Source organism: Rana temporaria, chromosome 1, assembly GCF_905171775.1.
Source record: "Rana temporaria chromosome 1, aRanTem1.1, whole genome shotgun sequence".
NCBI classification, from domain to species: Eukaryota; Metazoa; Chordata; class Amphibia; order Anura; family Ranidae; genus Rana; species Rana temporaria.
This window is the reverse complement of record NC_053489.1, coordinates 403,504,776-403,648,954: the sequence shown is the minus strand read 5'-3', so window position 1 is coordinate 403,648,954 and position 144,179 is coordinate 403,504,776. Positions and strand designations below refer to the sequence as shown.

The 144,179-nt window shown below is 43.1% G+C and overlaps 1 protein-coding gene across 1 annotated transcript; it reads left to right on the top strand.

Moving 5' to 3' along the window:
* The first annotated feature begins 66,842 nt into the window (after positions 1 to 66,842).
* LOC120913605 (calcium/calmodulin-dependent protein kinase type IV-like) lies at positions 66,843 to 143,101 on the top strand. The gene is made up of 12 exons (XM_040323679.1): positions 66,843 to 67,083; positions 71,721 to 71,855; positions 85,311 to 85,389; positions 91,770 to 91,832; positions 102,636 to 102,718; positions 104,968 to 105,040; positions 119,599 to 119,689; positions 124,012 to 124,086; positions 129,958 to 130,033; positions 135,881 to 136,007; positions 140,359 to 140,511; positions 142,807 to 143,101. Exons 2-12 carry the CDS (start codon positions 71,758 to 71,760, stop codon positions 143,026 to 143,028), a joined length of 1,140 nt encoding a protein of 379 aa, XP_040179613.1. The 5' UTR covers positions 66,843 to 67,083; positions 71,721 to 71,757; the 3' UTR covers positions 143,029 to 143,101.
* Positions 143,102 to 144,179: the final 1,078 nt, after the last annotated feature.

The following is a 144,179-nucleotide window of genomic DNA, read 5'->3' as shown; positions in this document are numbered from 1 at the left end:
TTGCTAAAAAAGCATATATAATGTTTTGGGGTTCTATGTAATTTTCTAGCAAATAAATGATGATGTTTACATGTAGGAGAGAAATGTCAGAATTGGTCTGGGTGCTTTAGAACGCCTGATGGTGCTCCCTGCATGTCGGGCCTCTGTATGTGGCCACGCTGTGTAAAAGTTGCACACATGTGGTATCGCCATACTCGGGAGGAATAGCAGAATGTGTTTTGGGGTGTAATTTGTGGTATGCATATGCTGTGTGTGAGAAATAACCTGCTAATATGACAGAAACTAGTTTTTATTTTTACTTATTACAGAATTTTCAGTCGTTTTTCTTTTATAGCGCAAAAAATAAAAAACCCAGAGGTGATCAAATACCACCAAAAGAAAGCTCTATTTGTGTGAAAAAAAGGACAAAAATTTCAAATGGGTACAATGTTGTATGACTGAGTAATTGTCATTCAAATTGTGAGAGCACCGAAAGCTGAGAATTGGTCTGGTGAGGAAGGGGGTTTAAGTGCTCAGTGGTCAAGAGGTTAAAAAAGTGTTTTCCAGTGCTAAACATGTCATCCCATTTCTAAATTGCAGCATTTGTAAATTTTCAAAGCCAATATAAAGGACTAGTAGTGGTTAAAAAAAGCCCTTGTGGATTCAATTACCGGTAACTTTTTGGGGTTTATTCTCCTTTAAGGGGGTGTGACAGGGGGCGTGTCCTACCTACATACATTTGTTAGTAGGTGTCCCTTTTTCCCATCTCAAAATGTTGGGAGGTATGCATTGCTAATATAAAAAATAAACAAATAAAAATTCCAGTATATATACAATAGTTTGTAAATCCTATCATTTTCACACAAACCACTCAGTATACACTGATTAGTATTTTTGTTTATCAAAAACCTGCAGCAGAATAAAATTTGGCCCGAATTTATGAAGAAATTTAGTTTTTAAATTTTTTTATTGGATATGTTTTGTAGCAAAAAGAAAAAAAATTATGTTTTTTTTATTTTTTTTTAAATTGTCTTTTTCCATTTAGAAAAAAACAGTGGTGATCAAATACTGTTAAAAGAAAGCTCTAGATATACGGTACATTTAATTTGGGTACAGTTTTGCATGATCTCGCAATTACCAGTTCAATTAGCTCAGTGTTAAATAGCAAAAAATGGCCTGGTTGTGAAGTGGTTAAAAGCATTTATGGGCCTGCCCAAGGTATTTCTGTAGATCAATTATTTTGGATTTGACTAATATTATTTTAATAAGGGTGTAATACTGTATATGCAGAGGCCTAACACATTTATATATAAAAACAGCGTTTGTCTCTTACTGTTGAGCTAACTCAAGCAGTAAGTTTAGGGTTAATAGCAGAGGCAATCACTATAGTCTGTCCTTCATAGGCTGTACCCTGCATTCATCACAATTCAGTATCTAAACTTGAAGGCTTTTTCCTGCCTATAGCCATATAACTCATATATTCATTTGCACATGTGAGTGTATTTTATGCAGTATTACTGTGTTTGGATATAACTTTTATGTGCAAATCAATGTTCCCACATACTATCTAGAGTTGTGAAAGAAGGACTTCTCAGTGTTTCTGATTTGTATGCACCACTAGTAAATAATAAACAGACTCAGGGCAGCCATCAGGAATTATGGGGCCCCTTACACAGCTTCAGCTTCAGGCATGGGCCCCCTGGAGCAGAGAACCGGGGGGGGGTGCTGTCGCCTGAAATTGAGAAGCGGGGGGCTGCCGCGAATTGAGAAGCGGCATATATATACAAATTATTATTTTTTTTTATAAAAATAAATTACAAAAAAGGGGGGTTGCCATCCGGGACCTGTGAGCCCTTTAATAATAATTTTTTTAAAAAGAAACCTCTGGGCCCTTTAATAAAAATACATAAAAAAAAATATAAAAAAAATAAAATAAACATTTATAAAAAAAAAAGGGGGGGTTGCCATCCAGGGCCCTGGGGACCTCTGTGCCCTTTAATAAAAAAATAAAAAATGAATATATATATATATATAAACAAAAATAAAAAAATAAACATTTATAAAAAATAAAAAAAAGGGGGTTTGCCACATGGGGCCCTGGGGACCTCTGAGCCCTTTAATAAAAAAAAATATATATATAAAAAAAAAAGAAATAAAATAATATATAAAAATATATATAAAAAAGGGGGGTTGCCATCCGGGGCCCTCGGGACCTCTGGGCCCTTTAATAATATATATATATATATATATATATATATATATATATATAAAAATATATATATATATATATATATATAAAAATATTTTTTTTTATAAAAAAAAGGGGGGTTGGCATCCGGGGCCCTGGGGATCTCCGGGGCCCCCGTACCCCTAAAAAAAAATTGGCCCTTTAATAAAAAATAAAATCAAAATATATTAGAAATTTTTTATTTTTTTATAAAAAATAAATAAAAGGGGAGTTGCCATATTGGGCCTTGTGGGCCTCCGGTTCCCTGGGGACCTCCGGACCCCTAAAAAAAAAGAGGGTTGCCATCCGGGCCCCTGGGGACCCCTGGGCCCCTTATAGGTGTACTGCCTGTACCCCCCTGATGGCGGCCCTGAACAGACTAGCCAAATCTCTAGATACACTATATTGTCAAAAGTATTGGGACACCTACCCGTGAACTTTAATGGCATTCCAGTCTCATCCTTAGTATGTAGGGTTCAAGTTTGAGTAGACCCACCCTTTGTAGCTATAACAGCTTCAACTCTTTTGGGAAGGCTGTCCATAAGGTTTAGGAGTGTTTCTACAAAAAGTGATTGGTGCCCAATTTTTCCACCATGCACTACACCCACTATGCCTAGTGACCTGCAACCTGATGAGGAATTTCAGTTCTCTCTGGCTCTGGGGGTCACCATTAGGCCCTTGGAAGTTGGGGAGACCGCTACATTAAATGTTTACCATTAAATAACATGCTTAGAGGATGCCTTAAATCTGCATGCTAAGTGCCATTGCAAAAAAAAAGATATGGCAGATACAGTGGATATAACAAGTCTACACACCCCTGTTAAAATGTTAGGTTTCTGTGATGTAAAAAAATTTGAAAAAGATAAATAATTTCAGAACTTTTTGTGACCTATAAACTGTACAACTCAATTGAAAAACAAACTGAAATATTTTAGGGAGGGGAAGTAAAAATAAAAAAATAAAATAATGTGATTGCATAACTGGGGATGTAGCTGTGTTCAGAATTAAGCAATCACATTCAAACTAATGTTAAATAGGAGTTAGTACACACCTGCCATCATTTAGAGTGCCTCTGATCAACCCCAAATAAGGTTCAGCTGTTCTAGTAGGTCTTTCCTGACTTTTTCTTAGTCGCATCCTACAGCAAAAGCCATGGTCCACAGAGAGCTTCCAAAACATCAGGGGGATCTCATTGTTAAAATGTTATTAGTTATAAAATAATTTCCAAGGCAATAAGTTTACCATGGAACACAGTGAAGACAGTCATCATCAAGTGGAGAAAATATGGCACAACAGTGACATTACAAAGAACTAGACGTCCATCCAAAATGTATGAAAAGACGAGAAGAAAACTGGTCAGGGAGGCTGCCAAGAGGCCTACAGCAACATTAACCACTTCCCGCCCGGCCTATAGCCGATTTACGTCCGGGAAGTGGTTATGAAATCCTGACAGGACGTTCTAGAACGTCCTGCAGGATTTCATGCCGCGCGCGCCCGTGGGGGCGCGCATCGCGGCGATCGGTGATGCGGGGTGTCAGTCTGACACCCTGCATCTCCGATCTCGGTAAAGAGCCTCCGGCGGAGACTCTTTACCACGTGATCAGCCGTGTCCAACCACGGCTGATCACGATGTAAACAGGAAGAGCCGTCGATGGCTCTTCCTCACTCGCGTCTGACAGACGCGAGTAGAGGAGAGCCGATCGGCGGCTCTCCTGACAGGGGGGGTTCGCGCTGATTGTTTATCAGCGCAGCCCCCCCTCGGATCGCCACACTGGACCACCAGGGATGCCCACCCTGGAGCACCAGGGTGGGCAAAAAAAAAAATAAAAAGTCTAAAAAATATATAAAAAACAGCATTAAAAAAAAGAAAAAAGATGCCAGTCAGTGCCCACAAATGGGCACTGACTGGCAACCTGGCAAAAATCAGTGCTGCCACCCCAGTGTCCATCAGCGCCACCCCAGTGTCCATCAGTGCCACCCCAGTGTCCATCAGTGCCACCCCACAGTGCCCATCCATGCCCAGTGCCCACCTATCAGTGCCCATCTGTGCCACCCATAAGTATCCATCAGTGCCGCCCATGAGTGCCCATCTGTGCCGCCTATGAGTGCCCAGTGCCGCCCATGAGTGCCCATCAGTGCCGCCTATGTGTGCCCATCAGTGCCGCCTATGTGTGCCCATCAGTGCCGCCTATGTGTGCCCATCAGTGCCGCCTATGAGTGCCCATCAGTGTCGCATACCAGCGCCGCCAATCAGTGCCACCTCATCTGTGCCCGTCAGTACTACCTCATCGATGTCCATCAGTGCCATCTCATCGGTGCCCATTAGTGCCGCCATATCAGTGCCGTAATTGAAAGAGAAAACTTATTTACAAAAAAATTAACAGAAAAAAATAAAAATGTAATTTTTTTTCCAAATTTTCAGCCTTTTTTTAGTTGTTGCGCAAAAAAAAAAAATCGCAGAGGTGATCAAATACCACCAAAAGAAAGCTCTATTTGTGGGGAAAAAAGGACGCCAATTTTGTTTGGGTACAGTGTAGCATGACTGCGCAATTGCCATTCAAAGTGCGACAGTGCTGAAAGCTGAAAATTGGCTTGGGCGGGAAGCTGCGTAAGTACCTGGTATGGAAGTGGTTAAAGGAGCTACAGGAATATCTGGCAAGTACTGGCTCAGTGACAACAATCTTCCATATTCTTAAAATGTCTAGGGTTGAGTGGCAAGACGGAAGCCTTTTCTTGCAAAGAAAAACAACCAAGCTCAGCTAAATTATGCAAAAACACATCTAAGGTCTCCCAAATTCATGTGGTAAAATGTTATGGTCTGATGAATCCAAGGTTGAACTAATATTTCAAAAGATAGATTTGGAGCAAAAACAACACTGCACATCACCAAAAGAACACCATACCCACAGTGAAGAATGGTGGTGGCAGCTTCATGCTTTGGGGCTGTTTTCAGCAGGAACAGGGGCCTTAGTCAAGGTAGAGGGAAGTGGAGTACTAACTAGGGGGCGGGGGCGGTCCGCACCGGGTGACACACTTTGGGGGGATGTCAGGCAGCATCCCCGTCCTCTTCTGTATAAAACAATGACAGTGGGGTGGCCGGACTTGGTAGAGCAGCACATCGGCGATATTACATGCTGACAGCGCAGGGGGGAGTGTGGGGGTGCCCGAGCTGGGTGCAGACTGCACCGCTACTCAGGTGCTGCCAGAGCAGGAGAAAAAAAAACAGTCTCTCGCTCTCTTGTACATCAAGAGAGGGAGAGCGAGAGACACTGACAGTGAGGCATAGGAATTTCTGGAGTAGTAGGTGATTGGTTGCTAGGTGGTCCTAGCAACCAATCATGGGCTCCATTCAGAGCTGTGGGGGGGGGTTGATGTGCAGGTGGTCCAGAGTTGGGGGGTAAAGTGCAGGGAGTCCAGTCAGGGCCGTGGGGGGTTGATGTGCAGGGGGTCCAGTCAGAGCTGGGGGGTAATGTGCAGCGGGTCATGTCAGGGCTGTGGGGGAGGGTTGATGTGCAGGGGTTCCAGTCAGAGCTGTGGGGGGGTTGATTTGCAGGGGTTCCAGAGCTGGGGGTAATGCTTAGGGGGTCCAGTCAGAGCTGTGGGGGGGGTTGATGTGCAGGGGCTCCAGACAGAGCTGTGGGGGGGTAATGTGCAGGGGGTCCAGTCAGAGCTGTGGGGGTAATGTTCAGGGGGTCCAGTCAGAGCTGTGGTGGGGGGGGGTTATGTGCAGGGGGTCCAGTCTGGGCTGTGGGGGCGTTGATGTGCAAGGGGTCCAGTCAGAGATGTGGGTGGGTTGATGTGCAGGGGGTCCAGAGCTGGGGGTAATGTGCAGGGGGTCCAGTCAGAGCTGTGGGGGGGGTAATGTGCAGGGGGTCCCGTCAGGGCTGTGGGGGGTAATTGTAGAAATAGACCCAAATGCTTACTCAGTGTGAAGCTAGTGTTAGTTCTAATTAAAAATTACTAAGGAATTTCAGGAGCCTTGGTGGAGCATACCCAATAACACTTTTACTCACCCGCTATTGAGAACTCTTTCCATAATTTTTGTGTTTATTCAATTTGTATTAATATGTTTTTTGTTTGGTTTATATTGTTGTGGTAGAAGACAATTAAGAATAATTCAGAAAAGTAAGGAAAACCTAGAGATGGCTTCAATCTTAAAGGGGTTGTAAAGACAAAAATATTTTCCTCTTAAATTAAAGTCTGACAGTAGCTGATAAAGTAAAAAGTAATGTTTTGCATTATAACTAGTTTGATACCTGTTGAAATCGAGCTGTTTTATTCACCTCCGTCACTCCTGAATCGTTATTCTCACTGACTTCCTGGTTTCCGGTGCGCATTCATTCTTGCTACATCACGGCCTAATGGGAACTACAGTTCCCATTAGGCTTAGCCTCCATGCCTGTGAGGCAGGGGTCAAGTCCTGGGGAAAAAAGTGTGGGAACTCCCACCCAAGATCCACTCACCCACCAAAAAAAAATAAAAAATGATACGCTCATATGCATAATTACTAAACCGCATGTTTTTTTTTTCCGATCCACTGTACCTTTAGAAATCCTTTGTTACCGGCCGCAAGTTCTTTCTAAATCCTGCGATAACTCGCGACAGACCTCCGCAATGTCTCCTGGGAACAATGACAAAAGCTCCCAGGAGACATTGCGGCATCTAGGAAGTAACGGAATACCCGCACACTACCCGACGAATCCATATACAGGAAGCGGCCAGTAACATAAAGGATTACTAAGGTTCGCCTGCCCCTGACAGTGACTCGAGCTGGGCATCGCCGCTTAGTGAAGAATTGGCTCGGGCAGCTCGGCTGCTCTAGTCCTGCAAAGGGAACTGCGTTCCTGCTGTGAAAAAAGTGCAGGAACTCCGTTCCCATGCGTTCCCGCAGGACTTGAGCCCTGCTGTGAGGGATAAGAGAGCATCTTCATGCAGGGCTGTAGTCATAGGGAGGGGGTGAGCACATTCTGCTTTCCACCATGCAAAACAACTCAGATGCTGGTGGAAAGCAAGAAGAGGAGAGACAGGAAATTGCATTTTCAAACCTGGATTACTGTATTTTGGAGGTCAAAAGGAAAACGAGGCAAGTGATATTTAAATGCTCTAGCTTACAGCAATCAATTGGTCTAATAAAAAACGAACCTTTAGTGTTCCTTTAAGAGCCAGGGATGTCTGAGCAGTTTTGTTTGTGAATCGGTTCTGATTCAAAACCGATCCAAGTAGGGGAATATGTTGTAGTATATGTAGTAATATGTTGGGTGTTATATATATATATATTATATGAGTCCAAAATTTATCAGGCCAGATTTCAGTAACCTGTAATTACACATTACAAGGCAAAAAAATCTTGTCCATTGTCAATGGATGGGGAGACATGAAGGGTCTATTTCTGCACATCAAACCATTACTCAATCAGTTGAATTAAATTAAATGCAGAGAGATAGGATAAGTTTAATTTACACATCAAACCTGTAATTTCATGTTACAAGTCAAAAGACACTTGGAGTTGATTTTACACATCAAACCATTTATCAGGCCACATGTAATCTAATTACTTATGATTAGAGGGAGTTTATTGGTATGCGAGGATGTATACCAATTGGCTCCCTAATACTAATTAGTGACTCCGGCTACCTGGCACTCTGAAAGACAGGACGTAAGATCCTGTCTTTCAGATCAAAGACGGACAATCCAATTGCTCAGCTATTCAGTGAATTGGCAATATAATCTTGGGAGTTCTGGTTGTCACTCAGAGAATATCCCCCTATGTATTCTCTGCATGGACGTATGTTGGTCTGGATGTGATCAGAACACGTATTCTCTAAGATGAGACTTTGACACTACATTACTCTGTTGGACTTTTGTATCATCTGTGGAATTTGGACTTTGTTTGTTATTGGAAGTTAAATTAAAATTGCGTTCTCTGGAGAACCTGTGTTGCTGCGAAACAACGTAATTTATAAGTCATCATACTAAATATCTATGAGATCACTACAGTAATGTGCATGGGGTCCAGAGCTGGGGGGTAATGTGCAGGGGGTCCAGTCAGGGCTGTGGGGGGGTTGATGTGCAGGGGGTCCAAAGCTGGGGGGTAATATGCAGGGGTCCAGTCAGGGCTGTGGGGGGGGTAATGTGCAGGGGGTCCAGTCAGAGCTGTGGGGGGTAATGTGCAGGGGGTCCAGTCAGGGCTGTGGGGGTAATGTGCAGGGGGTCGAGTCAGAGCTGTGGGGGGGGTAATGTGCAGGGGGGTCCAGTCAGGGCTGTGGGGGGGGTTATGTACAGGGGGTCCAGTCAGGGCTGTGGGGGGTAATGTGCAGGGGGTCCAGTCAAAGCTGTGGGGGGGTAATGTGCAGGGGGTCCAGAGCTGGGGAGCTGTGCAATGTAAAGGGGTCCCGAGATGCAGGGTGCTGTGCAATGTAAAGGAGTCCAGATGTGCAGGGGGTTGTGTAATGTAAAGGGGTCCAGAGGTGCAGGGGGCTGTGTAATGTAAAGGGGTCCAGAGCTGCAGGGTGGGAGGCTGTGCAATGTAAGGGGGTCCATAGGTGCAGGGGGTTGTGTAATGTAAAGGGGCTTATAGGTGCAGTGTAATGTAAAGGGGTCCAGAGGTTCAGAGTGCGGTGTAAAAGGGTCCATAGGTGCAGGGTGCTGTGCAATGTAAAGGGTCAAGAAGTGCAGAGTGCTGTGCAAAGTAAAAGAGTCCAGAGGTGCATGGTGCTGTGTAATGTAAAGGGATCCAGAGGTGCAGGGTGGTGTGTAATGTAAAGGGGTCCAGAGGTGCAGAGTGCTGTGTAATGTAAAGGGGTGCAGGATGCTGTGCAATATAAAGGGTGCAGGGTGCTGTGCAATGTAAAGGGGTCCAGAGGTGCAGGGGGTTGTTTAATGTAAAGGGGTGCAGGGTGCTGTGTAATGTAAAGGTGTCCAGAGGTGCAGGGGGCTGTGTAATGTAAAGGGGTCCAGAGGTGCAGTGTGCTGTGTAATGTAAAGTGGTCCAGAGGGTTGTGTAATGTAAAGGGGTCCAGTGGTGTAGGGTGCTGTGTAATGTAAAGGAGTCTAGAGGTCCAGGGTGCATGTGTAATGTAAAGGGGTCCAGAGCTGAAGGAGGGCTGTGTAATGTGCAGGGATCCAGAGCTGCAGGGGGGCTGTGTAATATAAAGGGGTCCAGTTGTGGGGAGAAGGTACAAAGTATTGACAAAGAGATATTGTGGGATGCAGAGGTATGCAGGGGGCACAGTGGGGTGTTTTTACATTTTAAAAGTGGGGGGGGGGTGCCAGATATAGGATACCCCCCTGGTAGAGGGAATTTTGACCAGTTCCAAATACCAGTCAATATTGGCACAAAACCTTCAGGCTTCTGCTAGAAAGCTGAACATGAAGGGGAACTTTACCTTAGAATGACCCAAAACATACATCCAAATCAATAAAGGCATGGCTTCACCAGAATAAGATTCAAGTTTTGGAATGGCCCAGCCAGAGCCCAGGCCTGAATCCTATTGAAAATATGTGGGGTGATCTGAAGAGGGCTGTGCACAGAAGATGCCCTTGCAATCTGACAGATTTGGAATGTTTTTGCAAAGAAGAGTGGGCAAATAATGCCAAGTCCAGATGTGCCATGCTGATAGACTCATACCCAAAAAGACTGAGTGCTATATTAACCACTTCCATACAGGGCACGTATACACCTTCCCGCCCAGACCAATTTTTAGCTTTCAGCGCTGTTGCACTTTGAATGACAATTGCGCGGTCATGCTACACTGTATCCAACTAAATTTTTATCATTTTGTACCCACAAATAGAGCTTTCTTTTGGTGGTATTTGATCACCTCTGGGATATTTATTTTCTGCAAAAAATAAATAAAAAATGACCGAAAATTTTGAAAAAAAAAGTATTTTGTTGTTTCTGTTATAAAACATCCGGCACAGATGGGCACTGATAGGCGGCACGGATAGGTGGCATGGATGGGCTTGGATAGGCGTCACGGATTGGACACGGATTGGACACGGCTGATCACGTGGTAAAGAGTCTCCGTGAGAGACTCTTTACCTTGATCGGTGTTGCGGGGTGTCAGACTGACACCCTGCAACAACGATCGCCGCGATGCGCGCCCCCGGGGGCGCGCAGCGGCTCAGAATCCTGAGGACGTCATATGACGTCCAGTCAGGATTCTACAACCACTTTGCCATAACCCACTGGTTTGTTGGCGCTCAGAACAGGTCACCGTGGTGTCATTCATCATGAATGACGGTGGACCTACATTGCTGGACATTGTAAATGAATTAGAAATTACATTATGGGATTTAAAAAAAAAAAAAACTTTTCTTATATGGTTTGCAATTACTCTCTAAAAAAAATTGGAGCAACAAAGTGTGCTATGTACCCCATATTCATTCATGCAGGAGAAGCTGGGACTCTGGGTTCCACCTTTTTTCCAAAAAGTCCTCCCTACAGATCACCACATTCACTGGACTTAGGATGTAGGGATGAGGCCCTTGTTCCAGTCAATATGAGGACAAGTTGCCTTGCCAGAAGTGGGGGGCCCAGACAAGATACTCTCCCTATGTTAACAGCATGTAGTCTGATATTGCTCAGGAGCGAGGGGCAACATGCGCACTGCCCCTCCCTTTCCTGGCGAGGCCAGGATGTAGGGCCAGCTATTGGTCTGGTATGAATTTTGATTGAGAACCCAAGCCATTTTTATACATAGAGTTCCTTTTAGAAATCCAGATCCCTGTCTAGGACATTGATTTCAGGGGGGACCCCGTGAATTTTTTTGTTATATTTTGTATGGAGTCCCTATTAAAATCTATATCAGATCCCTATCTGGGATACATGTCTATATATAGATAGGTATCTTTTTATTTATACTGGAAACAAGTGGATTACTCAAGGGAGGGGGCGAGCACGACACTCCACACCAGGGAGAAAGCCTTGCATTACTGTGTGGAGTTACAGACAGAAGAACAGAAAGTGAGGATTTCTCAGAAGAAATAAGGACATTTAAAAGCAAAATCGAAGGATGAGGTAAGTGCAAGAGGACTACAACCCCTTTAATTACCAAATTACCCCTCAGACTACTCTTTAAAATGTTCTGTTGAGTTAGGGCTCTTTCACATGGGCAGACCGTATGTCCGCTTTTTCATCCATCCGTGTATGGATGAAAAAGGGACATACATTGGTCCCTATGAGATCACAGGTGTCAGCGGATGAACAGCCGATGACACCCGATCTCGCCCGGTGCCGCAATCCTCCGATTGGATGGAGGAAAACCCTATTTTTCCATTCGTCTGCGGATCGGATTGGGTGAACACGGACAGACGGTCCGTGTTCATTCGATCCCCCCATAGAGGCGAGTGGAGAAAAGACAGGGCAGTCCCTGCACAATGTGCGGGGACCGCCCTGTCATCCACCGGCTCAGCGGGGATCAACAGAGCGATCCCCGATGAGCAAGCGGAGGTTCACGGGGCGGATCAGTGTGAAAGAGCCCTTAAAAAAAAGTTTAAGCCCTCAGTACTGTTATGTGAAAAATATAATTTCTGCATCTGTACCTGCAAAGGAAAAAGCCGATACAATAAAAAAGCCAGTTGCTTTTGCTTGTTCTAAATAACCCTCTTTTGGAATTAGTAAAGAGACTAATTTATTACTACTATTACAATTTTAACATTAGCTTTTACCATATTTGTACAAATTTGTGAAGGCTTTTACACTTTTCAATAAAGTCATGTAGGCATTTTACGTAACATGTTTTTTCATTTCACAATCTGTTTTCCTTTGTATTACGTATGTTTATCAAATGTTCCTCTGTATATTTGTTTTTCTTCTCACTCAGTTGATCTTCTTGGCTATAATATGATTAGTTTATATAATCCCCCTTGCTTGCCTCGGAGTTGGCAATATTTGTAATCTTTAGTTCACAAATCTTCTTTTGTGGGAGATGTTAATGTCTTTTGAAAGGACTAAAAATGAAAAATAGTCTACATTTCGAACAGGGTTTCGACATGTTTTCATGAATATAAATTGCAAATGATATTTGTTCGTTCTTTAATGTCTTCCGTATATTTAACTTACAAATGAGTGCCTGAAATGCACTGTTAAAGCTGAACTCTGGGCTCAGTGAAAACATATTGCCTGAAACTAAACTTTCCCAGAATCCATGACATGGATAGTGTAATCTGCAAGGCAGCCTATGTACTCAGAAATCACAGCAACAAGAGTCTTTTTTCTGCTGATGCTTCAGCCGACTGACCCATTTTCCTATCCCTTACGTCTAGTCCTCGATGTCCCCCGTTTAGGTGCTTACATAAGAATCATACCCAGCCGCCAAGCTCTCTGTTTTCAACTATTTTCTTGTGTAGAAGACTCACTAGCTAGCTCAAAGGCCAATCGATCTAATTCTTAATATATGTATAAATGTATTGTATGTAATCTATCTATCTAATAAACACTCACTCAGGATGAGCCGAACAACCCCCGGTTTGGTTTGCACCAGAACATGCGAACAGGCCAAAAATTTGTGCGAACATGCAAACCTTATTAAAGTCTATGGGACACAAACATGACAAATCAAAAGTGTTCATTTTAAAAGCTTATATGCAAGTTATTGCCATAAAAAGTGTATTGAGACCCAGGCACTGCCCCAGGGAACATGTATGACTGCAAAAAAATGTTTTTAAAACTACTGTTTTTTTCAGGAGCCGTGATTTTAATAATGCTTAAAGTGAAACAATAAAAATGAAATATTCCTTTAAATATCGTGTCTGGGGGATCCCCTTAGTCTGCCTGTAAAGTGGCGCATCTGTGTGATGTGTTTTACTGTGCCCCAGCAAAATTACATTTCTAAAGGAAAAAATGTAATTTAAAATTGCTTGCGGCTACAATTTTGTTGTTGGATCCCGGCAATATAGATAACAATCAAGGGAAAAAACTGCCATGGGTTCCCCTCCTCCCAGTCCATACCAGGCCCTTCGGGTCTGGTATGGATTTTCAGCGGAACTCCATGCCAATTTTTTTTTTTTTAAGGTTAACCAAACAAGTGTCAAAAAAGTAAAAATCACAAAAGTTTTTGACAATTTCTTTATTAGGATATGTGGGGGAAAAAATGCGCTAACTAGAAAAATTAGTGATAAGAGGTATGACCCAAAAAGCAGCCAGCACACAAACAAACAAAGTCCAGGCAAATAAATACAAAAAAGTGCAGCGCTAAAAAACATTAATGTGAAAAAAATGTTATATAAACATAAACAATTGAAGAAACACTTGTGTAGTGAATGGTAAATGGGAAGTTAGCTCATGAGAGCCAAAGTATATGTGTCTAGCGATCAAGCTAGTGGAATAAATGCTCAAAGCCATCAACATGCCCCTGTTGATGGCTTTGAGCCGAAACGCGTCGGGTAACATGCTGAGTACCCCATACTGCTTTTTATGATCCCAATTTCACGTGATTTTACTGCTACATTTTTTAACAAAATAAAGCCTTCACGGTTTTTACTTGTTTGACCTGCACCACTGGAGCATTTTTTCATTTATTCCTCACATATGCTGTGTTCCACGAGTGTGGCCTTTTCCATCATTTGGCCTCACCCATTGGGGTTTCTGCCTTGGAGAGAGCGTCTGACCAGATCGGTTCCAATATCCTGAGTGGAGCGACCATCTGAACCATCCAACAGAGCCATCCATCTGCACAAAACCCAGGGTCCGCTGTGACCACCACGCTTTACCTGACTTGGCGCTAGTATTAGCACGCAAGTCCACCACAGCTGGTAAGAGTACCCTTTTTATTTCCTATACCAATGTGGAGATTGCTACAGACAAGCCATTACCACTGTTTGTTTGAATTTACATCATCTGTGAAGTGCATTCACCTTTCCAGCTGGAAGCAGTTTCATGAACTCTCCCCACAGATCATTGAACTTTGATTGCTTTTTTGCATTTATCCAGTGTTTTCCACTAGCTTGATCGTTAATCAATTTCTTTATTAGAAAAAAAGTGTCCACGATGTACATCCATCGTCAATCACGTCGACCAATGGACCCGAAAAATAGAAGAAAAAAACGAAAATACTCTGGGGCTGATTTACTATGCTCTGTGCGCTGCGCTGGTTCATGCGTTAATTAGTACTCCGGGTGAAGCCTTAATTAGGCGCATGAACCAGCGTAGCAGCCGGCGCATTGAAAGTAATATGTAAAGCCGCGCCGATCTCCCTATAGAAGTCTATGGGAGAAATCAAAAGTGTTATTATTAAAGGCTAATCTGCAAGTTTTGTCGTAAAAAGTGTTTGGGGACCTCAGTCCTGCCCCAGGGAACATGTATCAATGTTTTTTTGTTTTTTTTTTAACGGCCGTTTTTTCGGGAGCAGTGAAATGAATAATTGTTAAAGTGAAACAATAAAAGTGAAATATTCCTTTAAATTTCGTACCTAGGGGGGGTGTAATGTCAGCATGTGAAATAGCGCATTTTTCCCGCACTTAGAACTGCCCCTGCACAAAGTGACATTCAGAAGGAAAAAAAGCCATTTAAAATTCACACGCGGCTATAATGAATTGTCGGCTCTGACAATTCTGACAGGATTAATTCATAAAACAAAAAAAAAATGTGTAGGGGTTCCCCCAAATTAAATTACCAGGCCCTTCAGGTCTGATATGGATATTAAGGGGAACCCCGCCGTAAAAAAAAAAAAAAAGACGTGCGGTTCCCGGCAAATATCCATACCAGGCCCTTCAGGTCTGGTGTGGATTTTAAGGGGAACTCCACCCCAAATTTAAAAAAAAAATGGCGTGGAGTCCCCCTAAAAATCCACACCAGACCCTTATCCGAGCACGTTGACCTGGCCGGCCGCAGAAAAGAGGGGGGGACAGAGTGCGGCCCCCCCTCTCCTGAACCGCACCAGGCCACATGCCCTCAACATGGGGAGGATGTCCCCATGTTGATGGGGACAAGGGCCTCATCCCCACAACCCTTGCCCGGTGGTTGTGGGGGTCTGCGGGCGGGGGGCTTATCAGAATCTGGAAGACCCCTTTAACAAAGGGGACCCCCAGATCCTGGCCCCCCCCCTATGTGAAATGGTAATGGGGTACATTGTACCTCTACCATTTCACCCCAAAAAAAATTCAAAAGTGTTAAAAATGACAGTAGCCGGTTTTTGACAAATCTTTTATTAAAATCTTCTTTTCTTCTTCCATTCGGGTTTCTTCCGCTGCTTCTTTCTTGGGTCTTCTCGTCCACATCTTGCCCGACGTCTTCTTCTATCTTCTCCGTCCGTCCTTCAGCCTTGTCGTCTGCCTGGAGTCTTCTCCTATCTTCTTCTCCTTCCGTCGGCCTCCTCGTCCGCATCTTGTGTCTTCTCCTGTCTTCTTCTCGGTCCGCCAGCCTTCTCGTCCACATCTTTTTCTTCCCCGGACCCAGCGCTTGAATTTGAATTGGCCGCCGTGTTCCGCTCCTGGGACCCGCCCCCCTCTGACGCCACAAGTAAACTCCTTAGAAGGTCATGTGCGTCAGAGGGGGGCGGGGTCACAGAGCGTCACACGGCGGGGGAATTCGATTTCAAGCGCGCCGTCCAGAGAAGAAGCCGCCGCAGCTTCCAATTGAAGTTCCCGCCGTGTCACACTCACGTGACCCCGCCCCCCTCTGACGCACATATGCCACACGCGGACTTGCAGATGAGTTAACCTGTGGCATCAGAGGGGGGCGGGTCCCAGGAGCGGAACACGGCGGGATCTACAATTTCAAGCGCAGCGCCCAGAAGATGAAGAAGATGCGGGACGAGAAGGTCGACGGACAGAGAAGAAGATGGGAGAAGACGGCAAGACGGCAAGATGTGGACGAGAAGACCCAAGAAAGAAGCAGAGGAAGAAACCCGAATGAAAGAAGAAGAAGGAACCGCGGAAAGAAGATTTTATTAAAGGAATTGTCAAAAACCGGCTACTGTCATTTTTCACACTTTTGTCACTTTTTTTTGTAAAATGGTAGGGGTACAATGTACCCCATTACCATTTCACACAGGGGGGGCCAGGATCTGGGGGTCCCCTTTGTTAAAGGGGTCTTCCAGATTCTGATAAGCCCCCCGCCCGCAGACCCCCACAACCACCGGGCAAGGGTTGTGGGGATGAGGCCCTTGTCCCCATCAACATGGGGACATCCTCCCCATGTTGAGGGCATGTGGCCTGGTACGGTTCAGGAGAGGGGGGGCCGCACTCTGTCCCCCCCTCTTTTCTGCGGCCGGCCAGGTTAACGTGCTCGGATAAGGGTCTGGTGTGGATTTTTAGGGGGACTCCACGCCATTTTTTTTTTAAATTTGGGGTGGAGTTCCCCTTAAAATCCACACCAGACCTGAAGGGCCTGGTATGGATATTTTGGGGGACCCCACGCCATTTTTTTTTTTTTTTACGGCGGGGTTCCCCTTAATATACATTCCAGACCTGAAGGGCCTGGTAATTTAATTTGGGGGGACCCCCATACATTTTTTTTTTTTTTTTAGTTTTAATGAGCAATGACTGTATTCTTTATAGCCATGAGTACTTTAAACTTACTTTTTTTTCACTTCAGAAATGACATCTTGTACAGGGACAGTTCTAAGCACGGGAAACATGCGTGTAACCCCCCCCCCCCCCCCCCTGTATGAAATTTAAAGGAATATTTCACTTTTATTATTTCACTTTAACCACTTCCATACCGCGCCTATTCTGGCACTTCTCTCCTTCATGTAAAAATTATATTTTGCTCCTGGGAAATTACTCAGGACCCCCAAACATTATATATATTTTTTTAGCAGACACCCTAGGGAATAAAGTGGCGGACATTTTTTATTTGATTTCCAACGGCATTTGCGCAATAATTATTCTAATGCCATTTTTTTTTGCCCAAAAAAAAACCACGGTCCATGAATTTAAAAATAACCAAACAGTAAAGTTAGCCCAATTTTTATGGATAATGTGAAAGATGATGTTACACCGAGTAAATAGATACCGACTTGTCACACAATCATGGAATGGCGCCAAACTTCGGGACATAAAAATATCCATAGGCGATGCTTGTTTTTTTTTTTTTACAGGTGTCCAGTTCAGAGTTACAGAGGAGGTCTAAGGCTAGAATTATTGCTCTCGCTCTAACGCATGCGTCAATACCTCACATGTGTGGTTTGAATGGTGTTTACATATGTGGGGACTTACATGCATATTCGCTTCTGAGTGCGAGCTTCTAGGGACAGGGCCGTTTATTTTTTTGTGTTTTTTAGCTCATATTTTTCTTCTTTCACTTTTTTGTCAATTTTTTTGATTTCGGATCACTTTTCTTCCTATTACAAGGAATGTAAACATCCTTTGTAATAGGACTAGTGTGTGACAGGTCCTCTTTATGGAGAGAGGCGGGGTCAATAAGGCTGGAAAGCATGGTATTGGAAAAAAAAAAAGATCTCATGCTTTCAGCTGCAATCATGTTCGTTCAGCACAGTGGTGTAGTGTATAGCACTTTGACCTAGCAGCAAAAGGGTCGCTGGTTCGAATCCTGCCCGTGACACCATCTGCATGGAGTTTGCATGTTCTCCCTGTGCCTGCGTGGGTTTCCTCCCACACTATAAAAACATGCTGTAAATCGGATCCGGTCTAAATAAGCCCTAATATGCAGTAGTATATTTAGGTTTTGTGCTGCCCTAGGCCTGACTACATTTCTGCACCTCCTAATAGAAAAATGACCCACCCCTTCCTGTCAAAGCCACACCCTGTTTTTGTATCACCCGCCCAGGAATTTTCAGGGCACACACACACTAGTTCTGGGGGGGGGAGGGGGTTACTGGACTCCCTTAATTTGCATAGTTTTTCTCTCACTTCCTGTTTGGCTATGGGGCAGGAAGTGAAGGCAAATCTCCCCAATTGGACACAGATAATACAAAATAAACTGACAGGGCCTATAACCCTCCCTCACTCTATCCAAAATTAAAGAAAATAAAAAGTGTTGATTATAGTTCTAGTCAGGGGCGGACTGACCATTGAGTCACTCGGGCACTGCCCAAGGGCCACATGCCACTAGGGGGCCCCCATTAGGGTTGCCAGGCTCAGGAAAACCAGGGACAGTATGTAAAAATCTTTAATTTTTTTAGATCTGTCCCTGATATGTCCGAAACTGACATGCTTTTAATGTGAATATCCCAAGATTTTAGCTGCCCCGCCTCTGCACTGCCTCCTGGCGTGGTGGCCATCTGTAAGCCAGAGGGGCCCCATAATCTTCTTTTGCCCGGGGGCCCCACGAGTTGTCAGTCCGCCCCTGGTTCTAGTTTAAGCACAAATTTCATAGAGTTTTATTGAGAGGCCTAAGAAAATATAACCATGCCAATAGGCCAGGATACAGCGTGGCTAATATGTATGAATGTGTGTGTTAGAGCACCCCACCCAATGTTAACTAAAAAATTATTAATTTGCAAATAAGTATTATCTGCTCATTTTTTTGGGGATGTCTGCCCCCCTGATAGTGACAACATTTGTGAGGTGTCTTCACCCTTTCTAATTCATTCACTTCCTGTCACATAGCCAAACAGTAAGTGAGGGTAAAACCTTACTAATATCTTTTCTTGGGGACACAGAGATCAATCTAAATAGTTTCCCATTATGTAAATTGCACTCTAGCATTTTGCTGTGTACACCCCAAATTATTAGGGATCTTGGACTTTGGGGTCCATTTACTAAAGGCAAATCCACTTTGCACTACAAGTGCAAAGCAAGGAAGAAAACAAAACAACTTTGCTTCTACAGGATTGGATGTTAAAACCATCAGTGCTTCCTCTCTGATTTTCAGCAACTATGCTTGTACTGCAGAGTGGCTTTGCCTTTACTAAACCCCAAACTAAATAATCATTTGGGGCAGGGATCCTCAAACTACGGCCCTCCACCTGTTGTAGAACTACACATCCCATGAGGCCTTGTAATGCACTGACATTCACAGACATGACTAGGCATGATGGGAATTGTAGTTCCTGAACAACTGGAGGGCCATAGTTTGAAGACCCATGATTTGGGGTGTACACAGCAGTGCTGGAGTGCAATTTGCTTAATGGGGACACTAGTTAGATTGACCTGTGTCCCCAAGAAAAGACACTGGTAGGGTTTTAACCTCACTTCCTGTTCAGCTGTGTGACAGGAAGTAAAGCCAATTTTAAGAAAAGGGACACAAAGCTCAACCCAAAAAAAAACACAAAGCAGGGGTTCTAACACTCACTTGGCTTCCCTCAAACACCCACAATTAGAATAGGATTGCCTTGCGCTAGATTTAAGCACAGTGCTGTAAATCAGCACGTCAAGCCTGTCCACCAATAGCAACCCCCCCCACCCCCACGGGCCATGTTTGCAGGTTTTACTTCATCTTGCACATGTGCTTTAAAAGACAGTCTGGACAGCAATTCTTGATAAGAGAAATCCACAAAACATGTCCTGTCGGGGGTACTTGAGGGCTGAGGACCACTGCAGAAAAAAGAAAATACTTACCAGTTTGTCTTTAATTTCGAGATTAAACATGGCAAACATTTCATGCCTACACACCAGGAAAGAAGCTTAGACAAAAATCACACATAATTTGTTAGGCCCAAACCTATTTCAGCTGCAGCTGTCAAAATATAGTAACAAAAAACAAACTTCCAAATTTTTAAGTAATTTTTATTGGTCAACAAAACAAGGAAAGCAAAAAAAGACAAAGAAACACACAAACAAAAATACATTTCAATAATCAAAATAAACATAGTTTTAACCTCACAACATCTTGACACATTTTTCATAAAATAAGGCCGCATAGACAAATACATCAAAGTGAACATCATTTAAAAATAAACAAAAACCATTGGCAAAATAAAAAAAACATGAGGGCAGCTGAGGAATGATCGAATCCATGCTTTTTATAACAGTGCTAGTAATGAAGCAATTGAAATCACATGAACAAATTGCAGTCTCTAGTTTGGGTGAGCTTGTAATTGCGCACACCTGGTATTAACCCAAACCACGCTCTATGAGCATCCAAGTGTTTTTCACCTTTTAAAAAGAAAGGATAATATTTTTCTAAGTGTTTGAGCAGACTCAGTTCATCACACATGTAGGAACCAAGCTGCAATGGCATGAGAGCTTTTTTTTTTTTTTCCCCCTGATCTGATGCTTTCCAGCCTGAAGGGGAGGTGTTAAAGACAGAATTGAACACGCACATTTAATAATCTATTTGTGGGAAAAAAAAGGTTGCCAATTTTGTTTGGGAGCCACGTCGCACGACTGCGCAATTGTCAGTTAAAGCGACGCCGTGCCGAATCACAAAAACTGGCCCGATCATTGACCAGCAATATGGTCCGGGCTCAAGTGATTAAAAATTCACAAAACACTAAAGTTAGCCCAATTTTTGGTGATAATGTGAAAGATGATGTTACACCGAGTAAATAGATACCTTACATGTCACGCTTTACTATTGAAAACACTCCTGCAATGGGGCCAAAATTCAGTACTTGAAATTCCCCATAGGCGACCTTTTTTTTTTTTTCAGGTTACCAGTTTATAGTTACAAAGAAGGTCTAGTGCTAAAAGTATTGCTCTCGCTCTAACGCACGCGTCAATACTTCACATGTGTGGTTTGAATGATGTTTATATATGTGGGCGGGACTTGCGTAAGTCCCGCCCACATATGTAAACACCGTTCAAACCACACATGTGAGGTATTGTCTTCTGCCGGGGCCCCCCACCACCACCCCATTAGGCCCCGGGCTTCGCTGTCTTCTGCCGGAGCCCCCTTTACCATGAGGCTCCTGCCTATGGGGGAGGGCTCCGTCGCTTTCTGGGGGGGGTTCACCTACCTCCCGCCGTCTTCAGTGCCGTCTTTCACCGGGACCCCCTTCACCAGTGAGGCTCCTTGCCTTTGGGGTAGGGTCCCGGGCTTCGTCGGTTTCTGCGGGGGGGTGCCCCGTCTTTCACCGGGACCCCCTTCACCAGTGAGGCTCCTTGCCTTGGGGGGAGGGTCCCGGGCTTCGTCGGTTTCTGCGGGGGGGTGCAGCGCCGTCTTTCACCGGGACCCCCTTCACCAGTGAGGCTCCTCGATCGGAATTCAAAAAATAAAATAAAAAATTTGAATTCCAAATCGAAAACCCGCGGACGAAATTCGATCGGAATTCAAAAAAAAAAAAAAAAATTTTTTTTCGAATTCCAAATCGAAAACCCGCTGACGAAATTCGAAAAAATAAAAAAAAAATTCGAATTCCGATCCAATTTCGTCCGCGGGTTTTCGATTCGGAATCGAAAACGTTCGGATTCGGTAAATTCATTAATAATGCAATTCGGGAATTCGTATGCATCCGAATGTCCGAATAATGAAAAATTCGTCCGAATTTCGATTCGGAACGAAACGAAATGCACATGCCTAGCGGGGACTGCACTGGTATATATGTATATATATATATATATATATATATATATGTATCGCTACCCCCGCAGGAGCCGCTGGTTTGTTGTTGGGATCGGCAAATTAAGTTACCTTGATGTGGCCCAGGGGTGCAGTTGTAGAGCAGAGCAGTGAGCGAAGGTCCAGACAGTGAATAAAGGTTTTTCCAATGCTTTATTTCCAGGCCAACACAGCCAACATCAACATCAATTAGGAAAGAAAGGGCTGATGAAAGAAGGGAAACTTGCGGTATCAGGCCTGGACATAGGCATGCGCACAGGGTGTGCCGGGTGTGCCTGGGCACACCCTAATTACCCTGTACTGGGCAGATTCCCCCAGCTGCTTGGCTACAGAGAAAGGGACTGGGTAATCTCTGTCCCCAGTCCCTTTCTTTGACTCAAAAGTGAGACATCAGGGGCCCGTTTTTAAACCCCTAATATTTCACCAAAGCCCCCAATGGGAAACATAAACAAATTGTAAAAAAAAAACAATAATAAAAATGATTGTGTAAAAATATTATAAAAAATAACGCAATTGTAAAATTGTAATAATAAAAAATAAAAATAAACTACTGACACCAACCTCTGCCCTACTGACCTAGTCCACTGCTCTACCGATGCTGTACATTGGCCTACTGCCCTATATATTTATACACACACACGCATGTGTGTTTGAGCTTTGGGGTGCACACCCTAATGCAATAGGATGCACACGCCTATGGGCCTGGATATGAACAGAGCAATCTTGCTCTCAGTAGTACCAGATTGCGATTCGTCGCCACTCTAATTGGAGTGGGTGAAGTGCCCCCGGACAGACCCCTTTCACAAGCCTGGCAGCCGAGGTCTCACTTTTGGATTGCTGGGAGGAACAGGTCTCTCTCACAGACCTGGCTCTAAGGCCTCTGCCACAGGCCAATTACTTTAGGTGAGCTAGATAGATAAATGGAGCGAATCCTCCCAGTAGATTTCTGCATAACGTTCTTTCATAACTTCCAAACGGCTGTACATATTTCGATAACACTTGGTCACATGTTACTTATATGTCCACTTAAACTATAGGATAGTTAATTTATCCTTAACTACCCCCATTTGTGAGGGTCAGGGTTTTTGTTTAAAGTCCCATGCAAATCAATGGGAAATGTATGTTCCCACATAACTTCTGTACGCCTGGAGATATTTCAATAATACCTGGTACACATATTGTCCAAACGGCTAAAGACATTAACATGAAACTTGGCACACATGTTACTTATATGTCAGCAACAAACATAGGATAGGTGGTTTAACCCTTACCCACCCCCATTTGCCATGGTCGGGGTTTTTCTTTAAAGTCCCATTCAACTCTATGGGAAATACATGTTACTTCATAACTTCCAAATGGCTGTACATATTTCGATAACACTTGGTCACATGTTACTTATATGTCCACTTAAACTATAGGATAGTTAATTTATCCCTTAACTACCACCATTGGTGAGGGTGAGGGTTTTTGTTTAAAGTACCATGCAAATCAATGGGAAATGTATGTTCCCACATAACTTCTGTACGCCTGGAGATATTTCAATAATGCCTGGTACACATATTACTTATATGCCAAATAAAAATATATGACAGTTAAATTAACCCTTACCTACACCCTTATATAAAATATGGGTATATTTATATTACTATGATTTTCCTCCCCAAAAGGTTAAGATAGGAAGACCGGGCAACGCCGGGTATTCAGCTAGTATATATATATATATATATATATATATATATATATATATATACACATATATATATATATTAGATTGCTTGCGCTGTATATGTATATATACTAGACTGCCTGCACTGTATACACAGTCTACACTTATATGCAGAGTATATATATATATATATATTACACAAGACCCTGTGGCTGGGTCCTGGAAGGATGCTATATTTCCCCTCTATTTGGATTGTGGTCCCTTTAAGGGAACAAAAGGGCTAACTCCCCTGTCAGAGGAAGTGGGTTTAAAACAAGACAGGAAGTTGTAGGTGGGTGGGGAGGAGTATAGAGGAGCCTGTGGATGGTGAATAGCTGTGAAAGGGCACGGCAGTGTCCTGCCTGGAAACCTACTAGCAGGGAAAGTTACCTGCGAGACTGTTTAACTGCGACAGCAGTTCTGAGCTCTGCAAGTCGGTGAGAAATACATTTTCTTTCTGTTGTTTTTGCTGCTGTGAAGCTGTTTAAGTTTAATAAACCTCCTTTTGATTGAAAAGCTTGTGTCCTGCGATCTAGCTAGTTCCCCAAACTTTACAAGTGGTGCTCGAATGCAGACAGGACAGAATAACAGGCATAAAAAAAAATATATATATATATATATATATTGCATTTAAAGAGACAGTGCTGGGTTAAAGCTGTAAAAACCCTCAAAGCTGACCCAATGGAGGAGCTAAATAAACAGCTTTCCCGGGCTAATATACAAGTGCAGACGTGCCACAAGGAAGCTAATCAGCGCTTAGCAACCCAGCTGGAGCTACAACAAACTCACCACAAAGAGCAAGAAGCACACCACAGCAAGAAAATACTCGCCTGTTGGTTACCAAGCTGACAGCCCAGCAGGCGACCCAGCAAGGGGTTATGCAGGTTCAGGTGATTGCCTGAAAAGAAGCAGTGCAGCAGCTTTCTTAGGGCCAGGAGCAAGCGCCTGTTGCCCCTGGCAACCAGGTGACCGTGAGGGCAAGCCATTTTCTGCAGAAGATGTCCCCGAGTGATGATGTAGAGGCATTTCTTGCTACATTTGAGAGGACAGCAGAGTGAGAAGGGTGGCCCCAGGACCAGTGGACCTGCCTCATTGCTCCTTTTCACACCGGAGAGCCTCAAAAAGCCTACTTCGACCTGCCACCGGATGATGCTAAAGATTATCAAAAGCTAAAGGCAGAAATTCTGGCTCGTCTGGTGGTGACTACGGCTGTTCACAATGAGTGCACCAATGGAAGTATCGTCCAGATCACCCTGTTCTCAAATGCATGACCTGGTGCAACTGGTAAAAAAAATGGCTGCAGCCGGAGGTGTTGTCTGGCCTCCAAATCGTGGAATGGGTCTTGCTGGACCGATACCTGAGATCCCTGCCAGACGACCTTCAACATTGGGTCAGTCATGGATACCCCAAAACAATGAACCTCCTTGTCAAAATGGTGGAAAGATATACCGTGGTGGAGAATCTACTCGGCCCTAACAAGCGCCAAGGGCTCAGTCTGCCATGGACTATTCTATCAACTGCAGTCTTTCGGACGGATGTCCCAAGGAGCCCTGGAACAAACATCCCCAAAGGCCAAGAGTCGCTCCCCATACCTCCTCAGCAGCCTGTTCCTGTTAGGAAAAGGGGGAAGTACAATGTTGGCGGTGTCATTCCTGGGGCCATACCCAGACACGCTCCTGACTGCAAGAGGAGCCCATGGAATGCGGGGTTCTCCAGGGGGTCTTTTTATGTCCATAAAGCGTGCACAACGCATCTTGACCTTGGTGAGGGAAAATTTGAGTGTGAAGTTCGAGTGAATCACCTCCTTGCCAAAGCTTTGTTAGACTCTGGAAGCATGGTAACCCTGGTTCAACCTAGAGTAATTGGGAAGATCGGTCCGGTAAGCAAAACTTTACAGGTTGTGTGCATTCACGGGCACACTAGAGAGTACCCTCTCATCTCGGTGTCCATCTCCACAGCATATGGCACTGGTACTCAAGAGGTGGGGGTGGTAAAGAACTTGGTACATGATGTTATAATAGGACGAGATTGTCAATAATTTGCAAAATTGTGGGAACAAGGAGAACTACCTGAACAGTCCAGATACTGGGAAGAAACTAGTCCCTCTGTTCCTGCTGTTAAGGGGAATAACCCTGAAATGTCAAATGTTCTTAATATGGATCCAGATGATGAAAATGCTAATGATTTGGTTAATGGTGATAAAAGTAGTGCTGATACTGTTAAGGATGTCAAGATATGTGGTTCACAGACCTACTGTCAGAAACCATGAATCAGACTGAGACAGAAGTACAGTTAAATCACACTTGCTTAACCACTTCAATACAGGGCTTTTATACCCACCTCCATATCGGGCCTATTCTGGCACTTTTCTCCTACATGTACAAATCATCATTATTTTGCTAGAAAATTACTCAGAACCCCCAAACATTATATATGCTTTTTTAGCAGACACCCTAGGGAATAAAATGGCGGTCATTGCAACTTTTTATCTTGCACGGTATTTGCGCAATAATTTTTCAAACGCCTTTCTTTTTTAAATAAATGGTTTCATGAATTAAAAAATAACAAAACAGTAAAGTTAGCCCAATTTTTTTGTAAAATATGAAAGATAATGTTACGCCGAGTAAATAGATACCTAACATGTCATGCTTTAAAATTGCGCACACTCATGGAATGGCGCCAAACTTCGTTACTTAAAAATCTCCATAGGAGACACTTTGAATTTTTTTACAGGTTACCAGTTTAGAGTTACAGAGGAGGTCTACTGCTATAATTGTTTCTCTCGCTCTAACGCACGCGGCGATACCTCACATGTGTGGTTTGAAAGACGTTTACATACGTGGGTGGGATTTACGTGTGCGCTCGCTTCTGCACGCGAGCTACCGGGACAGGGGTGTTTACATTTTTTTTTATTATTATTATTTCTTTTTTATTTTACTTATTTATTTATTTTTTACACTTTTTTTACATTTCCTTTTTTTTATCGCTTTTATTCCTATTACAAGGAATGTAAACATCCCTTGTAATAGGAATAGTGTGTGACAGGTCCTCTTTAAGGAGAGATGTGCGGTCAATAAGAGCTCACATCTCTGCTGGAAAGCATAAGATCGTGAAAAAAAAATTCACAGATCTAACGCTTACTAGCCGCAATTGCGGCTTTGTTTACTTACGGGTACCCGGGCGTGACGTCATCACATCGCGCTCAGCTTTCAGATCTCCAGTGATTTTGGCTGCTATTTGTGCCAGTCCTTTATCTAAACGGTCAGGTAACATAAACAGTTTGGACTGCAAAATTGTGCCCTGATTCACATACATCGGTGCATATTTATGCCGCCGTAGCGTATCTTTTTTACACTACGCCGGCGCAGCGCGGAGAGGCATGCACTGTATTCAGAAAGCCATTACTCACCAAGATGCGCCAGCGTAACGTATTTTCAAAAGCGTAGGCCAGCGTAGGCCAGCGTAAGTGTAAGTGGGCGTGACCCCCATGCAAATGATGGTCCGAGCTTGTCGCAGTGGTTTACGTCGGGCGTATCTTAAAATGCTCACAACTATGCCCGGCGTAACCCCTAAGATACGCCGGCCCACCGCCTATGCCCTTTGAATAAATACGCCCAGACATGCGCCCGTCGATCGCAAAAGTACACCAGCAGCTTTTGGTGTAGGTACTTTTGTTTTCTGAGTCATGTCTGCTCCAGTGACTGGGAAGGAGAGGAGGAAAAATAATTTTACACCGGAGGAGAAGGCAATCGTGATCAATGCCATCTCCAGGTACGACATGTACCTCCATGGGGCACAGAGTGGCACGACCATCAAGGTCAGGAAGGAGGAGATCCTCCAGGAGATCACTATGCAGGTCAATGCCCTTGGCCATGAGCAGAGGACCTCAAGGGACATTGGCAAAAAGATCAACGACCTGCGTCGTCTGGTCCGAGACAAGCTGGCCACGATGAGGAGGCACGCCAGGGGCACGGGAGGTGGACAACAAAAAATGTAGGTTTTGTGCTATAAAAAGAATGCACAGAAAATCACAGGATGTGTTTTGTTTCACTGTTAATAGACGTATTATAATTATACACAGTCTGGTTTCAGTTTTCTGAGTCTAGCTACACAGACTAGGTTATCCCTGCTGCTGTAGTATAGTAACCCTATTATTGTTTCCCTCTTTATGGTGTTATTTATTGTGCTTAGTGTATGCCGTTTTGAAACTTAAAAAATGAATAACGTTTTTGTTAAACAAAATGGCTGGGATGTATTATGACACTTCCCCCTTATATAGACTTCAATGGGTGTATGGGATTTGGATTTTGGAGACATCATTCAGGCAAAATGCTCACTTTTACTAGCAACAGAATGGTAGGAATTTACAAAAACTGAAGCAGACAAAATCTGGAGCAGCAGTTTATAGTAACCGGTCAGCTTCTAATTTAGGCTTGTTCCATTAAGCTTTGCAAATGAAAGCTAGAAGATGGATTATTGCCATGCACAGCTTCTCCAGATTCTGGCTACTCCCGTCAGTAAATTTTCCTCAATGTGTTTTTGGCATCTAATGAACAGAACAGATTTATAATAGAACATCAGTATATTTTTGTATTGTATTCTAATTTGTAAGAAAAACTTGAAAAGCTGACATCATGCTTTGGCTTTCTTAAGACCTACTCTGTGAGGAAAACACGTGATTGTCTTCATTTGAATGGCTGTATCTAAACTAATATTTGTGATAAAGACAGACTCTTGTGGATTTGTGAATTGCTCTGAGCAGTTATTTCCCTCTTTGATTTTTGCACTGTCCTATGTCAAAGCATAAGATATTGACATATGATTGTCCCTGATATATACTCCATACAACTATTGCACATAGCAGATGGATCTTCCCTGCATGTTCTGCTCCAGTAATTCTGTAGACTTGTGAAAAAGATCTTGATTCAAATTCACTCACATGCTATATCTCAGCTTGTACTCCAACCTATGTTTTGTATATTCTGTAGACAGAGCTGCATTAAGAATAAGGTATGGACCTTTCCAGCAAGATAACTTTTAGAGCATGCACTACCTTTGGCCACCACTAGAGGGAGACTCCACTTCAATCCAGCTGGCTGACCAAATACAGGCAGATACAAATATTACATACAATCTCCTGACCTGAGCAGGTATAGGGATATGAAATTCTTACACTTTTCTAACATGTATAGGTGGGTCAATTCAAAGCAATACAAAATAGAATTTTCTAACACAAGGAATTTAAAGGGACACTAATGGTTAATTTTTCAATTCTTAAATAGCTTGCTGTAAGCTAGTGCATTGCCAGAGAGTTCCCTCAAACTTAATGGATCAAAAACAGAACTTCTCTTTCTCCATGCAAATCGAAAGAAGAACTCCAGGACAACAGGCACACCTCCCACCATCCTTGGACAAACCATTCCCCCGAGCACCAAAGTCAAAACCCTCTGAGTCATCTTTGATTCAGACATGACCATGGACGCACAAATAGGATCAGTAGTCAGCGGAGCCCACCATTTCCTACGTCTACTACGTAGACTCATCCCCTTCATCACAGGTAAGGAAAAAGCAGTAGTAATCAGAACAATCATCGATGCTCGACTGGATTACGTTAACTCCCTCTACCTAGGACTACCCAAATACCAGATCTTGCTTCTACAAGTCATCCAGAACACAGCCGCCAGACTGATAACGGGAAAAAAGCCTTGGGATTCCATCACCTCGTCCCTGAAGTCCCTTAATTGGCTAACAGTAAAGGATCGGGTGACATTCAAGACACTCTGCCCCACTCACAAATGCACACAAAGTAAAGCCACATAATACCTATGCAAGAAAATACGACACTACAACCCTGGGCGGGCCCTGCGGTCGACGAATCAAAACCTGATCTGCATCCCCAAGACCCACTGCAAATCTAAAGGAGAATGAAGATTTGCAGTCCAGGGGCCACGGCTGTGGAACGCGCTACCAACCAGCATCCGCATGGAAGAGAACCATCGCACCTTCAGGAAAAAACTGAACACCCACCTCTTCTGAAGGACAAGGACGATTCCGGATAAAAGCGCCTCGAGGCGATTTAGTTTGCATTTGTTAGCGCTATATAAGTTACTCACTCACTCACTCACTATAAATATATATATATACAATTTAACTTATTTCATTAAAACAGTGTGCTTGTATAGTTCAAAATTTGTTAATTTACCTTTGCTCCTGCTTCAGGTTTACGTCTGGCTAAGCTGTACAAAGTTCCAGTTCAAATTTCAATTCCATGCTTAGGTGGGTGCCCTATAGAAGCAACATAAAGGGTAGAATAGAGGCACTGAGAAAGGAATGTTAGGGAAAAATCAGAATAATTGCAATGGCATTGCCTGTGCAAAAGAAGAAAGGGTGCTTTATGGGTTTTTGCCAGCAGAAAGAATAACTCACAGCTTTTCTTTGTGTTTAGAGAAAAATGGATATAGACAGAGGAATTTCCCAGTGTTGTGTAGAAATGTTGTGTTTATCTGGGCCTACAGCCAAAGTGAGAGATATCTAAGAGCTATCTAGTACAAAGTACTGTCAGTTTACAGTTTTGGTGGTATTGGGAATGAAAAAAAAAACATAAAGCACACTGCAAATGCTGTTTATTCTTCTGTGACAGCTCATGGTGAGTCATGGTTAACAAACTCAGCAAGAGCCTGTTGTCAATCAAAATTCATAAAGGTAAGGTATAACCACTGAGTCCCATGTGCGATTTTAAAATGGTGCTGATTCTGGTTTTGCATTATGTTCAAACAAGAAGTACTGTGATGCATTATCAGCACTTCCTGGCATTACCAGTAACCATTCTTAACAAGGGTGGAGCTGATCCAGCAATATAACAGCAAGTAATAGATTACTATTAGGTCATCTGATTCCTTTAGATTACAGTTATTTAGCAGTGTCAATCACACTCGTCTGTAGCTCTGCACCTTGCTCCTTCATATCGATGTACTTTGCCCGATGTCCAAATTACAATGAGCTGGAAAAGAAATGAAGTCACAAGCAAGCAAACAAAATAAGTGTGTTTTAAACAGGGACTACTTCCTACATTTATTCAAAGTGGGTGGTAGTCAGTCCAAGCTAAATTTGTAGGTTATTTTATCACTTGGTTTTTATGGTATCTCAGCCAATGGGCAGGGATCTTCTTGGGTCCCTTGGCCTGCTGGGAGAGCCTATTTATTTGGGTGAGATCAGGTGATCGTGGTTCTGTGCCACCTAGATGGCTGTCTGGGTGGACGTATGTTGTGTTGCCCCAGGCTGCTAGGCCAGAGCTTGAGGTCTATCCCAGGGACATTTGAGGGCCTATCCAGAATCAAGAGAGCAGCGTAGAGTTGGGACTGCGGCTTGCAGTCCAACCATAAGTGATGGTTCTGCCGGCCGGAAAACCTGTCGTGGCCGGAGGTAGAAGGAAAGCTGTCACCACTAAGGGACCATCCACTTTATTACCCGGGACCACAGTGAGTAGCTGAAGTAAGTAACCGAGCAGTATTCTCACTTACTGGGGACAGTGAAGAACTGGGAAACTTCAGCAGGTGTCAAGCCAGGGACACAGCCAGCAGAGGTGACGCTTGCAGAGAAGGCCTGTGTGCCAAGCCAGGGATCAAGCAGGGCAGTGGGGTGAAACTTGAGGAGTATCTGTTAAGTCCAAGCTAGGGACCCAGCCAAAGAAGGTGATGCTTGCAGAGCAGCTTTGTGTGCCAAGCTAGGGCCCGAGCAGGCCAGTGGGTGTGACGCTTGAGGAAGATACTCAGTGAGAATGTTGGAAGAGCTCAGAAGATCCAGTGTAGTGGATCAGCAAGTCTAGAGTGAGAGATTGGGAGCTCAGTGGAGTGAAGATCTAAAAGGTGTGATTGTAGAGGTAATACAGAAGTTTGTTACAACTTGTGTTAGAAATTGTTATAAGACTGTGCCATAGGAGACAGCAATCCTACACATGATGTGGTGTCTTGGTGAATGCCTTTCCCTGCATGGCTGTCTACCTATAGAAGTCTTGGAGTCTGCTAATTCACATTGCAACTACTAAAGGGTGTCCTGGCCCTAAACCCTCTCCTCCCACAGTTCTGGTCAAGAGAAAATATATCTCTTTGCATTCAAGAAGTGTCTGGCACCCATGAATCTACCTTGCATTACACCCACTATGCCTTGTAACCCACTCTACACTCATACTAGAAGGATGTCAGCTGTCCCTAATTCTGGATGCTCTCATTAGACCAAAGGGGACCTGGGACCTTGCTACATAATAAAGGAAAAAAGACTGTGCACTTGGTTGCACTCTACAAGTGCAGTTGCTCCAGAGCTTAGTAAATGAGCAGAAGCTCTGCTGACTTCCACCCTCCAATCATGTGCAAGCAAAAATGCTGTTTTTTTTTTCCTTGCATGTGATTAGGTACTCTTTGCAAAGTGAAGCCTTACCTCATTTATTAAGCAACCGAGGGTACTTAGGGAACTCATTCAAGTAATTGCCAGACCATTGTTCCTAATTTTTACTGACAGTCTACTGACTGGAATGGTACCAGCTGATTGGAGAAAAGCCAATGTAGCACCAATATTTTAAAAAGGCCCAAAATACATCCCTGGGAATTACAGCCTAACATCAATAGAATGCAAGAAAATAGATGGAATACCCACACTTAGGATAAGATGTGGGAAATGATATAAGTTATAAATATAAATAATAAGACTGCAGCCCCCCCTCTATTGTATCCCCAAGAGGATACAAATAAGAATGGAATAAGTTGGGGTGTGGGGGTAGTGGCGCTGTCTGTGCTATAGCCGATGGCTAGAGGGAAATGGAGACACACGGCAATATATATGCAGAAATGCACACTAATACCACCAGAGGTGGCGTCTACCAGCCTGGAAATATAATATAATGCTAGGCACAGCTAAGCATAAATAAATATAAAATAAAAGGCAGCATCTAAACCAAAGTATGTGTGACTATGTGGTGAGTCACTGAAGTGCAAAACTATTGCTAGTTAGGACCAAACATGCTAAGTGAATAAAGTTAAATATGCGCATAAGGGTGAAATGGATGCAAATAGACCCAGCCTAGGACAAAAGCACAAAATAAATTGAACTAGAAATCCGCTAGCAACATACAAACATGAGATAAAGTGCTGTGATGCCCGTAGCTAATTATATAAATATATAAATATAAATAGGGATATGTACACAATTGTGCAAAAAACATCAACATATATCACCAAAAAAGTATAAAATCCTGTGGTAACCAGAGTTGGATAAATATGCCCAACTGTGTAATAAAAAGTGTATCAAAGAAACAGTGTATAAAAAAAAACAAAAAGTCATAAAGTCAATCCAAAAATATCCAAAAATATATATATAAAAAAAGTGTCACAAAAATCAGCAGTAAAGTGATGAATCCTCAAACAATTAATTGAAATTCAACTTGAGTGCAGTAGTCAATTTCAGACAGTGCTTCTTGCTGTGCTGGGTGATCACACTATGCAGTTTGTGTAAGCGCGGTGGTCCCGGTGCTCCCCCACTTGGGTCCCCACTCCCCAGAAGCCCTCACCCCTGCAGGGGTAGGGTGCAAAACACGCTGCGATGTCTCTCGGTCCCAATTCCTTCCCTGAGCTCTCTTAGAACGAATTCCACCAGGTGGCAACGATCCTCCTAATCGTCCAGGCTCCTCCAGGAAAAAAGACAGGCTCCCATAGCGTGATATGTAAAAACCAGGGTAAGCTTTATTTGCACTGCCACTAAAGAGCTTGGCGTGCTAAATACAAATATGAGCGTATACAAACAATGTAAAGTATTGCCCACAAACTAGTCAGGACAAGGGTAATAAAAATGAATAAAAATAAAAATAGAAAAAATAGAAAATTAAAAATGAGCTATCTGCGAGGATCGCAGGTGTGCAGACACGGCACTATCGGTCCGGTATGTAAGTGGTAGCAGCTGCCGGACGCTGTGCGTTCCACTGAATTGGTTAGCTGTTCCACCCGGAAGTGCGTGTAACCGCTTTACGCGCGTTTCGTACAGTAACTTCTTCTGAAGCGGGTACACGCATACCTATGCTCAGGAAATAAATAGAGGACGTCATATGAGTTAGCCCTCCCACATAAAGGCGACAACCAATCAGATTTTTAGAACCATTTTCCCACCGAATGCAGGCTAATTTAGCAGGCACCCTTGGAGATCCTAAATAAACATAATGACGTCCTAAACCGTCACACCTCAGGAGGGTTTAAAAAGCCTAATAGCACATTGTATCTAAAAGCAACCTTAATAATGGACATACATCAGTGCCAAAATTTACAGGGCTGTGTACATACAAAGCGCCTGTGTTAGGCTTTAAAGGTAAATATCATATAATGTTAGAAAGGATATTCCCACAACATTAAAGAGCCCTCTGTCATAAATGAAATAGTTCAATAAAGTATGAATAAATAAAAAGAGGTAGGATTTGTGAGACATTCGACTAAAACCCCGCTAAGTGATTACTATGATGTTTGCAGGCATACCTGCTTGCTTATATATGCCTTAGTATAAATATGACATCCATTAGGTATAGGTATGGAGACGGGTATAATTAAGTTTACAAAAGAGTAAAGTACAGTATTAATATATTATCAAGTGTATGATAGTTCTCATGGGTTTGTGTAAAGAACCATAACCTACCAAAGGTGAGTAGGAGATTCCGAGAGATAATAGAAGCCACAAATTAATGTAAGGCACATAATCTAGGTACAACTTCTAGATATAGTAATAAATTCAGCAAAGTGGTATAGAAATCTTAGCCACACACAGTGTGATATTAAGAGATGTCACACCATTGGTACAGTGTGGAGGACCGAAGATTATAACCACAATGCCATCCTATGTTAAACCTCCCGGGGAGGGATACATAAAGAAAGTGCCCAGTTAATAATCATACTCTGAGACTGCAAAGGTGCATAGCTCACTAGAAGTAGATTCAAAGAGAGGTAACATTTACTACCATATGGTGAGAGTGATACCTAGTATCCAATTAACAGAACCACCCCATTACCAATAAATATTGGTTAGTATTCCACAGAGTAGACTAGATGGATCTCTGTAGTATTAAGGGGGTTCTCCTATCCACAAGGGCAAACCACAATAGCCCCATAAGGCATGGATGGGAATATAGTACAATAACACACTATACCTTCCGGGAGTGGGTATCCCTATAGTTGATCCATTACAGGATAAATACCTCACTGAATGTCCCCAGGTGGGGGGATCGGGCTCTACTCAATTAGATAACCCTCTTCAGTATCCTGTCTGCGGTTTAAAGCAATAAGGGAAGTGGATTCCATAATAATCCATGATCGGAGTCAATGGAAGAAATTTTGATTAAATACATATCATGGACACTAGTATCCATGATCTGTGTGTTAGATTACATTGTTCCGTATGAGATACCTTTAGGGTAAATCATATATTCAAAACTACGCCCACCATTATTGGGGCCTAAGTAGTAGAAATTATGTTAATTCAGGGGTTTGCTAAAAAGCAGTTCAGGTCAATGTCAATGTTTAACCCATGAGGCGCCAGGAACCCCAAACGGTAGATCCAACTGGTCTCGTTCTGTGAGATGGCAGTGGTTTTGTTGTCTCCTCTCCAGTTGTCCTTCACTACATCAATACCGTAAAAGATTAGCCCCGTAGGGTCTTTATGATGGAATTTTTTGAAGTGTCGAGAAAGATTATGCTTGGGAAACCCCTTTCTAATTCTGTTGATGTGTTCTCGAATCCTCACTTTTAGTGGTCGAGTGGTTCTGCCCACGTATTGTAAATGGCACGGGCATTCGATGACGTAGGTCACGTGGGTGGTATTACAGGTGATGAGTTCTTTCATTTTATACTCCTTGAAGTCAGTTCTTGACTTGAAACTCGTCTTTCTTCTGGGTTGTTGTTTACTGACCCTGCAGGCTAGGCATCTCTGGCATTTATAAAAACCTTTCAGTTCAGGGCAAATGGTAACAGGTTTTGGTGGGTCTATCACATTATGCACAAGGTGATTCTGCAAATCTGGATAGGCAAACACTGCTGGTACACAACAACAAGCCCACCTCTGGTGGTATTAGTGTGCATTTCTGCATATATATTGCCGTGTGTCTCCATTTCCCTCTAGCCATCGGCTATAGCACAGACAGCGCCACTACCCCCACACCCCAACTTATTCCATTAACATCAATAGAATGCAAGCTCTTAGAGGGGATGATAAGGGACTATATACAAGATTTTAGTAATGAAAACATCATCATAAGCAGTAATCAGCATGGATTCATGAAGAATCATTCTTGCCAAACCAATCTATTACTTCTATGAAGAGGTGAGCTGCCATCTAGATAAAGGAAGGCCCATAAATGTGGTGTATTTGGATTTTGCAAAAGCATTTGACACAGTTACCCATAAACGTTTACTGTACAAAGTAATGGATTGAAAACTGCCTGCAAGGGAGAGTTCAGAGGATAGTGATAAATGGGGAATACTCAGGAAGTGGGGTCCCCCAAGTCTGTCCCTGATTTTGTCCCCAGATTGGATTTAATAGGGGGCCGGGGCAATTTCAAAGACAATCAGTGCAGAATTAAAATAAAAAAAATTGAATTACACCCCCGCTCCGCCGTGCCTACTAGCATAGGGGGGTTGTATTTTTCCCATTATCTGTGCCCCTTTCTGATAAACATGTGCTGGTCGGAGTGGAAGGAATATTCCACCCGTAAACTACTTTCTAGTATTACAATGTCCCGACACATTACAATACAATTATGCCCGGCTTCCGGGTTTGCGAATCCCACGGGAGTGGGCGTTCCTAACTTGCTGGTGATTGACGTGATGACCAAAAACGAGCTCCCCCTGTCGCATAAGCTGCGTCACGATTGCCAAAAGAAGCCGAACGGCAAATCGGCGCTATACTGCGCCTGTGCACCGCCGTTCGGCTCCTTCCGGCAATCGTGACGCAGCTTACGCGACGGGGGGAGCTCATTTTTGGTCATCACGTCAATCACCAGCAAGTTGGGAACGCCCACTCCCGCGGGATTCGAAACCCGGAAGCCGCGGGTGAACTAGCTGTACCGAGGTATGTACAGCATAAAAAAAAAAGGCATAATTGTATTGTAATGTGACATTGTAATACTAGAAAGTAGTTTTAGGGTGAACCCCCGCTTTAAGTAAATCAGTCCACATTTGTCTCCTGGAGATCATAGCTTTTGTCTTCCTAATTGTCTGATTCAACTTAGCCATCTCTATTTGAGTTGATCATATCTACAGCTCCAGCTTATAAGAAGTAACAAAGGCACATGTTCTACTTCTGCTTACAGGCTTTGGGTCTTTGTTCTTTGTTATGGCATCATGATCACGAGGGCTGCACACCGCTCATTCATATCTCCAGCTTTGTCTGCAGTGGTTTGAACACACTTCAAAGCCACAGCAGGCTTCATTTTGTGTGCCCTACTTTCTAAATCTCTTTCTTTGCTTGCAAACACTTGGTAGCCACTACAAGCTGCTCTTTCAAAAAATCTCTTTCTACCTCCAATTGTCTAAAGCCCTGTACACACGATCAGTCCATCCGATGAGAACGGTCCGAAGGCCCGTTGTCATCGGTTAACCGATGAAGCTGACTCATGGTCTGATGTGCCTACACACCATCAGTTAAAAAAAACGATCGAGTCCAACGCCGTGATGTAAAACACGACGTGCAGAGAAAAATGAAGTTCAATGCTTCCAAGCATGCGTCGACTTGATTCTGAGCATGCGCGGGTTTTTAACCGATGCTTTTGCGTACTAACCATTGGTTTTGACCTATCGGTTAGGCGTCCATCAGTTGAATTTTAAAGCAAGTTCTAAATTTTTGGACCGAAGGATAACTGACCGATGGGGCCCACACACGGTCAGTTTGGACTGATGAAAAGGTCCTTCAGTCCGTTTCCATCGGTTTTGACCGACTGTGTGTACGCGGCCTTAGACTCTGTATATTGGTTCTGCATGTAGAGCATGAAGAAACACAAACCAAACACAACAACTGCCCGCATCTGTCCCATACGATTATGAGAAAAGAGGAGAGTGGGGGCAAGGGAATAGTAGCTGGGGCTAAACCCTAAGCTACCCACTCAGTTGGTTTGAGGGACTATCTCGGTACTGATGAAAAACAATAAACATAATAGTATAAAAAGTTTATTTGTACAATATATAAAATTGCAAAACAAACAATTGTACAAATCAACGATTGGTCAAGGTCAACTAGTTTTGCGGGAAATACCGCTTCATCAGGAAAGACAATCTATAGAATAAATAATACAATAAAAACATGTAATATAATTTAGCAATAAAGTATAGAATTCATGAAAACAATAATAACTTACCCGATGAGTCAATTGATAAGGCACGGAGCCGGGCGGCACAGGAGGGATATTTTATCGTGGAAATCTGGGTATAGACAAAAAATATACAGTATATAACCCCATAGGACCCATAGCATGGCAGGATAAGGGAAGAGGGGACAGGGGACGGAGGGGAAGGTGAAAAAGAGGGAAGTGGGGAAGGAGAGAAAGAGGAGGGAAGGTAGGGGAGAGTGAGGGACATAGGAAGGGGGGTAGGAAAGAAGGGAGGGGAGGGGAACGGTAAAGGGAGGGGGAGGGAAAAGGGGGAGGGGAATTGGGGGGAGGAACAGGGAAGGGGGAAAAAAGGGGGGGAGGGGGAAAGGGGGGGGCAATTGTGTGGTGTCAAATTGGGGGTTGAGCTTACCACGGCAATAAATCCGTGGGAGATAAGGCCAGGCCATGATGAGAACGAGAATCCTGGTGGTATACAGACAGGTGGACAGGATAGAAAAAAGTGAGCTAGTGCAGTCATGTGGGGGGTCAAATAGGGTGTATTGATAAAATTGTCCGATAATGCTGGTAATAGCCAGTATTGTGTCATCAAAGGGAGGTATCTGTATTGGTGACAAATTGCATGGTAATGCATGGACTAGGGGGATAAGATAGGCTGCACCCATAGGGATCCCCAATGTGCTGCCGATCACGTCCTGAACTGTCACTGCTATGAATAAGCACTGAGACACAGTGCGAAACGCGTCAGATTTTTTGTTCTGTTTTTGGCCGTGGCATGTATTTTGTGATCCATTTTTATTAAAAGGAGACGTTTTTTGGAGTGCGGCTGTCCCAGCCCTTTCTTTCATTCAAAACCTGCATTCTGATTGCATTGCCTGCACCCTAGGTTCGGATCCTAGGAGTTTGATTCTCTGGTTCTCTTGAGCGGTTACCTCTTTTCTGAACTGTCACTGCCTTGCCACAGGACCGCCGATGGATAGATCCACGCTGCTGATCTAAGGGCCCAATGGCCATTAACTAAGCTATCCCAACCCGGAGACGCCGTAGTCGCTGACGGGCGGTGACGTCACCGGGTCAGTCTCCCCGCACAACGCAAGTGCGCGGACCACGCTACTACGCATGTGCGATCAGCCCGAGTCAGAGGGCGGAGAGCCCCGAGCCAGGGAGGAGCAAGAGGGTGCGAAGCGGAGCGACACCCCCTACCAGGGGAGACACAAGTCCGCCGCAGATGGGAGGTACAAGCAGCCAGGAACCGCACCAAAAAACTCAAGGGGTAGCTTAATACAAAGGAAAATAAACATCAATAACAACATGATAAGGTATAAAAGGTAATGATAATAAGTGGGAGTGTAGGTCCCACGGAGTTGAATGCTAATTAGTGGTGACCTAGAATATTGTCACCTCACTGACAGCTGCAAGACAAAAAGGTAACCTACGGAGCAAGGCAGAGTTGGAGAACAGGAACATATAGAAACACAAACCTTACGATTATGAATTATGAATCCAAAATCTTAGGACTAAAATCTGAGGAAGAATCAGAGACTTCATCACCCTAAGCTTTGTTTAAAAGAGAAGCATACCTGGCAAGCTCCCTTGCAACAGACATATACACTTAATGGGCCAGATCCACAAAGCGTTTACACTGGCGTATCTATTGATACGCCGCGTAACTTCTAGTTTGCTCCGGCGTATCTTTGTTTTGTATCCACAAAACATGATACGCCTGAAGCTGGGCTAGATCTGACTGGCGTACGTCTTAGGCCCCGTACACACGACCGAACATGTCTGCTGAAACTGGTCAGCAGACATGTTCGGTCGTGTGTAGGCCCGAGCGGACAGGATTCCAGCATACATTTGCCCGCCGGGCCTTTTTCCAGCGGGCAAATATTTCTGGACTTGTTTTAAAACAGCCCGCTAGAATCCTGCCCGCTCGGACATGTTCGGTCGTCTGTACAGACCTACCGTACATGTCCGAGCGCCCGCCATCCCACGCATGCGTGGAAGCATTGAACTGGCAGGGCCGCCCACGTCGCCGCGTCATCGTCGCGGCGACGGCGCGGACACGCCCCGCGTATTGTTTACGCGCGGATTTCTGTATGATGGTGAGTACAGCCACCATACAGAAATCCCCGGGCAGACATGTACGGTGAAAACGGTCCAGCGGACCGGTTTCATCGTACATGTTTGGTCGTCTGTACCCGGCCTTAGTACGCCGTCGGATCTAAGGTGCATATTTACGCTGGCCGCTAGGTGGCATTTCCGTAGATTTCTGCGTTGAGTATGCAAATTAGCTAGATACGGCGACTAACGAATGTACGTCCAGCTGGCGCATTTTTTTACGTTGTTTCCGTAAGGTTTTTTTCGGCGTATAGTTACCCCTGCTATATGAGGCGTAGCCAATGTTAAGTATGGATGTCGTTCCCGAGTCGAATTTTGAACATTTTACGTTGTTTGCGTAAGTCGTTTGCGAATAGAGCTTTGCGTAAATGACGTTCACGTCGTAAGCATTGGCTTGTTGCAGGTTAATTTCGAGCATGCGCACTGGGATACCCCCACGGACGGCGCATGCGCCGTTCAGAAAAAACATCATTTACGTCGGGTCAAGACGTATTACCATAAAACACGCCCCCATCTCATCCATTTGAATTGCGCGCCCTTACGCCGACACAGTTACACTACGCCGCCGTAACTTACGGCGCAAATTCTTTGAGAATACGGGAAATACGCTGTAAGTTACTGCGGCGTAGTGTATCTGAGATACACTACGCCGGCCGTAAAAAAGCGCCGCGCTTCGTGGATCTGGCCCACTGTCTCTGGCCCAGGTACATAGTTGCACATCTTCTCATGGACACCAGAAACCTCTGTAGCCTTGCTTTTGCTAAACAGTGTATGCAGCAATAAATGATCTCAAAAATGTATGCCATACAAATCGCAAAAATAGGCACAGCAACACAGGAATGCCCCCCGAAAAAAAAGAAAAGAAAAACAGAGTGGGGTCACCCCAAACTCTATACTAGACCCTTCAGGTCTAAACCTTACTATCCATAACAGCCAAAGAAGCTCTCATCTTAGCCTCTGTTTGATCTGCAGTTCCCATGGTGCTGCACATATAATCAGTTAGCAACCCAGCCATTTGATGGCTTGAAAGTTTGGTTGAGAGCATTAGCAACTGTTAAATTTTGCATTAATGGAATACCTTGAATGTAAATGTTTTGGGAAACAGTTAAATGAATGGGTTTAATATTAGGAAAAGTTTGGAGCTCACCCCCAAAAATCCATACCAGACCCTTATCCAAGCATGCAGCCTGGCAGACCAGGAAAGGGGGAAACAAGCATGCATCCCAACCCCTTCTGAATCATACTACACAACTAGATCACATGCCATCAACATGGAGGGGTACCTTGTCTCCATGTTGATGAGGACATGGGCCTCTTCCCTACAACCTTGGTCTGGTGGTTATGGGAGTCTGTGGGCAGGGGGGTAATCCATATCTGGAAGCCCCCCATTAACAATAAGTTGGCCCCAGATACAGCCCTCCTCCCTTTGTGAATAAATAAGGACACATAGTACACAAACTCATTCCCAAGAAAAAAATATAAACAGTAAATAAACACACACACTTTTTGAAAAGTTCTTTAACAAAGAATAAAAAAAAAAAAACAATGTCCCACAATGTAAATATTGTCATCCATTGATTCAAATTGCCCTCAATCCCAATACCCTCTGCCTATCAACCCACCAAGAAAAAAAAACCTGGCCACCATGATCCTCTTCCAAGCCGCAGAACACCCTGTTAAAGTCTATGGGAGAAATCTAAATTGCTAATTTTAAAGGCTAATATGCAAGTTATTGTCCTAAAAAGTGTTTGGGGACCTTGGTCCTGACCCAGGGGGCATGTATCAATGCAAATTTTTTTTTTTTAAAACTGACGTTTTTTCGGGAGCAGTGAATTTAATAATGCTTAAAGTGAAACAATAAAAGTGAAATATTCCTTTAAATTTCGTACCTAGGGGGGGGGGTGTCTAGTATGCCTGTGAAATAGCGCATGTTTCCCGTGCTTATAACTGTCTCTGCACAAAGTGTAATTTCCAAAGGAAAAAAAGTCATTTAAAAATCACTCCCAGCTATAATGAATTGTCGGCTCCTGGCAATTCAGAGAAAATTCATTCATAAAAAAAAAGAGTGGGGGTCCCCCCAAATTCAATTACCAGGCCCTTCAGGTCTGGTATGGATATTAAGGGGGAACCCCGCAGTCAATCTAAAAAAAAATGACGTGTGGGGTTCCCCCCAAATTACCATTCCCGACCCTTCAGGTGTGGTGTGGATTTTAGGAGGAACTCCACCCCAAATAAAAAAAAATGGCGCGGAGTTCCCCCAAAAATCCACACCAGACCCCTTATCCAAGCACGTAACCTGCCTGGCCACAGAAAAGAGGGGGGACGAGAGAGTGCCCCCCCTCCTGAACCGTACCAGGCCACATGCCCTCAACATGGGGAGGATGTCACCATGTCGACGGGGACAAGGGCCTCATCCCCACAACCCTGGCCGGTGGTTGTGGGGGTCTGCGGGCGGGGGGCTTATCAGAATCTGGAAGACCCCTTTAACAAAGGGCACCCCCAGATCCCGGTCCCCCCTATGTGAATTGGTAATGGGGTACATTGTACCTCTACCAATTCACTAAGGTAGTGTAAATAATAGTAAAAAAAACACACACACTGTGGAGAAAGTCCTTTATTAAAAAAGAAAAAAAAAATCCAGCGGTGGTAATCCACTCTCGGTCCCCGCTCCAACGTTGTCAGTATCCAGAGACAGGTGATCTCCTCTCCGCCAGGGTCCAGCGATGAGAAGATTCATCAAGGTCTGGGATCCAGAGCATACGCATCGCCGGCCGCCTGTCTCCGCCGGTGAATGTCGCGGCTTGAGCCAATGACAGCTCTTATATAGTTGAGGCGGGGCCACCCGTCACGTGACCCTCCCCCTCTGACGCACCCTCTGACTATGTCACTGGGGAAGCCCAGGCTTTCCCTTGCGTCAGAGGGGGACGGGGTCACGTGATGGGTGGCCCTGCCTCACCTATATATTAGCTGTCACTGGCTCAAGCCGCATCATTCGCCGGGCTGTCTCCGGAGACAGGCGGCCGTCGATACGTGCGCTCTGGACCTGGATGGATCTTCTCATCGCTGGACTTAGGGGGAGAGGAGATCACCCGTCGCTGGATACCGACAATGTTGGAGCAGGGATCGAGGGTGGATTACCACCGCTGGATTTTTTTTTTCTTTTTTAATAAAGGACTTTCTCCACGGTGTGCGTGTTTTTTTACTATTATTTACACTTCCTTAGTGAATTGGTAGAGGTACAATGTACCCCATTACCAATTCACATAGGGGGGCAGGATCTGGGGGTCCCCTTTGTTAAAGAAGACTTCTGATAAGCCCGCCGCCCACAGACCCCCACCGGCCAGGGTTGTGGGGATGAGGTTGAGGGCATGTGGCCTGGTACGGTTCAGGAGGGGGGGCGCTCTCTCGTCCCCCCTCTTTTCTGCGGCCGGCCAGGTTACGTGCTCGGATAATGGGTCTGGTGTGGATTTTTGGGGGAACTCCACGCCATTTATTTTTTTTAAATTCGGGGGGCGGCGTTCCCCTTAAAATCCACACCAGACCTGAAGGGTCTGGAATGGATATTTCGGGGGAACCCCACATAATTTTTTTTTAAATTGATCACGGGGGTTCCCCCTTAATATCTATACCAGAACTGAAGGGCCTGGTAATTGAATTTGGGGGGGCCCCCACGCTTTTTTTTTTATGAACGAATTTTCTCTGAATTGCCAGGAGCCGACAATTCATTATAGCCGCGAGTGATTTTAAAATTACTTTTTTTCCTTCAGAAATTACACTTTGTGCAGGGACAGTTCTAAACACGGGAAACATGCGCTATTTCACAGGCATACTAGACACCCCCCTAGGTACGAAATTTAAAGGAATATTTCACTTTTATTGTTTTACTTCAAGCATTATTAAAACGGCCGTTTTTAAAACTTTTTTTGCATTGATACATGTCCCCTGGGGCAGGACCCAGGTCCCCAAACACTTTTTAGGACAATAACTTGCATATTAGCCTTTAAAATTAGCACTTTCGATTTCAAACGTTCGAGTCCCATAGACTTTAACGGGGTTCTAAAGTTCACACAAAATTTTGGTCTGTTCGCAGGTTCTGTGTTTGACTCATCCCTACAGCTGAACTGTAGCCAAACAGTTATTTACAGAGGTAAAATAAATAAATAGGAGGGGTTTTAGCTACAGGGGGATCTATACTTCAATTCCTCATATCGTTGACAGCAAAAATGTGTAATTTTGTGGTGAAATCAGTTTGAGCCCTACTACAATACTACATTTCTACAAATACAATACCTAAAGGTTTCCAATAAAAAAAAAAAAAAATAAAGTTTTTGATTGTGTTCTGGAGGTTTTCAAGCTATTTTCAAAAGTAGTAGGATAGGAAAATATTTCTTCAATGAACCATTTTTTTTTAACAGTGAGTGTGTTTTTTGTTTAAGAAAGTGCATTGAATGATAAAAGAAAATGAAAATTTGAAAAACTTTCAAACGACATTTGAAAAGTCCTTGGGCTAGATTCAGATAGAATGGTCTATCTATGTGCCGACGTAACGTATCTCAGATACGTTACGCCGCCGAAAAATTTGGGTGCAAGTTCCGTATTCAGAAAGAACTTGCGCCCTTAGTTACGGCGGCGTAACGTATGTCGTCCGGCGTAAGCCCGCCAAATTCAAATGTGTTTGATGTGGCCGTGTTTTATTCAAATTCACTGTGACCCCACGTATTTGACGTATTTCACGAACGGCGCATGTGCCGTCTGTGGAATATCCCAGTGTGCATTGCTCCAAAGTACGCCGCAAGGACGTATTGGTTTCGACGTGAACGTAAACGACGTCCAGCCCTATTCGCGAACGACTTACGCAAACAACGTAAAATTTTCAAAACTCGGCGCGGGAACGAAGTCCATACTTAACATTAGCTACGCCTCATATAGCAGGGGTAAATTTACGCTGGAAAAAGACTAACGTAAACGACGTAAAAAAAATGCGTCGGCCGGAAGTACGTTTCAGAATACCTAATTAGTATATTCCTCGCGTAACTATACGGAAGCGCCACCTAGTGGCCAGCGTAAATATGCAGCCTAAGATACGACTGTGTAAGACACTTACGCCGGTCGGATCTTAGGGAAATCTATGCGTAACTGATTCTCTGAATCAGTCGCATAGATATGACGGCCCGCACTCAGAGATACAACGGCGTATCTGGAGATACGCCGTCGTATCTCCTATCTGAATCTAGCCCCTTGAATGTACTGAGAATATTCATATGAATGTTTGGAAATCTACCATTGTATGGCCAAATTATTGAACTATGCTTAAGATAGTAGGGACGATTTACAATAACTGAACCAAAGAATACGGGAGATACAAAGAAGGGCTATCTATAGCAACCAGAAAGTCTCCCCCTTTCAAAGGTAGCAAGGGAAATTATGGCTACAGGTAACTGCTCCTAATTTGCCCCAGTTATTTTGCTTCAGTTTATGTAAATGATATCCATTGCATTGAGAGATGTGGTTTGCTGCCTATCTAGGGCACAACTTCAAATAATAATATGCAGCTATGTATAGAGTAGCGAACATCAGATCTCTATGTATCTGCATTATTGTCATAGATCATTGCAGGCAGGCGGAATATTAAAACAATAACTTGTCTCAGAAATGGAGAACTGGAAACAGGACTCCGTGCTGTGTCCTATTTTATCAGGATATGCAAGGATACAGAAACACAGTGTAGATGCAGTTCTGTAGTGTAATCTCTCCCTGCAGGCTAAATGGGCCTATTTTCAGCTCACCAGTTATATCAATTCTCACAGCTGTAGTTGTCCTTCCCTACCCATTATTTTATCGGGTTGATTTCTCACTTATCCAGCAAATCTAAATCAGAGAGCAAATCTCAAACAAATACTTGTTTCAGGCTTATATCTCCCTCTAGGAAATTTTAAATAAGTATATTTGAAGCGTGAAGCAAACAGATGTGAGCTAAACTTATCAATTTGTTTTGCTAGATTCTTTCAGGTTTTTACATGAAAACTGATTTTTTTTTCAGGTGGCGGTATTCGTTAATAATCAATATTTACCGTTTCACCGCTGGAGCACACCGATAGGACTCACTGCATTTCTCAAGCACAAATGTACCATACAGATTTATAAATTGTTGATATATTTTATTTTTATTTTTATTTTTTTTTGCTAGAGAGCTGCGGCTGGAAGCAGAAAATTGAAGAAAAATACAACCAAGTGTGTCTGCTATAGCCACAGATAATATCAAAGGCCACCCACATCCTCGGTACAACAAATGCTGAAATTAAAGCACATGTCGTGTAATCACAGACTGTAGACTAGATTTACTTCAGGGGAAGGGAATCAATTTGAGAGCATTCCTAACCCTTCTGAAAATCATGCTGTGACCAAAGATACATCGTATGTGCTATAATACTGTGTAGGATGACACTTTCTATTGAAATCAATGGAAAAGGTCACCACATATCATTTAACAAAGCAAGACATGTATCATTATCTCTGCATGATTTAGACCAAGGTTCACATTTATCTGAGCGAAATATCAATCCGGTGAAATAATTGTTTCAATGATACAGCAGTTAATTATATTCTTTAGGTATTAAAAATTGCAATACCATGAGGGACACTGATAGTGGATGCCACAAGCAATAGGCAAGTGTACAAGTGGGGTTGCAGATATTGGGTACTCACTGCAATGTTAAAGGAGAACTATAGTCTATCTTTATCAGTGTGAGTGTGTGTTAATGTCTTAATAATCTTCTCTGTATTGTTTGCAACTACCTATGCACATGGGGCAGCCTTTTTTGTTCCTCTAGATGCACTGCTGATGGGAAAACTATAAGTGGTAATCATTGGTGGACAGGGTCCAGTGATCTAGACCAAAGATTTTCAAACAAAGGCAGGTCATTGGCAGGCTGGATCTATTAAGTAGGTTGATCAACCAACTTGGGTACAACCAGCATGCTGGGTTTTACCTGTGATTATCACTAGAAGCTGCTTTACCCCTTAGCAATAATCACTGGGGTAGATTCACAAACAATTTACGCCAGCGTATCCATAGATACGCCGCGTAAATTCAAAGCTAGATACGCCGACATTAGCCTAAGATACGACTGGCATAAGTCTCTTACGCCGTCGTATCTTAGGGTGCATTCTCACGCTGGCCGCTAGGTGGCGCTCCCCTAGTTGTCAGCGTAGAGTATGCAAATTACCTACTTACGCCGATTCACAAACGTAAGTGCGCCCGGCGTTCGTTTTTTACGTCGTTTGCGTTAAGGCTTGTTCGGCGTTACGTTGCTCCTGCTATTAGGTGTCGCAGCCAATGTTAAGTATGGACGTCGTTCCCGCTTCGAAATTTGAATTTTTTACGTTGTTTGCATTAGTCGTTCGCGAATAGGGCTGGACGTAATTTACGTTCACGTCGAAACCAATACGTCGTTACGCCGTACTTGAAAGCAATGCACACTGGGATATGTACACGGACGGCACATGCGTCAGGTCATCCTTAATTTAAATAAAACACGCCCCCCTTCCACATTTGAATTACGCGCGCTTACGCCTGCCCCTTTTACGCTACGCCGCCGCGACTTACGGAGCAAGTGCTTTGTGAATACAGCACTTGCTCCTGTAAGTTACAGCGGCGTAGCGTAAATACGATACGCTGCGACGCCGTAAAATTCGCGCCCGTACGTGAATCTACCCCACTGTCTTTTCCCAGTGGGAACTGCTCCCTCCACCCCCTGCCGGGAGAAAATAAAAATAGTCAGTAACTACTTAACAACCCCCCTCTATTGAGACAAGAAACACTTGTGCAGGGGTCAAGAGTGTGTAATACATGAGGACTGAGTGTAAGGGTCAGGGGAAAAGCATCGCTAGCACACAGAGTGCAGAAGTCAGGTGTAGGTAAAACACAGAGTGCAGGGGTCAGGAGCAGATAACGCATAGAGTAGGGGTCAGGAGTACATAAGTAATACAGTGTAGTAGTCTTATGTATGTGTTGCACAAAGTGCAGGGGTCAGGAGTTGGTGACACACTGAGTGCAGTAGTCAGGAGTACATAATGCAATGAGTTCAGGGATCATGTGTGTACCACAAAGAGTGTAGGGGTCAGGTGTATGTAACACACGGAGTGCATAGGTCAGGAGTGTGTATTGTACAGGGCACAGGGGTCACTAGTGCATACTGTACAGAGTGCAGGAGTCAGGATTATATACTAAACAGGGTGCAGGGGTCAGGAGTATATTACACAGAGAGTGTAGGTCTCCACCTTCCATCCCTCACCCAGTAATATGGATGAGCTTCGTATTTGAGTCAAACTCATGTTCGACTCGAACATAGTATGTTCGATCGTTCGTCGAAATATGAACAAAACGGGTCGTTCGCGCCAAATTCGAGTTACGTTTCACAGACCATAATTCACTGCGGCATCGCTGGCTGATGATTGGCCAAGCATGCACTATGACCCGCATGCTTGGCCAATCACAGCTTGCAAAAAATGGAGAGCCATAATTGGCCAAAGCCAGGATGGCTTTGGCCAATTATGGCTCAGGGGGTTTAGTACACGCCCCACACTATAAAAGGCCGCCTGCAGGTCGGCCTTGTGTAGTGTGTTGCGGTGGTTAAGAGAGGACAGAGAGAGTGTCATTTTTTGCAGGTAGATAGAGCAGGCAGGCAGGCTAGTCAGTTAATGTTACAGTGTGTAGAAGATATATATACATCCCAGGTGTTGTACATATATTTATACACTGTATAGTTTAGCTAGATCAGTTCTTCCTAATTTACTGGCAGGCAGGTGATTGTGCTAGCTGCAGTATTCTTACGTGGTTTATTACCTGTGTTCTCTGTAGTTTGCACCTAAAGCTACTTGGTGTGTACTGGCCGTGTGCTCTGTAGTTTGCACCTAAAGATTCAGGAGCAGTGATTTTAATGATGCTTAAATAAAAAAAATAAAAAATAAAAAATTCCTTTAACCACTTAAGGACCCCCTTCACGCCGATATACGTTGGCAGAATGGCACGGCTGGGCACATCAACGTACCTGTACATTGCCCTTTAATCCCAGCCATGGGGTCGCGCGTGCACGCGACCTGGTCCAAAGCTCCGTCACCGTGGCCGCGAGACTCGCGGACCCGATCGCCGCTGGAGTCCCGCGATCGGTCCCCAGAGCTGAAAAACGGGGAGAGCTGTGTGTAAACACACCTTCCCCGTTCTTCACTGTTGCGCCGTCATCGATCGTGTGTTCCCTTATATAGGGAATCACAATCGATGACGTCACACCTACAGCCACACCCCCTACAGTTAGAAACACAGATGAGGTCATACATAACCCCATCAGCACCCCCTTGTGGTTAACTCCCAAACTGCAATTGTCATTTTCACAGTAAACAATGCATTTTAAATGCATTTTTTGCTGTGAAAATGACAGTGGTCACAAAAATGTGTCAAAATTGTCCAAAGTGTCCGCCATAATGTCGCAGTCACGAAAAAAATCACTGATCGCCACCATTAGTTGCAAAATTTTTTTTTTTATAAAAATGCAATAAAACTATCCCCTATTTTGAAAACGCTATAATTTTTGCGCAAACCAACTGATAAATGCTTATTGCGATTTTTTGTACTAGAAATAGGTAGAAGAATACGTATCGGCCTAAACTGAGGAAAAAATATATTTTTTTATATATTTTTGGGGGATACTTATTATAGCAAAAAGTAAAATATTTTTAAAATTGTCGCTCTATTTTTGTTTATAGAGCAAAAAATTAAAACCGCGGAGGTGATCAAATACCACCAAAAGAAAGCTCTATTTGTGGGAAAAAAAGGACGCCAATTTTGTTTGGAAGCCACGTCGCACGACCGCGCAATTGTCAGTTAAAGCGACGCAGTGCCGAATCACAAAAACTGCCCAGGTCCTTTAGCTGCCTAAAGGTCCGGGTCTTAAGTGGTTAAATATTGTACCTGCTGGGTGTCTATAGTATGCCTGTGAAAACGTCTTTGAGAACCCGGGTCTTGCCCAAGGGAACATGTATCAATGGAAAAAAAGTTTTAAAAACGGTCATTTTTTCAGGAGTCCTGAAAAAAACGACCGTTTTTAAAACTTTTATTCCATTGATACATGTTCCCTGGGGCAAGACCCGGGTTCTCAAAGACGTTTTCACAGGCATACTATAGACACCCAGCAGGTAGAATATATATATTTTTTTATTTAAGCATCATTAAAATCACTGTGCTTGATTCAGGTACAATTGTGCTTTTTTTACGGAGGCGCAGGGCAACGTTTTTGCCCTGCGCCCCCGCAAATTTACTGCGCTGCCCTTGATTCACGGAGCAGTAGCTCCGTAAATTGCATGGGCGCGCCGGCAAAATGCTCCCGTAGGGGGCGGGAATCATTTAAATTAGGCGCGTTCCCGCACCGATCGTAGAGCGCATGCTTCGTCGGGAAACTTTCCTGACGTGCATTGCGGCAAATGACGTCGCATGGACGTCATTTGCTTCAAAGTGAACGTGAATGGCGTCCAGCGCCATTCACGAATCACTTACGCAAACTACGTAAATTTGAAATTTCGCGACGCGGGAACGACGGGTATATGTAACATTGGCTGCCCCTGCTAATAGCAGGGGCAGCCTTACGCGAAAAACGCCGTACGGAAACAACGTAAACTGCGTACGCAGGGCTAGCGTAACGTTGTGAATCGGCATTAGTATGCAATTTGCATACTATGCGCTGAGCACAACGGGAACGCCACCTAGCGGCCATCGCAAGAATGCAGCCTAAGATATGCGGGCATAAGAGCCTTATGCCGCGCATATTTTAGGCTGTAGTCGGCGTAACAAGGTTCCTGAATCAGGAGCATTCGTTACGCCGGGGCAAGTAAGCAATTGCGCTGTGTAACTATGGTTACACAGGCGCAATTGCTTCTTGAATCCAGGCCACTGCTCCTGAAAAAACGACCGTTTTTAAAACTTTTTTTCCATTGATACATGTTCCCTGGGGCAAGACCCAGGTTCTCAAAGACTTTTTACAACAATAACTTGCATATTAGGCTTTAAAATTAGCACTTTTGAATTAGAACGTTCGAGTCCCATAGACGTCAATGGGGTTCGAAATGTTCGCGCGAACATTCGGTCCATTCAAAGGTTCTGGTGCGAACCAAACGGGGGGGTGTTCGGCTCATCCCTACCCAGTAATCATCTCTGTACTAATCTCTGCCTCCTTCAACCCCCTCAGTACACATATCCGCCCCCTCTAACCCCCAGAATACATCTCTGCCACCTGCAGTACACATCTCTGGCATCTGCAACCCCCTAGTACATATCTCTGCCCTCCTCCACCCACCCCCCCCAGTACACATCTCTCCCAATATAAATCTCTCCCCCCTCCACCCCACCAGTGCACATCTCTCCTTCCTCCAATACACATCTCTCCCCACTTCAACCCCCCAATACACATCTCTCGCCCCCTCTAATACACATTTTTGTCTCCTCTAAACCCCCCCCATTACACATCTTTTCCCTCCAACCCCCAGTACACATCTCCCTCCCAGTACACATCTCTGCCCTCTCCAGTACACACTTCCTCTCTCAGAGGTGAGGCAGTGAGCTGAGGCATACTGCAGAGGCACTGTTCCAGCATGATCAGAAGCAGATCAGAGAGCATGAGGAAGTTGCTGGAATTCTTAAACTGACTAGAAGGGTGTAGGGGAATTTGCGGGGCTGCCAGGTTCAGGGGTGACAGGTATGTGGGTGAGGAAACCAAGGGCCATGTTAGCAGGAACTGGGCTGTCAGCAGAACCCAGTTTGGGCACTCCTGCATTTCATGCTTTTTAACTTTACATTAAAGTGAATTTTCGATTCTATCTATTCATGGGGCTTGTAGCTTTATTGACTTTCACAGGGCTGGGGAAACTTCTGTATTTCTTTTTTTTTTTGTCAGCAAGAACCAGACTGTCAGATTTAAAAGTATAGCCTCTAAAGTAGTTGCACATAAACATTGTAATAAAAGTACCATCATCCATGAATTTTAATATAGAAAAATTTGGGTCTAAGGTCCCCAAACCAAAGAACCAAACACGAGAAGGGGGGGGGCAATTGGACTATTGCGGTACTGGTAAAATTCGGTAGTCAAGATACAAAAACAAATATATAGAATATAATTTTATTTAATACAAAGACAAAAAATACAATATAAGAATTAAAATGGTGACGACCATACAATACACCAATATAAAGTTCCCATGGTAAGGAAAATTTATGGGTTGAGGGTCACGACATTGGGCTTAACTAGTTTCGCGGCGATGGCCGCTTCGTCAGAAGCATGTCTACAATAAAAAATGAGAGAGCAAACAATTATACACATGAAGGGTTACAGAATATACATTGGGGAACACGGGCTCAGCTGCTTACAGATTGCTGGGGTGGCAGGTGCCTGGGAGAGGATACTGAGGGCTACTGGAGTAGCTGTAGTTGTATGTAAGGTTTACTGTAATTACTTGGAGCAGTGTATGTACTGAGGAGGACAGAGGGGGCACTGGGGAGTACTGTGGAGTACAGTGTAAGTATGGAGGAATACTGTGAGCAGTGTGAGTACGAGGAGTACTGGGAGCAGGGTGAATACCGGGGAGTACTGAGAACAGAGTGAGTACTGAGGAGTACTGGGAGCAGTGTAAGTACTGAGGAGTACTATGAGCAGGGTGCATACTAAGGAGTACTGGGAGCAGTGTGAGTACTAAGGAGTACTGGGAACAGTTTAAGTACTGGGGAGTCCTCGAAACAGTGTGAGCACTGAGGAGTACTGGGAGAATTGTAAGTACCAAGGAGTACTGGGAACAGTGTGAGAACTGAGGAGTGCTGGGAACAGTGTGAATACTGGGAGTTCTGGGAGCAGTGTGAGAACCAAGGAGAACTGGGAGGAGTATGAGTACTAAGGAGTACTAAGAACAGTGTGATTACTGGGGAGTGCTCGAACCAGTGTGAGCACCGAGAAGTACTGGGAGCTGTGTGAGTACCGAGGAGTACTGGAAGCTGTGTGAGTACAGAGGAGTACTGGGAGCTGTGTGAGTACCGAGGAGTACTGGGAACAGTGTGAGAACTGAGGAGTACTGGAAACAGTGTGAATACTGGGAGTGCTGGAAACAGTGTGAATACTGGGAGTGCTGGGAGCAGTATAAGCACTGAGGAATACTGGGAGCAGTGTGAGTACTGAGGAGCACTGGGAGCAGTGTGACTACTGGGAACATTGGGAGTACCGAGGAGTGCTGGGATCAGTGTGAGTACCAAGGAGTACTGGGAGCAATGTGACTACTGGGAGCATTGTGAGTACTGAGAAGTACTTGGAGCATTGGGAGTACAGAGGAGTGCTGGGATCAGTGTGAGTACCAAGGAGTACTGGGAGCAATGTGACTACTGGGGAGTGCTCGGAGCAGTGTCAGTACTGAGGAGTGCTGGGAACAGTGTAAGTACTGGGGAGTGCTGGGAACAGTGTGAGTACTACTGGGCAGTGCTTTAAACAGTGTGAGTACTGGGCAGTGCTTTGAACAGTGGGAGAACTGGGAAGTGCTGGGAACAGTGTGAGTACTGGGAAGTGCTGGAAACAGTGTGAGTACTGGGGAGTGCTGGGAACAGTGTGAGTACTGGGAAGTGCTGGGAACAGTGTGAGTACTGGGAAGTGCTGGGAACAGTGTGAGTACTGGGGAGTGCTGGGAACAGTGTGAGTACTGGGGAGTGCTGGGAACAGTGTGAGTAATGGGGAGTGCTGGGAACAGTGTGAGTACTGGGGAGTGCTGGGAACAGTGTGAGTACTGGGGAGTGCTGGGAACAGTGTGAGTACTGGGGAGTGCTTTGAACAGTGTGAGAACTGGGGAGTGCTGGGAACAGTGTGAGTACTGGGAAGTGCTGGAAACAGTGTGAGTACTGGGGAGTGCTGGGAACAGTGTGAGTACTGGGGAGTGCTGGGAACAGTGTGAGTACTGGGGAGTGCTGGGAATAGTGTGAGTACTGGGGAGTGCTGGAAACAGTGTGAGTACTGGGGAGTGCTGGGAACAGTGTGAGTACTGGGAAGTGCTGGGAACAGTGTGAGTACTGGGAAGTGCTGGGAACAGTGTGAGTACTGGGAAGTGCTGGGAACAGTGTGAGTACTGGGAAGTGCTGGGAACAGTGTGAGTACTGGGGAGTTCTGGGAACAGTGTGAGTACTGGGGAGTGCTGGGAACAGTGTGAGTACTGGGGAGTGCTGGGAACAGTGTGAGTACTGGGAAGTGCTGGGAACAGTGTGAGTACTGGGGAATGCTGGAAACAGTGTGAGTACTGGGGAGTGCTGGGAACAGTGTGAGTACTGGGGAGTGCTGGGAACAGTGTGAGTACTGGGGAGTGCTGGAAACAGTGTGAGTACTGGGGAGTGCTGGGAACAGTGTGAGTACTGGGGAGTGCTGGGAACAGTGTGAGTACTGGGGAGTGCTGGGAACAGTGTGAGTACTGGGGAGTGCTGGGAGCAGTGTGAGGACTGAGGAATACTGGGAGGTATTATGCCTGGGGCACTAAGTATTGAAGACACAGAGGTCCTGATGATCAACAAGTGGGGGCACGTGGAGAGTACACTGAGGCCATGTGATCAGTGAACAGCAGCAGGAACCCCTTCCTATTCACCAAACAAGTTTCAAAATGAATAAAAACACACACACAGTTTTTGATAGTTCCTTTGGGAGTACCGAGGAGTGCTGGGATCAGTGTGAGTACCAAGGAGTACTGGGAGCAATGTGACTACTGGGAGCATTGTGAGTACTGAGAAGTACTTGGAGCATTGGGAGTACAGAGGAGTGCTGGGATCAGTGTGAGTACCAAGGAGTACTGGGAGCAATGTGACTACTGGGGAGTGCTCGGAGCAGTGTCAGTACTGAGGAGTGCTGGGAACAGTGTAAGTACTGGGGAGTGCTGGGAACAGTGTGAGTACTACTGGGCAGTGCTTTAAACAGTGTGAGTACTGGGCAGTGCTTTGAACAGTGGGAGAACTGGGGAGTGCTGGGAACAGTGTGAGTACTGGGAAGTGCTGGAAACAGTGTGAGTACTGGGGAGTGCTGGGAACAGTGTGAGTACTGGGAAGTGCTGGGAACAGTGTGAGTACTGGGAAGTGCTGGGAACAGTGTGAGTACTGGGAAGTGCTGGGAACAGTGTGAGTACTGGGGAGTGCTGGGAACAGTGTGAGTACTGGGGAGTGCTGGGAACAGTGTGAGTACTGGGGAGTGCTGGAAACAGTGTGAGTACTGGGGAGTGCTGGGAACAGTGTGAGTACTGGGAAGTGCTGGGAACAGTGTGAGTACTGGGAAGTGCTGGGAACAGTGTGAGTACTGGGAAGTGCTGGGAACAGTGTGAGTACTGGGGAGTGCTGGGAACAGTGTGAGTACTGGGGAGTGCTGGGAACAGTGTGAGTACTGGGGAGTGCTGGAAACAGTGTGAGTACTGGGGAGTGCTGGGAACAGTGTGAGTACTGGGAAGTGCTGGGAACAGTGTGAGTACTGGGGAGTGCTGGGAACAGTGTGAGTACTGGGGAGTGCTGGAAACAGTGTGAGTACTGGGGAGTGCTGGGAACAGTGTGAGTACTGGGAAGTGCTGGGAACAGTGTGAGTACTGGGAAGTGCTGGGAACAGTGTGAGTACTGGGGAGTTCTGGGAACAGTGTGAGTACTGGGGAGTGCTGGGAACAGTGTGAGTACTGGGGAGTGCTGGGAACAGTGTGAGTACTGGGAAGTGCTGGGAACAGTGTGAGTACTGGGGAGTGCTGGAAACAGTGTGAGTACTGGGGAGTGCTGGGAACAGTGTGAGTACTGGGGAGTGCTGGGAACAGTGTGAGTACTGGGGAGTGCTGGGAACAGTGTGAGTACTGGGGAGTGCTGGGAGCAGTGTGAGGACTGAGGAATACTGGGAGGTATTATGCCTGGGGCACTAAGTATTGAAGACACAGAGGTCCTGATGATCAACAAGTGGGGGCACGTGGAGAGTACACTGAGGCCATGTGATCAGTGAACAGCAGCAGGAACCCCTTCCCATTCACCAAACAAGTTTCAAAATGAATAAAAACACACACACAGTTTTTGATAGTTCCTTTATTAAAAAATAAACAGTGTCCCCCAATGTAAATCCATCGTTCCACACGCAACACCCAAAAAAAAACACTCCCGCCACACACGCAACACCCCAAAAAAAAAACACTCCTGCCGACATTGAAGCTGGCTGCCTGCTGCAGGCTCCGCCATTTGATAGTTGTTATATAGGTGAGAGACAGGGTCCCCTGGCTACGTCACCTGCTGGCACTGCCCCCTTGTTACGCTGCCGACCCTGCATGCACCAGTATGTGACGTCAGAAGTGTGTGGCACCACCAGTTGTTGTAGCCAGGTGTCGCCACCTCTTACTTATATAAGAACTGTCAAAGTGTGGAGCCTGCAGTAGGCACCCTAGTCTTAAAAAATGTAAATGGTACTTATCAATGAGAAACCTGAGTCTGGTACAATGTATCAACCACCTTGATTGAATTAACGTCCCATCAGAAGCTTCCCCTTCACATCAGAAGTATCCCTAGCACATTAGAGCATTTCACATCACAGTACCCCCCATGACAGAGTCCCCCTCATCACATCAATTTCTCCCTGTAACCATAGAGTCCCCCTTCAGAGAGTCCTTACATCCATCTCTTATCCAGGGCAAACTGGGTCTCATGCATGTGGCATCCAGGGGAATCCAAACAGCATGCCAGGGTGCCACAGCATACTGGTTGAAAAACACTGGTCAAGAGTGAGTGTGTATTGCCACCTTAGTACATAAAGGGGGTTAATAACTAAAGGCAAATCCACTTTGCACTAAAAGTGCAAACGACAAATGCAAAGTACACTTGAAATTGCACTGAAAGTGCACTTGGAAGTGCAGTCGCTGTAGATCCGAGGGGGACATGCAAGGAAAGTAAAAACATCATTTTATCTTGCATATGATTGGATAATAAAATCAGCAAAGCTTCCCCTCATTTCAGATCTACCCCTCAGATTTACAGCGACTGCACTTCCATGTGCACTTTCAGTACAATTTCAAGTGCACTTGTAGTTTGCACTTGTAGTGCAAAGTGGATTTGCCTTTTGTAAATAACCCCCAAACAGTGGTACTGACAGAATTACTAGGTAAAACAAAAAGACAAACGCCTGTAAATAGAGAAGGCAAGCAACCATCACAGCAAAAGAATATGAAGCTGCAATATATAAAGATTTTTAGCTTATCACAGGTTCACCTGGAGCTTCCTAAAGCCTGTGTTGTGTAGCTTCCAATCTGTCTCTGCTTCCTGTATCACCATAACATTCCATCGTTCAGAGTGGTGCTGTTAGAAACGTCAGGCTTTGTTTGTGAGATAAAGCCTGAAAGGGAGGTGTGCTTGGGAAATCCGGTCCTACATAAAAAAAAAAAACATATTCCTAGGTCATTAAATTACAAAAGAAAAGAGAGTAAGTACAAGTGCTGCGCACTATATAAATCCTGTATAATAATCATAATAATAATAATAACATCAATGCCTGGATGAAAATTCAAGTACCGAGCAGGTTGGTTGTGCTCCCATTTGCTTTGCAATGTTTCATTTTCAATTTTGCCTGAAGTGTATTTTTACAATCACAATGGAAATAAATCCAGGTGTAAATAACCAAATTCCATTTGTTACATCGAGCAATATTATCTTGTAACAAGTGCTGCCGCGACCCAGCGGGAAATAAAACTTGCAGTTACACTCAATCAGAGTATTTCAAAGCCCATTTTGTGTTCTACTTTTGTATCAGACTGGCACCACAACAGGTGTTTTCATATAAACTTAAAGTGGTACTAAATGCTAGGCATGTTTTGCCTTAATACATTCCCAGCATTGAAATAAAAAATGTCCCTGTACCTTTCTATACCCCTTGTCACCAAACACTTACTTGCAGTGCTTTGTCACAGCTGCCAGACCAGGAGATTTGTACCACTTGCTGCAGGCAATGGGGCAATAGGTTCTTGCAATGCAAGAAAGAGGGAGCAAGGTTTTTAACGGAATGACCCGAGACAAACAGAGACTTTGGAAGGATGAGGGGTACTCCTGTGCTAGCGTCATTAATAACTCTTATGTCTAGGGTCACCTTATGTCCGATAGGGCCATAGGGTGACTGAGAAATGATATCCTAAATTACAGGAGATGGGGGACATATGTTGGATTGTTTTGGCGTGGACAGTGATCTACAGTATATTCCTTAATATACTCTCTCATGATGTATGCTAAATACTGTTGTGTGTGTGGAATGGAACTTGTCAAGCTGTATGCGGAGACAGAACGTCTGTCTAAAGATGTGGATTGAGGGGGATTCATTGTGTGATGGTGTTTTGTTTGAATTCTGTTAATGAAGGGATGTGCAGTGATTAGGTCATGATAATTATAGCCCGGCGCCGAGATGTCTGGAATGTTTAGCAATTAGCCATCTGAAGGTGTATTGAAGCCCCCCCAGGGTGTGATGTGTGGGTGGAGAGTTTGATTGCTCCTTTCATGCTTGAACTGTATATAAACTTGAGAGCTAACCATTAAAGTTATCTTTCATTTGAAACCAGAACAGAGCTGTTTGTCTCGTGTCTGGGGGGAATTCTTATGGGTCGTGTTCGTTTGCCTGATTATGGAGTGTCGATAAGCTGTCGTAGTTGATGGAAGGTCGTAAACGGTGGTGACCGTTACACGAGGGCTTTGCTTGCTGAGTGCGGTGTCTGTCTATGAACGCACACTGCACCAGCTAGGAGCAAGGATACACTCATCAAGAGGCAGGGGGTACCAGTGGCTTGGGGACTATTCATAGGAAAATAAAAGAGGCAGTTTTTGACCTCTGGAAGATGTACTCCCACTTCATGATCAGACCATTTTTTGCTTTGTCCGACCGACGTAAGTTCCCTATGCCGTCGTATTTTGGGCGCATATTTATGCTGGCCGCAAGGGACGCTTCCATTGAATTACGCGTTGAATATGTAAATGACCGAGATACGCCGATTCACAAACGTACTTGCGCCCGGCACAGTAATATACGCCGTTTACGTAAGGCGTACGTCCGGCGTAAAGTTATTCCACCTATAGGAGGCGCATCCCATGCAAAGGTATGGACGACGGAACAGCCGTCGTATTTTACGTCGTTTACGTAGTAGTACGTAAATGGGGCTGGGCGTAGGTTACGTTCACGTCGTAGGCATTGAGCCGTCGTATCTTAGGGAGTATCTTCGACGTGATTCTGAGCATGCGCCGTTCGTTCGGACCATCATTTGCATGGGGTCACGGTTCATTTAAATGGATCACGCCCACCGTCCACCTACTTTGAATTAGGCGGGCTTACGCGGAATAATTTACGTTACGTTGGCGCAACGTAGGGAGCGAGTGCTTTGTGAATACTGTTCTTGCCTCTCTATGTTACGTCGCTACGCCGGCAGAAAGATGCGCGGCTCTACGAGAATCTGGCCCTATAACTTTTGCACATAAAAATCGATATACGCCTATTGCGATTTTTTTTTACCAAAATATGTAGAAGAATACATATCGGCCTAAACTGAGAAAAAATTAGCTTTTTTAGAAAAAATGGGGATATGTATTATAGCAAAAAGTACAAAATATTTATTTTTGTTCAAAATTTTCGCTTTATTTTTGTTTATATCGCAAAACATAAAAACGCAGAGGTGATCAAATACCACCAAAAGAAAGCTTGATTTATGGAAAAAAAAGGATGTCAATTTTGTTAGGGAGCCACGTTGCAAGACTGCGCAATTGTCAGTTAACCTCCCTGGCGGTATCCCCGAGCGTGACTCGGGGTGGGTTTTTTCTGCTGCGATCGGTATCCCCGAGTCACGCTCGGGGTAGACATGCAGAGCCTGCAGCGTGCGCTGGCTTACCTTGTCCTGGATCCAGCGATGTCACCGCGCTGTGTGAGCGAGCGGGACCTCGCTCGATTCACAAAGCGTCCTCCTGTGCCGCCGATCTCCGTTCCCTGCAACGTTATGACGCACGGGAGCGGAGATCGGCGCCAAATTCAAAAAGGTAAACAAACACAGTACATACAGTATACTGTAATCTTATATATTACAGTACTGTTTGTAAAAAATACACACCCCCCTTGTCCCTAGTGGTCTGCCCAGTGCCCTACATGTCATTTTATATAATAAAAACCTTTCTTTCTCCCTGCAAACTGTAGATTGTCCATAGCAACTTAAAGTGTCCCTTTATGTCAAAAATGGTTTTAGATAAGCTAAAAAACAGCGATAATAAATTATAATCACTTGCAGAATTGTGCGATAGCGATTTGTGGGGAAATTCGTCATAAAAAAAAAATAATAATGACAGCAACAATTCTGCAACTGAGAAAATTTCAGTGTTTTTGATTTGATTACATTATTGAATAATTTTTATTATAATTATATTATTATTTGTTATAATCATTTATAATTATTTATTATATTATAATTTATCATTTTGTTTTTAAAAAAATGTCATACCCGGGATGCCTATTAGATTCTTGTTTGGTCAGATTTAAGTGAGTTATTCCTAAGAATTGCAGGCCTACAGTACAAATCACCAAATTTCCTTGCAAATAATTGTACCGCTTTTGGTACGTAATTCCAGACAGAATCATACCGCCAGGGAGGTTAATGCGATGCAGTGCAGAATTGCAAAAAGTGCTCTGGTCTTTGGCCAGCCAATTGGTCCGGGGCTTAAGTGGTTAACTGACAATTGCGCGGTCGTGCGACACTGTATTCAAATAAAATCTATGTAATTTTTTCCCCACAAATAGAGCTTTCTTTTAGTGGTGTTTGATCACCTCTGCATTTTTTGTGCAATGAACAAAAAAGACAGACAATTTTGAAAAAAAAAAATATATATATTTTTTTTTACCTTCTGCCATAAAACATATCCAATAAAAAAAGGGAAAAATCTAATTTCTTCATAAATTTAGCCCAATATGTATTTTGCTACATATTTTTGGTAAAAAAAAATAATCCCAATAAGTGTATATTGATTGGTTTGCACAAAATTTATAGGGCCGGATTCAGGTAGATCGGCGCATTTTTAGGCGGGCGTATCGCATCTCATATGCGCTATGCCGACGTAAAGCAGAGAGGCAAGCACCCAATTCACAATGCAAATGCTCCCAACGTTGCGCCGGCGTAACGTAAAATCGGCGGCGTAAGCCCGCCTAATTCAAAGTAGGTGGAAGGTGGGCGTGATCCATTTAAATGAACCGTGACCCCATGCAAATGATGGGCCGAACGAACGGCACATGCGCCGTCCCATGGACGCATCCCAGTATGCATGCGTCAGAATCACATCGTAAATACTCCATAAGATACATCGAATCACTGCCTACGACGTGACGTAACCTACACCCAGCCCTATTCACGTACTACTACGTAAACAACGTAAAATACGACGGCTGTTCCCTGGTCCATACCTTAACATGACTTAGCCCTGCTTTATGAGGCTTAACTTTACGCCGGACGTACGACTTACGTACACAGCGTATATTAATGCGCCGGGCGCAAGTACGTTCGTGAATCGGCGTATCTCACTCATTTGCCTATGGGAATCGAATTTCCCATATGCCTCCAGCGTAAATACGCGCCCACGATACGCGGTCGTAGGAAAGTTACGTCGGTCGGAAGAAGCCTATTTTCAGGCGTATCTAGTTCTGTGGACACGGCGCACAGATACGATGGCGCACATTTACACTTACGCGGCGTATCTGTAGATACGTCGGCTTAACTGCTACGTGAATCCAGGCTATAGTGTCTACAAACTTTGGAATATTTTTATTTATTTTTATATTTTTTACTAGTAATGGCAGCAATCAGCAACTTATAGTGGGACTGTGATATTGTAGTGGACATTCTGACACTTTTTGGGAACCAGTGACACTAATACAGTGATCAGTGCTAAACATATGCACTGTCACTGTACTAATAACACTCACTGTGAAGGGGTTAACATCAGGGGTGATCAAAGGGTTTAAATGTGTGCCTAACCAGTGTTTTTCTATACTGTGTAAGATGATTTTACTAGGGGAAGAGATGGAATTTATTCCCTGCTTTGCAGGGACACAAGCTCCATCCCTTCCCACCTGAGAGATCTGCCTTGTTTACAGTTTTGTCCCTCTGCCCGACGATCAGCGGGAGCCAGAGGACATTGAGTACCCGGCACCCGCCCATCAGCTTCCACTGTGTGTAGGGGGTACGGGCGGAATCACATGCCATAAAAATGTTGCAATGCCATCCACTCATTGCATATATGTATCAATTGTATATCCCTATAATTGCTAGACTATCAGAGTATGCTAGGCATAATGATATAATGTTAGCTATGAAGACAGATACCTTTGCTTAGTAAACAATGTTACATTTTTCCCCAAGAAAATAGGAATATCACAAACAAAACAGCAGATATCTACAACATATAACTATCATCAAAAATACTTATCGCCTCCTCTAGGTAAACCCCTCGCTGGCTGAGTTTAGATATTGAAAAGGGCTAAGCAGTGGCGGTGCGTCTATAGAGGGAGCAGGAGCACCGCCCCCTCTCGCTCCTGCACCGCCACTGAATACAATACCACTGAATACAATATATGGATTCATGCATTGCTTTGGAAGTGCCCATCAGAGCCAGCGGCTCTGATAGGCTTTCCGATTACAGCCCTTAGGCTGTAATCGGCTTCCAAATAGTTATCCATGGGATAATTCCCAGGGTGCATTCCCTGGCTAACACTGACAGGCGTCTCAGCCAATCAGGTTCACGATTCTGGTTACTGGTAACCTGATTGGCTGAAGCGTCATCAAGGGCAGGATGGCTGACCCCAGAAAGGTAAGTTCCAGGTGGGGCGAGGGGGAATTTTACAGGGCACAGTGGCAGCATTAAACAGGGCACAGTGGTGCTAATTTATGGGCACAGTAGCGCTAATTTATGGGCACAGTGGGGCTTATTTATGGGCACAGTGGCGCTAATTTATGGGCACGGTGGTGACAGTTGATGGGCACGGTGGTGACAATTGATGGCACAGTGGTAACAATTGATGGCACAGTGGCTGCGTTTGGCATGGCACAGTGGTGACAATTGATGGGCACAGTGGTGACAATTGATGGGCACAGTGACGACAATTGATGGCACAGTGGCTGCGTTTGATGGCATGGCATGGCACAGTGGTGACAATTGATGGACACAGTGGTGATAAATGATGGCACAATGGCTGCGTTTGATGGCATGGCATAGTGGCTGCGTTTGATGGCATTGCACAGTGGCGACAATTGATGGCACAGTGGTGACAATTGATGGCATGGCACAGTGGTGACAATTGATGGGCACAGTGGCTGCATTTGATGGGCACAGTAGCTGCATTTGATGGGCACAGTAGCTCCGTTTGATGGGCACAGTGAGGCTGCAATTGTTTGTTTTTTTTTCGTTTATTTGCGCCCCCCCAAAAATTTGGAGCACCAGCCGCCATTGGGGCTAAGCCTCATGGCTTAGGCCCAATCCAGGATTCCATGAGGCTCTCAAGATGGCAGAGAGAAAAATTATATTAACTCATGTTGCCGACCAACATGTGTCGCTTTGCGCCTAAAGGGCACATATCACCCTTCTTCAGACACAGCTCCCATTAAACAGTCCATAACTGTCCTAACACCCAACATGTGTTTCCGAACTAGAAACTATGGAACAGTCCTTAACTGTCTTAACGTGTTGCGTTTTTTCAACATGTGCTTCAGAAACAGTTCCTATGGAACAGTCCCTAACGTCTTAACGTGCTGTGTTTCCCAACACATGCCGCTTTGCTACTGGGTGACACACCAACATAATTATTCCGTGACAGCTTCCATGTCACCATTCTGCATCTTCTTTAGGACGGGGTACAGTACAGGCAAGGGGTGTCCATTCACTCACCATTCACCAGCACACACAAAGAGCAGCTTTCAGATATAGCGTCTCGAGGAGGGCCTTTCTTGCCCATTGACTAACCTAAAATACGCACATCTCACGCTATACCATAACATAAATCAACCCATTATCATAATATATGCATATATACGACCCATCCAATTACGCATCCAGCTCCAAACCTCCTATATTGTAGATACGGGTCGGGATTAGGCAGGCTTGCTCACAGTGGTCTTTCCTACCGCAACTTGTCCTGTCTGCAGTACCTCAGGGCTCTGAATTGGCAGAAAAGTCTCTAATTTGTACAAAGAGACCTTACCGTCAATTTGTCCCTAAACTTGCATAGATAAGCGGGAGAGCTTATATTGAGTCTAAATCTGAAACAATGACAAAACCCACAAAGTTCCATCCCTGTGCCTGGATTTCAGTGACCATGCACCTCTACCTACTGTTAAGTTCAAGAACCACCCTAGTTTCTTAACTAACGTTACATCAGTATCCTTTAGGACAAAGAGAAAATACGTCTATGTCCCAAATAATACCCAGGTGCTTAAAGTATATTTACTTATAGTTTCTTCCTTGGAACACAGGAATATGGGGCCAGATTCACATATAATTACGTTGCTCCTGGGCAGCGTAACGTATGTGATTTACGTTACACCGCCGCAGGTTTACAGCGTAAGTGCCTGATTCTCAGAACACTTACCTGTAAACTTGCGGCGGTGTATCGTAAATGCACTCGGCGCAAGCCCGCCCAATTCAAATGGGGCGGGCACCATTTAAATTAGGCGCGTTCCCGCACCGAGCGTACTGCGCATGCTCCGTCGGGTAAATTACCCGACGTGAATTGCGCTAAATGACATCGCACCGACGTCATTTGCTTAGACGTTAACGTAAATGGCGTCCAGCGCCATTCACGGACGTCTTACGCAAACGACGTTGATTTTTAAATTTCGACGCAGGAACGACGGCCATACTTAACATGGCTTAGGACAACTAGGGCTCAGCCCTAATTTTACGCGGCGCAACTCGACGGAAATGACGTACAGTTAGATCGACGGGCCGTTCGGGGATCGGCGTAAGTATTCATTTGCAAATTCTACGCCGGCCGCAATGGCCTCGCCACCTAGCGGCCGGCCTAGAATTGCATCCTCAAGATCCGACAGTGTAATCCAATTACACCTGTCGGATCTTAGGCCGGGTACTAACGAGCAAACATGTACGGTGAATCCGGTCCGTCGGACCGTTTTCACCGTACATGCCTGCCAGAGGGCTTCTGTACGATGGTTGTACTAACCATCGTACAGAAGTCCGCGCGTAAACATTACGCGGGGCGTGTCCGCGTCATCGCCGCGATGATGACGCGGCGACGTGGGCGGGCCTGCCATTTAAAGGCTTCCACGCATGCGTCGAAGTCATTCGACGCATGCGAGGGACGGCGGGCGCTCGGACATGTACGGTAGGTCTGTACTGACGACCGTACATGTCCGAGCGGGCAGGATTCCAGCGGACGGTTTTAAAACACGTCCAGGAATATTTGTCTGCTGGGAAAAGGCCCGGCGGGCAAATGTTTGCTGGAATTCGGCCCGCTTGCGCCTACACACGACCGAACATGTATGCTGAAACTGGCCCGTGGACCAGTTTCAGCATACATGTTTGGTCGTGTGTACGGGGCCTTAGGGCTACCTATGCGTAACTGATTCTATGAATCAGTCACATAGTTAGGACGGCCCTAACACAGAGATACGACGGCGTATCAGGAGATACGCTGTCGTATCTCTTTTGTGAATCTGGCCCTTAGTATTCCTGACTTCTGAACAAATTATCAAAACAACCATGATTCCTTTGATTCCATGATTCCTCCACTCTAAAATGGATCCCCATGGTACAAACAAAAATGAAAAAAAAATCAATGTGAATGTTGCTTTTCAACAATCTCAATTTAAACACTTAAAAAAACAATGCATTTATTTGTCCTTTATGATTTAAGCACGACCCCCCCTTTCAGGTGGATAAATCCTAAGAGCTGGTTCACACTTAGGCGGCACAACTTCGGGTGCGACTCCGCAAGGCTTCCTGAAGACGACTTCAGAGGCGACCTGCAAAATGACCTCTGTATAGAAGTCAATGCAGGTCGCCCCGAGCCACCCCCGAAGTCGTACAAGAACCTTTTTCTAAGTCGGAGCATAGAATGGGACGTGACTTGTCAGGCGGCTGAGCCGCCTGACGAGTCGCCCCAGTGTGAACCAGCTCTAAACCTTTTTGGAACTTTTTCCACCAGCATGAAAAGAAAAACAAACAACAACTCCAGCAGCTAAAATGTCTTCCTACCAACTCTTGTCTTAAAATGTATTCAGTTGGGGACATAGTCAATGAGCATCTATTCAGCTGCTGCTTGAGGGCATAACCTTTCAGGTGAACTAAACCTAACAATTTTTACACCTGAACAATACAAAAATAAAATAGATGACTAAACAAATGGCAAAAAAAAATGAAAAATAATAATAAACAAATTACAAAAATAAAAATTAATAAAAAAAATTACAACAAAAATAATAATAAAAGAAATACAACAAAAAATGTATATAAAAAATGAAAAGTTAAAAAAAATTATAATAAAAAAAATTACAAAAAATATTTGAAAGAAAGAAAATGAAAAAAAAAATTAATAAAAAAAAAAAATCCGGACATGGAAATGTCCAAATTGGGCCCAATTAGCCATTTTCCCTCTCCGGTGTCATGTAATTGTTAAGCTGTGCCTAAAGCTGTAAAACGCTTGTAATACACTTCTAAAATGCTTTAAAAAGCTGCAAAAAAAGCTTAAAAAACACTAGTGAATCGATACGCTCAGGTGTGAATGGAGCCTTAGAAATCATACCAAAATACTGTGGCACAGCTGTGTATATAAAGCAAATCAAGGTGTAGTGAGTTTTCTGATTTCAACTTTTTTATTAGTGGCCCCATAGTAGTGAGAAAGAAAAAGTAAAGTATCGTATACCATTATTATAAAAAGTAATTTGCTTTCTCAGTATGTCATTCCAAATATTTACACTAGAGGGCATTGGAGCTCTTCTTTAAACCTTTCTCTCCTATGCCTTTGTGTAGGGAGGAGCAGCATAAGGGTGTGTTGAGATGGAGATATGCTTCTCTGTAGGGTATCTATTTTAGTGATGAAATCATTATTAGCCCAGGGGAAATGATGACTACTGGATGTGCAAAACTACAGCAAGACAGTAATGGTCATTAAGTATTTATAGAGGATAGCCACATTATGGGCTGGATATAAAATAAACAGGACAACACCTGTCATCCTATCAATATTCATTGGACATTTACCTGCATGAACTAACAGGAGGAGCAAGTAAGTGTTTATGATTTCAGGCAAACAGTTATTTAAGTATCAGCTTGTGTGCCTTCACTGATCTACTGGCAACTGATAAATAATTGTCGCTATGTTCATTTAAAATACAGAATTATTACACAGATGTTTAAATGGCATGACCTTATTTATGTCATGTACGGGGACAGGTTACAATAGTAAGCTTTATTTAAAAAAGAACCAAAGATGTATATTTCTGTTATGGATACTATTTATTAACCGAACAGCAATAGTGATAAGACAGTAAGAACTATCTAGGTTGCTAGCTGGCGCAACAAGACAGGATTTCTAGGTCATCCATTCATGTGTCAAAATAAATATGAAATGTTTCTCGTCTGTTAGGTGTGTGTGTGTTTGCATAGTGCAGCTCATTTGCTTGTTGCCACTGATATTTTTTGTCAAGTTAAACTATGTTGAAATTGCATACATTTGAATTTAAATATCTCTAACCAAACTGGCATGTAGATCCATCCTGATGAATTGAAATGTTTACAGGCTTTTAAATCTTACCACATTACACAAAAAAATTAAAAGCTATTCCAATGAGTCCACTCAATTATATTTTTCTGAAACAAAAATATCTATTATGGATTCATTTAAAGCCTTGAACCATGAAAAGGCTCTATAATGTAAAACCTGAAAATATTCTTAAATATGTGAACTTCACTAACTGCTGTCAGTGGGGAGTCTGGCTCTCCCATTAACAATATCAAGTATCAATATCAATCATTAACAATATCAAGTCTTAATATCAATCGTCAATATCAATTATTAACAATATCAAGTATCAATATCAATTATTAACAATATCAAGTCTTAATATCAATCATTAACAATATCAAGTCTTAATATCAATCATTAACAATATCAAGTCTTAATATCAATCATTAACAATATCAAGTATCAATATCAATTATTAAAAATATCAAGTATCAATATCAATGATTAACAATATCAAGTCTTAATATCAATCATTAACAATATCAAGTATCAATATCAATTATTAACAATATCAAGTATCAATATCAATCATTAACAATATCAAGTATCAATATCAATCATTTATAATATCAAGTATCAATATCAATCATTAACAATATCAAGTATCAATATCAATTATTAACAATATCAAGTCTTAATATCAATCATTAACAATATCAAGTATCAATATCAATTATTAACAATATCAAGTATCAATATCAATCATTAACAATATCAAGTTTCAATATCAATCTGCCGTTCCTGGACCATGCTTGGTGGCACATTTTAATGTAAAATTAACAAACAGGTCCATGATGCTGCTAATCAATTTAACCACTTCAGCCCCGGACCATTTAGCTGGTCAATGACAGGGCCACTTTTTGCGATTCGGCACTGCGTCGCTATAACTGACAATTGCGTGGTTGTGCGACGTGGCTCCCAAACAAAATTGACATCCTTTTTTCCCCAAAAATAGAGCTTTCTTTTGGTGGTATTTGATCACCTCTGCGGTTTTAATTTTTTGCGCTATAAACAAAAATAGAGCGACAATTTTGAAAATAATATTAATAAAAAATGTTACTTTTTGCTATAATAAAAAAAAATTTCCTCAGTTTAAGCCGATAGATATTTTTGGTAAAAAAAAAAAAACACAATAAGTGTATATTGATTGGTTTGCGCAAAAGTTATAGCATCTACATAATAGAGGACTGAATTATGGCATTTTCCTTCTGCCTGTCTGTGCCATGCTGTTGACGTAAATAGTCGTGCGCTGGTCGGAAAGCAGTTAAGGGCCAGTTCACACCAGACGCAGTTCCGTACAGTTTTGTGCGCTTTTTTTCTGCACTAAAAATGCATGCACAGTGTTTTCCATGTATTCCTATGGCTCTAGTTGGCTCTAGTTCACACTATGCAGTCAGTTTCCGGTCAGTTTCTGCACCGGAAACTGACTGCATTGTGTGAACTAGAGCCAACTAGAGCCATTGGAATACATGGAAAACACTGTGCATGCATTTTGTGCAGAAAAAAAGCACACGGAACGGTGTCTGGTGTGAACTGGCCCTCAGATATCCATCAACAAGAAAGCCCTAATGCATTTTACATTAGAAGTGCATACGAAAACCAATCTTTATCCATTGACAAGGAATCCTTAATGCGTTTCCTACTAGTAGTGCCTAAGCAAAACCATGAGCCATCCATTAACAAGGAAGCCATAAAATGTCTCACACTAAAAGTGCATAAGAAAACCATCAGCCATCAAGCAACAAGGAAGCCATAACATGTTTCACACTAGAAGTTGATAAGCAAACCATCAGCCATCAAGTAACAAGGAAGCTATAACATGTTTCACACTAGAAGTTGATAAGCAAACCATCAGTCATCAAGCAACTAGGAAGCATAACACATTTCACAGAGGGACCCTCTAATGGACACATGAGGAGAAGCTAACATTGGAAACCTCAGCAGCAACACAGGGGAACGAGAAAGTGCCAGAGTGCCGCACAGGGCATACACTGTGAAAGCGTTTCACCTCAAGGGGGGGTGGAGGATCTGGTGAGTGCGGGCCACATAAGAGCACAGCAGGAGGGGTCACTGTGTGGAACACGTCAACAGCATTGAATTTGGCACAAAGCACTTTTTACTATGCAACATCCAGCACTCCTTTAAAGGGAACACAGTTGCACATGGACTGTTTTTACTCATAGCATTCACGTGCACTTTTGTATTTAATTTAATCTCTCATTACTTACTCTCTTACTCTTTATTTTTATTGCTAATTTATATTCATTAATTTGGTTATTTCAGAGCACGCATTTGGAAAGCATTTTCATGTTTACACTCACACTATAAGGATTTTCTAGGCAGGCGCCAACTCTACTAGCTTTTCAATTTCCTTATTCTGCTGCTGGGAAGAAGCTGAATGCATTGCTTTAAAGCAGAAAGTAAGGGTCTGGAGGAGGACCAGAAGAGGGCTGGAGCTCTCCGGAAGCTACAGAAGAGGTGCAAGGGCCACATGAAATGGCCTGGAGGGCCACATTCGGCCCAGAGGCCTTGTGGTTGACACCTGTGATCTAGGGGATAAACACTTTTTGGCACTGATGATGTTTGCAAATTGTACTTCAGCACTTGGTTTAATGGCAAAGATTTTTTTTTGGAACATTACTTTTTCATAACTATTGTATTATCATTGCTAGTCTTGGCATGTGGCATCTTGCTTGTGGTATTTTTAGATATGGTTAGAGTTGAGGGGGATTAGAATCCTTGTCGGGATTTTATTTGTCTTGGTGACCAGTATCATTGAAAGTGAAAGCAAAAGAAAATCTCAAAATTTAGGTTGTCACCAGAATAGTAATAGAGGGGACGTCTTCCAAAAGGGGACACTAGCTCTGGTAACCCTGGTGACAACATTGTGTTCACTTATGTTGGAAGATTTTCCTCTCATGCCCTGTTTTGGCTATGACACACAAAGTGAAGGGGCAAAAAAAGTTTTCATTTAGGCACCTTTCACACATGTGGACCGTTCATTTAATTAGTTAAGTCAAAGAAAAAAACGATGAAGTTTACATCGGTTTTTCATCAGTTTGACATCCATTTTTCATCTGTTTTTACATCCTTCAGGTAGAGTCCTTAACCACTTGAGTCCCAGAGCCATATTTTCATGCAAAAAATTGACCTTATGACCGTTAACACCAGTTTTCCGTTCGATTTGTATAGAGCTTTGATCCGTTCCACAAAAAGGATGTTGACAGAAATGGATGATCATCTATTTACATCAGTTTTTTCAGAGAGAGGCATTGATGTCCATTTTCATCCGCCAACGGATGGGTGAAGAGTGGACAAGCTGGCGGGCGGAACATGCACCCACGCAAAAAAGAAATAGTAGAATTATCTTTTTTATCTTCTCTTCCACATCAGTGCCTGACCTCACAAATGTGCTTCAGGAAGAATGGTCAAACATTCCCATAGACACATTCCTAAACCTTGTGGACAGGCTTCCCAGAAGAGTTAAAGCTTTTAGAGCTGTAAAGAATAGGCCAACGCAATATTGAACCCTACAGACTAAGACTGTGATGCCATTAAAGTTTATGTGCGTGTAAAGTCAGGTGTTCCAGTACTTTTGGCAATATAGTATAGTCCTCTTTCAAAAGGCTTGGAAGGGGGCAGCAGACTGGAGTATTAACATTAGCAATACCAGGATATATTCTTTTTAGGGCAGAGTGAAATCACGTGCATGCACTGAATTATACGGCTCAATAATCTCTTATTGGACCCCTGTATGAGGAAGAACTTGGTAGGAGTAGGATAACCTATTTGAATGGAGCCCATAGTGGAAAAATCCAACTTCAAACATTTCACATACAGCTCAAGATATGATCAGGGTCCACACTTCACAGTCAGATCTCAGGTGCTGGCTTGGCACATCTTCACCGAAGCAATCGAAGAAAGCACAGCGCCTAGCGTAAAACGTGTCCGAATAGAACTTGTTCCTGTTGGCTAATTCAAAAAAAATATATTATTTTGCATTCTATTGTTGGTATGATTCATAGTTGCAAAATGCTTTAATAGATATGAGAGAATCTACACTTCACTCTAGGTTAGTTTGTTCTTAATGATTTTTTTTCTCTTAACAATGTCTCTAGCAATACCTGAAGTAATTGCATTTGATAATAGAAGAAGATGCCAACTTGCAAACCAGAGGAAATGTACTGGATAGAAGGCTCTCAGAGGGAAAATGGATTGGAGCACTTCTACACGCTTGGTCAGGAGCTTGGAAGGTACTAAACATAAAAAACATAAACAGAACTATTACATTTAGTATTTTGTATTCAGACCAATAGGCTTTAATAGGTTTTGCCCAACCTCAGAACTTAGAGAACCTAAAGGATCTGCTACTAATTGCTTGGTGCCAGATACCACAGCATAAATTCAGAGGTCTGGGTGATATCCATGCCATGACAGGTCACAACTGTTTTGGTGGCAAAAGGGGACCTACTCAATATTAGGCAAGTCTTCATTATGTTATGGCTAATCGGTGTATATGTGTCAAATGAAACGTGCCTTGAAGTTTATGTCAGAGCAAAATAAAAACTTGGCCTGCTGGGAGAGCCTAAATATTCAGGTGGAGTCAGGTGACCTATGTTCTGTGCCACCTTAACAGCTTTCTGGGTGGACATGTGTCGTATGCCCCGAGCTGCTAGGCCAGAGATTGGGCCTATCCCAGCAGGCATCTGGCTAACGGGCTGTGTGAGGGCCTATCCAGAAGTAAGAGGGCAGCACAGGGTTGGGATTGCGACTTGCAGTCCAACCAGAAGTGACTGCCGGCTGGAGAATCTGCCGTGGTTGGAGGTAGATGGAAAGCTGTCGCCACTAAGGGGCCAATCAACTTTACCAGGGACCACAGTGAGTAACTGAATCAAATACCGGAGCAGCATTCTCACTGAATGGGCATGGTGGAGAATCTGGAAACTTCAGGCGATGATCAAGTCAGGGACCCAACTAACGGAGGTGACGCTTGCACAGCAGCCTTATGAGTCAAGCCAGGGACTGAGCCGGTTAGCAGGGGTGAAGCTTGAGAAGTATCTGGAGTGCCAAGCTAGGGACCCAGCAAGGAAGCATGGGTGACGCTTGAGGTACCAGTGCAAAGCTTTGAGGAGCTCCAGGGATTCAGAGTCAGTAAATCAGAGGGTCGAGAGAGAGACCAGGAGCTTGAGGGGCTGAAGAACTACAAGTAGAAATTGTAGTGAAGCAAAGAGGAATGTAACGATTTGTGTTAGGAACTATTAAAGACTGTTGCCATAGGAGACAGCAATCCTGCACGTGCAGATGTGGTGCCTTGCTGGGGGCCTTTCCCTGTACGGCTGTCCTCCTATTGAGTCTGCCAATTGAAATTGCAACTGCTTAAGGGTGTCCTGGCCCTAACCCTCTTTCCCTCTCAAAATATAAAAGGGACTGTTAAGAGAAATAAAATCTCTTTACATCCAAGAAGTGTCTGGCGCCCAATAACTTTATCCACTATGCCTCACAACCCACCACATACAGAAGTATGTCAGCTATCTTTGGCTCTGAAGGTTCTCATTAGACTGGGGAGGCTAAAGACTCTGCTACATATATAAAGCAGTTGACTCGATGAAATTTAAAGTAGTTGAGTAACATTTATTACAGATCTCAGCATTCGTACAAGTCCATTCAAGTGATGAGTAGTGTCTAGGGCAGAGACTAATATTCGTATGATCCGTAAACAAATTGCTGGCACAGAAAACATTTCATTCATTGTGTGTAGTACTTCCAGTTACAACAGAATGCTCCAGAGACATTCATAAACCTGTTTGCTAGATCGCTGTGGAATCCCCACAGCATCTGTCTCTGAAAAGCAATCCCTTCAGATTAACTGTTCAGTAGCTGGAAGCAGTAAGCCAGGAATTTCAAGCACAGAGCATTTTGGAAATTCATAGACAAATGCAAATAGCACTTGTATGTTGCCAAACGTGATATCCAATTAAACCATCAGGTTTAGGGTAAAAAGACCAGTGGAGGTATTAAAAAGTAATTTTCAATTACATTTTTTTAGTCATGGCTTGTGGTGGGCTAGAACACATGCTGACTTCTTACAGCTATATGGGATTGTAGTATTTTGGGTTTAAAGCTGAATTCCAGGAATGAGGTGGTTGCTAGCTCAGTACCTCCACTATTTAGAGAACGTAGTTTTTTCAGTGCATTGGATGATGTGGAGATGAGGAGCAGGTGACATCCCATTACTTGAGCAGCATCCAGAAGAAACCAGCGCTGACTGTACAGGCTGTTACTGTGAACTTCTGCATCCCAAGCAGCCCTTTAGATGTTACATATAAGGAATCAAATTATTATTATACAGGATCTATATAGCGCCAACAGTTTACGCATCACTTTACAATATAAAAGGGAGACAATACAGTTGCAATACAATAAAATACAAGAGGATTAAGAGGGCCCTGCTCAGAAATGTAACTACTAGGGTTGTCCCGATACCGATACTAGTATCGGTATCGGGACCGATACCGAGTATTTGCGGGAGTACTTGTACTCCCGCAAATGCCCCCAATGCCTGGCCGAATACTCAGCCCCCCCCCCCCCGCCGCCTTGACGCGTATATGAGATTTACATTTACATTACACTACATTTACTGCAACAAACTATGAAAGTTCTTTGAATTGCAGAATTGAAATTCTTTTTTTTTGTATGTGCCCTGTATGTATGCACAGATATGTACACTAGACATGTGCACACTGAAATATTTTGTTTCAGAATTTTTTTTTCCGTCCAAAAAATACATTTATTTAGTTACTACTGAAATTTGTTTTTATTTATTTTGTTTCGTTAAAAATGCATTTGTCCGAAAATCTGAATGAATTAAGGTCGAATCTGTCATTGAAAGCTTATGTTGTCTGTCGAATGTTCTAAGGAGATTCGACAGAGCAGCTAAACTGTACGATGCCACAATCGTACATTTCCGGTCGAATGTTCCGCCTATAGGCTATAGAAGAATTCTTATGTTGTATGACACTAGTAATAAATATGTTTATAAATTATTATTACTAGTCAACCAACATTCGAATTCCTATATAGCCTATGGGTCGAGCGCTTGACCGGAAATATACGATTGCAGCATCGTACAGTTTAGCTGCTTGTCGAATCTTCTTAGAACTTTCGACAGACACCATAAGCTTTCAATGACAGATTCGACGTTTGTATGTTTTCCGCTGCTTCGCTGAATCTTCGTCATTCATGTCGAATGGTCTACCCCAACACTGTCTCTATAATGTCAAATCTTTTTTCTCTTTGTAGAATAATCTTGGACTAATAGAGTTAGGTTAGGCACATTCGACCACAGATTCCATAGACACAGATTGCTATTGTCAGTGTCATGTCAAATCTCCTATCTATATCGAACTGTTGTAGTAACGAAAACGTAAATAAAGCATTTTTTTATGTTGGGTCTTTTGGATTCTGCACGTTCGTTTTCGTTTGTTAAAACGATAACGAAAATGCATTCGGACGAAAACGATGTACACTCCAAAATCCCTTAAAGAACCAATGTCTGTCAGCAACAGCAGGTGGATTGTTAGATCCTCAATTGTCAACACCTTTTTTTTCATGGATTGGAAGAAAACATTAGTACAAAAACATTACGCTCCTAAAAAATTACATGATTCACACCATTCTCTGTGATCAAAAAAATGTTAAATGTTCTACTGCTGGCAAATTTTACACTGCTGTATCCTCTACAGCAGGGGTAGGCAACCTTTGAGAGATGGAGATCTACCCCCCCCCCCCCCTTTTTTTCCTAGCAAGCCCCCAAATAAAAAGATGGCATTAAGAAAACCCACAAGAAATCTAAGGCATTAGGAAAACCCAAAATAGAATTGATGTCACTTGAAAAATATAAATTTAGCCACATTAAAAGATAGCTTCAGTGAGAAACTCTGTATCCACTTTCCTTCACTTTTTTTTTTAATGCCTGGGGAGTAAGTGGTCACACCCACACATCTGATGCCAGAGTTCATCATAAAAATTAGAGCATCTGGTACTGCAGGCTGATGTTCTTGACTAGTTTCAGGCCTGGCTCTCTGCTCTGATTTCTGGCCAGTGTAAGTAGTAGGTCGAGCCGCATACAGGGGTCACTAGAATGTAGGGCAGTGTACAGAGGTCAGTAGTAGGTAGGGCAGTGTACAGAGGTCAGTAGTAGGTAAGGCAGTGTACAGAGATCATTAGCATATAGGGCAATGTACAGAAATCAGTAGGATTTAGGGCAGAATACAGAGGTCAGTGGTATGTAGGGCACCATACAGGGCAAAGTAGTATGTAGGGCAGTGTACAGGTGTCAATAGTAAGTAGGGCAGCATACAGAGGTCAGTGGTATGTAGGGCAGCGTACAGGTGTCAGTAAGATGTAGGGCAGCGTACAGAGGTCAGTAGTAGGTAGGGCTGCGTACAGAGGTCAGTAGTAGGTAGGGGAGCGTACAGGGGTCAGTAGTAGGTAGGGCAGCGTACAGAGGTCAGTAGTAGGTAGGGAAGCGTACAGAGGTCAGTAGTAGGTAGGGCAGCTTACAAAGGTCAGTAGTATGTAGGGCAGCATACAGAGGTCAGTAGTAGGTAAAGCAGTGTACAGAGGTCAGTAGTAGGTAGTACTGGGATCAGGAGGGCAAAGTATATGGGGGTCAAGGGGGCACGGTATTGGGGTTTAGAAGGGCACAGTGCAGAGGGGGGTCAGGAGAGCACGGTACTGGGGGGTCAGGAGAGCATGGCCCTGGAAGGTCAGGAGGGTACAGTACAGTGAGATCAGGACAGCTGGAGTGTTAAGAGGGCATAGCACTGGGGGGATCAGGAGGGTATGGTATTGGGGGATCAGGTGGGCTGGGGTGTTAGGAAGGCATTGTCCTGGAGGGTGAGGAGGGCACGGTACTGGGGGAACAGGTGGGCTGGGGTGTCAGGAGGGAATAGTGCTGGGAGTCAGAAGGGTATGGTATTGGGGTGTCAGAAGTGAATGGTATTGTGGCGGGCATGGTGCTGGGACATCAGGAGAGCTGGGGTGTCAGAAGGGGATGCTGCTGGGGCATTAGGAGGGCTGGAATATCAGGAGGGCATGGTGCTGGGGCATTAGGAAAGCTAGGGTGTCAAGGGGGCATGGTGCGCAAATGTTCATTAATTAGTATTAGTTGGTTGTTGTTTTTTTCTGTATGCAAATAATCTATTTTCTCACTGAATAATGTTATACAGCTGCAAAAAAATGTTTTACTCACAGAAAAACATGCATATTTCTGTTGAATAACATCCATGCGTTATGGTATAACTTTTGTTGTTTTCTGATAAAAAAAAAAAAAGAGGGCATGGTGCTGGGGCATCTGGAGGGATGGGTGTCAGGTGGGCATAGTGCTGGGGCATCAGGAGGGATGGCTGTCAGGAGGGCATCAGGGGGACTGGGTGTCAGGGGGCTTAGTGCTGGGGCATTAAGAGGGCTGGGGTGTCAGAAGGGCATGGTGCAGGGGCATCAGGAGGGCATCACGGGGGCTCCTGGCACCAGTGGGGATGACCATGGAAGGGCAAGAGCCTGTTGATGACCGAGCTGAACAGCAGGAGGTAAGCGGCAACCATGGTCCAGACAGGGCTAACACGGACTGCAGCCGTCGCTCACCTCCCACTATGTGGTCATATCTGTGTCTCCTGGAGCTGGAGATCTGCACATAGAGCAGGAGTCTTTTCATTTTAACAAACAGGTAATGACCTGCTTGTTAATATAATCCAGATCTGCAGCTTCTCCCGCCCTCTGACCTGCTGTTAGGATGACATTGTCAGCGGGGCAGGCGGGAGACCCTGGAGAGGACACACAGGCTCACTCCTGCCTCTGCCCTGCTGAAGGTAGGACTGTGCAGGGGAGGCAGAGAGCAAAAGGGGGCACTGTTCTTAGTAAGAATAAGGGGGGGCATGACTGCAAGGGGCACTGTCATGGGGCGGCTGTGATTGCTAGGGGCACTGTAATATATAAAGGGGACTGCACTGTAAAGAGGCACTGTAACCGTAACAGTGCCCTTTATAGTGCAGTCCCCTTTATATCACAGTGCCCCTTTACATTACAGTGCGGAGGACCAACTCCATGAATATCCCGTCACCAACCGTCCCCACAAACGCCCATCCCCTACCCCCCCCCCCCAAGTCCCTCGAAAAATTGGCTGCCCAGTCTAAAATACCCAAGAGTATTTTTTTGTCCCAGTCCAGGCCTGGATGATAACCTTTAGCTTTGGGTGAATAGACCATATCAGACAGTTGTTGCTGACAAGAGCTGCCTTTTTTCTTGCAGCACCTAACTATGAGTTCAATTCACTGAGAGACAAATACTGCATGAATTTTTTCATTATTTATTTTGCGGTATTTATCTCAGGAGCGGCAATTCACTAAATACCATGCTTAAATTGACACATACATATTCTGTAAAAAAAAAAAATTGACACATACATAATTTATTTTTATTTTGCAAATTTTTCCGAGTTTTTTAGCACATTTTTTTGTGCTGAAAATGCCCTCCTTGGCTTATACTCGAGTCACCTGTTTGCGCCTGATGCCCGGACTTTGGGGACCCGGTACTGGCCGGCCGTAGGTCCACTGGACCCCTTCCATAGACTCCCATGTTAAACGGTAATTTCTCCGGTGAATTTGGAGACCCGGTACCGGCCGGTCGTAGGTCTCCTAGACCCGGAACTTGGCACACATGTTGCCCCATTTCTCCTCTCCACAAGTGTGCAAAGTTTGTTGTCTGGGGGACCTACAGCTGGGAGAACCAATTTTTCAAAGCCAGGCACCCCTTCCATAGACTCCCATGTTAAACGTCAGTCTAGTCATGGACACAGTGAGGCATGGACGTGGTGAGGCATGGACGTGGTGAGGCATGGACACAGTGAGGCATGGACACAGTGAGGCATGGACACAGTGAGGCATGGGCACAGTGAGGCATGGACACAGTGAGGCATTGACACAGTGAGGCATGCACATGGACACAGTGAGGCAAAATGAGGCACAGTGAGGCATGCAGATGGACACCCTAGGCTTATACTGGAGTCAATACGTTCTCCCAGTTTTTTTGTGGTAAAATTAGGTGCCTCGGCTTATATTCGGGTCGGCTTATACTCGAGAATATACGGTATTTAGTGAATTTTTTTCACCTTTTTTTATCGCAGATCAGACATCTGGCTGCAGCTGGAAGTGAAACATTTAGTAGTATAGGGTAACGGCCTCATGCGCACTGACTGGAACTCAAAAATACCTGTTTTACAGATGTTTGATGTTTTTTTCTGCCCCTAAACACCCCTCCATGCCCATACACACACAGGCATGAGTTTAAGAGGCATGGGGCAATTAGAGGCAGAAAAAAAATCACTTGTGTATTCAAAAGATGAGCAATTTGGCAGAAAAAATGCCAAAAGGAAACACATAATCAACAAAGCACTTGATGCACCAAATTGCATTTTCAAAAACATGGCTTTGGTGTGTTTTTAAAGCTGTTTTTCTCTTTCCAGGAGAAAAGCGTTTATAAAAGCCCCCAGTGTGCATGAAGCTTTACTACCACTGCTAAATGTGACCACTGCTTCTGCTCAGGGATACTGGTTTTCAGGGAGCCTGTTGTGAAAGCATTCGTAACTTTCAAGGGTGCTGCTGTCGTTTATATTGCAAAGGATGCAATGCAAAAGCACACAAACTTGATCTAAAGTCATTTTTTTCCTTTCTGGAATTTTCTTTTAATAATATGATAATCATCATGGAACAAAAGTGGTGTTTTTACATTTCTGTATTTCAGGAGTAGAAATATAGGACAGCAGAGCATTAGTAATACAAAATTCAGAATATTAATCTACATACTGACAAAAGAGATTACACGCTTCATTAGTTGGATTCTCTGCAACATTTCCAATTATAAGAAGTTTTAAAGCATCATGGAATGTATCTGTTTATTTAGCGTGCATATCTCTATTAATCATAATAAGTCATTATTCATTTAAATATGTAATATATGCATATATTGAATATATTAAGAATCTATTAAAATTTCTGAATACCAGAAAATAAATAACAAGAAAAATGTGTAATTGTAATCTGGGATTTATTCTGCAGAGTTCAATAAATTCCCTTTGACAGTTTTCTGGTGGTAGGACCCTTTAAAATGATTTCCCCTAATTCAGACAAGCTTTTGAAGCAGTTTCAATAACAGTACCAATGCATACAACAATTTCATGTAGTTCCTACTACCGCCACACTAAGAACCTGTGGCTACGGTGATGCCAGATTCAAAAAGATTTACTGCCAGTTTGCAGATTAGGAAACTAGTAATAACTAAAACCACTTCTGAGATGGTCTACAGAGAGACGCCAATGCTCTCCCTGTAATGAGTGGGGCATGTCTGTGCAGGGATCTGTCCCTAGCTCTATTCAGCTGAATGTAAACAAATGGGCATGGGATACAGACTTGTCATTACCCAAATAAGGCAATGCACATATTTGTGCAATGACAAGTCACACAGGAGGCAAACCTGAACGGGAACTAGTCTCTCCCCATCAATCTCAAGCCACTTAACTCCACAGCCACAGTGCTGTCAATCAAAAGCTAAGTGGTTCTGATGGGGAAATAGTTTCTCAGTTCTCCAGCAGGCTGCAACCACTCCACTGCAAAACCCCTTGACCATATTCCTGTCTGTAAAATGGGCGTAGTCTAGGGGTCTCCAAACTATGGCCCTCCAGTTGTTCAGGATCTACAATTTCCATCATACCTAGTCATATCTGTGAATGTCAGAGTTTTACAATGCATCGTGGGATGTGTAGTTCCACAACAACTGGACGGCCCTAGTCTGGAGATCCCTGGTGTAGTCGCTCAGTTAATAAGAAAAGAATCCTCCACTCCAGGTGAGTACAATCCCTATTGGAACCAAATGGGAGTGCTATCCCGGCCCGCCTCTTTGAAATACTAGGAAAAAGAAGAAATGGCTGTACATCCAAAGGTTCCAAAAACGTGCCTTTATTGAAAATCCCCAGGATACACCAGGACACCAGATATCTAGTCATATAGATGTGTTGCACAATTTGGATGGGTGAAACGCATCTACGTGACTAGATATCTGGTGTCCTGGTGTATCCTGGTGATTTTCAATAAAGGCACATTTTTGGAACATTTGGATGTGCGGCCATTTCTTCTTTTTCGTAGTCGCTCAGTAATGCTGAGAAGCAAAGAAGACGGAATGTCCAATATAGACATTCCAGCATCAGTGCTGACACATTCTAAGACAGAATTGTCTACCTGTTCCTTTCAGGTACATGAATCTGTCACAAACACTGATGCCGCGTACACACGGTCGTTTTATGCGATGTAAAAAAACGACGTTTTTAAAAACGTCAATTTAATTGATCGTGTGTGGGAGAAAACGTCGTTTTATGTCTTCTGAAAAACGACCAAAAAAAATTCAAGCATGCTTCAATTTTATGTGTCGTTTTTCAAAACGTCGTTTTTTACTTCACAGAAATTGACCGTGTGTAGCAAAAAACGACGTTTCAAACGACGTTTTTGAACCCGCGCATGCCTAGAAGCTAGTTATGAAGCGAGCTTCAATGGAAAAAACGTGGTGAATGTAACCTCGCTTTGCTAGAGCATTGTGAAAAAACGATGGTGTGTAGGCAACGTCGTTTTTGAAAATTGAAGTTTCAAAAACGTCGTTTTTTACTTCACAGAAAACGTCGTTTTTTTACATCGCATAAAACGACCGTGTGTACGCGGCATGACAATTTCAGAGCAAAGGAATTTTTAAGCCCTGTACACACGATCGGATATCTGATGGAATTTAATCCGATGGATTTTTTTATCGGATATCCGATGAAGCTGACATTCATCAGTCTTGCCTACACACCATCAGTCAAAAATCCAATTGTGACAAAACGCGGTGACATACAACACTACGACGAGCCGAAAAAAATGAAGTTCAATGCTTCTGAGCATGCGTCGACTTGATTCTGAGCATGCGTGGATTTTTGTCTGATGGAGTTCCACACAGACGATCGGATTTTTCTATCGTTTTTTTATCCATAGGAAAAATTTAAATCATGTTCTATTTTTTTTCACCAATGGAAAAAAAAAACGATGGGGCACACACAATCGTTTTTTTTCGATGAAAACAGTCCATTGGTCCTTTTTCATCGGACAAACCGATCGTGTGTACACGGCTTAAGAGTGTCAAAGCTACTCTTAATGAATTACCCTATAATGTATTAAAAGGAACATTGTTTAATGTGTTATAGACTAAAATATAGAAAAATTTTCTATGCTGTTCGTGATTTGATTTCATATGGCCCAGATTGGTCTTGGTTGGACCTGGTTGTATACAATTTGATTCAGAAAACTTGTAAGTTATGAGAGTTGTCCTGATAATAATTATGTGTGTAAAATACTGCAGTGAACATAGGTTGGCACCATAAATAGGGGGCATGTGTAGCCTTAACGTATATATGTTTTTGAAAAAATACCTAATAAAAGAAGCCTGTATTTACTTACTTTTCCAATGGCCCTACTTACCTTTGTGGTGGGTGGCACTACCTACATTGCTCTCCTAGAAGCTTTAAACGTTTGACCGATAACATGGGTCAAATATCTGTTTCTACTGCTGCTTGCTGTAATGCGGATAGGTTCACTTTGCCCAGAAGCAAACCGTATATATCCTCCAACAGTGGCAGCTGTGAAACTTCATAAGGGGTTGATTATGGATGATCTAATCTGCAAAAAGCCGAAAGGTTAAGGTTTCATATCCATACAAACTGAATAGAAACAGCACAATACTCTTTGACAAAACACGACTCAAAAAAAAAAAAAGAAAAATAGCTGCAGCACAGAGTGCAGTGATTTCTTTTTCTACACATGAGAAGTATAAAAACAGACCACATGATATATTCTAATGGCCAGAAATGAATACCTAAGGTGTCATTAAAAACCATCAATAAATGCTGAATTACATGGTGTTCATACTCAGTCACTATGGGATTTGTTTTCTGTAATCTGCAAAAAAAAAAATTAGGTTGATCCTCCTGTTCTCTGTTCCTCCAAGTTCCCACTGCAGCTTGGGATTCTGCAGAGCAACTGTTGGCAGCTCTGCACATGCTCAGTTTTCAGTGTATTTCTAAACTTTGTTAATTTCCTCCTTGATCACATCTGAGCAGCCCATGTACCTAAAGTCTGTTTCTGATTGTATTCACACCAGTGGCCGGCTGGAGGTCATTTTGAAGGGCTCTGGCAGTGCTCATCCTGTTCCTCCTTGCACAAAGGAGCAGATACCGGCCCTGCTGATGAGTTAAGGACCTTCTATGGCTCTGTCCAGCTCTCCTAGAGTAACTGCCTGTCTCCTGGAATCTCCTCCATGCTCTTGAGACTGTGCTGGGAGCTACGGCAAACCTTCTGGCAATGACACGCATTGATGTGCCATCCTGGAGGAGTTGGACTGCCTGTGCAACCTTTTTAGGGTCCAAGTATCGCCTCGTGCTACTAGTAGTGACACTGACCCTAGCCAAATGCAAAACTAGTGAAAAACGGTCAGAAAAGACGAGTAGGGAAAAAAAATGTCAGACACCTCCACCTGAAAAAACATTCCTGTTTTGGAGGTCGTCTCATTGTTGCCCATCTAGTGCATCAGTTGTTAATTTCAATTAATAGCAAAGCAGCTGAAACTGATTAACAACCCCCTCTGTATAAACCCCTCCCCCTCTGCTACTTAACTGACCAGATCAATATCCGAGGAGTTCTGATTCAAAAGTGTTCCTTTAATTTTTTGAGCAGTGTGTGTATATATATATATATATATATATATATATATATATATATATATAGCTGTCACATGACCCAGCTCTTTGCCAGACTGCCTGTGGGAAAACAGTGGCAGGAGGCGGTTATAGTTCTTTGCTGCTGATCACATGTTCCAGCCCTCCAGCCTGTGTCTAATGTGTGTATGTGTCTTAGAGGGAGGTGAAGCCTCAATCAATCTACATGTAATATGCCACCTCTATTGTGTTTAGCTGGTTAGTAGGCAAGGAGGAGGAGGGAGGGAGTTGGCTGTCATTTACCACTATGTATACACCCACATGTGTGACTCTATAGGCACATGGGCTGCTCAGATGTGATCAAGGAGGAAATTAACAAAGTTTAGAAATACACTGAAAACTGAGCATGTGCAGAGCTGCCAACAGTTGCTCTGCAGAATCCCAAGCTGCAGTGGGAACTTGGAGGAACAGAGAACAGGAGGATCAACCTAATTTTTTATTTTTTTTGCAGATTACAGAAAACAAATCCCATAGTGACTGAGTATGAACACCATGTAATTCAGTATTTATTGATGGTTTTTAATGACACCTTAGGTATTCATTTCTGGCCATTAGAATATATCATGTGGTCTGTTTTTATACTTCTCATGTGTAGAAAAAGAAATCACTGCACTCTGTGCTGCAGCTATTTTTTTTTTTTTTTTTTTTTTTTGAGTCCTGTTTTGTCAAAGAGTATTGTGCTGTGTCTATTCAGTTTGTATGGATATGAAACCTTAACCTTTCGCCTTTTGCAGATTAGATCATCCATAATCAACCCCTTATGAAGTTTCACAGCTGCCACTGTTGGAGGATATATACGGTTTGCTTCTGGGCAAAGTGAACCTATCCGCATTACAGCAAGCAGCAGTAGAAACAGATACTTGACCCATGTTATCGGTCAAACGTTTAAAGCTTCTAGGAGAGCAATGTAGGTAGTGCCACCCACCACAAAGGTAAGTAGGGCCATTGGAAAAGTAAGTAAATACAGGCTTCTTTTATTAGGTAATAAGGTTTATTAGTAAAAAAGGTACTTGGATGTTTTTTTTATTAAAATAATTACAGTGACATTGGTCCATATACAGAAAGGGAAGGGATACTGTAAATTAAACAGTGTTTTTGCAGCATTAGGCTTCTAACCCAAGAGTATGTGATCCCACATACTGTACGTCTGTGGCCATGGAAAAAAAATAGCATCACATTTTGTTTTCCTGCTAGACAAACTATGGTTGTGGACTATTAAACTGGCGGCATGGGGGGGGGGTGAAAATAGTTGATCCCATCTGCATGTTAACATTGACGGTGGACTTATCTGTACACATTGTTGTGGTAAACACTGTACCTAATGCTGGGTACACACGGGCCAAAAGTCGTCCGGTTCAGCAGGAACCGTCCAACATTTGCTCAGTGTGTATGTTGTGTGTCTTTTGTTGAAGGGTCATGCTGGACAACCAGAATCTGATCAGAGCTTGCAGCCAATGGCTGCGATCGCTGGTCAGTGTATTCTGGTGGGGTAGTTCCTCTGTCAAAATACAATAGAGAGCAGGGGAGATCGCTGCACCAATAATGCTTGTGTTAGTATTGTGTTCAGCCCACTGGGTTAAATGAAAAGGTGTAGCAGTGTGTACCAGGCTTAATACAGCACAAAGAACCATTTCTTTCCTTGCATTGTCACTGGTCATCTGTGAGATCCACTGCTTGGAGAAGACTGCAGACTTTCAGGATTATACACCCTCCCTAAAATGGGTAGGTAGAAATACCTACTGGGGGTAAGTGTTGCATAGAACAGGGATTACAGGGTGGATTGTGATTCTAAAACGTTTGTATTGTAATTAGCAAATATATGGATTGATTAAAAGAAAGCATTCTTATTTTTTCTAAACAGGGGAGCCACTTCTGCTGTTTTCAGATGCGAGGAGAAGGGGACACAAAAACCTTATGCTGCAAAGATTATGAAAAAGACTGTAAGTATGCATGGATATAATATCAATAATTATACATGTACCAGTATTTGTACATGTTTGTAGTATAATTTGTTATGCACTAACACCGTCTTCTGATGAATTGTCTACAATTCCAACTGTCCTGAAGTGTGATGCCTAATGACAGCAAAGGACCACACATAGGGCCGGATTCAGAGACAACTTACGCCGACGTATCTGTTGATACGCCGCGTAAGTTCTAGTATGCGCCGTCGTATCTATGCGCCGTGGTCTTAGAACCAGATACGCCTGAGTTCTGGCTCCATCCGACCAGCGTAAGTCTCCTACGCCGTCGTATCTTGGGTGCATATTTACGCTGGCCGCTAGGGGCGCTTCCGTTGATTTACGTGTCGAATATGTAAATGACCTAGATACGCCGATTCACGAACGTACTTGCGCCCGTCGCAGTAAGCTACGCCGTTTATGTAAGGCGTAGTCCGGCGTACGTTTATCCCTCATAAAGCAGGGGTAAGTCATGTTAAGGTATGGACGTCGGAAACGTCGGAACAGCCGTCATATTTTACGTTGTTTACGTAAGTCGTACGTGAATGGGGCTGGGCGTAAGTTACGTTCACGTCGTACGCATTGAGCCGTCGTATCTTAGGGAGTATTTGCGACGTGATTCTGAGCATGCGCCGTTCGCCATGCATTTACATGGGGTCACGATTCATTTTAATACAACACGCCCACTACCTGCCTACTTTGAATTAGACAGGCTTACGCCGGCCTATTTACGTTACGCTGGCGTAAATATAGGAGCAAGTGCTTTGTGAATATGCAGCTTGCCTCTAAGAGTTACGTTGGCGTATCGCATATGAGATGCGCTAAGCCCGCACAAAAATACGCCGCTGTCTCTGAATCTGGCCCCAAGTATTTAGTGAATGTAATGCTACACAACACTTTCAGAGACTGTAGACCTGCATTGATGATGGTCAAAGACTGCAGACATGCTACAGGAGATGGTCATAGACAGGGATGGCAACATCACATTACAGACACATTACATGAAACTGCTAAAGATCCACATTTGTTATCCCCTTAAATATTACTTATACCACATTTGTGTTAGAAAAATCACCTATGAATAATCCCAAATAAAAAGAGAAAATAAACCAAACTACTAGTAGCCAGTCTAAAGAGTATTTTTTATTTCACTGGCTTGTGGAAAAAGCAAAGGAAAAATTCAGTGTTCTGAATTCCAAATTTTGAGTTCCATGTTCTGAATTCCAAATTCAATGTTCCAAATTGCGAATTCCATGTTCCGTGTTCCAAATTCCATGTTCCGTGTTCTGAATTGCATGTACCGTGTCCCAAATTCCAAATTCTGTGTTCCGAATTTTGAGTTCCGTGTTCCAAGTTCCATGTTCCAAATTGCAAATGCCATGTTTCGTGTTCCAAATTTCAAACTTGTTTCATGTTCTAATTTCCAAATTCTGTGTTCTGAATTCCATATATTGAGTTCCAAATTTCAAATTCCATGTTCCGTGTTCAGAGTTCCCTATTCTGTGCTCTGAATTCTGAATTCCGTGTTCCGAATTCTGAATTCTGTGTTTAGAATTCTGAATTCCATGTTACGTGTTCCGAATTCCAAATTCTGTGTTATGTGTTCCAAGTTCCCATGTTCCAAATTCTGAGTTCTGTGTTCCAAATTCCATGTTCCGAATTCCAAACTCTGTGTTTCATGTTCTGATTTCCAAATTGTGTGTTCTGAGTTCCACATATCGAGTTCTGAGTACCAAATTAAAATTTCCGGATTTTAGGTTCCGAAATTCGAGTTCTGTGTTCCAAATTCTTGTGTTCCATGTTCCAAATTCCATGTTTCATATTCCAAATTCCGTGTTCCAATTCCATGTTCCGATTTTCAAATTCTGTGTTGCAAATTCCAAATTCCATGTTCCAAATCCTAAATTCTGTGTTCCGAATCCCAAATTCTGTGTTCCGAATCCTAAATTCTGTGTTCCGAATCCTAAATTCTGTGTTCCATGTTCCAAATTCTATGTTCCAAATTTCATGTTCCGTGTTCCAAATTCCGAGTTTTGAATTTCCAAATTCCAAATTCTGTGTTCCATGCTCCAAACTCTGTGTTCCGTATTCCAAATTCTGTATTCCGTGTACCAAATTCTGTGTTCTGTGTTCCAAATTCCATGTTACGAATTCTGTGTTCCAAATTCCGAGTTTTGAATTCCAAATTCCATGTTCCAAATTCCAAATTCTGTGTTCCATGCTCCAAACTCTGTGTTCCGTGTTCCGTATTCCAAATTCTGTATTCCGTGTACCAAATTCTGTGTTCCGTGTTCCAAATTCCATGTTCCAAATTCCATGTTCCGAATTCTGTGTTCCAAATTCCGTGTTCCAAATGCTGTGTTCTACATTACAAATTCCATGTTCCGTGTTCCGAATTCCAAATTCTGTGTTCCAAATTCCGTGTTCCTAATTCCAAATTCCGTGTTCCAAATTCCAAATTTCCTGTTCCGAATTCCAAATTTTCTGTTCCAAATTGTAAGTTTCATGCTCCATGTTCCGAATTCCAAATTCCGTGTTCCATGCTCCAAATTTTGTGTTCCACATTCCGTGCTCAGAGTAACAAATTACAAATTCTGTGTTCCGTGTTCCAAATTCCAAACTCTATGTTTCATTTTCTAATTTACATGTTTCAAATTCCATGTTCCGTGTTCCAAATTCCATGTTCCAAATCCCAAGTTCTGTGTTACAAAGGCAGCGTTCCGTGGCGTTCCGTGTTCCACATACCGTGTACCAAATGCAACGCCAACTTTAATCACAATAATGAAAAGTTTTTTGCTTATGCCTTTGCTTAACAATCTGTAGACCAGGGATATGCAATTAGCGGACCTCAGCTGTTGCAGAACTAAAAGTCCCATGAGGTATAGTAAGACTCTGACAGCCACACGCATGACACCCAGCTGGAGGTCCGCTAATTGCATATTCATGCTGTAGACTGTCCACATACCTTGCTTTTGTTTTTGTTTCCTCCTTATGCCTTACCTCTAAATATTGGCCTTTTCTTATCTCTATTAGCTGTCCACTTGTAAGTCTGTTTCTTAAGTGAGAATTTTGATCTGCATAGCCAGCCATTTTTATTACCTCCCTAATTAGTAATTAGAAGAACACACGCCCCCATTCCTAACAGTATATATCTAAGCATCTCTTGAGAAAGGCACGTTTGCCAAGGGGTGGCACGTTTGCAGATGGGGTTCATTCTTAAAGTGGGGGTATTTCTATAAGTGGAAGCACTACTGACTCTGCACTTCAGCGAATGCACAAAGCGAAGGAACACAAACCTTGAAATTTGTAACACAGGTAACCTTGTTCACAGTTTCTGCTCTTCCTCCCCCCTTCTAAAATGCACTGTCTACTACTCCTTCTGATAGCTGCGTCTTCAATCCTTAAACTGTCTTTCCGTCATCCTTCTTCTCCACCCCACACCTTGTATATATCACCCTCACTTCTGTCCTCTCCTTATTACTGCACTCACCAACTCTGGCTAACTCTAAATTTACACACCCAATACTCCAAATCACTGGGGCATGTCCCTTCATATAAATCACATTTCCATATTACCTCCCTCACCCTTCTGCTTCTCCTATCCTCTGGAGATGTATCACCAAACCCTGGGCCTCCTTCATCTAACTGTGCTCAACACACCCATTACCCTACACCCTCTGGCTGCAGCTGCAATGCACACAATCTAGTTCCCATTTCTCTTCTTCCCAACACCAGACTCCCATTCTCTTGCGCCCTTTGGAACGCTCGCTCCGTCTGTAACAAACTCACCTCCCTTCACGATCTCTTTATCGCTAAATCATTTAATCTTCTCGCCGTTACCGAAACCTGGCTATCACAAATCCGACACTGCGTCTTCTGCTGCACTATCCCACGGTGGTCTTCTTTGAACTCACTCCCCCAGACCCAGTGGACGCAAAGTAGGAGGAGGGTGTTGGAATTCTTTTAGCTCCACGTAGCACCTTTCAAGTGCTTCACCCACCTCCCTCTCTGGCACTCTTCTCATTTGGGGCACACTGCATTTGTCTCTTCTCCCCAGTTTCTCTAAGGATAGCTGTGATCTACCGGCCCCCAGGTCCAGTATCATCCTTTCTCTATGACTTCTCTGCCTGGCTACCCTACTTTCTCTCTTCTGAAATCCCCACAATCATTCTTAGGGACTTCAACATCCCTACTAATGCCAACACTCATGCAACTTCCAAACTTCTCAGTCTAACCTCCTCCTTTGACCTGAAGCAATGGATACATGCTCCTACTCACTCCAAAGGCAATACCTTTAACCTTGTCTTTTCCCACCTATGCACTCCATGCAACCTCTCCGACTATCCTTACCCTCTCTCTGGTCACTACCTTATTAACTTCACTCTCTCCTTCTTCTCCGCCTCCTCTCCCCCCAAACGCCTAACGGTTACTCATAGAAACCTTTGCGATATCAACCCTTCTCTTCTATACTCTGCGACTGACCACCTCTATGACAAAATCGCACCCCTGTCCTGCACCCACCTAGCCACTTCTGTCTACAACACTTCACTTCTAGCAACACTGGACAGATTGGCCCCCTTTACTACACACAGAATAAGGCCCCGTCCCCTTCAACCCTGGCAAACAGATGATAAAAGAAACTAACAAACGATATACTAACGGCCAAAACTAAGGGACACTATTCTGTACTCCTACTCCTGGACCTCTCTGCTGCCTTTGCAACAGTTGACCACCCACTCCTCCTCAAAAAACCCCACACCTTTGGTCTCTGTGACTGTACTCTTCGCTGGTTCTCTACCTACTTATCCAACCGCACCTTTAGCGTTACTTACAATTCTACTTCCTCCTCTAAACTTCCTTTCTCTGTTGGGGTCCCCCAAGGTTCTGTTTTTGGACCCCTCCTATTTTCAATCTACACCTTCTCCCTGGGTCAGCTTATAGCCTCCCACGGCTTCCAATACCATCTCTACGCTGATGACACTCAAATCTATTTCTCTGCCCCTCAACTCGCCCCTTCATTCTCCTCACGTATCACTAATTTACTATCAGATATATCAGTTTGGATGTCACACCACTTCCTCAAACTCAATCTATCCAAAACCAAACTTACCATTTTTCCTCCCCCATGTGCCTTTTCCCCTGATCTCTCTGTCAAAATTGATGGCACAACCATAAGCCCATCCCGACATGCCAAGGTCCTAGGAGTAGTCCTGGACTCTGAACTCTCCTTCAAGCCCCACGTCCAATCACTGTCCAAAACCAATGACACAACAAAACTCCTAATTCACTCCCTGGTCATCTCTCGCCTCGATTACTGCAACTCCCTCCTCATTGGCTTACCTCAACATACTCTATCCCCCTTCAGTCCATCATGAATGCTGCTGCCAGACTCATCCACCTTACCAACCGCTCTGTCTCTGCTACTCCTCTCTGTAAATCCCTCCACTGGATTCTACTCGCCCAACAAATTAAATTCAAAATACTAACAACTACCTACAAGCCATCCACAACTCTGCCCCCAGCTACATCACTGACCTAGTCTCTAAATACCAACCTAATCGTTATCTTCGTTCTTCTCAAGACCTCCTGCTCTCTAGCTCTCTCATCACCTCCTCCCATGCTCGTCTCCAGGACTTTTCCAGAGCCTCTCCAAGCCTATGCAACTCCTTATCCCAATCTGTCCATCTATCTCCTTCTCTATTAGCTTTTAGAGGATCCCTGAAAACCCTCCTCTTCAGAGAAGCCTATCCTACCCACACCTAACAACTGTATTTTCATTTGGTCCATATGATCATCCCCCCACAGCTACTACCCTTTGTTCCACTTAACCCTCCCTTCTAGACTGTAAGCTCTAACGAGCAGGGCCCTCTGATCCTTCCTGTATTGAATTGTATTGTAACTGTACTGTCCTCCCTGATTTTGTAAAGCGCTGAGCAAACTGTTGGCGCTATATAAATCCTGTATAATAATAATAATAATAATAATAATAATAATAATAATAATAGCATTGATGATAGCATTGAAGGCAGCACCCAGCTGGACAGGTAACAAACTTTTCCTTTGTTAAGAGATTTAGTAGGCAGCAGGCATACAGGTAAAGAAGAGAACCCTACACAGATGGCAAAGTAAGATTGCTGTATACCAGTTGATTCTATAGTTTTCTGGCACAGACTACATTGCTAAACTTCATACATGTTAATTATATCCCACATATGCCCAAATAACAGTTGCTATCTGAATAAATGATTATGCATTTAGACACAAGGATCTTTGTGTATTTGCATTCTGTACAGCTCCTGACTCAGGTGTATTACAGGATTCCCTAAACATTTTTTTTTTTCAATTTGTGACATTTTTAGGTTGACAAAAAAATTGTAAGGACCGAAATTGGAGTGCTGCTGCGCCTTTCACACCCTAACATTGTAAGTATTTTATGGCATGTGACACTGAGGGGTATTTGTGGGTGAGGTCAATAAGCAGAATGTATGGATGTGGTATATTGTGGGGGGGGGGTGGTACAAAAGGTAATAGCTGCGGAGAATCATTTGATGGGGGTTCTCTAATTACACCCCTGCAGTTTTTATTTTTTGCGCTATAAACAAAAACCAGCAAAAATTTAAAAAAAAAAAACATTTTGCTATACCCCAATTTGTTTTGAAAAAAAAATAACTCAATTTCGGCCGATATGTATTCTACGTATTTTTAGGTGGGTGTGGGATAGGCTTCCCTAAATAAATTAGTTTTCAGAGATCTCCTAAAGGTGGACAGGGTAGGGGCTGATTTGACATACCGGGGCAGGGAGTTTCAGGGGATGGGAGAGGCTCTGGAGAAGTCCTGAAGGTGAGCAAGGAGGTCCTGGGAGGAGCAGTATATGGTTTCCATTGTTCAGTATTGCTAAAAGAAAGCTTTTTTTTCCTCCGACTGACCACCTCTATATATATATATATATATATATATATCTTTTTCTGTATTATAAGTATCAACTTAATAAGCTGATGGCTAAAATGGGAAAATGGCTGTGGAGCTTAATTCATTAACCACTTCAGCCCTGGAAGGTTTCGCCCCCTTTCCTGACCAGGCCATTTTTTGCGATACGGCACTGCGTTGCTTTAACTGACAATTGATGTATTTTTTCCCCACAAATAGAACTTTCTTTTGGTGGTATTTAATCACCTCTGTGGTTTTTATTTTTTGCGCTATTAACAAAATAAGACCGACAATTTTGAAAAAAATACTTTTTTTACTTTCTGCTTTAAAACATATCCAATATTTTTTTTTTAATCAATTAAGGCCAATATGCTAAAAACTAAGTACTAGTGCGAAACACGTCAGCTGTGTGTCCCATTTTCTTGCTGTGGCTTGTAGTGCTTTTTATCCTATTTTACTAATAAAGGCAACAAAATGAATTTTTTTCTGGAGTGCGGCTGTCCAAACATCTTTTTTGTTCTTTGTAAGCTGGCAGCCCCAGATACCCTCAAAAAAAAAATTATGAACATTTTACAAAGCTGCACAGTCTTTTATATTTCAATTTTTTTTATTCAATTTAAGACAAGAGTCTGCCATTGGGTGGGAAATTGCAGACTGTTAGGTATCATTGATACAAGATTTAAACAATGGGTGTATATGAACAGAATACAGAAATATGCGATTTCAACATATCAAGTATCTATACGGTAACCATAAAAATGCCAGCCATAAGAAAAACACAAAAATCCGGAAGTTTAATTCTCCACAATTAACAGAAATCTTTATTATGGGGTCTCTGGGAACACCCACAACATCATTCATTGTTTAGTAAAGGCAACTGACTGTTATGTTTGGGATACTTTCCGAAGAGAATATTTCTGTTGATGATGTACAAGTAAATGGCAGACATTGATAGGGTTGTTGGGGTTGGGATAACAATATGTAATAATTTGAAGGAAAATGGTCATTAAATGTAGTGTGACTGCTTAAATTGTATGCATTATGGTATCGCAATGATAAGCGTTATGGTTTTCCAGTTTATAAATGTGCAGTTTTTTTGTATTCAATATAGATTTTTTTTTAATTTCATTTATAGTCATTTAACCACTTCAGCTGCTCTCCCATTTATGGGCCTATTTGTCACAACATTATATATATATATATATATATATATATATATATATATATATATATACATACACTGTATTTTTGGGGACAAATTAGGCTTTCTTTTTTAAATATTGTCTTGTGAAATATATTCATACTCCCCACCTGGCTGCTGACATCTTTAGGTGGCTGACTTCCATGTCTTGATCACCGGCTGCTTCTATTGGCCAGGCGAGGATGACATAACTCTCACACATGTGCAGGGGTTCAGTCAGATTCGGCAATGCCAAATTTGTAGAGTGAGCTGCACATGCGCAGCTTACTGTACAGGGTGGACATGCAGAAGAAAAAAAAACAATTCTCTTCTGCTTTAAAATTCCTGCCTGTTGCCCCTATTTTTTTTTTAGTCTAAAGCTCCATTTTAAAGACAATTGGCTTATACTGCCACCTACAGGAGGAATTGATCAGTGACAACCAAATTCCCTTTTCATCTGGTATGCAAAAGTTTGTTTTTCTTGTTGCTATCATCTCTGCAAGGTGTGTTTCTGAGATAGCTGCCTTGTCTTGTAAAGAACTATTTCAGATCTTAGACAAGGAGAAGGTTGTCTAGAAAACCAAAATCTCCTCCCTTCCTATGCTAGTTTTTGCCTTTTACCTCAACCAAAACATTGTGATTCTGACCCTCGGTGTGGTCCCTGTTTTTTGCACTGTTGTTTTTATATAGGCTTGTTAATGTTTTGTTCTTGTTGCCCACATCTCAATTTGATGACTTTTGGGGGTTCCATATGTCTTTAAATTGCTTCTGGATTATTGTACTTACCATAAAAAAAAGTTTCTTAATGACAGGTTGCTCACCAATCTGTGTTTGTGATGATACCACTATTTACCAAAACTGAAGCATGTTGGGAATAAAAGGGGTTAAACCTGACTAGATAAAACAGAAGTAAACTCAGCCATAAAACAATTTTATTTCAGGCACGTGCCGGAAATGTAACACTCCCATTGGTTGTGCTCTCAACCAAACTGTCAAACCAGCCAATGGCTGGTGTCATAACTGATCACATGTGCAACGTCATGGCAGTTGTAGATTAAACAGAAGCCAAGATGGCAGCTTCCTTGGCTGAAAACGATAGGGGGGTTTACTTCCACTTTAATATGTTTTTTTGTTTGCCAGTTTCCTATTCCTCCTTTGGGTGGCAGTGTCACTCTGAATTTCTTCTGAATCTGTGTCCCTTAAAGTGATATTGAACCCAAAAATGTGCTGATTTGCAGCCTAACAATTCTTAGATATGGTGGTTGCATGGGCGTCCGCTGAACTTTTTTATGGGGGGGGGCATCATTTTAACGTCATCCATGCTCGGTCCCTTTTTGACAATGTCATATGTGTGTGTAACAGTGTGTTTGGCACTGCTGCTGTTACCTGTGGTTCTTCAGCGATCGATCATAGGCCCAGGGCAGGCACTGGCAGTATATTCTCTCTCGTCTCGGCCACTGCACGCCACACACCTGCCGATCCGGCGCCGGCCAGATCGGCATAGGCATAGCAAGTGAAACATACATTTACACAGGCAGCCAATCACGGAACAGAACAGCCGGGATGTTAAGCAGAGGCCCGAGCGGCAGAGCCAATCCAATGCCGGGGGTGAGGAGGGAGGGACGGATGTGTCTGTATGTATCACGGTGAATAAGTCGGAACAAGACTGAGAGCAGCTCCAGCCCCCAGGCCAGCAGCAGACTTAGAAAAAAAGTCTACAGCTGCCGCGGCCATTGCAACACAGGGGGCAAGTTAAGTGTCTTCTCTTACAATTCCAGGGGGGCAATTGCCCCCCCCCTTGCCCTATGGAGCGGACGCCCATGGGTGGTTGCATTCATTTATTTATTATTTTTTAGGCATTTTTTTTTTATTGTCACCTTGTGATCTGACCAGCATGAGTATTATTTTTCAACTTACTTTTAACAGACTAAGCTGTCCAGACATAGTAGTAGTTAGAGGGCTGAGACAAACCATTTAACACTGATAGTGGTGCCTACAATGGTTTATTAATTCGCTGCAACTGTTTATAAAGTGCTTGTTGGAGTTTAGCTTGGAGTTTAGCTTCAATTTGTTAGTCAAGTCTATCTACATATGCTAATCCATCTAAGGCCCCGTACACACGAGAGGATCGATCCGCTGGAATTGATCCGCGGACCGGCTCCAGCGGATAGATCCCCTGGTGTGTACGATCCAGCGGATCTGTTTCCGCGGATTTTTGTCCCCGGGGATGGATTTCCAGCGGATCAAAATTTCTTGACATGCTAAGAAATCGATCCGCTGGAATCCAGTCCAACGGATTGATCCGCTGGTCTGTACAGACTCACCGGATCAATCCGTCTGAATCCATCCCCCGCATGCGTCGTAATGATTCGACGCATGCGTGGAATTCCTTATATGACAGCGTCGCGCACGTCGCCGCGTCATCATCGCGGCGACGGCGCGACACGTCACCGCGGACGGAATTCCGCGGGGATTTTGATCTCATGGTTAGTACAACCATGAGATCAAAATCCGCCAGAGGATTTACGTTTCTGCGGATAAATCCTCTCGTGTGTACCCGGCCTAACAATACCAGGAAGAAAAAATAAATAATATAGGGCATTCAAGGATGATCAATCGTTATTACAATTATATAACCACAACAAAGTTAAAAGATCATAGTTTATTACACAATATCCTAAAAATTTTCAGATGAAAATTACATTGATTAAATGAGTGAAAAAGTTTAAAGGGGTTGTAAAGGTTTGTTTTTTATTTTCTAAATAGGTTCCTTTAAGCTAGTGCATTGTTGTTTCACTTACATTTTCCTTCGATTTCCCTTCTAAATGTTTTTTTTCTTTGTCTAAATTTCTCACTTCCTGTTTCTCCTCTGGCTGAGGATTAGTCAGCCAGAACAGCTTACTGAAGAAGAACAGGAAGTGAGAAATTTAGACAAATAAACATTTAGAAATCAAAGGAAAAGGTAAGTGAACCAACAATGCACCAGCTTAACCACTTCAGTACCGGCCCTTAGTCATATGACATCCACAGAGGGGATCTCCCAGCCTGGGTGGACGTCATATGACATCCTGGGCTTTGTGAGGGGATATCTGAATGATGCCTGCAGATAGAGGCATCATTCAGATATCATTACTTGCCGGCGGCGATTCTGCACACCATAAGAAAGATCATCGTTCTTATATGCGGCGGGAGGGTAAATCCCCTCCCACCGCCATCCGGTGCTTCTCCGGGCTCTCCCGTGCCATCAGGGGCCCAGAGAAATAATTGTCCAGCACCGGATGGGAAGCATAGAGATAACTGGTGGCGGTCGGAGGCCCGGGCGCGATGTGATGACGTCACGCCCGGGTACCCGGAAGTAAAAAAACCGCGATTGCGGCTCGTAAGCATGAGATCAGTGAATTGTTTTCACAATCTCATGCTTTCCAGCCTGGAGGAGAGATGTGGGGTCTTATTGTGTAACAGCTCTGGTGAACGGGAGTGAACCACAACTGCGGTTAGCAAGGATTTCAATGCACTTCTCTATGTGAGAATTCAGTATTGGACCCCAGGCGTCACTCCAAACAGAACAGAAGTTTGGGGGTTCTCTACATCATCTCCCTCCCACATAAAGGAATGCGTTGTGCTACTAGGGGTGGACGTATTACAACATGCGACCAACCCCTAGTGTTAAAAGAATACGATATATGTGAAGATAGTGGTACCAATGCACCTCAGTATGCAAGTGATTATCAGTACCGGCCCCCTGGAGACACTCCACACAGAACAGGAGTTTGGGGGTTCTCTACATCATATCACTTAAGCATAAAGAAGTGCATTAGGCCACTAAGGGAGTAGGTATAAAATACCTTTAACCCTTAGCATAGAAAAGTTAAGGCGAACATGTTTAGCAACTTAGGGCATGGGCCCATAAACAAGTATCAACTTATGTCAAGCACGTAGTAGTTTAAGAAGATGCAGGCAACTAATAGTTGCGTAAGAGAGGCATATATAGCTCAAGGTATTTGAGAGTGTATGTCCCTTTAAGATACTCCACAGTAAGCAGCACAGAACACAACAGACAATCTCAAGCAGTATGTTAATACTTAGTAAGCCACAGCAATTGATTAGATGCAATAAGTGTAGCAGATGATTCTGAAGTACTACAAGTGAAACAATGGCTACTTATCCGTTTGCAGAGGATGGGTATTTGTTGTAGTTCAGCAGCAAAAGAATTCCGTAGTGTAGGGACTCTACATGGAAGATATCTTCAGGGTGTCCCCAGCAATGGCAGCAAGAATCACTAAGGCATTTAGCTAGAGGCCATGAACTTCCAACCTGGCATGATGTCCAGCAAGGGGAGCGATGCTAGCGGTGTTGTAGCGTGGCTGAGCTACGGCTGACAATGATAGAACGGCATGTATAATACACGCCGTTCTGTTTATACTAGAGCAGCATGCATGTGTGCCGAATGCAGAACTAATTGCATTCGGCACTTCTGCATTCCAGGCTGGAACGCACGCGTCATCACGCGGTCGCCGCGCTACGTTCCAGCGTGGAACGCATTACGGCACCAGGCGCCGATTACATATTGACAACGCATCTCTCCATAAAGAGGACCTGTCACACATTAATCCTGTTACAAGGGATGTTTAGATAGAAGAAAATCATGGACTGCCGCACTCCTTAAAACAATGTCTTTATTGTATAAATAAAATCCAAAAAATAACCAAAGCGATGCAGTCAAAATGAAGTGAACAACAGGAAAAAGGTGGCTGACATGTTTCACATCATGTGATGCTTACTCGTAGCTCAAGGGATGTTTACATGTATGTAAACGCCGCTCAAACCACATATGTGATGTATTGCCGTGTGCGTTAGAGCGTGTGCAACAATTCTAGCACTAAACCTCCTCTGTAACTCTAAACTGGTAACCTGTAAAAAATTTCAAAGCATCGCCTATGGAGATTTTTAAGTAACGAAGTTTGGCGCCATTTCATGAGTGTGCACAATTTTAAAGCGTGACATGTTAGGTATCTATTTACTCGGCGTAACATCACTTTTCATATTTTACAAAAAAAATGGGCTAACTTTACTGTTTTGTTATTTTTTAATTCATGAAACCATTTTTTTTCCCAAAAAAATGCGTTTGAAATTTTTTTGCGCAAATACTGTGCAAGATAAAAAGTTGCAATGACCGCCATTTTATTCCCTAGGGTGTCTGCTAAAAAAAACATATATAACATTTGGGGGTTCTGAGTAATTTTCTAGCAAAAGAATGATGATTTGCATATGTAGGAGAAAAGTACCAGCATAGGCCCAGTATGGAGGTGGTATAAAAGCCCTGTATTGAAGTGGTTAAAGGAACCTATTTAGAAAACAAAAAATTAACCTTTACAACCCCTTTAATGGCTACTGTCATAAGTCATGACACGTTTCATGGACTACACCGCTTCTTCAAGACTTCATATTCACATATGACAGATGCCTTGTACAAAATGTGATCTATAGGTCAAAAGAATACATGTAAATACAATGCATAGGTATAAACAAAGTATACAATGATGTACATAAGTATAAGCACAAGCAATGTAAAATATCAATATTCATGTCACTATACAATTAGGCCTATAATTTGGCCAAAAACCTATCCAAACAGGGAGGGGGAGGAGGATAGAGAAAGAAAATATTCAAAACACACATTCCCCACAAAGGATACCGACAAAAGCAAATACTCCTAAGGAGAATGCTCCTAGACTACAAGGAGGCATATAGAAGACAACCTACGAGGAACGATAAAGTGGATTCTCAGGGACCCATCACCATGGTCCGCAGCAGAGTACAATACAAGCTCAATAGAATTATACATGAATAAAAAAACACCTAATTCATATAACCATATCATTACATGCATTATGGCAACATAACTCACCTAATAGACAGGAGAGCCATCCTCCATATAAAGCATTAAAAAAGCACCTCTTGAAAACCATAGGCCTACTGTATTACCTGCAGGTTATAACATCTGACTCTCAGATCATCTTGGGGTCCTTTATCAAATATTAACAATGTAAGCAACATACTAACCATAACCAGGCCAACTGAGAACTGTTCTCTATATTCAACTAAGCATTAAACGCCTCAGCCTTTACCCGCACAGGTATACATTTCAGAACAGAGCCAAAGTAATCTAAAGATTGTATACATGGCAAAGAGAAAAAACAGAGGAAAAAATTTAAACTGCAAGAGATCCACATGTTTAGGTAAATCCAATCACAAATCACATTAGCATGGGAGAAAAAAATACGAAGCTGCCCAAAACTCATTTGAGTATACCTACGTCACGTACCTCAGCTGTGCGGCGCCGGCACGCTCAATGTGCCCATCATAGCGATGCAGCCAGGGAGGCTTAGGGGCTTTTCAGCGACCCATTGGCGCCCTTGGCGTCATCATACCAAGACATTTTGGCTATTTTCATGCTCCCAACTTTGTGGGAAAAGTTTGGGGATGGCCTCTTCCTGTTTCAAAATGGTTGCGCACCAGTGCACAAAGCAAGGTCCATAAAGAGATGGATGAGCAAGTTTGGGGTGGAGGAACTTGACTTGCCTGCAGAGTCCTGACCTCAACCCGATCTCCATATCCCCTATGTCTACAGTCCAAAGTGATTAAAACATATTTTTGTAGCGCCATATAAAAAAAAAAGCATAAAATTAGTTTACGAAGTCTTTATTTAATTTGTAAAAAACGTTGTCAGTCTTTATACCCTAAAGTTCACCACTTCAGACCCGCGCTATAGCCAAATGACGGCTACAGCGCGGACCTGAAAATCCAACTGGACGTCCGCCCTTTGCGCGTTCCCCGCGTTCTCTTGGACACAGCCAATTACAGATCGCCGTGAACGGCCAATCAGAGTGGCCATTTGCGATGCGATCTGTGCGACCAATGAGAGATGATCTCATATGTAAACATATGAGATCATCTCTCATTGCCGTTTTACACAGAGACAGTGTCCTGTCTCTGGAGAGGAGACCGATCTGTGTCCCTTGTACATAGGGACACAGATCGGTCACCCCCCCCCCCAGTCATCCCCCCTCCACCTACAGTTAGAACACAATGCAGGGAATACATTTAACCCCTTCCTCGCCCCCTAGTGTTAACCCATTCAATGCCAGTCACATTTATACTGTAATTAGTGCATATTTATAGCACTGATCGCAGTATAAATGTGAATGGCGCCAAAAATGTGTCCGCCATAACGTCGCAGTCCCAATAAAAATCGCAGATCGCCGCCATTTCTAGTAAAAAAAAAAAATAATAATAAAAAATAATAATTCTGTCCCCTATTTTGTAGGCGCTATAACTTTTGCGCAAACCAGTCGCTTACTGCGAAGAATACATATCGGCCTAAACTGAGAAAAAAAATGTGTTTTTTTTTTTAAATTGGGATATTTATTATAGCAACAAGTAAAAAATATTGTATTTTTTTCAAAATTGTCGCTCTTTTTTGTTTATAGCGCAAAAAATAAAAACCGCACAGGCGATCAAATACCACCAAAAGAAAGCTCTACTTGTGGGGAAAAAAGGACGTCAATTTTGTTTGGGAGCCATGTCGCACGACCGCGCAATTGTTAGTTAAAGCGACGCAGTGCCGAAAGCTGAAATTTCACCTGGGCAGGAGGGGGGTATATGTGTCCAGTAAGCAAGTGGTTAATTTAGTAAGACCCTATAGTTATTATTACATAAGGGGTATACAAGTACAAAAGCTAAAGTGAATAAAGCAGTTCATATAGTGATATGGCCAACAAACTGCATACATCTACAGTGGAACCTCGGTTTAAGAGTAACTTGGTTTGAGAGCGTTTTGATTTGCAAGCAACTTTTTTTTTTAATTCTGACTCGGTTTGCAAGTATTGACTCGCAAGACGAGCAGAATTCAAGCTAAATAGGCCTGCAGTACCTCATTTGGCCTGAGGTACGGGAGCGCAGGAGACAAGAAAAGTCAAACATTGACCTGCAGTACCTCATTTGGCCTGAGGTACGGGGGCGCAGGAGCCGAGAAAAGCCAAACATTGACCTGCAGTACCTCATTTGGCCTGAGGTACGGGGGCGCAGGAGCCAAGCCGAAGTGTCCTTGGGACTTTTCGGACGTTTGGCCGCATTCGGTATTGCATCCCATTGAAGTCAATGCGGAACAAATTTTTTTTGTTTACATTGGCCCAGATTCAGGTAGATCCGCGCAATATTTGCGTGGGCAAAGGGCAACGATTTTTGCTCTGCGCCCACGCAAATATTTCGATTTGCCCGCGATTCACGGAGCAGTAGCTCCGTAAATTGCGCGGGCGCTATGCTAATTAGCCCTGCGTAAGGGCGCCTAATGTAAATGATCCCGCCGGTGGCGGGAATCATTTAAATTAGGCGCGCTCCCGCGCCGAGCGAACAGCGCATGCTCCGTCGGGAAACTTTCCCGACGTGCATTGCGGCAAATGACGTCGCAAGGACGTCATTTGCTTCTAAGTTTACGTCCAGCGCCATTCACGAATCACTTACGTAAACGACGTGAAATTTAAATTTCACGAGCGGGAAGGGCGGCTATACTTTAGCATTGGCTGCCCCTGCTATTAGCAGGAGCAACCTTACGCTAAAGTCGCCGTACGGAAACTCCGTACCTTGCGTGCGCAGGGCCCGTGCAACTTTTGTGAATCGGTGGAAGTATGCAATTTGCATACTATACGCCGATCACAATGGCCGCGCCCCCTAGCGGCCAACGCAAGAATGCAGCCTGAGATATGAAGGCATAAGGAGGCTTATGTCTGTCATATCCTAGGCTGCAGTCCGCGTAGCGATGTTCCTGAATCAGGGGCATTCGCTACGCGGGAGCAAAACAGCTATTGCGCCGCGCAACTATGGTTGCGCGGGCGCAATAGCTTCTTGAATCTGGGCCATTGACTTCAATGGGAAAACTCGCTTTGATATGCGAGTACTTTGGATTACGAGCATTCTCCTCGAACGGATTATGCTCGTAATCCGAGGTTCAACTGTAGTTTATGAATGAGCGTTGTGAAGCTAAATGCAACTATCCCACAAAGAACGCAATCACAGACATGTATCTAATTGTTGTCTACTTGTATGTTCCTTATTTTAGATTAAACTCAAGGAAATCTTTGAGACATCAACCGATATTGTGCTAATTCTAGAACTGGTTACAGGAGGGGAACTATTTGACAGGTAAATTGCCCATTATATCTTTCTTGAAAGAAAAAGGTATTCGGTAAGTCTGTGCTTAAACTGTAATGCCGCGTACACACGATCAGAAATTCCGACAAGAAAAGTCCAATGTGAGCTTTTGGTCGGAAATTCCGACCGTGTTTAGGCTCCATCTGACTTATTCTGTCAGAATTCCTGACAGCAAAAATTGAGCTGGTTCTCATATTTTCCGACGGGAAAAGTTTTTGTTGGAAATTCCGATCATTTGTATGCAATTCCGACACGCAAAAAAAACATGCATGCTCTGAATCAATTTGGCACATTCTCGTAATCATTGAACTTTTTTTCTCGGCTTGTAGTAGTGTTGTGCGTTACCTCGTTCTTGGCGGGCGGAATTTTGTGGGGCCGTGTGTATGCAACACAAGTTTCAGCTAAAATTCCTTTGTGAAAACAATCCACGGTTTTCTTGTCGAAATTTCCAATCATGCGTACAGCATAAGTCCAGCCAAAACATTATTATAAATTTTAAAGTAAGTTTGGAACTTCTATTGGGCTTTCATTTCTATCTGGAACTCTATTAACTACTTTTATACCAGGGTCATTTGAAATTTTTGCACATACTGTATGTTAAAATCTGCATTTTTTATATGATTTTTAGTGCTTACAAACACAACATTTTTATTTATTTTTGTAAAAATGTAAAAGATGTTGTGCTGAGTCAATAAATACTAAACATGTCAAGCCTTAAATTTGTGTATGCCTATAAAATGGCGTACCGCTATAGACACAACATTTTCCATAGGCAACACTTCAAACGCCTTTACAGGTTATCAGTTTAGACTTAACCATGAATTATGGCCCTAGAATTTATATTTTCCCTCCAACATTTGTGGTGATACCTTACATATGAAGAGCAATCAGTGTTTATATACAGGTGTGCTCCCTACATCCACTGTTGCATTCAAGCCTGTGCGTTAGGTGCTGGTGGTGCTTTTAACATTTTTATTAATTTTATGTATTTTATTATATTACATTTTTAATACTCTTTTATATAAAACTTTATCGTTATCATAAGGGGATTAAATATCAGGTGACAGATGCCCTTTATGGAGATATCAGGGGTCTAGTAGACTCCCAATGTCTCCCCTACCTCCACTGCAACTAATCAAGCTCAAATGGTGCTTGACTAGCTACTGTATTTCCCCAGCTGCAGGAAACACAGGAAATGAGTCCCTGACCCTTTTTTAAAAACATGGGGCCAGATCCACAGACAGAGTACGCCGGCGTATCTGCTGATACGCCGGCGTACTTTCAAATTACCCGCGTCGTATCTTTGGTTTGAATCCTCAAACCAAGATACAACGGCATCTGGGTTAGAACCAACAGGTATACGTCCTCGTACGCCTTTCGGATCTAAGATGCAATACTTTGGCGTCCGCTGGGTGGCGTTCACGTCGTTTTCCGCGTTGGGTATGCAAATTAGCTATTTCCGACGACCCACGAACATACGCACGGCCATCGCAAAGCTCTTACGTCATCTCTAGTCGGCTTTTTCCGGCGTATAGTTAAAGCTGTTTTTTTGCGGCGTATAGTTAGATTTGCCATGTTAAGTATGGCCATCGTTCCCGCGTCGAAATTTGAATTTTTTCTTTTTTTTGCGTAAGTCGTCCGTGAATCGGGATGGACGTAAGTCACGTCTAAGTTTAAAAAATAACGTCCTTGCAACGTCATTTCGCGCAATGCACAGCGGGAAATTTAGAAACGGAGCATGCGCAGTTCATTCGGCGCGGGGACGCGCTTCATTTAAATGAATCATGCCCCCTAATCGCCGATTTGAATTCCGCCACAGAGATACACTACGCTGCCGTAACTTACGGCGCAAATTCTTCCAGGATTCGAACCAGCCAAAAGTAAGTTACAGCGGCATAGCGTATCTCTGATACGCTGCGCCGATCTAATTCTATGTGGATCTGGCCCATGGTCGCCTAGAACCACATACGCGCTTTCATGCATCCAAAAATGCACCGCAATTTTCTGACGTGTGGAGGTGCCATTAGGAATTAATGGCACCCCTGTATGTCTGCAAAAGAGCAGCACATATTGCCTGTGTGCACTTAGCATACAGGTATGTGTGAACCTAGGCTAAAGGAGCTCCAGATACCAGTTAAAACCTAAAGAGTTCCAATTCTTAGGCTAGCTATACAGTTTGAGCGATGTCGTTCTGTGCACTGAATTGTGAATTGTATAAATCCTCGTGTCTTCCATTTTAGGATTGTAGAGCGTGGATATTACAGTGAAAGAGATGCAGCGTGTGTTGTACAACAAATACTGGAGGCAGTTTCCGTGAGTTGAATACATACAATTTAGTTTGTTTATTCATATTTAGTATTTCTTTCTTGCAAATATAAATATACCTGCACAAGCTGATGCGACATACTGTATGTAAATGTCAATCCGATGTTTTGAATATCAAATTATGTTGACATTTCAATTCTGCTGTATTATAGAAGCAAATGAGTGAAAAAAAAATGATGAATGCAACCACAGGTAGGTTTGCATTCACACCTGAGCAAAGTGTAAGTACAACATATTAAGCCGGCAAAAGATACCGTGATTTTCTTTTCTGGCAACCAGCGCTTTACACAGGGGCATACCAAGAGCACTTGGCACCTGGGGCGGATCCTATATCTGGCACCCCCCCCCCCACATTAAAATGTAAAAACACCCCACTGTGCCCCATGGATACCTCTGCATCCTTCAATATCTCTTTGTCACTACTGTGTACCCCCTCTCCACAACTGCACCACAGGATCCCTTTACATTACACAGACCCTGCACCCCTTTACATTACACAGCCCCCTGCACCTCTGGACCCCTATATTACATAGCACCTTGCACCCCTTTACCTTACATAGCACCCTGCACCTCTGGACCCATTTACATTAAACAGCCCCCTATAGCTCTGGACCCCCTGCATGTTACACAGACTGCCCCATCAGTGCAGACCCCTTTATTGTAGCCCCCATTCAGTGCAGACCACCCCCCCCCATTCAGTACCTCAGATCAGTGCGGCGGTGGCACATGCACAGCAGGTGAGGTTCCCTCCCCCCTGTGTACACATAAACTTCACTATGCACGGCTGTGCCTGCCTGATATCCGGGACCGGGATCGCTCAGACACACAGCCCACGGCCACGAGAGGAGGGGATGGTTGGTGCAGTGGTGTGTCACCCTGCACCCCCCCTCCCCCTTGCATCGCCACTATAGCTGTTGTGTGATTCCGGGATCGCTCAGACACACAGCCCGCAGCCACGAGAGGAGAAGATGGTTGGTGCAGCGGTGTGTCACTCTGCACCCCGCACACCCACTCCCCCTTGCATTGCCACGCCTCTCCCTGCCTGTGCCTGCCACTGCACCGCTGCCAAAACCCACGACGCTGTCATGGATTTAAGCATGGAGGGGGTGCCGGCCTGACACCCCCCCCCCCACCAGTGTGTGGTACCTGGGGCGGCCCGCGGCCCCCACTTAGTACGCCACTGGCTTTACATATACATTTTACATTCACATCAGTCCCTACCCACAAGGAGCTTACAATCTAAGGTCCCCAACTCACATTCATATACTAGGGCCAATTTAGAAAGGATCTAATTAACCTACCAACATGTCTTTGTAGTGTGGAAGGAAACTGAAGTACCTGGAGGAAACCCATGCAGGTACAGGGAGAACATACAAACTCAAGGCAGGTAGTGTCGTGGTTGGGATTCGAACCAGCGACCCTTTTGCTGCTAGACAAAAGTGCTACCCACTACACCACTGTGCCACCCTGTTGAACGATTAATCAATTAGGGTACAATTAGCCTACCCATACATGGCTCCAATCTCCCTGCTGAACCGGCTGAGATTCATGGATATGCCTAGCTTTAGGCTGCATTCACACTACAGCAGCGTGTGAACATGTAACGAATAGTGTGCTTGTGGTGCCATTCATTGTTGATGGCACACCAAATGCTGCAGGTAAGATGCAAAAAACTCAAGCTCAAAAAGGTGCATATGTCACTGTACCACCTTTGTCTTAAATAGGTTGCCATTTGCACGTAGAGCACCAGTATGTAAAATTGTGCATGTATACGTGATATCTGAGGTTGCAGGTTTGCCGGTTGGGCACCAGGGGCTTAGAGCATAGGGTGTCTGAGCATACAAGTTTGAACAGGTACAATTAGAAAGAATGGGATTCTGCATGTTGAGCATAGTCAGGAATTGACTGGTAAAATGAAATTAGTGTGAATGAGGGCTAATAACTTTGTAAAGATGGTCTGGAACATTTTGACACATTCCTACAAGATGTGGGCATTTCTTGAGTGCATAAATATTCATCAACAACGTATTTATAAAGTAGGTGTAGGTGTTCAGGAGCTGTGTCATCCAGCTAGAGATAGGTTATAAACAGTTGGGCTATAGGCAGCAATGTACAGGCATACCCCACTTTTAAGAACACAATGGAGTTTATTTACTATCGCTGGAAAGTGAAAAATCAGGCTCACTTCTGCACAGAAACCAATGAGCTTCCAGGTTTTATTACCAGGCTTAATTGAACAAGCTGGGTTTGTTAGTGATAGTAAATAAACCCCATTGTGTACTTAAAAGTTGGGGTATGCCTTTAAATACTTTAGACCTCATTAACACGGTTGTAAACAGGCATTTGCTTTGCATTATAAAGCTTTGAAAGCCAATGCTTGTTCTTTACTTCAATAGAAACGATCTAGTACACATTCAAAATTTGCAGCACATTTGCATTGCTTCACATAGATTTTTATCTGGATTATAATATTTGGTAGACATGGCATCTTGCATAGCTTACCAAATGTCTAAATTCAAGTCAATTGTAGCATAGTGAATATGAGTTCTAAACCTCTCTGTAGTGCTTGGCACACATTTATAAAGTGCTAAGAAAATTCCCTTCCCTTGTTCTCCTTCCCCTAAAAAAAAAAAAAAAACAGCCATTCTTAGAGATTTAGAAAGCCCTAACACTTCCAAAACACATCTTAAAATGTCTGAAGCAAATGTTTAAAATTACTTGATTCTCAATGCACTGAATGCACAATGCACTGAAGCGCTCATGAGCAGCTGATGCACTAACAATCCGATGTTAGTACAGCGATCTACCCTGCTGAGCTATTGTGTTCTGACAGGGGGATTGCTCCCAGGGGAACGGCTGGCTTCTGTCGGACTGGCTGCCGTACACGCAGGCTGAATGTCGGCCGGTTTCTATGGAACCAGCTGATGCAGCCCTATATTCAGCCCTTAAATCTTACTAAGCTGTTATATTTTCACAACCTCTCACCTATCAAGAAAGCACATTTCATGTTTGTCCAAAACAGGGTCTATTCAGTGTGGTTGCTGCAGCATACCAAGTATTGTCGAGCTCCTGCAGCAATATCAATGCCCTAGTTATGGATAATACAGCTCCTTTCATACAATCTCTTCACACTTGTCAAACTTGTGAAGAAATGTTTGCAGGAACGGGTTATAAAATAAGTCTCAGTGACTCGGCAAAGTGTATTATCATACGCTTACGCTCAGTTAGATGATACAGACAAGCCTTCTCCCTGGGGTGAGACTTCCTTTCAAATTCTGGAAAGTGGAAAAAACATTTTTAGCCTTCTTAATAGCCTTCATGGTGTACTAGGTAATAACATATATATAGGACTAGTATTAAAAATGAAAAAAAAAACGGTCTATTACCTGTTAGGCGAATCACTTGTATAAGACCACCCAGGTAGGTTGTTAGGTTCAAATGACGGAGATAGAGATTTCATCAGTCTACGAGCCCGGAGACATCAATTGACACAAGAAAAACTAGCATGCGTTGTGTTCAAATGACATCTGTTTTACTTGAGTTAGCCCCTCATATATATACAGATTTAGAAGGACAAAGGAGGAGTTTCTCAAGGGCATAGTGTAATTACAAGAATACATTCAGGTTAATCATTTCCTATTAGATAGTATCTGTTGTATAAGTTCAGTTAATATATGGATGTGACCTAAGATCTTAAACAAACATTAGCAGAGGTGAAATTCCATTCATACATATCTAGGTGAAAGGTATCTATAACTTCATGTAAAGCTTTTTTAAACCTTTCTTTTAAACTATAACATGGCAACCTGAATATAAAATGGAGGCGGTCATGCTATGTTCTTTACAAATCCTCTCTTTGAGACATAATATGTCTCACAATTATATAATCATTCTTCTATCATAATACATACTCAGATAAATCCTATTCGCAGCCACAGGATCAGATGTTCGGGATGCCTTAACAATTATGCACATTATAAGCTTATAACAAGCATATAGGAACAAAACAAAAAGAATGATCATAATGATGATCATGGCAGCACTTTTTAACCAGGTCAGTATTCCTACTCCAGAACTTAGGTTTGCAAAAGGATCCCATGTCTTGGCAATATTTCTAGCTTCATCTTGTAATTTGCTTACTTCCTTATAGATATATATATCTCAACATTATCAGTACCCTATTGCGGGGTCACTACCATATCTTCTCTACTTAGTATGACACCAAAGGGTCCACAGTACTACTTCACATCTATGTGGAGCAAAGATCTTCTTAAGGTGTATGTGGATACATATCTTTTACTCATTCATATCACCCATCTTGGCATCATACGAATCTGCTAATCTGACAATCTGATAACACTCTTCCCTGGGGTGATCTTCCTTAGTTCTAATTGCCATTGTAGTACTAATTGTATTTTAACAATAATAGAACATTTGTGATATTTAAAGGTACAGCCATGAGAGGAATACTAACGGTGGAGGGGTGTAATTTCTCTTGTGTCTGTCATGTGTATTATTCTGTTGTGGAGTGTTAGAGGCTCCACAAATGCTCTTTATGTGTCCCAAATCTTCAGGATGATAAATACAGTTAGTTGTCAGCCAAATTGGCAGGAACACGATCAGGGCAGCCCAGAATAAGAGGCACAAGGCTTTCCCAGAAGTCTGTGGTGAAATAAGCGACGTCATCTTCTTCAGAGCCTTTTTTTTTCCACCTGCTTCACTCACTGTTCGAGGATTTGTGTCACCTTCTTCACCTCCTTTATCCTTGGCTTGCTTCTTAGGTGTTTGGTTCACCTTCTTCACACGACTGGCATGGATCCAAGCCTGTTGTCCTTCTACCAGAAGAGCTGTTCGGGTAACCACGATCACTGTAGTCGGGGGTCCAAATGGATACTCTTCCTTCTTGGTACGCTTCAGTTACTGGACCACTACGACATCTCCCACTTGAAAGTTATGAGTTGGTTTCTGTGAAGAAAAACGGAGAGGTGCGAGCAACATTCCTTTCAACTTAATCTAAAGTTTCAATATGTTTTTTTACATATTCTTCCTGAATAAGATCTAGGTCCCCTCTTTCTAACATAAGTGGCTGTCTGGCCCATGGGGTGGGGAATTGTCTACCCATTAAAACTTCAAAAGGAGAGTATCCTGTCTTTTTAGAGGGTGTCATTCTTACCTCGGCTAGTACAGCTGGTAGGACCTTCTTCCAATTTGCATACGTACCTCCAGTGGCCTTCCTGATCCCATCTTCAAGGGTTCTGTTCATCCTTTACACTATACCTGAGCTCTGGGGATGGTACGGAATATGAAACTTCCATTCTATTTTCAGTGTCTTTACTAGATCTTGACAAACTTTGGCCACAAATGCAGGGCCATTGTCTAAATGATCTGAAATGGGCATCCCCATCTGGGAATGATTTCCTGTGTGAGAATTCTTACTACTGTTTGTGCATCTTCCTTTGTTGTTACAAACACTTTTATCCATCTTGAGAACATGTCCACTATTACTAGCAAATATTCCTGTCTTTTACCTAGTTTGGGCATGTGTGTAAAATCAATTTGTAAATGAGTGAATGGTGTGGATGGATATATCAGATGTTCATGTTTTGCCTTGTGAGGGTTCCTGGGATTATTCTGAATGCATATGATGCATCTGGAAACATATGCCTTAACGAGAGAGGGAAGACCTGGAATGTAAAAATCCCTATCCAAAGGTTCACATGTGACTTTCCAACCTCTGTGACCTATGCCATGGTATTGTGAAATAAAAATGGGTGCGCTGGCTACAGGGATACATGGTCTCCCCTCTTGGCAGACAAGGCCAGTTTCTGGGCTTGTCTGCACACCTATTTTGTTCCATTGCTGGATGTCTTGGTCTGTGGCATATGCTTGGAGGTCATGCAATGTTTGATCTAGTAGTGGGATTTCAGGTGAGAGCAATGGCATTTGGATGTCTGCTGGCTGTGTGGATGCTGCTTTGTCAGCCAAGGCATTGCCTTTGGCTATGTCATTTTGTTGCCCGGTATGTGCCCTACAGTGTAGTACAGCTATGGATCTTGGCAACTGTATGGCTTCTAATAGATTTCTGACAAGTGTGGAATGTGAAATTGATTTACCATCCGCTGCTATGTAGCCCCTCCTTTCCCATATGACTCCAAAATCGTGCGTCACGCCATGTGCGTATTTTGAGTCAGTGTAAATGTTTACATCTTGCCCTTCAAAAAGCTGACAAGCTCTGGTAAGCGCAATTAGTTCAGCAGCCTGGGCTGACTGGAAAGTAACTGGATTTGCTTCTAGGATTTTATCAGGTAATTGCACAACAGCATACCCAGCATGGTATGTGTTGTCATTTGGCCTGGAACAGGAACCATCCACAAAGACATTCTGTGCATCTGGAAGAGCCACAGAAGACATGTCTGGCCTTGGGGATGTATCCTGATGTATGAGATCTATACATTTATGCTGTGGGACAACCTCATCCTGTTCTCCTTTTAACCCTAACAAAGCATTCAGAATTGGGGTGGGGCCAGAAGTAGAAGAGGTGTACTTTATTTCAAGCTGTGGGTTGGACAAAAGAATAACCTCATACCCACTCAGCCGTTGGGCTGACATATGTTGGGTATGGATATTCTTTAGTAAAATTGATACATTATGTGTAGTATGCAGGGTGGTGGGATGACCCAGAGTGAATGATGTAGCCATTTCCACCACCATCGCACAGGATGCTAGAGCTCTGAGACACGCCAGCATGCCCTGCACTGGCATAGGCACAACCCCTGGGGGAAAAAACGTTAGGGCGCAGTTTGTCTCCCATGTTTTTGCGTCAGGACTCCTGTCATGGTTGTACAGTTGTCCCTAGCAAATAGGTGTAACCCTTTGCTATACTCAGAGGCCAAGACCAGGAGCTGCTATCATAGTTTTGAGGTATACAAAAGCATTATACATGTCATACAATCTGGCATGTCATTACCTGTGGTTTGTCTCAAAATGTTATAGTAGGAACAGTCAGGTATGCATTGGCAGAAGTCATGCCAATCATGCCAAGAAAGGACAGCATATCCTTCTTGGTCTGTGGGGGGGCTAGACCCACGGAGAGCCGCAGCTTGTGACTGACTTTCCTTTCACCTTTTGTGAGTACAAAACCAAGGTATACAACAGTTCCCTGACACCATTGAAGTTTCTTTTTGGAAACTGTATTACCATTATCTGCCAACCAATGTAGCAGATCTGAACCATCCTCTTTGCAGGCTACCTGGCTTGGGTTACATATCAATCAACATATTGGAGTAGAACAGAACAATGGCAGGGAGTCCAGGACCGCAATGTGGCCTGGGGCACAACTGAGTAGACTACAGGAGTCCACATAACCCTGGGGCATTCTACACCATGTCATCTGGCAAAAAAACAGAAAGCAAGGATTGGCTGTGTCTCCTCATCAACAAGGACGCTAAAAAATACATTTGTTAAATCAATCACAGAAAAATACTCTACATCGGGTGGTATGGAGATAAAAGAGTGATTGGCACATCATGCACTCTAGGTGCACACCAGGTTATTTACAGCTCGAAGGTCTTGAACAAATCTATAAATGCCACCCTGCCTGATAATGGGCACTCACTGCTTTCTCTCTTATTACATCAAAACATCCCGCTGCTTCTTTCTGTATTAAAGTTTCCTGAAATTGGTCAATCGTCTTTGTTGTCCATTCAGATATCATCTGTTTGACCAACAAGGCGAACTGGGGCCTTAGATTATTCATATAGGTTTGAATAAACAAGGCTCCCACATCAGTCGTTTTAGCTGATCCAGCTTCTGTTGTCCAATTGTCATGAAATCTTTTCCAGAACTCAACTACAGTTTCTTCTGACTTTTGTTTGCATGCTATGGCAGTAGGAAGGGAATTTTTATTTTTAAATACATTCATCATTTCAGCCTCTAATTCTGTCCACATGGTATTAATACCTGCTACTGTATTTAACCCATATGCTCCCGCATTTCCAGTGTCAATAGTATTTATGCTTGGAACATTTGCCCAGCTCCAGGAACTGGTGTGTCCTATAATGCCATCAATGATAAGGCGCATGTCTTCCTGTGTGTAATTTCTACCCTTACATGCCTTTTTTAAGTAAGTTAAAGTACCTCCTGCAGAGGCGGTGGGTCTGGGGCAATGTTTCACTATCCGATCTATGTCCTCAATGTCTATTACTTTTTTTTTAAATTTAATTTCCAATCGTCATGAAAGGCAATGAAAGGTCAGTGTTACTATATACTGTTCCACTCTTTGTTTTAGGGGGGCTAAATGTTTTACTTGTTCCAGCGTCTCCCTGTTCTTCCTCTTGCTCTTGGCCAGGTGGTGAAACTACCCCTCCTATAGCTCCCTGGTCTTCTTCTGGTTCAGCTACCTCGACTCTGACTTCCTGTCTGTGCCTCTGTAGGTGCTGTCTATCTTGTTGTGAAGTGTGGGGGAGAGTAGGGGGGGGCAGCTGTTGTGGTTGTGGAGCAGGCGGGGCCTGCTGTTGTGGTTGTAGAGCTGGGGGGCCTGCTGTTGTGGAGGGGGGGCCTGCTGTTGGGTCAGGGACAACTCTCTTTTTATCAGCTTTTTCTCTGTTTGTGGTCATAATCTTCCTTACTTAAACATTTGGTGGGCTTTTTCTGCTTCATATTTTCCCTCGGAAACCAATATGGGGCCTATTTTAACCAATTCTCTGCTTCCTTTTCCATATAATCCAAATCCCATTGAGGGTCCCCGGGGTACCAAGGGAAAGATCTCCATCCCGGGGAAAGGGGTCTACACTGTGTAAGGCTGTGGTCCATCCCGCTTAATTTGAAACCCATGGGTCTATAAGTTCATAATTAGTACCACAAATTCTAGCTACGAAATCCTTACATATTTCCCCTGGGTTGGGAGGAGGGGGAGGACCTTCTTTACCTTGTTTCTGACCCATATTGAAAGTGGGAGACGACTGACTTACCACACAGTCTTCTGATCCACACAACAAATTATTCTTATATTTCTAATAAATCTTATACTTCTATGCGATAGAAAGAAAAAGCAAAGGTTTTTTTAGGCTGTTGGAATCTCTTTCCTCATTAACCACTTAATTTTCCTTCCCTAAAGGAATATCTATGCAGTACTGCTTATCTTTTGTGGGTTTCCCAAAAACCCTTCTATGGGTTTACCCAAAACCCTTCTATGTGGGTTTACCAAAAACCCTTCTATTAACCTCCTGGCGTGGTTCTTATCCCCTACTAATTTTATGGTTCTAAAAAAGCTTTAATCAGAGCTGAGGCAAGAAGTATTCAGTCAATAAAGACAAAAAAGATTCTTACCTCAGTTAATTTGCTTTATCCCGGACGAGCCCCCATTGCTGTTAGGCGAATCACTTGTATAAGACCACCCAGGTAGGTTGTTAGGTTCAAATGACGGAGATAGAGATTTCATCAGTCTACGAGCCCGGAGACATCAATTGACACAAGAAAAACTAGCATGCGTTGTGTTCAAATGACATCTGTTTTACTTGAGTTAGCCCCTCATATATATACAGATTTAGAAGGACAAAGGAGGAGTTTCTCAAGGGCATAGTGTAATTACAAGAATACATTCAGGTTAATCATTTCCTATTAGATAGTATCTGTTGTATAAGTTCAGTTAATATATGGATGTGACCTAAGATCTTAAACAAACATTAGCAGAGGTGAAATTCCATTCATACATATCTAGGTGAAAGGTATCTATAACTTCATGTAAAGCTTTTTTAAACCTTTCTTTTAAACTATAACATGGCAACCTGAATATAAAATGGAGGCGGTCATGCTATGTTCTTTACATTACCCATAGCAGTTAAAGAGTAACTCCACTGTCATAAAAAAAAAATATATATATAGCATATACAATTGCTACAAAAGCCTTATAGTAATTTAATTGGTATTAATAATTACCTTTATTTTTAAATCTGGAGACGCTGTATTTTCTCTGTAAAACTCAATGCAATATGGCAACATGGAGACTTTCTGTACACGGTTGGTTTACAGAACCTCACCAGAGATGTAATTTCCTACTTGTGTGATTGGCTCACTGATTTCCCCAGAAGTCTGCACTAAGATGCAAGTCAGATTTTAGGCATCCTCTGCAATAGGAAATATATTTTTGGCGAGATACTTAAAGTGTTTGTAAAACGTATTTTTTTCCCCTCAAAACATAAGCATGTTATTTTTACCTGCTCTGTGCAAAGGGTATGCAGAGAGCAGCCCCAAATTTCCTCTTCTGGGTTCCCCGCCAACCATCTTGGTTCCTTCTATTCTGTGTGTGCTTCCATAGCAAACCACTTGCTATGGGAACACTTGTGTGGCCTCAATCCCAAGCTGGGGTATATGCGTTATTATGCATTTGTCTTGCAGGTTTTTTTGGGGGGGGGGGTTTACAACCACTTTAAGGTTAACTTACTTCTTAAGGGATGCAGGCACTGCTGATTTCCTCAACAGAGCACTGCATGTGCATCCGCTGATTAAATTGAACACAGACACTCCAATTCAGTAACCAGACTTTCAAGCACATACAGTAAAACCTTGGATTGCGAGCATAATTCGTTCCAGAAACATGCTTGTAATCTAAAGCACTTGTATATCAAAGCATTTTTTTTACAGGGTATAAAAGAGAAGAGAGGCACCTCTAAGTGCCGGTTCACACTACAGCGACTTGGGATTCGACTTGTCAGACCTCAAGTTGCCCCAAGATGCTGGACATAAGAAATTCCATTGAAGTGAATGAGAGCCGTCTTAATGCACACTACTGAACTTGCTCCGACTTCAGAAAAGGTTCCTGTATTACTTCAAGGCGACTTCTAGGCAACTTGTACCCATTGATTTCAATGGAAGTTGCCTCCAAGTCGGATCTCCGTCTTAACTGAAGCAACTTTACAGGAAAAGAAAATAGTTTACCCAGGCAAACCCCTCCCTCCCACAGAGCTGATTATTCTGTGATTGGCCACAGGCAAAGTCGTCTGTCGTGGAGGCGACTTGAAGTCGCATTGTAAGTCGTTTAAAGTCGCGCTGAAGTTGCCTCCAAGTCACCTTGCAAAGTCGCGCTGTAAGTCGTATTGCCCCTGTGTGAACCGGCACTTAGTGTAGCAATAAGTTGCTAAATGTTGTACTTTCATTAAATGTAACCATATTGCTAAACTTGGAGGCTCCTCTCTTCTCTTTTATACCCAGTTGTCACATGACGCTACTCTTATATCAAGACATCGCTTGTATATCAAGTAAAAATTTATTAAAACATTTAGCTTGTCTTGCAAAACGCTCTCAAACCAAGTTACTCTCAAACTAAGATTTTACTGTAGTTGAAAATACAGATTTTTCTTAAGAACAGAAACAGATAGAATTCTGCTACAAAGTTTATTAAAATCCTTACAATGTACATTACAAAGATCAACCATAGGGGTTTGTTTTTTCTCAAGAAAAATGTAGTTACTTTTTAATGTTTTATTTTTCTAACCTTCATGGAAAAAAAACAAGAGCCAAATTTTGAGCAACTTTAAACATTTGATGAACCACCCCAGTTGCCACTCCCTCACTGATGTTACCAGCAATCACCATATGTCATAAAGACACCCAGGAATTGCTGTGTATTCTATAGCAGGAGTGGTTGTTAGAATTCAGTCACTCATGTTTAAGATTACACTTGCAGATAGTCTGCACGTGTCATTGAGTAATACAGTGTAGCATTTATTGTGGTGTGGCATTGGATGCACATATGACATCAATTAAAGAAACCCTGGCAAGTAAAAAAAAAACATTTTTGTTTTGTTTTAAATAAAATTTATTTTAATACCTTAGTTAACTCTAATCAGCCCGATTTAACTCTTTATTCCCCTTCTCCCCTTAGCTCTCATTTCTGCTGATTTTTTAATATTATTATTATTACTATGTTTCCCAAATGATAGTTACATAGTTACATAGTAGGTGAGGTTGAAAAAAGACACAAGTCAAGTCCAACCTATGTGTGTGATTATATGTCAGTATTACCTTGTATATCCCTGTATGTTGTGGTCGTTCAGATGCTTATCTAATAGTTTCTCGAAACCATCGATGCCCCCCGCTGAGACCACTTCCTGTGGAAGGGAATTCTGCATCCTTGCCGCTCTTACAGTAAAGAACCCTCTACGTAGTTTAAGGTTAAACCTCTTTTCTTCTAAGTTTAAGGATTGGCCACGTGTCTTGTTAAACTCCCTTCCGCTAAAAAGTTTTATGCCTATTGTGGGGGTCACCAGTATGGTATTTGTAAATTGAAATCATATACGTCTCAAGCATCTCTTCTCCAGAGAGAATAAGTTCAGTGCCTGCAACCTTTCTTCATAACTAATATCCTTCAGACCCTTCATTAGCTTTGTTGCCCTTCTTTATTCTTTCCATTTCCAGTACATCCTTCCTGAGGAGCCAACCAGTCAGTTGAGCAAGAACTCAACCCAGTCAGTCATGCCCAAACTCAAAACAACCAGCCAGCTGGCCAAAAACCCAATCTAGCCAGCCAGACTAGAACTTAAACCAGTCAGCCAGATGAGTCCAGGATTCAACCAGCCAGCCAGGCCAAAGGTCAAAACAGCCAGCTAGTCAGGCAAGAACTCAGCCCAGTTAGCAATGCCAAAATCAAGCCAAACCAGGCCAGGCCGTAACTCAAACCATCAGCCAGCCAGGAAAGAACTCAGTCCAGCCAGGCCAAGCCAGAACACAACCAGTGAGCCTGCCAGGCAAGAACTAAACCCAGCTATCCATTCCAGAACTCAGCCCAACCAGCCAGCTCAAAACTCAAACCAGTCAGTCAGCTGGGCAAGAACTTAGTCCAGCCAGCCCGACAGCCAGGTAAGAGCTCAGCCCAGCCAGCCAGTCGGGCAGGCCAGAACTCAGTCCAGCCAGCCATCCAGACCAGAACTCAAATCAGTCAGCCAGATTAGAATCTACCCTAGCTAACCAGCCAACAAGGCCAGTATTCAAACCCGCCATTCAGCCAGCGTATTCTCCGGACATGAGAAAATTGTGAAAGTAAATGCCAAGTTACTCAATGAAGCTAAGGTAGGATAAGTTTACATATTAGAGTGACTATCATATTTTAATATTTTTCTAAGTTTCATTCAAGTCCTTCTTACTTTTTAATGGGGCCATGCTTGATTATCGCCTTTAAAAAAAACTGCACCCTGGTGACCTTTGATCTGTTCCATGTTGTTCAGGGTAGATCTCCACCTCTAAAAGGTTGCCTTCCCTTGTTGTAAACTAACAGCAGAAACAGTTAAATGGCAGTAGATAACACCTACCTTAAAGCCTCGTACACACGATCAGTCCATCCGATGAGAACGGTCCGAAGGACTGTTGTCATCGGTTAACCGATGAAGCTGACTGATGGTCCGTCTCGCCTACACACCATCGGTTAATAATGTAAAACACAACGACGTAAAACACAAGGACGTGCTGAAAAAAACGAAGTTCAATTCTTTCAAGCATGCGTCGACTTGATTCTGAGCATGCGCAGGTTTTTAACCAATGCTTTTGCAAACTAACGATCGGTTTTGACCAATCGGTTAGGCGTCCATCGTTTCAATCTTAAAGCAAGTTCTCATTTTTTTGACCGAAGGTTAAATAACCTATGGGGCCTACACACGATCGGTTTGGACTGATGAAAACGGTCTTTCAGACCGTTCTCCTCTGGCGATCCTATCGTGTGTACGAGGCCTTACTCTTGCCTGTGCTGTCTGGAGTAAACTCCAATGTATCTCTATTTCCCAGCCTTGTTATGTGGGAAACAAGGGGAGGTGCATACAGTTATACAGACAGCAACATTACAAAAGTATGCACATCAACTTTGAGAGAAAGTTGATCTCTGGTGACCACGTATGCAGTCAGCAAAAATGCAGTCATGTAACATTGAACAGAAATAAAATTATAATTTAACAGGACGGAAAATGTCAGCTTTTATATTTCTTTCTTTACAGGTTTCTTTAAACACAAATCTGTTGAAACGGTTTTCTTATGTGCCTCTCAGAACAGAATAGATTTCCTTCATGCTCATTGTTAATGAATGCACAAAATGTGAAAGTGTTGCATACTTGATAAATATGCATAAGCCTAGTAATCACTTAATTAATACGGCAATGTGCCAAAAAAAATCCTAGTCAGCGGTAATCCTTAGTGGTAGATTAGATTTGAATTAGCATATATTACAAATATATGCAGTCACATTTAAAAAAAGATTATGGGTGTAATGAGTTTACACCGACATGGACACAAAGAGAGGATGAGACCACATGCGGGTAACATAACAGTACAGGCACATAATGAGCCATTGGGCTACACAGTACTGAAAATCAGTGCTTAGTGTGCTTAGCGTATCCAACTGTATCTAAATTGTGAGAATAAATATGTTTATATACTTTATCAGTTTTGTGGAGGGATCAAACCCAGCTAAGTTACATTGTATTCCTTTAACAATATATATTCTCTTTACCATTGACTGGCAATAATTTTGTATCTTAATTTATGGTATTTTGTTGCATTTACAGTATCTACATGAAAATGGAGTGGTTCACCGTGACCTAAAACCTGAAAATCTTCTCTATGCTGACATGTCCCCCAATTCTCTTCTTAAAATAGGTAGTGTACCCACTTCTGAACAAGATAAGCAGGTCAACCATTTAAACAAATGCAGGTCATATTTATATAAAACAAACTGGACAAATATCACAAGCATTTGTCCAGCCATCGTACATTCTTACCATACTGTATTTTGCTTCATACAATGATTTCTATGATCGTAAGGTCCACCTAGTGGCCATAATGCAGTATTTTCCTGATCTAGGTATTTCAGCAAAAATACTGCATTTAGGCCACTAGATGGAGCTGACAATCATAGGAAATCAACATATTCATCAAATTACATTAGAATTGTTACAATTGTCCTGCAATTTTTTTTTTAAATTGAAACCATTTATTGTATATATGTGTCAGTATATATTTGACATCATCTAAACCTTTGATTCTTGCCATGTTTTACATTTAGGGCTTATAAATGAAAAAGGTTTTATGATGTTGCTCCGTTTCATATTGTCAGAATAGTATTAGGGATTTTCTTCAAATAAAGGCATAGGCAGAAGTGACATCACTGGCTTCCCTCTAAGAGTTGGCAGCATTGGTAAAAGATTTTGCTGACACACCTGCTTTATTATCCCACACACCATACAATCCAACACAGTTTATGATTCGTTGCTAACATTCATAACACTGTGGTGGCCAGCTAGGGTCGAGCAAAGGGTCACTACTAAAATGTTTGGCTCCCTAAAACCCCTTTTTTTTTTTCTCTTAAATAACGCTATGCACCAGTGTTTTATTTTTTTGTTCATTTTTAAATAGTAAATTGAAAAAAACTGATGCATGTAAAAAGTGCCTACACCTAGAAGTACCTGCAGCAGCCTCCAATACCCTGCTATCACAGCCAAATCCTGGACTGCTCTGGCAGGCAATGATTCAGCTATTCAGGGTAGTGTCAGATCTTGCTGATACATCCCACCACCCTCACATTTCTAGTGGCCCATTACCCCGAGGCGCTGCCTTACTGAAAACAGTGAGGGGCAGGCAAGCTTTGTCACTATCAGCAAGTGCCAAAGCTTTGTCTGTCACTATCTTTACAGACACAATAAACAGAATATAACCACACAGCAACTTTAACAACCTACCACTGTACCTTTATTAACAGTGGATTGGTGGATGAGTATTTATCAAATGTCATTTATAAAGTGCCGTTTACAGACACTGAGTACAGAGCTGATCTAAGCAGCTCTGTACCTTGTGTGCGCTGTGCTTGGTCATAGAAAGACCATTTACAATGATTATAAATGTAAACAGCGTAGTGTTTACATCTGAGAGCCTACCTTTTCTTGTTGCAATGGAGGAAGAGGAGAGAAGAGGAACTATTAAATAAATTATTTATTCATTAGTCTCAAAGCAAAACATAGATTACTGCAGCAGCAGATAAGGATAAAGTATATTTTTTTAATTAATACTTTCACTCTGCCCTTTCTCTTCTGTTAATCTGATCTCCAGCTTGCCTTTCTACGTGACCTGTATATTAATGTACAGAAAAGTTGTATTGTATCTGTTGCACTCCTAACAAGCTTGCCTACTGTTCATGCAGGGTGTTGTAGTGAATTGGTGGATATAGTGCCACCATGCAATCATAAGAAAATAAGGATCTTCACAAGTATACATTAGAATAGTGATAATCTTGTATTTTGGTCACATAAAACAACAAGCATTATAGTCCAGAATTTTGGGACCTCACAGGATCCATTTATCAAGGCGTCGGGATCCTTGCCTGCTGCATAATATAAATAAAGGACAATAATATCACTATTCCAAAAGTGTGTTCCTAAAGATCCTTATTTTTCTGTACAATAACCTTTTACCTTCCTTATTCTGCACATCTGTGCATTAACCCTCTCATCTTCATCCTCTCACTGAATGTGACCTTTACAGGAAGCCATTTCTTTTTGCCTCCCTCTGTTCATGACCTGTATATTCTTTATTTAGTGGGCCGATACCAAACTCCATGCTTTAAAGCATAACTAAAGAATTTGTATTACTTTAAAAAGTTTGCTTGTGCCAAGCTAGCCCAAAGGAACTATGTCCTTTTTGTAAAAGATGTGCCCGCTGTCACTGTTGTAAACTGTGTAGCATCAGCTACGTACAGTATACAGTGAAGTGTTTCTTCAGCATTATGGAGACTTCCTGTCTGCTGCTGGAACAAAATTGAGTCAGGTTGAGAGCTTCTCAGCTGTTCACAGAAAGCATTGTATTTTTTTAGATTAATACAAGCCCTCCTCTGGTTGGCTGAGGTGAAGAGGATGACAATCCAAAGAATCCGTGTATTCATTTATACAAATACAAGGTTTCCGTGAATGGTTGAGAAGCTCTTAGCACTTGTTCCAGCAGCAGACTAAAAGTCCCCATAATGCTGCTGGAAAACAGTGCTGCTATTTTGACAGAATCCACATTTCTTAGTGGAAGAATAAGTTAATTTGGACCAACTTGGCCCAAATAAACTATGTAAAAAAATGAAAAAAATGGAGTTGGTCTTTAATCCCCTCAATACCAGAATAATTACATAGTTACATAGTAGGTGAGGTTGAAAAAAAGACCAGAATGTTTTTTTCATTTCCAAAAATTGTGGCAAAAATTGAGATCACCTTGGGATGTCTACTTCCCAGTCTAGTTATGTGGGAACCAAGAGATGGTGCATATAGTTATACAGACAGCAACATTACAAAAGTATGCATATCAACTTTGAGAGGTAGTTGATATCTGATAACCACTTAAGGCCCGTACACACGATTGGATTTTCCGACGGGAATTGTGTGATGGCAGGCTGTTGTCGGAAAATCCAACCGTTTGTATGCTCCTTTGGACAATTGTTGTCGGATTTTCCGCCAACAAATGTTGGATAGCATTCTTTAAAATTTTCCAACAACAAATTTGTGTTGTCGGATTATCCGATCGTGTGTACAGAAGTTCTTCGGGCAAAACGCCAAAGTACAAACATGCATGCTCAGAAGCAGAAGTTGCCCAAAGGGTGGCGCTAAAAAGCTGAAAAAACACGTTGTTTTGTGTTTATCCTACGATTTGTCCGCAGAAAATCCAATCGTGTGTATGAAGCGTAACACAGTTAGCAAAAATGCAGCCACGTAACATTTATGCCCTGTACACACGATCGGATATCTGATGGAATCTAAACCGATGGATTTTTTCATCAGATTTCCTGACTTTCATTAGTCTTGCCTACGCACCATCGGTTAGAAATCCGATCGTGTCTAACGCGGTGACGTAAACACTACGACGTGCTGAAAAAAAAAAAAAAAGTTCAATGCTTCCGAGCATGCGTCGACTTGATTCTGAGCATGCGTGGATTTTTGACCGATGGATTTCCCCACAGACGATCGTTTTTTTTATCAGTTTTTCATCGTTTCTTTGTCCATCGGTCCGTTTTCATCAGACGAACCGATCGTGTGTACAGGACATAATGGTGTTCTTACTGTCTTAGCAGCACTTTTTATTTCACAGAAAGTAAAGGAAACAGTTACTTTTTTTTCTTTATATAGTATAAAATGTAGTATAAAATGAAAAACCAAGGGTTATTAAATACCACCAAATAATCATTATAAAAAATAAAAAATAAAAGATATAACATTAATTTGGGTACAGTAATTGTCCATCAAAGTATCACATCACTGGAAACCTAAAAATGGCCTAGTAATGACAGACTTGTGCTTGAGCAGTTAAACGGTAACTTTGACAATTACTATTAATTAAAAGTAACATTAAAGGAGTTGTAAATGAAAAAAAAAATGTCACCTTAATGCAATCTATGCATTAAGGTGAAAAAACATCAGATGTTTCCGGCCTTCCCCGAGCCCCCGTTTTACTTACCTGACCCGTCGAAAGTTCCGTGCGGTCCGGAGATCCTCTTCGCCGCTCAGCCTGGCCGCTGATTGGCTAGAACGGATGTATTGAGAGCAGCGCAGCCATTGGCTGGCACTGCTGTCAATCACATCCAGTGATGCGATGTGCCGAGGGGCGGGGCCGAGTGATACAGTGAGCGGCTATGGCCGCTCACTGTATCACGGGAGCGTGCCCGCAATTATTTACCATCATGCAAGCTCTCTAGCATGACTGTGGTCAGTAATTGCGGTGAGGACCAGAGACAGCCACGAGGGACCCCAGAAGACGTGGAACTCTGCACTCTGCACTCTGTGCAAAACGAACTGCACAGTGGAGGTAAGTACATGTTTGTTATTTTAAAGGAAAAAATTATTTTCCTTTACAAGCGCTTTAAGCAGGCCATGAAAAATAGTGTTTCTGTAGCTCTAACACTCTAAATTTTGAATTGATCCTATGTTTTACTTGTTTTTGTTTAAACACTAAAGCGGACTTTGGCCTGTCAAAAATCATTGATGACCAAGTAGCCATGAAGACTGTTTGTGGAACACCAGGATACTGTGGTAAGTTTATGTACATGACACGTGTCCACAAATGCTAGAGAAACCCTTGTATCCGGTTGTAGTACCACAAGTTATTACTATCAGCTAATTTTAAAGAGACCCAGTCATCAAAATTGTAATTTCAACAAAAATCTTCCTATTAGATATTATGGTCCAGATTCTCAAAGGAGATACGACGGCGTATCTCAATAAGACCCCACATCTCTCCTCAAGGCTGGAAAGCATTAGATTGTGAAAAAAAATTCACAGATCTATGGCTTTCAGCCGCGATTGCGGCTGCGTTTACATTCCGGTACCCGGGCATGACGTCATAACATCGCGCCCCCGACAATCAGAGATGACTGGTGACCAGAGATGGCAAAGATCAGCCATAACTACCCGTGCAATAGGGCAAAGAAACAAGCTTGCTTTCAGCACTCACAGCCATCCAGGGCTGTCTTAATGAGAGGGCACACCTGGGCACTGCCCAGGGGCCCCAGCTGCATGGGGGCCCCTGCCCTTTCCTCAAAACAGCTGGTCCTTGAGCCCAAGCTGCCCCTCTACATCCCAGATATCCAGAGGTGGCTCTAGGCTTTGTGAGGCCTTAGGCAAAACTTGACATGGGGCCCCACTCACACCCATGATGGCAAAAATAATTCAAGAACAAGAGCCTCTTCTGCACAACCCTGGCCAGTGGTTGTGGGGGTCTGCGGGCAGGGGGCTTTTTGGAATCTGGAAGCCCCCTTTAACAAGGCGGCCCCCAGATCCTGTTATTTAATGACTAAGGGGCGGGGTTAAATTACCTGGTGAACCCGCCCCCTTGTGACATAATTGACTGAGGGTATGCTGGGTCATTGACGTCACAAGGGGTGGTATCACCAATATTCACTGGTTGTTAAGGGTGCTGACGGCCCCTCTTCTGAGTCAGGGCTCTTAACGCTTCCTGAGCACAGCAGGTCCCCTGTCCCTCAAAACTGGGGTAATGCATTGGGTAGGTTAGGCAGCCGTGAGGCCCCTGTGAGTGCGAGGCCTTAGGGCTCTTTCACACGGATCGGACCCCGCTGAGCTGTCGGCGGATAGGGCGGTCCCCGCACACAGTGCAGGGACCGCCCTGTCTCTGCTCCGCTCTCCCCTATGGGGGACCGGATGTAGACGGTCCGTCTGTCCGTCTGCATCCGGTTCGTTCCGCCGAACGGAAGAAAAATAGGGTTTCTTCCGTTCGGAAAAGCGGAAACCCCGACTGACGCGGACGCTAGCGGATGCTCCATCAGCTAATGGACGCGTCCCCATAGGGATTCATTACAAGTCCGTTAACGGACTTGTAATGAACGGACAGACGGAGCGGGCGTCTGAAAGGGGCCTTAGGTGCCTAATTTGCCTAATTAAAGAGCCGCATCTGCCCCCAGACTTCTGACCCCTCTACACCCTAGATATCCCCTACCTCCTACCCATGTGATTTCTGTTTACCTGCACTGTCTCCATTGTAGGGGCCCAGAGCATTACTTTGCCCAGGGGCCCATGATGCTATTAGGAAGGCCCTGCAGCCATCTATCTACACCCCATGTGCATACTCACCTCATATTGTTTCAAAATTGTTTCCTGGAACAAAGGTCTAAACTCGAAGATCCTCACCCTTGTCAGAAGATATTAAACCCATATTTTTTGCCTCATATTAGACACACTTGTTAAGTGTCGAGGTCTTCATACTAAAAATATAATTGATTGCCAAATCCTTTAATGGTAGTTACATAGTTAGTCTTTTGTTAAAAAGACACAAGTCTATTTAGTTCAACCAATAAAAGGGAAATACAATAATTATTCCTTCTACTCCCAAGGAGTCTCTATTCTAATAGCGAAGTCCATATCAACAGAGATCCTAGATCTTAAAACAAACCCATTTGACCAAAATGTGTTTGTTCCATCCCCATTAAATATGTACTGCCTAGAAAAAGTTACCCTTAGGAACGGTAGACAGACCCCTCCTTCCTACTGAGACTTTACTGCAGTCACATGATCACATGGATGACTCGGGTAGATCAGTGGCTTTGATGACTGTCAGAATAGATTTAATGGCACGACATATGGAGATGGAGGTACCCAGAAAGCCGTTTATACTCACTCTGATTCCCATAACACCTTAACTCGCATTGACTTGGCTTTCTCGACTGACACCCTGCGCCCCTTCCAGATGGTGAGGTAACATACCTCCCCAAAGGAATTTAAGACCATGCACTACTTATGGAAATGTTTCATCTTGGCTGGCATGCCATACCCATGGACGTTTTAAACCTCTATGATCGAATTCAGTTGTGGCTGGTGCTCCATCGGTCGGGGGGGGGGAGACGGACGTGACCATGGTCCCCTCCCGTTGCTCCAGCCCGAACTGCGCACCATAAACACCCCCCTGATCGCCAGCTCACACACCCTGTGCTGCCCCTGGACTGTGGAGATGGCAGCAGCGACTTCCCCACTCGGTCTCCTCCATGTCCGGGCTCCGTCGGTCAGCCTTCCCATGCATCTCCTCGGCATCATGGCAGCCATACGCCTCCTCCCTCCTCCTTCCTTTTGATAGACCAAGGATGGCTTCTCTTTACAGCAAATTAGGAAACGGGTCTCACAACTTTATTTTTAGAAATAATGCAAACGCTTTAATAGCAACTACTGAAAATGCTTATCTAGCTAAATCAAAATATATTCCAACAGTTATGCCTAAAATCTTAGACCATTTGGGTCATGAACATACCTAAACACTACAAATCCTACAGAGCTTTTTTCATGCTTTTATGAACAGTTATATAACTCTACTGCCCATCACACCCTAGAGAAATGATGCTCAAATCTATAAAGTATTCCTTTGACAACACTATCTCAAGAAGATCAAGCGTGCTATTTCTAAATTCCAAACCAGGAAAATAACTGGTTTGTGTAGGTGTGGGTCAAGTTTCTGATCCAAAGCCACCTTCTCAATCTTCTGTGTGAATGTGGAAAATTCCACTTTTTACCATCAACTGCATGTAGATGACCAATTCAAATATATAGTAGTAGTCATACAACATTCTTTAAAAAACCTATATCATGAACAATGTAAATCTTCAATAGAAAGTCAGTGGATACAACTCCCTCTAGGCCTCATGGGCAGGATCAATTTATTGAAGATAATATTTCTCCCAAAAACCCTTTAAATCCTTGCTAATGTTCCCTGCCTGATCCCACATATAATTTCCACATATATTACCACTATTTGTATTTAATTTCTACTGCCACTGTCCTCTCCTCATGTCTCCCTGGAGTCATCTATCTTCCCCTTCATAAATCAGTGTTTTCATTTACCAATTTCTATACTTCTTGGTTCAATACTTTGTTGCCTGAGTTTCTCACATCACCAAATGTTACCCACTGGACTTCCTCTGGGGTAAAATTCCTATCCCAGCTATTCACTTGTGGTGAATTTAGGTCAATCTAACGATTCCAATAGGCTTTTGGATCTTCCTCATGCTCCTATTCCAAATACCATCCACATCTTAACATGTGGTTCTCACACAATTTAGTTTTGGAGTACTAACACATCGAACAAATTCTCAGGCAAACAAACTAGACTAAACTGGTTACCAAATACTATTTGGTCCTCCTAAAGGAACGCTCTACAAAAGCTACTTAGTGACCTTGAGTGGGCTGAATTTAAACTTACATGATCTCACCAATATTCTCTAAAACAACTTGAATTAAAAGGCATCTATGTAAAGGAAAAACTGCAGGTAAGCATTTAAAATACTTAATTTTTTTTTGCTTTTACCTTTCTTTCTTATTAAAGGGGTTGTAAAGGTTCATCTTTTATTTTCTAAATAGGTTATTTTAAGCTAGTGCATTGTTGGTTCACTTACCTTTTCCTTCGATTTCCCTTCTAAATATTTGTTTTCTTTGTTTGAATTTCTCACTTCCTGTTTCTCTTCAGTAAGATTTCCACCATCATCTGAGCGGTGGAAAGTCATTTAGAACACCTTACTGAACAGCTTACTGAGGAGGAACAGGAAGTGAGAAATTCAGTCAAAGAAAACAAAGAAAAAAAACATTTAGAAGGGAAATGGAAGGAAAAGGTAAGTGAACCAACAATGCACTAGCTTAACCACTTAAGGACCCCTTCACGCCGATATACGTCGGCAGAATGGCACGGCTGTGCACATCCAAGTACCTGTACAAGCTGTGGGGTCGCGCGTGCGCGCTGCCGGTGCATGCATGCAACCCGGTCCGAAGCTCCGTGACCGCGCCCGCGGGACCCGATCGCCATCGGTGTCCCGCGATCGGTCCTCCGGAGCTAAAGAACGGGGAGAGGTGTGTGTAAACACACCTTCCCTGTTCTTAGTTGTGGCAGTGTCATTGATCGTGTGTTCCCCAATATAGGGAAACACGATCAATGAGGTCACATGTCCAGCCCCGCCCCCCTACAGTTAGAAACACATATGAGGTCACACTTAACCCCTTCAGCGCCCCCTTGTGGTTAACTCCCAAACTGCAATTATCATTTTCACAGTAAACATTTTTGCATTTTTATAGCATTTTTTGCTGTGAAAATGACAATGGTCCCAAAAATGTGTCAAAATTGTCCGATGTGTACGCCATAATGTCGCGGTCACGAAAAAAATCACTTATCACCGCCATTAGTAGTAAAAAAAAAAAATATTAATAAAAATGCAATAAAATTATCTCCTATTTTGTAAACGCTATAAATTTTGCGCAAACCAATCGATAAACGCTTATTGCGATTTTATTTACCAAAAATAGGTAGAAGAATACGTATCGGCCTAAACTGAGAAAAAAATATGTTTTTTTATATCTTTTTTGGGGATATTTATTATAGCAAAAAGTAAAAAATATATATTTTTTTTTTTAAATTATCGCTCTATTTTTGTTTATAGAAAAACCGCAGAGGTGATCAAATACCACCAAAAGAAAGCTCTATTTGTGGGGAAAAAAATACGCCAATTTTGTTTGGGAGCCACATCGCACGACTGCGCAATTGTCAGTTAAAGCGGCGCAGTGCCAAATCGCAAAAACTGGCCAGGTCCTTTACCTGCATAAAGGTCCGGGTCTTAAGTGGTTAAAGTAACCTATTTGGAAAATAAAAAACAAACCTTTACAACCCCTTTAAGTTGGTGACAAGATCTCTTTAAGGTGGTTTTAGGTGGACCCTGGCTGAAAAAAGTCGAAGCTGTAAAAAAAAGAAATAGGGCAATTTTCCACTCACTTCCACGTATACTGCTGCTGCATTCAAAGCTGTTAAAATAAAATTAAAAAAATATATGTTTTGTGTGAGGAGATAGAAAGATGTTAATGGGATTTCTTCTCATATAATTTATGAACAAGGCACAGGGTGTGATTTGATCGTTAGAATTGGTATTTTTTAATACTTTTTTAAAACACATTTTCATTTTTCGCAGGTTAGCAAATGTGTTTTTATAGAGAGAGTCTTCAAATGCAAAAATGTTCCCCATCTCTAAAATTGCTTAGTGTGATTGAGCTGATATTACTTAGAAATATTATATTCTGTGTATAAAAAAACAAAACAGGCTTGTTCCAACACACATTTACTTTGCAATATATTTTTCTTGTAATGTGTATCTGCATTTATGAATCATAGAGTTATTTTTCCATAAATAATGCTCTCCTAGGATTTATTTTTACCTGTTATTAGTATTTTTTAAATAAAATTATCCTTTGTTAGTACCCCTAGGCATCACACTATTTGCAGTATTTAGTATGACAATTTAAATTTCAACCGATCTGCTATGGAATTGGAACTAATTTAGCTAAAGCTGTGTTGCTCTTATTTTATTTCTAATGTGTTACACATTCAAGAAAAATATTACATTGTATTTTATTTTGTTTTCTTTTCAGCACCAGAAATTCTTCAGGGCTCCCCATATGGCCCAGAAGTTGACATGTGGTCTGTTGGAGTCATTGCATACATCTTGTAAGAGTTTGTATGTTAGATAACTTAGGTTATAGGCTAGCATGAAGAGTGTGCTTTTGTTTACTTGCTTCTGTATTAAAGTGGAGTTCCACCCATAATATAATTTTTAGATGCCTTCAAAGTGTTGTTGCTAGGCAGAATAGTTAATCTTCCCTCTTCCTGCACCTAGGTGCTTAAGCTTCCTAACCTACACCGCACAGACTCCTGGGAATGTAGTGGGTGTAACTTTCCAGGAGTCTGTGCACTCCCCAGTCTCGAAGAATCATGTGACTTGGACAGTACAGGTGCTGAAACCTGATCTGAAACCTATTACACTGCTTGTGCAGCACTGAGCATGTGCGAGATCTGCAAGGCTGAAATCCAGGAAGTCATACAGTTTGGCTTCATGATGACCACACTTAAGATGGCCCCAGTCAATTTCTATTTTATAAAGTGTCTAAATGCTGTAACAACCTAACAAAACAGACCTTAGTTTACAGACTAACTTTACTAGAATACATTAAGCTTGTGTATTACAGGGGTATTTATATTTAAAAAGTGAAATTGTGGCCGGAACTCCATTTTAAAGTGGTTGGAAATTAAGAAACATCAATACCTTGCACCCCCTCTGTTTTATCAATATACGTGCGTCTCTTTTTTTCTTTTTTTACTTCTAATCCTAAATACCTTCTTTCACAGCACCAATTTGCTGTCAGGTATTCTCCTCTGCTCTCTTTCCCTGATCTAAAGAGAGCGACAAGAGGGGATGAGATTCCTTTCTGATGTCAGCGGATGTCAGCGGAGCTGTGCAAGAAGGTATTTAGAATAAGAATTGTAAGAAAACGAACACACTGTACTTTGTATCTTGATAAAACAGAGGGGATGCAAGTTATTTGTAAATGTTACTCTCAAGCCACAGGGAATAGCAGCAGGAGGGGAAGGCGGGGAGGAGATCATCTCCCATGCTCAGGCCTCAAAACTTACAGGCAGGGAGGAAGGGGGAGAGAGAGACTCAGAGCAGAGAGCTGGATGACAGAGGCAGGTAAACTGACCAAGGTATCATTGAAACAGCAGCCATGATTACCATGGTCAGCACACACAGGGGGACACATGGACAAGCAGAATCAACCAGGTATATTACAACATAGAAAGGGATCATTTACACTGCAGAAGCACTGTGCTATAGATCATGTCTGGTCATGGGAGACTGGTTGATAACTCCCATCTATTCACTATCCAATGCCCAGATAAATGTGTCCCTTCTCTTTGTTGTGTTAGTGTTGCAGACTGCTTATTACATTTATTTTATGTGTGCCACTATGCTTTTTTTATGTTTAATTTGTGAGCACTTTGATCAGTTTATCAATAAATTTGACTTTCTTAAAGATGTCTGCACTCAACCAACTACAAATGCAGCATTATTAGGAGAACCATGGTACCATTTTTGCCATTCATATTTCTTCACTAGAATAGTGAGTGTATGCCATTAATAAATATTTTTTTCATATTGAATGACTCACTCTGCCCTAGTGTTCTGTTTCAATTAAAGTCCCAACAATTTCCTTTTCCCATTTCATGTTCCCGGGGATGGAGGCCTATGTGCCGGATGGCCATAGCCTCATTTAAAGTCCCACCCAATTAGATTTTAACCACTTAAGCCCCGGACCTTTAGGCAGCTAAATGCCCAGGCCAGGTTTTGCTATTCGGCACTGCGTCGCTTTAACAGACAATTGCGTGGTCGTGCGACGTGGCTCCCAAACAAAATTGGCGTCCTTTTTTCCCCACAAATAGAGCTTTCTTTTGGTGGTATTTGATCACCTCTGCGGTTTTTATATTTTGTGCTATAAACAAAAATAGAGCGACAATTTTGAAAAAAATGCAATATTTTTTACTTTTTGCTGTAATAAATATCCCCCAAAAACATATATAACATTTTTTTTTCCTCAGTTTAGGCCGATACGTATTCTTCTACCTATTTTTGGTAAAAAAAATCGCAATAAGCGTTTATCGATTGGTTTGCGCAAAATGTATAGCGTTTACAAAATAGGGGATATTTTTATTGCATTTTTATTAATTTTTTTTTTTTTACTACTAATGGCGGCGATCAGCGATTCTTTTCATGACTGCGACATTATGGCGGACACTTCGGACAATTTTGACACATTTTTGGGACCATTGTAATTTTCACAGCAAAAAATGCATTTAAATTGCATTCTTTATTGTGAAAATGACAGTTGCAGTTTGGAAGTTAACCACAGGGGGCGCTGAACGTGTTAGGCTTCACCTAGTGTGTGTTTACAACAGTAGGGGGGTGTGGCTGTAGGTCTGATGTCATCGATTGTGTCTCCCCTATAAAGGGGATGACACGATCGATGCGCCGCCACAGTGAAGCACGGGGAAGCCGTGTTTACATATGGCTCTCCCTGTTCTTCAGCTCCGGGGAGCGATCGCGACGGAGCGGCTATAAACGAATAGCCGGGCCGTCGTCCCGGATTGCTCCCCGCGGTAAGCCGCACGCAGCGGGGGGGGGGTCCCGATCGGACCCGCGGAAAGGCAAGGATGTATATATACGCCCATCTGCCTGTCCGTGCCATTTTGCAGACGTAAATAGTCGTGCGGCGGGCGTTAAGTGGTTAAATTTAGCAATTTAAACTCCATATTCAGAATAGTGAGTGTGCCCATCCATTCATTCACCCCCTTCCTCTGAGCCCATGCTGTCCTGGATTCACCCCAGCCTGTGACTGAACAGTGAAATGAGAAGCAGCACAGTAATAAACTTCTGTTTGTCATACTGTCCTCTCATTTAGGCCTGATTCACACCTATGCAGGTTGCAGTATGCATATTGCAGGTGCATTTTGCATTTTCCAATACATGCTTTTCATCCATTGAAGCCTATGGAACCAGAAAAAAGTCCCTGGCCTTTTCCATAAAATGCACAGATGTGAACTACATCCATAGGAAACCATGTTAAATGGACTGTAGCATTTCTACAAAACTGAAAACGTGCAAAAAAATGCATAGGTGTGAACCAGGCCTTAAGCCCTGCTGTACAAGGACTGAAAGAGGTTAATACCAGGCCAGAGTTGCCTACACTGCTTGGATTTAAAAAATAATAATATTATGTACCACCTTTTTATTATTGTCTAATAAAATCAAAGGCTATAGTGGGGTCTCCAAAGCACAAAAAAACATATTAAAAAGCATGCGACTCCAGTCAGCTTGTAATTAGCATCTACATCTCCAGTAATAAAACATGTAGTTCAAAAGGTTATTTATTTTCTGTGTTGATACAGTATAGATTTTTGGTAATGTATCCTGTGGTAAGTATTTACACTAGATATGAGGGGTCAAAAACTTGCTTTTAATCGCCCATATATCATGGTGTAAGTAAGCCACGGTTGCAATTTGTAATATTGGACAGTAATATCAAAGAAATCTTCGTTCAACTCACTTTGTTGGAAATTACTCAGCAAGCTTTAAGAACAATTCCTGACTACATCTAAGAAGTCCTAAAGTGGTTGTAAACCCTTACATATACCCAGTGAAATGACCGACCCTAGGTGATACACAGAGATTAAACAACTCCCCCTAATTAATTTGAACCTAATTCCAACCATTCAAACTCCAGAACTAAAGCTTGTCTGGAGCGGAGAGGAGAGCTAAAATTACATTCTGCAGAGCTCAGTGAGTAGAGCTTTTTAGTTGATTGGAGGAGTGGGACACCTGCCCCTTCACACAGGAACAGAGCTGGGGCTGTCAATCACAGACTCTGTGCTGGAGCTCCCTCCCCTGTCACCTTTTTTCTCTTGATGTCAGGAAAACATGTCAGAAGCGATTAATAATGACAGCAGAGGAATGAAGCAGCAGAGAGAAATGACACTTAGTGCTCCTAATTGAGACAAGTACACATTATAGAAGGGTATGCTTTGTTCATATTTCATGTGTGAGGTTTACAACCCCTTTAACTAACTTTCCCCACCCCACTAATAGCGGACACTATAAAACAACTACCACAAAGGCCCAGGGCCAGGCTTGAAGTCCCTTGGAGTACCTGACTATACAAAATATTTTCCCACAGTTCATTTGTGACACTTAACATCATGGGCCAAGCTACAATCCAAAACAGATGGGTGGAATTGGAGAAATTATAGAGAAATTATAGCCCCTGTGTACTCAAACTCAATGGAATGGAAAACATGGGCAGCGTGGACTCAAGGTCGAAGGGCAGCTTCTTTGGGCCCCACAGCAATGATTGGTTTGGGGGCAGCTGCCCCTTTTGTCCCGCCTTAAAGACCGCCCTGGTGCAGAATAAAAACCTGTGGCTTTGTGTAACTAAAAGGCAGGCTTGATCCACCCACTGGCTTGTATACAATTTTTGACCAATTTTTGGGATTTTGCCAAGGCTCCCCTGAGCAAAACTGAGGACACCACAGGCAGTCTGGGCACCCTGGTTGAAAAGGGCTAATTTAGATGACCCACCAGTCAATGAGATTCCTGGGCTGAGAGTCTGCATTGTCACAATCACCTCTTCCATGCTACAGTCTTCTGTGTCTCATTTGTGAACCACTAAGCCCCCAGTATTTCCTGGTGACTCCTTGAGTATTACTCCAGTGATCTTCAGTGATTCCCTTGTATTCCCAAGGTTCCTGACTTCAGTATTCCTCTGTTACTCCTTCTGTACTTGAGCCAGTAGCCTGCATTCCAGCACCGGTGTGATTCCCTATATGTTCAAGTCGGCAACTTGTTACCTGCACCTGTTTGATTCTCTGAGCACTTCAGCTTGCATCCAGTGTCCCTTTAAGTGTGTGTTTCTTGCACTCTTCAGACTTCACCACTGAGTCCAAGCATCCCAGTGCTACAAAAAACCTATTGCTCCTAGAGACTCATCTCTATTACCGTACTCCATTAGCTGCCTGTGTGGGTTAGTCTGAGGGCCACAGCCTGTGGTGTCCTTTGCCTCTCTGCGACACCCTGCGGCTCTTTGTGTCTTCTCTGTGGGCTATGCAACCAACTGCTACGACCAAGTCCTGGTCAGCCAGTCTGCTCTTAGTGGGAACAGATTTCCCATCTGTGACAATTGTTCTGGCAGGGCATCACACAACCAGCTTGAAGTGGTGATCAAGTTGTTGGATACAGTATCCAGGGAGTTGGGCAGATCAGATTGGTAATTGCACCAGTTCAGGAGCTGGCAGTTTGACCAGATGCAGACCCTTGGTTTACAGCATTACAGCTGTGTATGTAGTGAATGTACAGTAGATTTGATTATCTATAACAGTGGTTCTCAACCGGTCTGCAGCTTCCCTTCACCTAGGCCACACACCACAAAGCAACATACCCATTCACCCACCCCAAATCTCTTACATACCTAATTCTCTGCCCCCCCCCCCATGCTCCAACTACTGTATCTCTACCTGACATGAAAAATACACTGCACATGTCAGTTATGAGCAATTGGAATATGGGAGGAGGAGAATGGGCATGTTGGGTACAGCATGACTTTCTGCATGCTTTTTGCAGTAACTCATATTTTTTAATGAATAGCCTCTTTTTTTAGACATTTTAAATATATGTTTTGCATTCACATACATTTTTTCTGTATGAGCATATCTATTTTTTTTAACACTTCTGGTCTCACTAAGGTTGAAAACTACTGGTCTATGAAATATGATGAATGAGTTAATATAATTAGAAACAAATGGAGGCAACCAATTGGGTGACCTCTTTTTTCCCCCCCCCCCCCAAATTACATTTTCTTTGAGCTAGACCTCCCCATGTACAAAATATTACACACTTGAAACAGAGTAGCATCCATTTTGACTATCTTTGTGTTTCACACTGACACTATGAACTTTATCTTTTCTCTCTAGGTTATGTGGCTTTGAACCATTTTTTGACCTACGGGGTGATCAATACATGTACAGTAGGATTCTTACTTGTGACTACGAATTTGTTTCTCCATGGTGGGATGAAATCTCTTTGAATGCCAAGGATCTGGTAAGAAAAATACTATAAGGGTAACATTAACCAAAATGCAACATTTTTGCCCTGAACATGCATATGAAGTGGTGCATTTAAATAATATAAACAACCTGAAGTCAAAAATTTGGTAAAACTGCCATGCTACTATGGGTAGTGTGAATCCTCTGCCGCAGGATTCAGCACCCGGATCTCTTTAGCTTTTTCTCACTAGAACCTTTAGACCCGACAGACGACACTGTCAAGCCTCTCAGTGTACGGTGCTTCCTCGGATGAAGTTTCCAGGCCTTCTCCTAAGGTACCAGCCTCTTGCACGGTCCCTCTCGGGATAGGTCCTCCCCTGGTCTCCTTCATCCAGTGGCTTCATCCCGCAGGACGGACAGCACAGGATCACCTCTGCGGTACGGGCTCCAGACAGACAACTGGGCCCAGCAAATGAAGCTGCAGCCCCGGACCAACGTGGTCCCGGAGCTAGGATTCACAACACGTACCCCTGGCCAGGCGGGCCACGAGATGCGGACGGACGGACCCCGCACCAATGGCATCTGTCCCTTAAGTACCCCATCCCAGCATGCCCAGTGGGGTAACCATTCCCATTAGTTCGTTGCTGAGAGGGACACTCAATACACCATGACCTGGCTGCTGCCACCCTTGGCCTGGGGTGGTAATAACACCCCCAGGCGATTAATGGTGGATCACTCCCAGCACAGCCATGGCTGGAACAGAGGCAACATTTGCCCTTAATCACTCTGGTCTGAGACAAATAACAGCTCAGATCCCCATTAAATTTGAAGCAGCGCCTGTTCTTTAGGAGCAGGGCACTACAAGTATGTACATCACTCATGCCTGCTTAAAAAAAAACATATAAATCTGTCATTTTTAATAAGTACATGATCAAGTAGGCAAGCAATAAATGAAAACATAATTTACATAATAATAGGAAGTTGTATTGTATAAAGCCACTTGTTTCAAAAGCCACTAAGGGCTCATTTACACATGCAGATAGGAGATAAAAACAGGCAGTTGAGCTGGGGTTTTACCTTTCCCTAACTGACCCCCCCCCCCCCTTAACCAAACACAAGTTTCAGGGGGGTTGTACAAATTCTGTGAAGCAAAACAGGTGCCAACATATTACCTCTCAGTCAGTTGTCCACCACCCTCTGAAAAGCAATTTAGAACGATTGGTTGGCTTTTTACAGGGGCTACAAAGGCTGCCCTGGTGTACATGATCCCTAAGGATATTAGCAGCTCTAGCATTTTTTTATTTTATTTCTACAGCAAGTACACTTGGGGATCTTAAAACCCCATGATTTAAGTGGCCAGGGAACAGGGAGAGCTAGGGGGAAACACTTCCCTAACCTTACAGCTTAAAGCAAGCGGAGTATTCTTTTTTCTTTTATGTATTTTTAAGTTTTGATTTTATATTTGTCCCTAAATTAAAAGCATATCCAATCTTTATGAGGGAGGGTATATAGAGTAGATATATATGGTCGTCATGTGAGTACATGAACATTGTGCATATAAATCTAGGCAAGTTCATAAATAACATAAATAAATGAGGCAGTTATTTATCTATATTAATTACAGATATACATGTGGCTGCTGTTGCAGTCCCATCTGTACACATTTCACACACATAGCTATGTCCGGCCATGCGGACAATGGAAAATACTAGTAATCCTTCAGACTATGTGAGGAAGCTTAAATTATCAAGGAAAGCTGGTTTTGGATAAGGATTATGTTAAGGACTTTAGTTATCTAGTCTTCAGCCTGCAAAAACAAAAAATGTGTTATGACCCTTTAAAAGTGATTCTCCATTTCGGTTAATTAACACATTTATATGAATTAAAGCAATTTCTTTATCGTCCATTGAGGGGGTTAGGAATGTAGCAGTTTTTAGACATTGGGTTATACCACTTCCTACAGAAGGTTTGAACATTGGCAAACAAGGAACGTTAGGCCAGCCCCCATATAACCCTTGCCCTCAACTATCGTGCCTTTGTTTTTTGCTAGTGTCCTAGGAGGTTGGACAACCTTTTCCTTGTGCTGAAAAACATTCTAGCTGTAATGTTGCATTTTTTTTTCTTCATTTAAAGTGATTGTAAAGGCAGAAGTTTTTTTTTAACCCTTAATGCATTCTCTGTGTGCAGCAGCCCCCCTCACACTTATCTGACATCACTCTCTGTCCAGCGATGTCCACAGTGAGTGCCTCAGCCACCTGAGATTCTCCCTCCTGATTGGCTGAGACACAGCAGCGGCGCCATTGGCTGTGGCTACTGTCAATTAAAGTCAGCTAGCCAATCAGGACAGAGAGGGTCGGGGCTCCGTGTCTTAATGGACACACGGAGCTGTGACTTGGTTGGGGCCCCCCCCCCCCATAGCAAGCTGCTTGCTGTTGGGGAAACTGAACAGTAGGGAGGGGCCAGGATCATAGAAGAAGGATTCGAGAAGAAGAGGATCCGGGCTGCTCTGTGCAAATCCACTGCAATAGAGGAAGTATAACATGTTTGTTATTTTTATAGGAAAAAAAATGAAACTTTAGTTTACAATCACTTTAAAGTGTATGTAAACCCCATTCATGAAATCTGACCTGGGCCTTATCTCTCTCCAAGGCTCTGAGTGTCGTGTCTTTCTGCTGATCCGTTCCTCTCTTATTAGCATGATAACTTCTGAGAACCTCTCCGACACTCCAAACAGCTGGAAATTTCTTCCTTGATAGCTTCAATCAAGATTTTGAACTGATTGAGCTTGTCAGTCTAACCCTGTTGACTGAAAATTATGGGGTTAGTCTGGAACAGGGATCCTCAAACTATGACCCTTCAGCTGTTGTAGAACTACACATCCCATGAGGCATTGTAACACACTGACATTCATAGACATGACTAGGCATGATGGGAATTGTAGTTCCTGAACAACTGGAGGGCCATAGTTTGAAGACCCATGGTCTGGAATATAACCCTTGGCACTGGGCTCTGCAATGTGGCACTTTACAAACCTCTGTGTTGTGTGTTATCTGCAGAGGGAGTGCTCTACAGATCCAGAGCCATGGCTCAGCAATTGGTTTAACCCAGTCTCTAGAAACTCATGCAATGAAAAAGGGCATCCAGCCTCAAGTGAATTGCATTTAAAAGCTGCATATGGAGCTTGTAGAACTACAAGATGCGACCTCTGGGCACTGGGTTCTGCAATGTGGCACTTTGAGGACCCTTGTGTACCGTGTTAGTTACAGCAGAGCACTTTCTAGGTCTAGAGTCTTGGCTCAGCCTCTAGTGCAACCCAGTCTCTGAGGACTCAAATCCTGATTTAGGTTAGTTGGACTGAAGTACTGGGAGCTGCCTCACAGTTGTTACCATTAGGTGCCAATGCCATTTTAATTTTGACTAACATAATCTGCTAGGTGGAGTGTTGCATGTGCATGCTTTTCGTTACTTCTTCCGCCCCCTCCACTGACCTAGCTGACCGTTCCCTGACCCTGTTCCTCCCCTAGTCATGCCGCCCCTCCGTCTATTTTCTCCTACGGTCTCACTTTATGCATGCATTTGAGAGCTGCTGTGCACTAAATGACTGGTAAGCAACTGCTGTTTAAGAGACAGCACTGTCAAAAACATTAATTCACAAAGCTTTACACATAGGTAAGGATCCTTTTTCAGCCAAATAACTAAGTTTTAAATCTCATTGAAATGATGATCTTATCCTGCTGTGTTAGCTTTGTGAATTGAGCCTATTAACATGTTTGAGACAGCATGCATCAGAATGTCCTGTTAGCATTACTGCCATAGTACAGACATTGCTGTATTAGATTAAAAACACTGACATGATATTGGAGACTGAGCTGTTAGAGCCATTACTGATATACTCATACTGGTCTGCAAAGTCTTTTGGTGGCATAGTAGAGAATAATATTAATCTCACCTAGTGGGGGTGTCCTTAGACAACCGTGAGTGGTCAACTGTAGTTACTGCATTCTCATCCAACAGACTGCTGGGCACTACCTTCTCTTTAGTCTTTACTGGGTCATCTACGAACACCAATTTCCTACACTTTCTGCATGATGTGATTTATAAGGGCCATTTTTGTAAACACTGTAGCACCAACAATGATCTTGAAACCCAACTAGACCCCAAGGTCCCAGAGTAAACTTCCAGGCCAGGGTGAAGCTTCAGCCAGCAAGACAGAAACGTCACCAAAGAATATGAGCCATATACATCGCTATTTGATTAAAAAACAAGGTGGTGGCAACTATGGTTGAAACACAGCAAGAAGCTAAAGCAAGAACACAAACTGATGTGCAAATCTTCAACTAACCTTAACAGAATATACTATATGTTTCTCATGTTTTTTAAGCTTCACAAACACATTATAATTGCAGGTCAAGAAGCTGATTGTGCTGGATCCACAGAAAAGATTAACGGTTTATCAGGCTCTGCAGCATCCCTGGGTAACGGGAAGAGGCGCTAAGGTTTCCCATATGGATCAAACACAAAAGAAACTTCAGGAATTTAATGCAAAGCGCAAACTTAAGGTGAGGTGTGCACCATTAAGTTTACACAAACTGCTAAAAGATATGCTTTATACAGCATCCTTAAAGCACATCTAAAAACAAACATGTAATATATTGCAGCTTACTAATTCTTCGATTTTGATGGCTGTATCACTTTTCTTTCTTAGGCCCTGAACACACGGCCGGGAATCCCGTCAGGAAAAAAACGTTGCTTTTCCTGACGGGATTCCTGGCAAGCTTTTCTTGCAAAGCCGTGCATACAGACGGCTATTTAAAAGAACCGCTGTTCTTTTGAATGGCAAGAATGCGGTGACGTCATTGACTACGACGAGCCGGCTCTCGTCACATTCGATGTCGTTGCTGCCATCTTGCTACACCCCACATTAAACTTGTATACTCTTATAGAGCATGCACAGGTTTACCTGGGACAGGTAAGCATACAGACGACCAGTTTTCTCGGCAACCCGACGAGAAAATATAGAGCAGGGTTCTCTATTTTCCCGTTGGGATTCTCGGCTGTTTTCCTGATGGGAAAACTGCTAGGGAGCATACACAACGGCCGGGATTCCCGGCCAAATGCTCTCCTGGCATTTTTCTTGCCGGGAAAACCAGCTGTGTGTACGAGGCTATAGTTTTTCGTCTTTTATTTTCATTTGGTAATCTATGAAAAACACACATTCACTCCTTCAGAGTATCTGAGAAGGGAGCCATGGTTTCCACCCAGGCTGGATTTCAAACATATCTGCTTTGTTTATCTCTATTACACAAGATTTTTACCCTTCCAAAATGAAAAATTACGCTGGTCATACACTGCAGGCTGAACGAAAATGGCCATAATAGAATCCCTCCATCCATGCTAAACATTGTGGATGGAAGAATGCCCCTGCCGGACTATTGTATTCTGACAGCCGCTGGCATTGATTGTACCTAGTCACTTTTCAGTGAAAAATTTCCAGCAGAATTCTATGACAAAAGTTAAAAATAAATGAACAATTTTGTCGGCCAGTTTATGAGGAACTGGACAAAATTCACTCATTGTATAACCAGCCTAATACAGCCCCAACATCTAAAGTTGATTTTTCATGTTCGTGTCCCATAGACTTTAACGGTGTTCGAACAAATTTTTTGCGAACCGAACCAGACCCTTATCCGAGCACTCAACCTGGCAGGCCGCAGGAAAAGAGGGCGGGACAAGAGAGTGTCCCCCCTCCTGAACCGTACCAGGCCACATGCCCTCAACATGGGGAAGATGTCCCCATGTTGATGGGGACAAGGTCCTCATCCCCACAACCCTTGCCCGGTTTTTGTGGGGGTCTGCGGGTGGGGGGCTTATTGGAATCTGGAAGCCTCCTTTAACAAAGGGGAACCCCAGATTCCGGCCCCCCCTATGTGAATTGGTAACGGGGTACATTGTACCCCTACCATTTCACAAAAGAAAGTGTCAAAATGTTAAAAACCACACGAGACAGCTTGGGACTTGAGACTTAAGTTTGACTCCAACATCGGGCTCATCCCTAGCTATCATATACTTAACCGTCGCAGTGTGGGGGGATTCCACTGCAAAAGTATTTTTTTGCTTCAGGCTAGAGTTCAGATTTAAAAGAAAACCTGTGTTGAGAGGAATATACAGTCTACCAAAATACAGATCATAAATAGAATACTCAAATGAATATTTAAAATATTACAAATACTGTAGCTGCTGACATTTACTATCAGGGCACTTGCCTATATAGGCATCCAGCATTGTTCTCACCCGTCCCATTCTGGTACAGAGCCGGCCGAGACCATCCAATTGCATGCTACAATGTGTTCAGGCAGCGCTGGTGGGGGGCAAGTCTGGTGGAGGCAGTGCCTGTCATGTGATGTCATGGCGAAAGGGAGCCAAAAAGTGCGGGCAGAGCCTCGCATGCAGGTCTGCAGGATGGCAGCAAGGCAAGCCGGGAGCAGGACTGTCAGTGCTGTTTGGATTGGAGTGCACTGGCGTGGAGAGAGACTGTCACTGTGTTGTGTCGGTGAGGTGTCATCATCATCTTACTATATCGAAAATAAAATAGGAAATACTGTATGTTTTTTGCCTTAATATCAACCATGAATCACATTGCTAATTGCATATTGTGCTTGCTTGTAGCCTAAATACTGAAATTAAAACTGTTGGTAACTTTTGGAAATGGCAGTAAAAACTTGGCTGAGCCAGTAAATTTTGGGTGGGATGTCAAATTTCAATCTGGTAGGATAGCAACACTGATGCAAGTGTATTTTTTATTCATTCCAAACGAAAGTATCAAAATGATTGAAATTCTGTTTTATACTCTTTAGGCAGCCATGAAAGCTGTAGTAGCTTCAAGCCGCTTAGGAAGCCACAGTCATGTTGAGAACTCGAGAAGTCTGCAAAGCTCTGATGTTCCACAAAGATGTAATTGTTCAGGTTCTGATGCAGGAGAAAGCCATTCGACAACTGAACAGCAACGTATCTTGCAAGAACCATCTCCTGAACCTGTACAACAGGAGCATTCTATAGTCATTGGAACTGATAGTTAACACCAGGGCTCAAGTCCTGCGGGAACGCGTGGGAACGGAGTTCCTGCACTTTTTTCACAGCTGGAACGCAGTTCCCTTTGCAGGACTAGAGCAGCCGAGAGCAGCCAAGCCGCCCGAGCCAATCCTTCACTAAGCGGCGATGCCCAGCTTGAGTCACTGTCAGGGGCAGGCGAACCTTAGTAATCCTTTATGTTACTGGCCGCTTCCTGTATATGGATTCATCAGGTAGTGTGCGGGTATTCCGTCATTTCTTCGATGCCGCAATGTCTCCTGGGAGCTTTTGTCATTGTTCCCAGGAGACATTGAGGAGGTCTGCCGCGAGTTATCGCGGGATTTAGAAAGAACTTGCGGTTTAGTAATTATGCATATGAGCATATAATTTTTTTATTTTTGGTGGGGGAGTGGATCTTGGGTGGGAGTTCCCACACTTTTTTCCCCAGGACTTGACCCCTGGTTAACACCATCATTATTTTGCCACCTTTTCCTGCTCTAATGAATTTTCATGACGCAGACGAATGCAGGGTCAGTCAAATACCAAGGAGGTTCATTAACCAAGTGTGAATCATGTGTTGGCAATCTGTGTAAAAAGACATCAAGATATTAATAGCCACCGATAAGCTTCAACTAGGACAAATCAAAGCTGTTCTATCCTTCTAAATGAAGGAAATGCTGTTTCCTAATCAAATTTTGGTGGCTACACTAGATAACTTTTACATTATGGGCACTGACTGATAACAGGGCAAAGGAAAGTAAAAGTGCATCAATTTCCAGCTGCTTTTATTCAAGTGGATACTTTAGTTTAGATTTCATGAGTGAGCTCTATTGTGCTCATATAGTTAAAGTATAGTTTAATTAGTTTTGCATTTCCTTGTGTTAAAACCATGCTGTAATACCTGGATTTACCATAACTTTTTTATGGATTTCAGCTTGAAAAACAGCGATCAGCTTTATTTTACAATGTCAAAAAACAACTAGAACTGGATATCCTCTAACCACATAATGATTAGAGTATTACTTTCTATACCTGCCAAGATAGAGAGAAACTCCTAGAATCAAATATATTTGACACAAAAAAAAATCCCAAAGAGGAGATGTCCTATCACAGGCGTAACTAGAAATTTTGGGACCCCCAGTGCAAGAAACCATGAAGG

Bases quoted from the DNA above. Each gene is read 5' to 3' on its own strand.
- LOC120913605 (XM_040323679.1), top strand. From the start codon at position 71,758: ATGCCAACTTGCAAACCAGAGGAAATGTACTGGATAGAAGGCTCTCAG. The intron at 124,087-129,957 runs GTAAGTTTATGT...TTTTCTTTTCAG, and splicing joins TGGAACACCAGGATACTGTG to CACCAGAAATTCTTCAGGGC. The intron at 140,512-142,806 runs GTGAGGTGTGCA...TATACTCTTTAG, and splicing joins ATGCAAAGCGCAAACTTAAG to GCAGCCATGAAAGCTGTAGT.